Source organism: Heptranchias perlo, chromosome 8 (genome assembly GCF_035084215.1).
Source record: "Heptranchias perlo isolate sHepPer1 chromosome 8, sHepPer1.hap1, whole genome shotgun sequence".
In the NCBI taxonomy this organism is placed as follows: domain Eukaryota; kingdom Metazoa; phylum Chordata; class Chondrichthyes; order Hexanchiformes; family Hexanchidae; genus Heptranchias; species Heptranchias perlo.
This window is the reverse complement of record NC_090332.1, coordinates 57,231,514-57,375,692: the sequence shown is the minus strand read 5'-3', so window position 1 is coordinate 57,375,692 and position 144,179 is coordinate 57,231,514. Positions and strand designations below refer to the sequence as shown.

Here is a 144,179-nt window from a genome sequence, read left to right as displayed (position 1 = left end):
ACAATGTGCCTGTGATCAAGTCTGACACAGTGCCTGTGGTTGAGCCTGACACTGTGCCTTTGGTCGAGCCTGACACTGTGCCTGTGTTCGAGCCTGACACCATGCCGATGATCGAGCCTGACGTTATGACTGTGATCGAGCCTGACACCGTGCCAGTGATCGAGACTGACACCGTGCCTGTGATCGAGCCTGACACCATGCCTGTGATCGAGCCTGACACCGTGCCTGTGATCGAGCCTGACATTGTACCTGTGATCAAGCCTGACAGCGTATGTGTGATTAAGCCTGATACTGTGCCTGTGATCGAACCTGACATTGTGCCTGTGATCGAGTCTGACATTATGTCTGTGATCAAGCTTGACACCGTGCCTGTGATCGAGCCTAACATTCTACCTGTGATCAAGCCTGACACCGTGCCTGTGATCGAGCCTGACATTGTACCTGTGATCAAGCCTGACACCGTGCCTGTGATCCAGCATGACACCGTGCCTGTGATTGAGCCTGACAATGTGCCTGTGATCGAGCCTGACATTATGTCTGTGATCGAGCCTGACAGCGTGTGTGTGATTAAGCCTGATTTTGTGCCTGTGATCGAACCTGACATTGTGCATGTCATCGAGCCTGAAAATGTGCCTGAGACCGAGCCTGACACAATGCCTGTGATCGAGCCTGACACCGTGTCTGTGATCGAGCCTGACACTGTGTCTGTGATCGAGCCTGACACGGTGCCTGTGATCGAGCCTGACATTGTGCAGGTGATCGAGCCTGACACTGTGCCTGTGATCGAGCCAGACATTGTGCCTGTGATCAAGCCTGACACTGTGCCTGTGGTCGAGCCTGACATTGTGCCTGTGATCAAGTCTGACAGTGTGCCTGTGGTCGAGCCTGACACTGTGCCTGCGGTCGAGCCTGACACTGTGCCTGTGATCGAGCCTGACACTGTGCCTTTGATCGAGCCTCACACCGTGCCTGTGATCGAGCCTGACACCGTGCCTGTGATCGAGCCTGACAATGTGCCTGTGATCAAGTCTGACACAGTGCCTGTGGTTGAGCCTGACACTGTGCCTTTGGTCGAGCCTGACACTGTGCCTGTGATCGAGCCTGACACCATGCCGATGATCGAGCCTGACGTTATGCCTGTGATCGAGCCTGACACCGTGCCAGTGATCGAGACTGACACCGTGCCTGTGATCGAGCCTGACACCATGCCTGTGATCGAGCCTGACACCGTGCCTGTGATCGAGCCTGACACCGTGCCTGTGATCGAGCCTGACATTGTACCTGTGATCAAGCCTGACAGCGTGTGTGTGATTAAGCCTGATACTGTGCCTGTGATCGAACCTGACATTGTGCCTGTGATCGAGTCTGACATTATGTCTGTGATCAAGCTTGACACCGTGCCTGTGATCGAGCCTAACATTGTACCTGTGATCAAGCCTGACACCGTGCCTGTGATCGAGCCTGACATTGTACCTGTGATCAAGCCTGACACCGTGCCTGTGATCCAGCATGACACCCTGCCTGTGTTCGAGACTGACACTGTGCCTGTGTTCGTGCCTGATACTGTGCCTTTGATCGAGCGTGACACCATGCCTGTGATCGAGCCTGACACCGTGCCTGTGATCAAGCCTGACACCGTGCTTGTGATCGAGAATGACACCGTGCCTGTGATCGAGCCTGACACCGTGCTTGTATCAAGCCTGACTGGGTGCCTGTGATCAAGCCTGACACCATGCCTTTGATCGAGCCTGACATCGTTCCTGTGATCAAGCCTGACACCGTGCCTGTGATCCAGCATGACACTGTGCCTGTGTTTGAGCCTGACACTGTGCCTTTGATCTAGCATGACACCGTGCCTGTGATTGAGCCTGACAATGTGCCTGTGATCGAGCCTGACATTATGTCTGCGATCGAGCCTGACAGCGTGTGTGTGATTAAGCCTGATTTTGTGCCTGTGATCGAACCTGACATTGTGCATGTGATCGAGGCTGAAAATGTGCCTGAGACCGAGCCTGACACAGTGCCTGTGATCGAGCCTGACACCGTGTCTGTGATCGAGCCTGACACTGTGTCTGTGATCGAGCCTGACACGGTGCCTGTGATCGAGCCTGACACGGTGCCTGTGATCGAGCCTGTCATTATGCCTATGATCGATCCTGACACCGTGCCTGTGATCGATCCTGACACGGTGTCTGTGATCGAGCCTGACACGGTGCCTGTGATCGAGCCTGACAGCGTGTGCGTGATTAAGCCTGACACTGTGCCTGTGATCGAGTCTGACATTATGTCTGTGATCAAGCCCGATACTGTGCCTCTGATCGAGCCTGACACTGTGCCTGTGATCGAGCCTGACAGCGTGTGCGTGATCAAGCCTTACACTGTGCCTGTGATCGAGTCTGACATTGTGTCTGTGATCAAGCCCGATACTGTGCTTGTGTTCGAGCCTGACACTGTGCCTTTGATCGAGCCTGACATTATTTCTGTGATCAAGCCTGATACCGTGTGTGTGAGTAAGCCTGATACTGTGCCTGTGATCGAACCAGATATTGTGCCTGTGATCGAGCCTGACACTGTGCCTGTGAACGAGCCTGATGTTTTGCCTGTGATTGAGCCTAATACTGTGTCTGTGATCGAGCCTGACATTATGCCTGTGAACGAGCCTGACTTTATGCCTGTGATTGAGCCGAACACTGTGTCTGTGATCGAGCCTGATACCGTGGCTGTGATCGAGCATGACACTGTGCCTGTGTTCGAGCCTGACACTGTGCCTGTGATCGAGCCTGATACTGTGTCTGTGATCGAGCCTGACACTGTACCTATGATTGGGCCTGACATTATGTCTGTGATCATGCCGGACACCGTGCCTGTGATTGAGCCTGACACCGTGCCTGTGATCGAGCCTGACAACGTGCCTGTGATCGAGCCTGAAACCGTGCCTGTGATCGAGCCTGACAACGTGCCTGTGATCGAGCCTGCCTCCGTGCTTGTTTCAAGCCTGACATCGTGCCTGTGATCAAGCCTGACACCATGCCTTTGATCGAGCCTGACATCGTACCTGTGATCAAGCCTGACACCGTGCCTGTGTTCGAGCCAGACACCGTGCCTGTGATCCAGCATGACACCGTGCCTGTGATTGAGCCTGACACTGTGCCTGTGATCGAGCCTGACATTATGTCTGTGATCAAGTCTGACATTATGTCTGTGATCAAGCCTGACACCGTGTGTGTGATTAAGCCTGATACTGTGCCTGTGATCGAACCTGATATTGTGCCTGTGATCGAGCCTGACACCATGCCTTTGATCGAGCCTGACATCGTACCTGTGATCAAGCCTGACACCGTGCCTGTGTTCGAGCAAGACACCGTGCCTGTGATCCAGCATGACACCCTGCCTGTGTTCGAGACTGACACTGTGCCTGTGTTCGTGCCTGATACTATGCCTTTGACCGAGCCTGACACCATGCCTGTGATCGAGCCTGACATTATGTCTGTGATCAAGCCTGACACCGTGTGTGTGATTAATCCTGATACTGTGCCTGTGATCGGACCTGATATTGTGCCTGTGATCGAGCCTGATACCGTGCCTGTGAACGATCCTGACGTTATGCCTGTGATTGAGCCTAACACTGTGTCTGTGATCGAACCTGATATTGTGCCTGTGATCGAGATTGACACCATGCCTGTGATCGAGCCTGACACCGTGCCTGTGATCAAGCCTGACACCGTGCTTGTGATCGAGAATGACACCGTGCCTGTGATCGAGCCTGACACCGTGCCTGTGATCGAGCCTGACACCATGCCTTTGATCGAGCCTGACATCGTACCTGTGATGAAGCCTGACATTATGTCTGTGATCAAACCTGACAGCGTGTGTGTGATTAAGCCTGATACTGTGCCTGTGATCGAACCTGGCACTGTGCCTGTGATCGAGTCTGACATTATGTCTGTGATCAAGCTTGACACCGTGCCTGTGATCGAGCCTGACATTGTACCTGTGATCAAGCCTGACATCGTACCTGTGATCAAGCCTGACACCGTGCCTGTGATCGAGCCTGACATTGTACCTGTGATCAAGCCTGACACCGTGCCTGTGATCCAGCATGACACCCTGCCTGTGTTCGAGACTGACACTGTGCCTGTGTTCGTGCCTGATACTGTGCCTTTGATCGAGCCTGACACCATGCCTGTGATCGAGCCTGACATTATGTCTGTGATCAAGCCTGACACCGTGTGTGTGATCAAGCCTGATACTGTGCCTGTGATCGGACCTGATATTGTGCCTGTGATCGAGCCTGATACCGTGCCTGTGAACGATCCTGACGTTATGCCTGTGATTGAGCCTGACACTGTGCCTGTGATCGAGCCTGACATTATGTCTGTGATCAAGTCTGACATTATGTCTGTGATCAAGCCTGACACCGTGTGTGTGATTAAGCCTGATACTGTGCCTGTGATCGAACCTGATATTGTGACTGTGATCGAGCCTGACACCATGCCTTTGATCGAGCCTGACATCGTACCTGTGATCAAGCCTGACACCGTGCCTGTGTTCGAGCAAGACACCGTGCCTGTGATCCAGCATGACACCCTGCCTGTGTTCGAGACTGACACTGTGCCTGTGTTCGTGCCTGATGCTATGCCTTTGACCGAGCCTGACACCATGCCTGTGATCGAGCCTGACATTATGTCTGTGATCAAGCCTGACACCGTGTGTGTGATTAATCCTGATACTGTGCCTGTGATCGGACCTGATATTGTGCCTGTGATCGAGCCTGATACCGTGCCTGTGAACGATCCTGACGTTATGCCTGTGATTGAGCCTAACACTGTGTCTGTGATCGAACCTGATATTGTGCCTGTGATCGAGATTGACACCATGCCTGTGATCGAGCCTGACACCGTGCCTGTGATCAAGCCTGACACCGTGCTTGTGATCGAGAATGACACCGTGCCTGTGATCGAGCCTGACACCGTGCCTGTGATCGAGCCTGACACCATGCCTTTGATCGAGCCTGACATCGTACCTGTGATGAAGCCTGACATTATGTCTGTGATCAAACCTGACAGCGTGTGTGTGATTAAGCCTGATACTGTGCCTGTGATCGAACCTGGCACTGTGCCTGTGATCGAGTCTGACATTATGTCTGTGATCAAGCTTGACACCGTGCCTGTGATCGAGCCTGACATTGTACCTGTGATCAAGCCTGACATCGTACCTGTGATCAAGCCTGACACCGTGCCTGTGATCGAGCCTGACATTGTACCTGTGATCAAGCCTGACACCGTGCCTGTGATCCAGCATGACACCCTGCCTGTGTTCGAGACTGACACTGTGCCTGTGTTCGTGCCTGATACTGTGCCTTTGATCGAGCCTGACACCATGCCTGTGATCGAGCCTGACATTATGTCTGTGATCAAGCCTGACACCGTGTGTGTGATCAAGCCTGATACTGTGCCTGTGATCGGACCTGATATTGTGCCTGTGATCGAGCCTGATACCGTGCCTGTGAACGATCCTGACGTTATGCCTGTGATTGAGCCTGACACTGTGCCTGTGATCGAGCCTGACATTATGTCTGTGATCAAGTCTGACATTATGTCTGTGATCAAGCCTGACACCGTGTGTGTGATTAAGCCTGATACTGTGCCTGTGATCGAACCTGATATTGTGCCTGTGATCGAGCCTGACACCATGCCTTTGATCGAGCCTGACATCGTACCTGTGATCGAGCCTGACACCGTGCCCGTGATCGAGCCTGACATTGTGCCTGTGATCGAGATTGACACCATGCCTGTGATCGAGCCTGACACCGTGCCTGTGATCAAACCTGACACTGTGCTTGTGATCGAGAATGACACCGTGCCTGTGATCGAGCCTGACACCGTGCCTGTGATCGAGCCTGAGACCGTGCCTGTGATCGAGCCTGACTGGGTGCCTGTGATCAAGCCTGACACCGTGCCTGTGATCGAGCCTGACACCATGCCTTTGATCGAGCCTGACATCGTACCTGTGATCAAGCCTGACACCGTGCCTGTGATCCAGCATGACACTGTGCCTGTGTTTGAGCCTGACACTGTGCCTGTGATCCAGCATGACACCGTGCCTGTGATTGAGCCTGACAATGTGCCTGTATTCGAGCCTGACATTATGTCTGTGATCGAGCCTGACAGCGTGTGTGTGATTTAGCCTGATTTTGTGCCTGTGATCGAACCTGACATTGTGCATGTAATCGAGCCTGAAAATGTGCCTGAGACCGAGCCTGACACAATGCCTGTGATCGAGCCTGACACCGTGTCTGTGATCGAGCCTGACACTGTGTCTGTGATCGAGCCTGACACGGTGCCTGTGATCGAGCCTGACATTGTGCAGGTGATCGAGCCTGACACTGTGCCTGTGATCGAGCCAGACATTGTGCCTGTGATCAAGCCTGACACTGTGCCTGTGGTCGAGCCTGACATTGTGCCTGTGATCAAGTCTGACAGTGTGCCTGTGGTCGAGCCTGACACTGTGCCTGCGGTCGAGCCTGACACTGTGCCTGTGATCGAGCCTGACACTGTGCCTTTGATCGAGCCTCACACCGTGCCTGTGATCGAGCCTGACACCGTGCCTGTGATCGAGCCTGACAATGTGCCTGTGATCAAGTCTGACACAGTGCCTGTGGTTGAGCCTGACACTGTGCCTTTGGTCGAGCCTGACACTGTGCCTGTGATCGAGCCTGACACCATGCCGATGATCGAGCCTGACGTTATGCCTGTGATCGAGCCTGACACCGTGCCAGTGATCGAGACTGACACCGTGCCTGTGATCGAGCCTGACACCATGCCTGTGATCGAGCCTGACACCGTGCCTGTGATCGAGCCTGACATTGTACCTGTGATCAAGCCTGACAGCGTGTGTGTGATTAAGCCTGATACTGTGCCTGTGATCGAACCTGACATTGTGCCTGTGATCGAGTCTGACATTATGTCTGTGATCAAGCTTGACACCGTGCCTGTGATCGAGCCTAACATTGTACCTGTGATCAAGCCTGACACCGTGCCTGTGATCGAGCCTGACATTGTACCTGTGATCAAGCCTGACACCGTGCCTGTGATCCAGCATGACACCCTGCCTGTGTTCGAGACTGACACTGTGCCTGTGTTCGTGCCTGATACTGTGCCTTTGATCGAGCGTGACACCATGCCTGTGATCGAGCCTGACACCGTGCCTGTGATCAAGCCTGACACCGTGCTTGTGATCGAGAATGACACCGTGCCTGTGATCGAGCCTGACACCGTGCTTGTATCAAGCCTGACTGGGTGCCTGTGATCAAGCCTGACACCATGCCTTTGATCGAGCCTGACATCGTTCCTGTGATCAAGCCTGACACCGTGCCTGTGATCCAGCATGACACTGTGCCTGTGTTTGAGCCTGACACTGTGCCTGTGATCCAGCATGACACCGTGCCTGTGATTGAGCCTGACAATGTGCCTGTGATCCAGCCTGACATTATGTCTGCGATCGAGCCTGACAGCGTGTGTGTGATTAAGCCTGATTTTGTGCCTGTGATCGAACCTGACATTGTGCATGTGATCGAGGCTGAAAATGTGCCTGAGACCGAGCCTGACACAGTGCCTGTGATCGAGCCTGACACCGTGTCTGTGATCGAGCCTGACACTGTGTCTGTGATCGAGCCTGACACGGTGCCTGTGATCGAGCCTGACACGGTGCCTGTGATCGAGCCTGTCATTATGCCTATGATCGATCCTGACACCGTGCCTGTGATCGATCCTGACACGGTGTCTGTGATCGAGCCTGACACGGTGCCTGTGATCGAGCCTGACAGCGTGTGCGTGATTAAGCCTGACACTGTGCCTGTGATCGAGTCTGACATTATGTCTGTGATCAAGCCCGATACTGTGCCTGTGATCGAGCCTGACACTGTGCCTGTGATCGAGCCTGACAGCGTGTGCGTGATCAAGCCTTACACTGTGCCTGTGATCGAGTCTGACATTGTGTCTGTGATCAAGCCCGATACTGTGCTTGTGTTCGAGCCTGACACTGTGCCTTTGATCGAGCCTGACATTATTTCTGTGATCAAGCCTGATACCGTGTGTGTGAGTAAGCCTGATACTGTGCCTGTGATCGAACCAGATATTGTGCCTGTGATCGAGCCTGACACTGTGCCTGTGAACGAGCCTGATGTTTTGCCTGTGATTGAGCCTAATACTGTGTCTGTGATCGAGCCTGACATTATGCCTGTGAACGAGCCTGACTTTATGCCTGTGATTGAGCCAAACACTGTGTCTGTGATCGAGCCTGATACCGTGGCTGTGATCGAGCATGACACTGTGCCTGTGTTCGAGCCTGACACTGTGCCTGTGATCGAGCCTGATACTGTGTCTGTGATCGAGCCTGACACTGTACCTATGATTGGGCCTGACATTATGTCTGTGATCATGCCGGACACCGTGCCTGTGATTGAGCCTGACACCGTGCCTGTGATCGAGCCTGACAACGTGCCTGTGATCGAGCCTGAAACCGTGCCTGTGATCGAGCCTGACAACGTGCCTGTGATCGAGCCTGCCTCCGTACTTGTTTCAAGCCTGACATCGTGCCTGTGATCAAGCCTGACACCATGCCTTTGATCGAGCCTGACATCGTACCTGTGATCAAGCCTGACACCGTGCCTGTGTTCGAGCCAGACACCGTGCCTGTGATCCAGCATGACACCGTGCCTGTGATTGAGCCTGACACTGTGCCTGTGATCGAGCCTGACATTATGTCTGTGATCAAGTCTGACATTATGTCTGTGATCAAGCCTGACACCGTGTGTGTGATTAAGCCTGATACTGTGCCTGTGATCGAACCTGATATTGTGCCTGTGATCGAGCCTGACACCATGCCGTTGATCGAGCCTGACATCGTACCTGTGATCAAGCCTGACACCGTGCCTGTGATCCAGCATGACACCCTGCCTGTGTTCGAGACTGACACAGTGCCTGTGTTCGTGCCTGATACTGTGCCTTTGATCGAGCCTGACACCATGCCTGTGATCGAGCCTGACATTATGTCTGTGATCAAGCCTGACACCGTGTGTGTGATTAATCCTGATACTGTGCCTGTGATCGGACCTGATATTGTGCCTGTGATCGAGCCTGATACCGTGCCTGTGAACGATCCTGACGTTATGCCTGTGATTGAGCCTAACACTGTGTCTGTGATCGAACCTGATATTGTGCCTGTGATCGAGATTGACACCATGCCTGTGATCGAGCCTGACACCGTGCCTGTGATCAAGCCTGACACCGTGCTTGTGATCGAGAATGACACCGTGCCTGTGATCGAGCCTGACACCGTGCCTGTGATCGAGCCTGACACCATGCCTTTGATCGAGCCTGACATCGTACCTGTGATGAAGCCTGACATTATGTCTGTGATCAAACCTGACAGCGTGTGTGTGATTAAGCCTGATACTGTGCCTGTGATCGAACCTGGCACTGTGCCTGTGATCGAGTCTGACATTATGTCTGTGATCAAGCTTGACACCGTGCCTGTGATCGAGCCTGACATTGTACCTGTGATCAAGCCTGACATCGTACCTGTGATCAAGCCTGACACCGTGCCTGTGATCGAGCCTGACATTGTACCTGTGATCAAGCCTGACACCGTGCCTGTGATCCAGCATGACACCCTGCCTGTGTTCGAGACTGACACTGTGCCTGTGTTCGTGCCTGATACTGTGCCTTTGATCAAGCCTGACACCATGCCTGTGATCGAGCCTGACATTATGTCTGTGATCAAGCCTGACACCGTGTGTGTGATCAAGCCTGATACTGTGCCTGTGATCGGACCTGATATTGTGCCTGTGATCGAGCCTGATACCGTGCCTGTGAACGATCCTGACGTTATGCCTGTGATTGAGCCTGACACTGTGCCTGTGATCGAGCCTGACATTATGTCTGTGATCAAGTCTGACATTATGTCTGTGATCAAGCCTGACACCGTGTGTGTGATTAAGCCTGATACTGTGCCTGTGATCGAACCTGATATTGTGCCTGTGATCGAGCCTGACACCATGCCTTTGATCGAGCCTGACATCGTACCTGTGATCAAGCCTGACACCGTGCCTGTGTTCGAGCAAGACACCGTGCCTGTGATCCAGCATGACACCCTGCCTGTGTTCGAGACTGACACTGTGCCTGTGTTCGTGCCTGATGCTATGCCTTTGACCGAGCCTGACACCATGCCTGTGATCGAGCCTGACATTATGTCTGTGATCAAGCCTGACACCGTGTGTGTGATTAATCCTGATACTGTGCCTGTGATCGGACCTGATATTGTGCCTGTGATCGAGCCTGATACCGTGCCTGTGAACGATCCTGACGTTATGCCTGTGATTGAGCCTAACACTGTGTCTGTGATCGAACCTGATATTGTGCCTGTGATCGAGATTGACACCATGCCTGTGATCGAGCCTGACACCGTGCCTGTGATCAAGCCTGACACCGTGCTTGTGATCGAGAATGACACCGTGCCTGTGATCGAGCCTGACACCGTGCCTGTGATCGAGCCTGACACCATGCCTTTGATCGAGCCTGACATCGTACCTGTGATGAAGCCTGACATTATGTCTGTGATCAAACCTGACAGCGTGTGTGTGATTAAGCCTGATACTGTGCCTGTGATCGAACCTGGCACTGTGCCTGTGATCGAGTCTGACATTATGTCTGTGATCAAGCTTGACACCGTGCCTGTGATCGAGCCTGACATTGTACCTGTGATCAAGCCTGACATCGTACCTGTGATCAAGCCTGACACCGTGCCTGTGATCGAGCCTGACATTGCACTTGTGATCAAGCCTGACACCGTGCCTGTGATCCAGCATGACACCCTGCCTGTGTTCGAGACTGACACTGTGCCTGTGTTCGTGCCTGATACTGTGCCTTTGATCGAGCCTGACACCATGCCTGTGATCGAGCCTGACATTATGTCTGTGATCAAGCCTGACACCGTGTGTGTGATCAAGCCTGATACTGTGCCTGTGATCGGACCTGATATTGTGCCTGTGATCGAGCCTGATACCGTGCCTGTGAACGATCCTGACGTTATGCCTGTGATTGAGCCTAACACTGTGTCTGTGATCGAACCTGATATTATGTCTGTGATCAAGTCTGACATTATGTCTGTGATCAAGCCTGACACCGTGTGTGTGATTAAGCCTGATACTGTGCCTGTGATCGAACCTGATATTGTGCCTGTGATAGAGCCTGACACCATGCCTTTGATCGAGTCTGACATTGTACCTGTGATCAAGCCTGACATCGTACCTGTGATCAAGCCTGACACCGTGCCTGTGATCGAGCCTGACATTGTACCTGTGATCAAGCCTGACACCGTGCCTGTGATCCAGCATGACACCCTGCCTGTGTTCGAGACTGACACTGTGCCTGTGTTCGTGCCTGATACTGTGCCTTTGATCGAGCCTGACACCATGCCTGTGATCGAGCCTGACATTATGTCTGTGATCAAGCCTGACACCGTGTGTGTGATCAAGCCTGATACTGTGCCTGTGATCAAGCCTGATACCGTGCCTGTGAACGATCCTGACGTTATGCCTGTGATTGAGCCTAACACTGTGTCTGTGATCGAACCTGATATTGTGCCTGTGATTGAGATTGACACCGTGCCTGTGATCAAACCTGACACTGTGCTTGTGATCGAGAATGACACCGTGCCTGTGATCGAGCCTGACACCGTGCCTGTGATCGAGCCTGACACCGTGCCTGTGATCGAGCCTGACTGGGTGCCTGTGATCAAGCCTGACACCGTGCCTGTGATCGAGCCTGACACCATGCCTTTGATCGAGCCTGACATCGTACCTGTGATCAAGCCTGACGCCGTGCCTGTGATCCAGCATGACACCGTGCCTGTGATTGAGCCTGACAATGTGCCTGTGATCGAGCCTGACATTATGTCTGTGATCGAGCCTGACAGCGTGTGTGTGATTAAGCCTGATTTTGTGCCTGTGATCGAACCTGACATTGTGCATGTAATCGAGCCTGAAAATGTGCCTGAGACCGAGCCTGACACAATGCCTGTGATCGAGCCTGACACCGTGTCTGTGATCGAGCCTGACACTGTGTCTGTGATCGAGCCTGACACGGTGCCTGTGATCGAGCCTGACATTGTGCAGGTGATCGAGCCTGACATAGTGCCTGTGATCGAGCCAGACATTGTGCCTGTGATCAAGCCTGACACTGTGCCTGTGGTCGAGCCTGACATTGTGCCTGTGATCAAGTCTGACAGTGTGCCTGTGGTCGAGCCTGACACTGTGCCTGCGGTCGAGCCTGACACTGTGCCTGTGATCGAGCCTGACACTGTGCCTTTGATCGAGCCTCACACCGTGCCTGTGATCGAGCCTGAAACCGTGCCTGTGATCGAGCCTGACAATGTGCCTGTGATCGAGCCTGAAAACGTGCCTGTGATCGAGCCTGACAACGTGCCTGTGATCGAGCCTGCCTCCGTGCTTGTTTCAAGCCTGACATCGTGCCTGTGATCAAGCCTGACACCATGCCTTTGATCGAGCCTGACATCGTACCTGTGATCAAGCCTGACACCGTGCCTGTGTTCGAGCCAGACACCGTGCCTGTGATCCAGCATGACACCGTGCCTGTGATTGAGCCTGACACTGTGCCTGTGATCGAGCCTGACATTATGTCTGTGATCAAGTCTGACATTATGTCTGTGATCAAGCCTGACACCGTGTGTGTGATTAAGCCTGATACTGTGCCTGTGATCGAACCTGATATTGTGCCTGTGATCGAGCCTGACACCATGCCTTTGATCGAGCCTGACATCGTACCTGTGATCAAGCCTGACACCGTGCCTGTGATCCAGCATGACACCCTGCCTGTGTTCGAGACTGACACTGTGCCTGTGTTCGTGCCTGATACTGTGCCTTTGATCGAGCCTGACACCATGCCTGTGATCGAGCCTGACATTATGTCTGTGATCAAGCCTGACACCGTGTGTGTGATTAATCCTGATACTGTGCCTGTGATCGGACCTGATATTGTGCCTGTGATCGAGCCTGATACCGTGCCTGTGAACGATCCTGACGTTATGCCTATGATTGAGCCTAACACTGTGTCTGTGATCGAACCTGATATTGTGCCTGTGATCGAGATTGACACCATGCCTGTGATCGAGCCTGACACCGTGCCTATGATCAAGCCTGACACCGTGCTTGTGATCGAGAATGACACCGTGCCTGTGATCGAGCCTGACACCGTGCCTGTGATCGAGCCTGACACCATGCCTTTGATCGAGCCTGACATCGTACCTGTGATGAAGCCTGACATTATGTCTGTGATCAAACCTGACAGCGTGTGTGTGATTAAGCCTGATACTGTGCCTGTGATCGAACCTGGCACTGTGCCTGTGATCGAGTCTGACATTATGTCTGTGATCAAGCTTGACACCGTGCCTGTGATCGAGCCTGACATTGTACCTGTGATCAAGCCTGACATCGTACCTGTGATCAAGCCTGACACCGTGCCTGTGATCGAGCCTGACATTGTACCTGTGATCAAGCCTGACACCGTGCCTGTGATCCAGCATGACACCCTGCCTGTGTTCGAGACTGACACTGTGCCTGTGTTCGTGCCTGATACTGTGCCTTTGATCGAGCCTGACACCATGCCTGTGATCGAGCCTGACATTATGTCTGTGATCAAGCCTGACACCGTGTGTGTGATCAAGCCTGATACTGTGCCTGTGATCGGACCTGATATTGTGCCTGTGATCGAGCCTGATACCGTGCCTGTGAACGATCCTGACGTTATGCCTGTGATTGAGCCTGACACTGTGCCTGTGATCGAGCCTGACATTATGTCTGTGATCAAGTCTGACATTATGTCTGTGATCAAGCCTGACACCGTGTGTGTGATTAAGCCTGATACTGTGCCTGTGATCGAACCTGATATTGTGCCTGTGATCGAGCCTGACACCATGCCTTTGATCGAGCCTGACATCGTACCTGTGATCAAGCCTGACACCGTGCCTATGTTCGAGCAAGACACCGTGCCTGTGATCCAGCATGACACCCTGCCTGTGTTCGAGACTGACACTGTGCCTGTGTTCGTGCCTGATGCTATGCCTTTGACCGAGCCTGACACCATGCCTGTGATCGAGCCTGACATTATGTCTGTGATCAAGCCTGACACCGTGTGTGTGATTAATCCTGATACTGTGCCTGTGATCGGACCTGATATTGTGCCTGTGATCGAGCCTGATACCGTGCCTGTGAACGATCCTGACGTTATGCCTGTGATTGAGCCTAACACTGTATCTGTGATCGAACCTGATATTGTGCCTGTGATCGAGATTGACACCATGCCTGTGATCGAGCCTGACACCGTGCCTGTGATCAAGCCTGACACCGTGCTTGTGATCGAGAATGACACCGTGCCTGTGATCGAGCCTGACACCGTGCCTGTGATCGAGCCTGACACCATGCCTTTGATCGAGCCTGACATCGTACCTGTGATGAAGCCTGACATTATGTCTGTGATCAAACCTGACAGCGTGTGTGTGATTAAGCCTGATACTGTGCCTGTGATCGAACCTGGCACTGTGCCTGTGATCGAGTCTGACATTATGTCTGTGATCAAGCTTGACACCGTGCCTGTGATCGAGCCTGACATTGTACCTGTGATCAAGCCTGACATCGTACCTGTGATCAAGCCTGACACCGTGCCTGTGATCGAGCCTGACATTGTACCTGTGATCAAGCCTGACACCGTGCCTGTGATCCAGCATGACACCCTGCCTGTGTTCGAGACTGACACTGTGCCTGTGTTCGTGCCTGATACTGTGCCTTTGATCGAGCCTGACACCATGCCTGTGATCGAGCCTGACATTATGTCTGTGATCAAGCCCGACACCGTGTGTGTGATCAAGCCTGATACTGTGCCTGTGATCGGACCTGATATTGTGCCTGTGATCGAGCCTGATACCGTGCCTGTGAACGATCCTGACGTTATGCCTGTGATTGAGCCTAACACTGTGTCTGTGATCGAACCTCATATTATGTCTGTGATCAAGTCTGACATTATGTCTGTGATCAAGCCTGACACCGTGTGTGTGATTAAGCCTGATACTGTGCCTTTGATCGAGCCTGACACCATGCCTGTGATCGAGCCTGACATTATGTCTGTGATCAAGCCTGACACCGTGTGTGTGATCAAGCCTGATACTGTGCCTGTGATCGGACCTGATATTGTGCCTGTGATCGAGCCTGATACCGTGCCTGTGAACGATCCTGACGTTATGCCTGTGATTGAGCCTAACACTGTGTCTGTGATCGAACCTGATATTGTGCCTGTGATTGAGATTGACACCGTGCCTTTGATCAAACCTGACACTGTGCTTGTGATCGAGAATGACACCGTGCCTGTGATCGAGCCTGACACCGTGCCTGTGATCGAGCCTGACACCGTGCCTGTGATCGAGCCTGACTGGGTGCCTGTGATCAAGCCTGACACCGTGCCTGTGATCGAGCCTGACACCATGCCTTTGATCGAGCCTGACATCGTACCTGTGATCAAGCCTGACGCCGTGCCTGTGATCCACCATGACACTGTGCCTGTGTTTGAGCCTGACACTGTGCCTGTGATCCAGCATGACACCGTGCCTGTGATTGAGCCTGACAATGTGCCTGTGATCGAGCCTGACATAATGTCTGTGATCGAGCCTGACAGCGTGTGTGTGATTAAGCCTGATTTTGTGCCTGTGATCGAACCTGACATTGTGCATGTAATCGAGCCTGAAAATGTGCCTGAGACCGAGCCTGACACAATGCCTGTGATCGAGCCTGACACCGTGTCTGTGATCGAGCCTGACACTGTGTCTGTGATCGAGCCTGACACGGTGCCTGTGATCGAGCCTGACATTGTGCAGGTGATCGAGCCTGACACTGTGCCTGTGATCGAGCCAGACATTGTGCCTGTGATCAAGCCTGACACTGTGCCTGTGGTCGAGCCTGACATTGTGCCTGTGATCAAGTCTGACAGTGTGCCTGTGGTCGAGCCTGACACTGTGCCTGCGGTCGAGCCTGACACTGTGCCTGTGATCGAGCCTGACACTGTGCCTTTGATCGAGCCTCACACCGTGCCTGTGATCGAGCCTGACACCGTGCCTGTGATCGAGCCTGACAATGTGTCTGTGATCAAGTCTGACACAGTGCCTGTGGTTGAGCCTGACACTGTGCCTTTGGTCGAGCCTGACACTGTGCCTGTGATCGAGCCTGACACCATGCCGATGATCGAGCCTGACGTTATGCCTGTGATCGAGCCTGACACCGTGCCAGTGATCGAGACTGACACCGTGCCTGTGATCGAGCCTGACACCATGCCTGTGATCGAGCCTGACACCGTGCCTGTGATCGAGCCTGACACCGTGCCTGTGATCGAGCCTGACATTGTACCTGTGATCAAGCCTGACAGCGTGTGTGTGATTAAGCCTGATACTGTGCCTGTGATCGAACCTGACATTGTGCCTGTGATCGAGTCTGACATTATGTCTGTGATCAAGCTTGACACCGTGCCTGTGATCGAGCCTAACATTGTACCTGTGATCAAGCCTGACACCGTGCCTGTGATCGAGCCTGACATTGTACCTGTGATCAAGCCTGACACCGTGCCTGTGATCCAGCATGACACCCTGCCTGTGTTCGAGACTGACACTGTGCCTGTGTTCGTGCCTGATACTGTGCCTTTGATCGAGCGTGACACCATGCCTGTGATCGAACCTGATATTGTGCCTGTGATCGAGATTGACACCATGCCTGTGATCGAGCCTGACACCGTGCCTGTGATCAAGCCTGACACCGTGCTTGTGATCGAGAATGACACCGTGCCTGTGATCGAGCCTGACACCGTGCTTGTATCAAGCCTGACTGGGTGCTTGTGATCAAGCCTGACACCATGCCTTTGATCGAGCCTGACATCGTTCCTGTGATCAAGCCTGACACTGTGCCTGTGATCCAGCATGACACTGTGCCTGTGTTTGAGCCTGACACTGTGCCTGTGATCCAGCATGACACCGTGCCTGTGATTGAGCCTGACAATGTGCCTGTGATCCAGCCTGACATTATGTCTGCGATCGAGCCTGACAGCGTGTGTGTGATTAAGCCTGATTTTGTGCCTGTGATCGAACCTGACATTGTGCATGTGATCGAGGCTGAAAATGTGCCTGAGACCGAGCCTGACACAGTGCCTGTGATCGAGCCTGACACCGTGTCTGTGATCGAGCCTGACACTGTGTCTGTGATCGAGCCTGACACGGTGCCTGTGATCGAGCCTGACACGGTGCCTGTGATCGAGCCTGTCATTATGCCTATGATCGATCCTGACACCGTGCCTGTGATCGATCCTGACACGGTGTCTGTGATCGAGCCTGACACGGTGCCTGTGATCGAGCCTGACAGCGTGTGCGTGATTAAGCCTGACACTGTGCCTGTGATCGAGTCTGACATTATGTCTGTGATCAAGCCCGATACTGTGCCTGTGATCGAGCCTGACACTGTGCCTGTGATCGAGCCTGACAGCGTGTGCGTGATCAAGCCTTACACTGTGCCTGTGATCGAGTCTGACATTGTGTCTGTGATCAAGCCCGATACTGTGCTTGTGTTCGAGCCTGACACTGTGCCTTTGATCGAGCCTGACATTATTTCTGTGATCAAGCCTGATACCGTGTGTGTGAGTAAGCCTGATACTGTGCCTGTGATCGAACCAGATATTGTGCCTGTGATCGAGCCTGACACCGTGCCTGTGAACGAGCCTGATGTTTTGCCTGTGATTGAGCCTAATACTGTGTCTGTGATCGAGCCTGACATTATGCCTGTGAACGAGCCTGACTTTATGCCTGTGATTGAGCCGAACACTGTGTCTGTGATCGAGCCTGATACCGTGGCTGTGATCGAGCATGACACTGTGCCTGTGTTCCAGCCTGACACTGTGCCTGTGATCGAGCCTGATACTGTGTCTGTGATCGAGCCTGACACTGTACCTATGATTGGGCCTGACATTATGTCTGTGATCATGCCGGACACCGTGCCTGTGATTGAGCCTGACACCGTGCCTGTGATCGAGCCTGACAACGTGCCTGTGATCGAGCCTGAAACCGTGCCTGTGATCGAGCCTGACAACGTGCCTGTGATCGAGCCTGCCTCCGTGCTTGTTTCAAGCCTGACATCGTGCCTATGATCAAGCCTGACACCATGCCTTTGATCGAGCCTGACATCGTACCTGTGATCAAGCCTGACACCGTGCCTGTGTTCGAGCCAGACACCGTGCCTGTGATCCAGCATGACACCGTGCCTGTGATTGAGCCTGACACTGTGCCTGTGATCGAGCCTGACATTATGTCTGTGATCAAGTCTGACATTATGTCTGTGATCAAGCCTGACACCGTGTGTGTGATTAAGCCTGATACTGTGCCTGTGATCGAACCTGATATTGTGCCTGTGATCGAGCCTGACACCATGCCTTTGATCGAGCCTGACATCGTACCTGTGATCAAGCCTGACACCGTGCCTGTGATTGAGCCTGACACCGTGCCTGTGATCGAGCCTGACAACGTGCCTGTGATCGAGCCTGAAACCGTGCCTGTGATCGAGCCTGACAACGTGCCTGTGATCGAGCCTGCCTCCGTGCTTGTTTCAAGCCTGACATCGTGCCTGTGATCAAGCCTGACACCATGCCTTTGATCGAGCCTGACATCGTACCTGTGATCAAGCCTGACACCGTGCCTGTGTTCGAGCAAGACACCGTGCCTGTGATCCAGCATGACACCCTGCCTGTGTTCGAGACTGACACTGTGCCTGTGTTCGTGCCTGATACTATGCCTTTGACCGAGCCTGACACCATGCCTGTGATCGAGCCTGACATTATGTCTGTGATCAAGCCTGACACCGTGTGTGTGATTAATCCTGATACTGTGCCTGTGATCGGACCTGATATTGTGCCTGTGATCGAGCCTGATACCGTGCCTGTGAACGATCCTGACGTTATGCCTGTGATTGAGCCTAACACTGTGTCTGTGATCGAACCTGATATTGTGCCTGTGATCGAGATTGACACCATGCCTGTGATCGAGCCTGACACCGTGCCTGTGATCAAGCCTGACACCGTGCTTGTGATCGAGAATGACACCGTGCCTGTGATCGAGCCTGACACCGTGCCTGTGATCGAGCCTGACACCATGCCTTTGATCGAGCCTGACATCGTACCTGTGATGAAGCCTGACATTATGTCTGTGATCAAACCTGACAGCGTGTGTGTGATTAAGCCTGATACTGTGCCTGTGATCGAACCTGGCACTGTGCCTGTGATCGAGTCTGACATTATGTCTGTGATCAAGCTTGACACCGTGCCTGTGATCGAGCCTGACATTGTACCTGTGATCAAGCCTGACATCGTACCTGTGATCAAGCCTGACACCGTGCCTGTGATCGAGCCTGACATTGTACCTGTGATCAAGCCTGACACCGTGCCTGTGATCCAGCATGACACCCTGCCTGTGTTCGAGACTGACACTGTGCCTGTGTTCGTGCCTGATACTGTGCCTTTGATCGAGCCTGACACCATGCCTGTGATCGAGCCTGACATTATGTCTGTGATCAAGCCTGACACCGTGTGTGTGATCAAGCCTGATACTGTGCCTGTGATCGGACCTGATATTGTGCCTGTGATCGAGCCTGATACCGTGCCTGTGAACGATCCTGACGTTATGCCTGTGATTGAGCCTAACACTGTGTCTGTGATCGAACCTGATATTGTGCCTGTGATTGAGATTGACACCATGCCTGTGATCGAGCCTGACACTGTGCCTTTGATCGAGCCTGACACCGTGTCTGTGATCGAGCCTGACACCGTGCCCGTGATCGAGCCTGATATTGTGCCTGTGATCGAGATTGACACCATGCCTGTGATCGAGCCTGACACCGTGCCTGTGATCAAACCTGACACCGTGCCTGTGATCGAGCCTGACACCGTGCCTGTGATCGAGCCTGAGTGGGTGCCTGTGATCAAGCCTGACACCGTGCCTGTGATCGAGCCTGACACCATGCCTTTGATCAAGCCTGACATCGTACCTGTGATCAAGCCTGACACCGTGCCTGTGATCACAGACATAATGTGCTTGTGATCGAGAATGACACCGTGCCTGTGATCGAGCCTGACACCGTGCCTGTGATCGAGCCTGACACCGTGCCTGTGATCGAGCCTGACTGGGTGCCTGTGATCAAGCCTGACACCGTGCCTGTGATCGAGCCTGACACCATGCCTTTGATCGAGCCTGACATCGTACCTGTGATCAAGCCTGACACCGTGCCTGTGATCCAGCATGACACTGTGCCTGTGTTTGAGCCTGACACTGTGCCTATGATCCAGCATGACACCGTGCCTGTGATTGAGCCTGACAATGTGCCTGTGATCGAGCCTGACATTATGTCTGTGATCGAGCCTGACAGCGTGTGTGTGATTAAGCCTGATTTTGTGCCTGTGATCGAACCTGACATTGTGCATGTAATCGAGCCTGAAAATGTGCCTGAGACCGAGCCTGACACAATGCCTGTGATCGAGCCTGACACCGTGTCTGTGATCGAGCCTGACACTGTGTCTGTGATCGAGCCTGACACGGTGCCTGTGATCGAGCCTGACATTGTGCAGGTGATCGAGCCGGACACTGTGCCTGTGATCGAGCCAGACATTGTGCCTGTGATCAAGCCTGACACTGTGCCTGTGGTCGAGCCTGACATTGTGCCTGTGATCAAGTCTGACAGTGTGCCTGTGGTCGAGCCTGACACTGTGCCTGCGGTCGAGCCTGACACTGTGCCTGTGATCGAGCCTGACACTGTGCCTTTGATCGAGCCTCACACCGTGCCTGTGATCGAGCCTGACACCGTGCCTGTGATCGAGCCTGACAATGTGTCTGTGATCAAGTCTGACACAGTGCCTGTGGTTGAGCCTGACACTGTGCCTTTGGTCGAGCCTGACACTGTGCCTGTGATCGAGCCTGACACCTTGCCGATGATCGAGCCTGACGTTATGCCTGTGATCGAGCCTGACACCGTGCCAGTGATCGAGACTGACACCGTGCCTGTGATCGAGCCTGACACCATGCCTGTGATCGAGCCTGACACCGTGCCTGTGATCGAGCCTGACACCGTGCCTGTGATCGAGCCTGACATTGTACCTGTGATCAAGCCTGACAGCGTGTGTGTGATTAAGCCTGATACTGTGCCTGTGATCGAACCTGACATTGTGCCTGTGATCGAGTCTGACATTATGTCTGTGATCAAGCTTGACACCGTGCCTGTGATCGAGCCTAACATTGTACCTGTGATCAAGCCTGACACCGTGCCTGTGATCGAGCCTGACATTGTACCTGTGATCAAGCCTGACACCGTGCCTGTGATCCAGCATGACACCCTGCCTGTGTTCGAGACTGACACTGTGCCTGTGTTCGTGCCTGATACTGTGCCTTTGATCGAGCGTGACACCATGCCTGTGATCGAACCTGATATTGTGCCTGTGATCGAGATTGACACCATGCCTGTGATCGAGCCTGACACCGTGCCTGTGATCAAGCCTGACACCGTGCTTGTGATCGAGAATGACACCGTGCCTGTGATCGAGCCTGACACCGTGCTTGTATCAAGCCTGACTGGGTGCCTGTGATCAAGCCTGACACCATGCCTTTGATCGAGCCTGACATCGTTCCTGTGATCAAGCCTGACACCGTGCCTGTGATCCAGCATGACACTGTGCCTGTGTTTGAGCCTGACACTGTGCCTGTGATCCAGCATGACACCGTGCCTGTGATTGAGCCTGACAATGTGCCTGTGATCCAGCCTGACATTATGTCTGCGATCGAGCCTGACAGCGTGTGTGTGATTAAGCCTGATTTTGTGCCTGTGATCGAACCTGATATTGTGCCTGTGATCGAGCCTGACACCATGCCTTTGATCGAGCCTGACATCGTACCTGTGATCAAGCCTGACACCGTGCCTGTGTTCGAGCAAGACACCGTGCCTGTGATCCAGCATGACACCCTGCCTGTGTTCGAGACTGACACTGTGCCTGTGTTCGTGCCTGATACTATGCCTTTGACCGAGCCTGACACCATGCCTGTGATCGAGCCTGACATTATGTCTGTGATCAAGCCTGACACCGTGTGTGTGATTAATCCTGATACTGTGCCTGTGATCGGACCTGATATTGTGCCTGTGATCGAGCCTGATACCGTGCCTGTGAACGATCCTGACGTTATGCCTGTGATTGAGCCTAACACTGTGTCTGTGATCGAACCTGATATTGTGCCTGTGATCGAGATTGACACCATGCCTGTGATCGAGCCTGACACCGTGCCTGTGATCAAGCCTGACACCGTGCTTGTGATCGAGAATGACACCGTGCCTGTGATCGAGCCTGACACCGTGCCTGTGATCGAGCCTGACACCATGCCTTTGATCGAGCCTGACATCGTACCTGTGATGAAGCCTGACATTATGTCTGTGATCAAACCTGACAGCGTGTGTGTGATTAAGCCTGATACTGTGCCTGTGATCGAACCTGGCACTGTGCCTGTGATCGAGTCTGACATTATGTCTGTGATCAAGCTTGACACCGTGCCTGTGATCGAGCCTGACATTGTACCTGTGATCAAGCCTGACATCGTACCTGTGATCAAGCCTGACACCGTGCCTGTGATCGAGCCTGACATTGTACCTGTGATCAAGCCTGACACCGTGCCTGTGATCCAGCATGACACCCTGCCTGTGTTCGAGACTGACACTGTGCCTGTGTTCGTGCCTGATACTGTGCCTTTGATCGAGCCTGACACCATGCCTGTGATCGAGCCTGACATTATGTCTGTGATCAAGCCTGACACCGTGCGTGTGATCAAGCCTGATACTGTGCCTGTGATCGGACCTGATATTGTGCCTGTGATCGAGCCTGATACCGTGCCTGTGAACGATCCTGACGTTATGCCTGTGATTGAGCCTGACACTGTGCCTGTGATCGAGCCTGACATTATGTCTGTGATCAAGTCTGACATTATGTCTGTGATCAAGCCTGACACCGTGTGTGTGATTAAGCCTGATACTGTGCCTGTGATCGAACCTGATATTGTGCCTGTGATCGAGCCTGACACCATGCCTTTGATCGAGCCTGACATCGTACCTGTGATCAAGCCTGACACCGTGCCTGTGTTCGAGCAAGACACGGTGCCTGTGATCCAGCATGACACCCTGCCTGTGTTCGAGACTGACACTGTGCCTGTGTTCGTGCCTGATACTATGCCTTTGATCGAGCCTGATACCGTGCCTGTGAACGATCCTGACATTATGTCTGTGATCAAGCCTGACACCGTGTGTGTGATTAATCCTGATACTGTGCCTGTGATCGGACCTGATATTGTGCCTGTGATCGAGCCTGATACCTTGCCTGTGAACGATCCTGACGTTATGCCTGTGATTGAGCCTAACACTGTGTCTGTGATCGAACCTGATATTGTGCCTGTGATCGAGATTGACACCATGCCTGTGATCGAGCCTGACACCGTGCCTGTGATCAAGCCTGACACCGTGCTTGTGATCGAGAATGACACCGTGCCTGTGATCGAGCCTGACACCGTGCCTGTGATCGAGCCTGACACCATGCCTTTGATCGAGCCTGACATCGTACCTGTGATGAAGCCTGACATTATGTCTGTGATCAAACCTGACAGCGTGTGTGTGATTAAGCCTGATACTGTGCCTGTGATCGAACCTGGCACTGTGCCTGTGATCGAGTCTGACATTATGTCTGTGATCAAGCTTGACACCGTGCCTGTGATCGAGCCTGACATTGTACCTGTGATCAAGCCTGACATCGTACCTGTGATCAAGCCTGACACCGTGCCTGTGATCGAGCCTGACATTGTACCTGTGATCAAGCCTGACACCGTGCCTGTGATCCAGCATGACACCCTGCCTGTGTTCGAGACTGACACTGTGCCTGTGTTCGTGCCTGATACTGTGCCTTTGATCGAGCCTGACACCATGCCTGTGATCGAGCCTGACATTATGTCTGTGATCAAGCCTGACACCGTGCGTGTGATCAAGCCTGATACTGTGCCTGTGATCGGACCTGATATTGTGCCTGTGATCGAGCCTGATACCGTGCCTGTGAACGATCCTGACGTTATGCCTGTGATTGAGCCTGACACTGTGCCTGTGATCGAGCCTGACATTATGTCTGTGATCAAGTCTGACATTATGTCTGTGATCAAGCCTGACACCGTGTGTGTGATTAAGCCTGATACTGTGCCTGTGATCGAACCTGATATTGTGCCTGTGATCGAGCCTGACACCATGCCTTTGATCGAGCCTGACATCGTACCTGTGATCAAGCCTGACACCGTGCCTGTGTTCGAGCAAGACACCGTGCCTGTGATCCAGCATGACACCCTGCCTGTGTTCGAGACTGACACTGTGCCTGTGTTCGTGCCTGATACTATGCCTTTGACCGAGCCTGACACCATGCCTGTGATAGAGCCTGACATTATGTCTGTGATCAAGCCTGACACCGTGTGTGTGATTAATCCTGATACTGTGCCTGTGATCGGACCTGATATTGTGCCTGTGATCGAGCCTGATACCGTGCCTGTGAACGATCCTGACGTTATGCCTGTGATTGAGCCTAACACTGTGTCTGTGATCGAACCTGATATTGTGCCTGTGATCGAGATTGACACCATGCCTGTGATCGAGCCTGACACCGTGCCTGTGATCAAGCCTGACACCGTGCTTGTGATCGAGAATGACACCGTGCCTGTGATCGAGCCTGACACCGTGCCTGTGATCGAGCCTGACACCATGCCTTTGATCGAGCCTGACATCGTACCTGTGATGAAGCCTGACATTATGTCTGTGATCAAACCTGACAGCGTGTGTGTGATTAAGCCTGATACTGTGCCTGTGATCAAGTCTGACATTATGTCTGTGATCAAGCTTGACACCGTGCCTGTGATCGAGCCTGACATTGTACCTGTGATCAAGCCTGACATCGTACCTGTGATCAAGCCTGACACCGTGCCTGTGATCGAGCCTGACATTGTACCTGTGATCAAGCCTGACACCGTGCCTGTGATCCAGCATGACACCCTGCCTGTGTTCGAGACTGACACTGTGCCTGTGTTCGTGCCTGATACTGTGCCTTTGATCGAGCCTGACACCATGCCTGTGATCGAGCCTGACATTATGTCTGTGATCAAGCCTGACACCGTGTGTGTGATCAAGCCTGATACTGTGCCTGTGATCGGACCTGATATTGTGCCTGTGATCGAGCCTGATACCGTGCCTGTGAACGATCCTGACGTTATGCCTGTGATTGAGCCTAACACTGTGTCTGTGATCGAACCTGATATTGTGCCTGTGATTGAGATTGACACCATGCCTGTGATCGAGCCTGACACCGTGCCTGTGATCAAACCTGACACTGTGCTTGTGATCGAGAATGACACCGTGCCTGTGATCGAGCCTGACACCGTGCCTGTGATCGAGCCTGACACCATGCCTGTGATCGAGCCTGACTGGGTGCCTGTGATCAAGCCTGACACCGTGCCTGTGATCGAGCCTGACACCATGCCTGTGATCGAGCCTGACTGGGTGCCTTTGATCGAGCCTGACACCGTGTCTGTGATCGAGCCTGACACCGTGCCCGTGATCGAGCCTGACATTGTGCCTGTGATCGAGATTGACACCATGCCTGTGATCGAGCCTGACACCGTGCCTGTGATCAAACCTGACACTGTGCTTGTGATCGAGAATGACACCGTGCCTGTGATCGAGCCTGACACCGTGCCTGTGATCGAGCCTGACACCATGCCTGTGATCGAGAATGACACCGTGCCTGTGATCGAGCCTGACACCGTGCCTGTGATCGAGCCTGACACCATGCCTGTGATCGAGCCTGACTGGGTGCCTTTGATCGAGCCTGACACCGTGTCTGTGATCGAGCCTGACACCGTGCCCGTGATCGAGCCTGACATTGTGCCTGTGATCGAGATTGACACCATGCCTGTGATCGAGCCTGACACCGTGCCTGTGATCAAACCTGACACTGTGCTTGTGATCGAGAATGACACCGTGCCTGTGATCGAGCCTGACACCGTGCCTGTGATCGAGCCTGACACCATGCCTGTGATCGAGCCTGACTGGGTGCCTGTGATCAAGCCTGATACCGTGCCTGTGATCGAGCCTGACACCATGCCTTTGATCGAGCCTGACATCGTACCTGTGATCAAGCCTGACACCGTGCCTGTGATCCAGCATGACACTGTGCCTGTGTTTGAGCCTGACACTGTGCCTGTGATCCAGCATGACACCGTGCCTGTTATTGAGCCTGACAATGTGCCTGTGATCGAGCCTGACATTATGTCTGTGATCGAGCCTGACAGCGTGTGTGTGATTTAGCCTGATTTTGTGCCTGTGATCGAACCTGACATTGTGCATGTAATCAAGCCTGAAAATGTGCCTGAGACCGAGCCTGACACAATGCCTGTGATCGAGCCTGACACCGTGTCTGTGATCGAGCCTGACACTGTGTCTGTGATCGAGCCTGACACGGTGCCTGTGATCGAGCCTGACATTGTGCAGGTGATCGAGCCTGACACTGTGCCTGTGATCGAGCCAGACATTGTGCCTGTGATCAAGCCTGACACTGTGCCTGTGGTCGAGCCTGACATTGTGCCTGTGATCAAGTCTGACAGTGTGCCTGTGGTCGAGCCTGACACTGTGCCTGCGGTCGAGCCTGACACTGTGCCTGTGATCGAGCCTGACACTGTGCCTTTGATCGAGCCTCACACCGTGCCTGTGATCGAGCCTGACACCGTGCCTGTGATCGAGCCTGACAATGTGCCTGTGATCAAGTCTGACACAGTGCCTGTGGTTGAGCCTGACACTGTGCCTTTGGTCGAGCCTGACACTGTGCCTGTGATCGAGCCTGACACCATGCCGATGATCGAGCCTGACGTTATGCCTGTGATCGAGCCTGACACCATGCCTGTGATCGAGCCTGAAACCGTGCCTGTGATCGAGCCTGACAGCGTGTGCGTGATTAAGCCTGACACTGTGCCTGTGATCGAGTCTGACATTATGTCTGTGATCAAGCCCGATACTGTGCCTGTGATCGAGCCTGACACCGTGCCTGTGATCGAGCCTGACATCGTACCTGTGATCAAGCCTGACACCGTGCCTGTGATCGAGCCTGACATTGTACCGGTGATCAAGCCTGACAGCGTGTGTGTGATTAAGCCTGATACTGTGCCTGTGATCGAACCTGACGTTGTGCCTGTGATCGAGCCTGATACCGTGCCTGTGAACGATCCTGACGTTATGCCTGTGATTGAGCCTGACACTGTGCCTGTGATCGAGCCTGACATTATGTCTGTGATCAAGTCTGACATTATGTCTGTGATCAAGCCTGACACCGTGTGTGTGATTAAGCCTGATACTGTGCCTGTGATCGAACCTGATATTGTGCCTGTGATCGAGCCTGACACCATGCCTTTGATCGAGCCTGACATCGTACCTGTGATCAAGCCTGACACCGTGCCTGTGTTCGAGCAAGACACCGTGCCTGTGATCCAGCATGACACCCTGCCTGTGTTCGAGACTGACACTGTGCCTGTGTTCGTGCCTGATACTATGCCTTTGACCGAGCCTGACACCATGCCTGTGATCGAGCCTGACATTATGTCTGTGATCAAGCCTGACACCGTGTGTGTGATTAATCCTGATACTGTGCCTGTGATCGGACCTGATATTGTGCCTGTGATCGAGCCTGATACCGTGCCTGTGAACGATCCTGACGTTATGCCTGTGATTGAGCCTAACACTGTGTCTGTGATCGAACCTGATATTGTGCCTGTGATCGAGATTGACACCATGCCTGTGATCGAGCCTGACACCGTGCCTGTGATCAAGCCTGACACCGTGCTTGTGATCGAGAATGACACCGTGCCTGTGATCGAGCCTGACACCGTGCCTGTGATCGAGCCTGACACCATGCCTTTGATCGAGCCAGACATCGTACCTGTGATGAAGCCTGACATTATGTCTGTGATCAAACCTGACAGCGTGTGTGTGATTAAGCCTGATACTGTGCCTGTGATCGAACCTGGCACTGTGCCTGTGATCGAGTCTGACATTATGTCTGTGATCAAGCTTGACACCGTGCCTGTGATCGAGCCTGACATTGTACCTGTGATCAAGCCTGACATCGTACCTGTGATCAAGCCTGACACCGTGCCTGTGATCGAGCCTGACATTGTACCTGTGATCAAGCCTGACACCGTGCCTGTGATCCAGCATGACACCCTGCCTGTGTTCGAGACTGACACTGTGCCTGTGTTCGTGCCTGATACTGTGCCTTTGATCGAGCCTGACACCATGCCTGTGATCGAGCCTGACATTATGTCTGTGATCAAGCCTGACACCGTGTGTGTGATCAAGCCTGATACTGTGCCTGTGATCGGACCTGATATTGTGCCTGTGATCGAGCCTGATACCGTGCCTGTGATTGAGATTGACACCATGCCTGTGATCGAGCCTGACACTGTGCCTTTGATCGAGCCTGACACCGTGTCTGTGATCGAGCCTGACACCGTGCCCGTGATCGAGCCTGATATTGTGCCTGTGATCGAGATTGACACCATGCCTGTGATCGAGCCTGACACCGTGCCTGTGATCAAACCTGACACCGTGCCTGTGATCGAGCCTGACACCGTGCCTGTGATCGAGCCTGACTGGGTGCCTGTGATCAAGCCTGACACCGTGCCTGTGATCGAGCCTGACACCATGCCTTTGATCAAGCCTGACATCGTACCTGTGATCAAGCCTGACACCGTGCCTGTGATCACAGACATAATGTGCTTGTGATCGAGAATGACACCGTGCCTGTGATCGAGCCTGACACCGTGCCTGTGATCGAGCCTGACACCGTGCCTGTGATCGAGCCTGACTGGGTGCCTGTGATCAAGCCTGACACCGTGCCTGTGATCGAGCCTGACACCATGCCTTTGATCGAGCCTGACATCGTACCTGTGATCAAGCCTGACACCGTGCCTGTGATCCAGCATGACACTGTGCCTGTGTTTGAGCCTGACACTGTGCCTATGATCCAGCATGACACCGTGCCTGTGATTGAGCCTGACAATGTGCCTGTGATCGAGCCTGACATTATGTCTGTGATCGAGCCTGACAGCGTGTGTGTGATTAAGCCTGATTTTGTGCCTGTGATCGAACCTGACATTGTGCATGTAATCGAGCCTGAAAATGTGCCTGAGACCGAGCCTGACACAATGCCTGTGATCGAGCCTGACACCGTGTCTGTGATCGAGCCTGACACTGTGTCTGGGATCGAGCCTGACACGGTGCCTGTGATCGAGCCTGACATTGTGCAGGTGATCGAGCCTGACACTGTGCCTGTGATCCAGCCAGACATTGTGCCTGTGATCAAGCCTGACACTGTGCCTGTGGTCGAGCCTGACATTGTGCCTGTGATCAAGTCTGACAGTGTGCCTGTGGTCGAGCCTGACACCGTGTCTGTGATCGAGCCTGACACTGTGTCTGTGATCGAGCCTGACACGGTGCCTGTGATCGAGCCTGACATTGTGCAGGTGATCGAGCCGGACACTGTGCCTGTGATCGAGCCAGACATTGTGCCTGTGATCAAGCCTGACACTGTGCCTGTGGTCGAGCCTGACATTGTGCCTGTGATCAAGTCTGACAGTGTGCCTGTGGTCGAGCCTGACACTGTGCCTGCGGTCGAGCCTGACACTGTGCCTGTGATCGAGCCTGACACTGTGCCTTTGATCGAGCCTCACACCGTGCCTGTGATCGAGCCTGACACCGTGCCTGTGATCGAGCCTGACAATGTGTCTGTGATCAAGTCTGACACAGTGCCTGTGGTTGAGCCTGACACTGTGCCTTTGGTCGAGCCTGACACTGTGCCTGTGATCGAGCCTGACACCGTGCCAGTGATCGAGACTGACACCGTGCCTGTGATCGAGCCTGACACCATGCCTGTGATCGAGCCTGACACCGTGCCTGTGATCGAGCCTGACACCGTGCCTGTGATCGAGCCTGACATTGTACCTGTGATCAAGCCTGACAGCGTGTGTGTGATTAAGCCTGATACTGTGCCTGTGATCGAACCTGACATTGTGCCTGTGATCGAGTCTGACATTATGTCTGTGATCAAGCTTGACACCGTGCCTGTGATCGAGCCTAACATTGTACCTGTGATCAAGCCTGACACCGTGCCTGTGATCGAGCCTGACATTGTACCTGTGATCAAGCCTGACACCGTGCCTGTGATCCAGCATGACACCCTGCCTGTGTTCGAGACTGACACTGTGCCTGTGTTCGTGCCTGATACTGTGCCTTTGATCGAGCGTGACACCATGCCTGTGATCGAACCTGATATTGTGCCTGTGATCGAGATTGACACCATGCCTGTGATCGAGCCTGACACCGTGCCTGTGATCAAGCCTGACACCGTGCTTGTGATCGAGAATGACACCGTGCCTGTGATCGAGCCTGACACCGTGCCTGTGATCGAGCCTGACACCATGCCTTTGATCGAGCCTGACATCGTACCTGTGATGAAGCCTGACATTATGTCTGTGATCAAACCTGACAGCGTGTGTGTGATTAAGCCTGATACTGTGCCTGTGATCGAACCTGGCACTGTGCCTGTGATCGAGTCTGACATTATGTCTGTGATCAAGCTTGACACCGTGCCTGTGATCGAGCCTGACATTGTACCTGTGATCAAGCCTGACATCGTACCTGTGATCAAGCCTGACACCGTGCCTGTGATCGAGCCTGACATTGTACCTGTGATCAAGCCTGACACCGTGCCTGTGATCCAGCATGACACCCTGCCTGTGTTCGAGACTGACACTGTGCCTGTGTTCGTGCCTGATACTGTGCCTTTGATCGAGCCTGACACCATGCCTGTGATCGAGCCTGACATTATGTCTGTGATCAAGCCTAACACCGTGTGTGTGATCAAGCCTGATACTGTGCCTGTGATCGGACCTGATATTGTGCCTGTGATCGAGCCTGATACCGTGCCTGTGATCGATCCTGACGTTATGCCTGTGATTGAGCCTAACACTGTGTCTGTGATCGAACCTGATATTGTGCCTGTGATTGAGATTGACACCATGCCTGTGATCGAGCCTGACACTGTGCCTTTGATCGAGCCTGACACCGTGTCTGTGATCGAGCCTGACACCGTGCCCGTGATCGAGCCTGATATTGTGCCTGTGATCGAGATTGACACCATGCCTGTGATCGAGCCTGACACCGTGCCTGTGATCAAACCTGACACCGTGCCTGTGATCGAGCCTGACACCGTGCCTGTGATCGAGCCTGACTGGGTGCCTGTGATCAAGCCTGACACCGTGCCTGTGATCGAGCCTGACACCATGCCTTTGATCAAGCCTGACATCGTACCTGTGATCAAGCCTGACACCGTGCCTGTGATCACAGACATAATGTGCTTGTGATCGAGAATGACACCGTGCCTGTGATCGAGCCTGACACCGTGCCTGTGATCGAGCCTGACACCGTGCCTGTGATCGAGCCTGACTGGGTGCCTGTGATCAAGCCTGACACCGTGCCTGTGATCGAGCCTGACACCATGCCTTTGATCGAGCCTGACATCGTACCTGTGATCAAGCCTGACACCGTGCCTGTGATCCAGCATGACACTGTGCCTGTGTTTGAGCCTGACACTGTGCCTATGATCCAGCATGACACCGTGCCTGTGATTGAGCCTGACAATGTGCCTGTGATCGAGCCTGACATTATGTCTGTGATCGAGCCTGACAGCGTGTGTGTGATTAAGCCTGATTTTGTGCCTGTGATCGAACCTGACATTGTGCATGTAATCGAGCCTGAAAATGTGCCTGAGACCGAGCCTGACACAATGCCTGTGATCGAGCCTGACATTGTGCAGGTGATCGAGCCGGACACTGTGTCTGTGATCGAGCCTGACACTGTGTCTGTGATCGAGCCTGACACGGTGCCTGTGATCGAGCCTGACATTGTGCAGGTGATCGAGCCGGACACTGTGCCTGTGATCGAGCCAGACATTGTGCCTGTGATCAAGCCTGACACTGTGCCTGTGGTCGAGCCTGACATTGTGCCTGTGATCAAGTCTGACAGTGTGCCTGTGGTCGAGCCTGACACTGTGCCTGCGGTCGAGCCTGACACTGTGCCTGTGATCGAGCCTGACACTGTGCCTTTGATCGAGCCTCACACCGTGCCTGTGATCGAGCCTGACACCGTGCCTGTGATCGAGCCTGACAATGTGTCTGTGATCAAGTCTGACACAGTGCCTGTGGTTGAGCCTGACACTGTGCCTTTGGTCGAGCCTGACACTGTGCCTGTGATTGAGCCTGACACCATGCCGATGATCGAGCCTGACGTTATGCCTGTGATCGAGCCTGACACCGTGCCAGTGATCGAGACTGACACCGTGCCTGTGATCGAGCCTGACACCATGCCTGTGATCGAGCCTGACACCGTGCCTGTGATCGAGCCTGACACCGTGCCTGTGATCGAGCCTGACATTGTACCTGTGATCAAGCCTGACAGCGTGTGTGTGATTAAGCCTGATACTGTGCCTGTGATCGAACCTGACATTGTGCCTGTGATCGAGTCTGACATTATGTCTGTGATCAAGCTTGACACCGTGCCTGTGATCGAGCCTAACATTGTACCTGTGATCAAGCCTGACACCGTGCCTGTGATCGAGCCTGACATTGTACCTGTGATCAAGCCTGACACCGTGCCTGTGATCCAGCATGACACCCTGCCTGTGTTCGAGACTGACACTGTGCCTGTGTTCGTGCCTGATACTGTGCCTTTGATCGAGCGTGACACCATGCCTGTGATCGAACCTGATATTGTGCCTGTGATCGAGATTGACACCATGCCTGTGATCGAGCCTGACACCGTGCCTGTGATCAAGCCTGACACCGTGCTTGTGATCGAGAATGACACCGTGCCTGTGATCGAGCCTGACACCGTGCTTGTATCAAGCCTGACTGGGTGCCTGTGATCAAGCCTGACACCATGCCTTTGATCGAGCCTGACATCGTTCCTGTGATCAAGCCTGACACCGTGCCTGTGATCCAGCATGACACTGTGCCTGTGTTTGAGCCTGACACTGTGCCTGTGATCCAGCATGACACCGTGCCTGTGATTGAGCCTGACAATGTGCCTGTGATCCAGCCTGACATTATGTCTGCGATCGAGCCTGACAGCGTGTGTGTGATTAAGCCTGATTTTGTGCCTGTGATCGAACCTGACATTGTGCATGTGATCGAGGCTGAAAATGTGCCTGAGACCGAGCCTGACACAGTGCCTGTGATCGAGCCTGACACCGTGTCTGTGATCGAGCCTGACACTGTGTCTGTGATCGAGCCTGACACGGTGCCTGTGATCGAGCCTGACACGGTGCCTGTGATCGAGCCTGTCATTATGCCTATGATCGATCCTGACACCGTGCCTGTGATCGATCCTGACACGGTGTCTGTGATCGAGCCTGACACGGTGCCTGTGATCGAGCCTGACAGCGTGTGCGTGATTAAGCCTGACACTGTGCCTGTGATCGAGTCTGACATTATGTCTGTGATCAAGCCCGATACTGTGCCTCTGATCGAGCCTGACACTGTGCCTGTGATCGAGCCTGACAGCGTGTGCGTGATCAAGCCTTACACTGTGCCTGTGATCGAGTCTGACATTGTGTCTGTGATCAAGCCCGATACTGTGCTTGTGTTCGAGCCTGACACTGTGCCTTTGATCGAGCCTGACATTATTTCTGTGATCAAGCCTGATACCGTGTGTGTGAGTAAGCCTGATACTGTGCCTGTGATCGAACCAGATATTGTGCCTGTGATCGAGCCTGACACCGTGCCTGTGAACGAGCCTGATGTTTTGCCTGTGATTGAGCCTAATACTGTGTCTGTGATCGAGCCTGACATTATGCCTGTGAACGAGCCTGACTTTATGCCTGTGATTGAGCCGAACACTGTGTCTGTGATCGAGCCTGATACCGTGGCTGTGATCGAGCATGACACTGTGCCTGTGTTCCAGCCTGACACTGTGCCTGTGATCGAGCCTGATACTGTGTCTGTGATCGAGCCTGACACTGTACCTATGATTGGGCCTGACATTATGTCTGTGATCATGCCGGACACCGTGCCTGTGATTGAGCCTGACACCGTGCCTGTGATCGAGCCTGACAACGTGCCTGTGATCGAGCCTGAAACCGTGCCTGTGATCGAGCCTGACAACGTGCCTGTGATCGAGCCTGCCTCCGTGCTTGTTTCAAGCCTGACATCGTGCCTGTGATCAAGCCTGACACCATGCCTTTGATCGAGCCTGACATCGTACCTGTGATCAAGCCTGACACCGTGCCTGTGTTCGAGCCAGACACCGTGCCTGTGATCCAGCATGACACCGTGCCTGTGATTGAGCCTGACACTGTGCCTGTGATCGAGCCTGACATTATGTCTGTGATCAAGTCTGACATTATGTCTGTGATCAAGCCTGACACCGTGTGTGTGATTAAGCCTGATACTGTGCCTGTGATCGAACCTGATATTGTGCCTGTGATCGAGCCTGACACCATGCCTTTGATCGAGCCTGACATCGTACCTGTGATCAAGCCTGACACCGTGCCTGTGTTCGAGCAAGACACGGTGCCTGTGATCCAGCATGACACCCTGCCTGTGTTCGAGACTGACACTGTGCCTGTGTTCGTGCCTGATACTATGCCTTTGACCGAGCCTGACACCATGCCTGTGATCGAGCCTGACATTATGTCTGTGATCAAGCTTGACACCGTGCCTGTGATCGAGCCTAACATTGTACCTGTGATCAAGCCTGACACCGTGCCTGTGATCGAGCCTGACATTGTACCTGTGATCAAGCCTGACAGCGTGTGTGTGATTAAGCCTGATACTGTGCCTGTGATCGAACCTGACATTGTGCCTGTGATCGAGTCTGACATTATGTCTGTGATCAAGCTTGACACCGTGCCTGTGATCGAGCCTAACATTGTACCTGTGATCAAGCCTGACACCGTGCCTGTGATCGAGCCTGACATTGTACCTGTGATCAAGCCTGACACCGTGCCTGTGATCCAGCATGACACCCTGCCTGTGTTCGAGACTGACACTGTGCCTGTGTTCGTGCCTGATATTGTGCCTTTGATCGAGCGTGACACCATGCCTGTGATCGAACCTGATATTGTGCCTGTGATCGAGATTGACACCATGCCTGTGATCGAGCCTGACACCGTGCCTGTGATCAAGCCTGACACCGTGCTTGTGATCGAGAATGAAACCGTGCCTGTGATCGAGCCTGACACCGTGCCTGTGATCGAGCCTGACACCATGCCTTTGATCGAGACTGACATCGTACCTGTGATGAAGCCTGACATTATGTCTGTGATCAAACCTGACAGCGTGTGTGTGATTAAGCCTGATACTGTGCCTGTGATCGAACCTGGCACTGTGCCTGTGATCGAGTCTGACATTATGTCTGTGATCAAGCTTGACACCGTGCCTGTGATCGAGCCTGACATTGTACCTGTGATCAAGCCTGACATCGTACCTGTGATCAAGCCTGACACCGTGCCTGTGATCGAGCCTGACATTGTACCTGTGATCAAGCCTGACACCGTGCCTGTGATCCAGCATGACACCCTGCCTGTGTTCGAGACTGACACTGTGCCTGTGTTCGTGCCTGATACTGTGCCTTTGATCGAGCCTGACACCATGCCTGTGATCGAGCCTGACATTATGTCTGTGATCAAGCCTGACACCGTGTGTGTGATCAAGCCTGATACTGTGCCTGTGATCGGACCTGATATTGTGCCTGTGATCGAGCCTGATACCGTGCCTGTGAACGATCCTGACGTTATGCCTGTGATTGAGCCTAACACTGTGTCTGTGATCGAACCTGATATTGTGCCTGTGATTGAGATTGACACCATGCCTGTGATCGAGCCTGACACTGTGCCTTTGATCGAGCCTGACACCGTGTCTGTGATCGAGCCTGACACCGTGCCCGTGATCGAGACTGATATTGTGCCTGTGATCGAGATTGACACCATGCCTGTGATCGAGCCTGACACCGTGCCTGTGATCAAACCTGACACCGTGCCTGTGATCGAGCCTGACACCGTGCCTGTGATCGAGCCTGACTGGGTGCCTGTGATCAAGCCTGACACCGTGCCTGTGATCGAGCCTGACACCATGCCTTTGATCAAGCCTGACATCGTACCTGTGATCAAGCCTGACACCGTGCCTGTGATCACAGACATAATGTGCTTGTGATCGAGAATGACACCGTGCCTGTGATCGAGCCTGACACCGTGCCTGTGATCGAGCCTGACACCGTGCCTGTGATCGAGCCTGACTGGGTGCCTGTGATCAAGCCTGACACCGTGCCTGTGATCGAGCCTGACACCATGCCTTTGATCGAGCCTGACATCGTACCTGTGATCAAGCCTGACACCGTGCCTGTGATCCAGCATGACACTGTGCCTGTGTTTGAGCCTGACACTGTGCCTATGATCCAGCATGACACCGTGCCTGTGATTGAGCCTGACAATGTGCCTGTGATCGAGCCTGACATTATGTCTGTGATCGAGCCTGACAGCGTGTGTGTGATTAAGCCTGATTTTGTGCCTGTGATCGAACCTGACATTGTGCATGTAATCGAGCCTGAAAATGTGCCTGAGACCGAGCCTGACACAATGCCTGTGATCGAGCCTGACACCGTGTCTGTGATCGAGCCTGACACTGTGTCTGTGATCGAGCCTGACACGGTGCCTGTGATCGAGCCTGACATTGTGCAGGTGATCGAGCCGGACACTGTGCCTGTGATCGAGCCAGACATTGTGCCTGTGATCAAGCCTGACACTGTGCCTGTGGTCGAGCCTGACATTGTGCCTGTGATCAAGTCTGACAGTGTGCCTGTGGTCGAGCCTGACACTGTGCCTGCGGTCGAGCCTGACACTGTGCCTGTGATCGAGCCTGACACTGTGCCTTTGATCGAGCCTCACACCGTGCCTGTGATCGAGCCTGACACCGTGCCTGTGATCGAGCCTGACAATGTGTCTGTGATCAAGTCTGACACAGTGCCTGTGGTTGAGCCTGACACTGTGCCTTTGGTCGAGCCTGACACTGTGCCTGTGATCGAGCCTGACACCTTGCCGATGATCGAGCCTGACGTTATGCCTGTGATCGAGCCTGACACCGTGCCAGTGATCGAGACTGACACCGTGCCTGTGATCGAGCCTGACACCATGCCTGTGATCGAGCCTGACACCGTGCCTGTGATCGAGCCTGACACCGTGCCTGTGATCGAGCCTGACATTGTACCTGTGATCAAGCCTGACAGCGTGTGTGTGATTAAGCCTGATACTGTGCCTGTGATCGAACCTGACATTGTGCCTGTGATCGAGTCTGACATTATGTCTGTGATCAAGCTTGACACCGTGCCTGTGATCGAGCCTAACATTGTACCTGTGATCAAGCCTGACACCGTGCCTGTGATCGAGCCTGACATTGTACCTGTGATCAAGCCTGACACCGTGCCTGTGATCCAGCATGACACCCTGCCTGTGTTCGAGACTGACACTGTGCCTGTGTTCGTGCCTGATACTGTGCCTTTGATCGAGCGTGACACCATGCCTGTGATCGAACCTGATATTGTGCCTGTGATCGAGATTGACACCATGCCTGTGATCGAGCCTGACACCGTGCCTGTGATCAAGCCTGACACCGTGCTTGTGATCGAGAATGACACCGTGCCTGTGATCGAGCCTGACACCGTGCTTGTATCAAGCCTGACTGGGTGCCTGTGATCAAGCCTGACACCATGCCTTTGATCGAGCCTGACATCGTTCCTGTGATCAAGCCTGACACCGTGCCTGTGATCCAGCATGACACTGTGCCTGTGTTTGAGCCTGACACTGTGCCTGTGATCCAGCATGACACCGTGCCTGTGATTGAGCCTGACAATGTGCCTGTGATCCAGCCTGACATTATGTCTGCGATCGAGCCTGACAGCGTGTGTGTGATTAAGCCTGATTTTGTGCCTGTGATCGAACCTGACATTGTGCATGTGATCGAGGCTGAAAATGTGCCTGAGACCGAGCCTGACACAGTGCCTGTGATCGAGCCTGACACCGTGTCTGTGATCGAGCCTGACACTGTGTCTGTGATCGAGCCTGACACGGTGCCTGTGATCGAGCCTGACATTGTGCAGGTGATCGAGCCGGACACTGTGCCTGTGATCGAGCCAGACATTGTGCCTGTGATCAAGCCTGACACTGTGCCTGTGGTCGAGCCTGACATTGTGCCTGTGATCAAGTCTGACAGTGTGCCTGTGGTCGAGCCTGACACTGTGCCTGCGGTCGAGCCTGACACTGTGCCTGTGATCGAGCCTGACACTGTGCCTTTGATCGAGCCTCACACCGTGCCTGTGATCGAGCCTGACACCGTGCCTGTGATCGAGCCTGACAATGTGTCTGTGATCAAGTCTGACACAGTGCCTGTGGTTGAGCCTGACACTGTGCCTTTGGTCGAGCCTGACACTGTGCCTGTGATCGAGCCTGACACCTTGCCGATGATCGAGCCTGACGTTATGCCTGTGATCGAGCCTGACACCGTGCCAGTGATCGAGACTGACACCGTGCCTGTGATCGAGCCTGACACCATGCCTGTGATCGAGCCTGACACCGTGCCTGTGATCGAGCCTGACACCGTGCCTGTGATCGAGCCTGACATTGTACCTGTGATCAAGCCTGACAGCGTGTGTGTGATTAAGCCTGATACTGTGCCTGTGATCGAACCTGACATTGTGCCTGTGATCGAGTCTGACATTATGTCTGTGATCAAGCTTGACACCGTGCCTGTGATCGAGCCTAACATTGTACCTGTGATCAAGCCTGACACCGTGCCTGTGATCGAGCCTGACATTGTACCTGTGATCAAGCCTGACACCGTGCCTGTGATCCAGCATGACACCCTGCCTGTGTTCGAGACTGACACTGTGCCTGTGTTCGTGCCTGATACTGTGCCTTTGATCGAGCGTGACACCATGCCTGTGATCGAACCTGATATTGTGCCTGTGATCGAGATTGACACCATGCCTGTGATCGAGCCTGACACCGTGCCTGTGATCAAGCCTGACACCGTGCTTGTGATCGAGAATGACACCGTGCCTGTGATCGAGCCTGACACCGTGCTTGTATCAAGCCTGACTGGGTGCCTGTGATCAAGCCTGACACCATGCCTTTGATCGAGCCTGACATCGTTCCTGTGATCAAGCCTGACACCGTGCCTGTGATCCAGCATGACACTGTGCCTGTGTTTGAGCCTGACACTGTGCCTGTGATCCAGCATGACACCGTGCCTGTGATTGAGCCTGACAATGTGCCTGTGATCCAGCCTGACATTATGTCTGCGATCGAGCCTGACAGCGTGTGTGTGATTCAGCCTGATTTTGTGCCTGTGATCGAACCTGACATTGTGCATGTGATCGAGGCTGAAAATGTGCCTGAGACCGAGCCTGACACAGTGCCTGTGATCGAGCCTGACACCGTGTCTGTGATCGAGCCTGACACTGTGTCTGTGATCGAGCCTGACACGGTGCCTGTGATCGAGCCTGACACGGTGCCTGTGATCGAGCCTGTCATTATGCCTATGATCGATCCTGACACCGTGCCTGTGATCGATCCTGACACGGTGTCTGTGATCGAGCCTGACACGGTGCCTGTGATCGAGCCTGACAGCGTGTGCGTGATTAAGCCTGACACTGTGCCTGTGATCGAGTCTGACATTATGTCTGTGATCAAGCCCGATACTGTGCCTGTGATCGAGCCTGACACTGTGCCTGTGATCGAGCCTGACAGCGTGTGCGTGATCAAGCCTTACACTGTGCCTGTGATCGAGTCTGACATTGTGTCTGTGATCAAGCCCGATACTGTGCTTGTGTTCAAGCCTGACACTGTGCCTTTGATCGAGCCTGACATTATTTCTGTGATCAAGCCTGATACCGTGTGTGTGAGTAAGCCTGATACTGTGCCTGTGATCGAACCAGATATTGTGCCTGTGATCGAGCCTGACACCGTGCCTGTGAACGAGCCTGATGTTTTGCCTGTGATTGAGCCTAATACTGTGTCTGTGATCGAGCCTGACATTATGCCTGTGAACGAGCCTGACTTTATGCCTGTGATTGAGCCGAACACTGTGTCTGTGATCGAGCCTGATACCGTGGCTGTGATCGAGCATGACACTGTGCCTGTGTTCCAGCCTGACACTGTGCCTGTGATCGAGCCTGATACTGTGTCTGTGATCGAGCCTGACACTGTACCTATGATTGGGCCTGACATTATGTCTGTGATCATGCCGGACACCGTGCCTGTGATTGAGCCTGACACCGTGCCTGTGATCGAGCCTGACAACGTGCCTGTGATCGAGCCTGAAACCGTGCCTGTGATCGAGCCTGACAACGTGCCTGTGATCGAGCCTGCCTCCGTGCTTGTTTCAAGCCTGACATCGTGCCTGTGATCAAGCCTGACACCATGCCTTTGATCGAGCCTGACATCGTACCTGTGATCAAGCCTGACACCGTGCCTGTGTTCGAGCCAGACACCGTGCCTGTGATCCAGCATGACACCGTGCCTGTGATTGAGCCTGACACTGTGCCTGTGATCGAGCCTGACATTATGTCTGTGATCAAGTCTGACATTATGTCTGTGATCAAGCCTGACACCGTGTGTGTGATTAAGCCTGATACTGTGCCTGTGATCGAACCTGATATTGTGCCTGTGATCGAGCCTGACACCATGCCTTTGATCGAGCCTGACATCGTACCTGTGATCAAGCCTGACACCGTGCCTGTGTTCGAGCAAGACACCGTGCCTGTGATCCAGCATGACACCCTGCCTGTGTTCGAGACTGACACTGTGCCTGTGTTCGTGCCTGATACTATGCCTTTGACCGAGCCTGACACCATACCTGTGATCGAGCCTGACATTATGTCTGTGATCAAGCCTGACACCATGCCTGTGATTGAGCCTAACACTGTGTCTGTGATCGGACCTGATATTGTGCCTGTGATCGAGATTGACACCATGCCTGTGATCGAGCCTGACACCGTGCCTGTGATCAAGCCTGACACCGTGCTTGTGATCGAGAATGACACCGTGCCTGTGATCGAGCCTGACACCGTGCCTGTGATCGAGCCTGACACCATGCCTTTGATCGAGCCTGACATCGTACCTGTGATGAAGCCTGACATTATGTCTGTGATCAAACCTGACAGCGTGTGTGTGATTAAGCCTGATACTGTGCCTGTGATCGAACCTGGCACTGTGCCTGTGATCGAGTCTGACATTATGTCTGTGATCAAGCTTGACACCGTGCCTGTGATCGAGCCTGACATTGTACCTGTGATCAAGCCTGACATCGTACCTGTGATCAAGCCTGACACCGTGCCTGTGATCGAGCCTGACATTGTACCTGTGATCAAGCCTGACACCGTGCCTGTGATCCAGCATGACACCCTGCCTGTGTTCGAGACTGACACTGTGCCTGTGTTCGTGCCTGATACTGTGCCTTTGATCGAGCCTGACACCATGCCTGTGATCGAGCCTGACATTATGTCTGTGATCAAGCCTGACACCGTGCGTGTGATCAAGCCTGATACTGTGCCTGTGATCGGACCTGATATTGTGCCTGTGATCGAGCCTGATACCGTGCCTGTGAACGATCCTGACGTTATGCCTGTGATTGAGCCTGACACTGTGCCTGTGATCGAGCCTGACATTATGTCTGTGATCAAGTCTGACATTATGTCTGTGATCAAGCCTGACACCGTGTGTGTGATTAAGCCTGATACTGTGCCTGTGATCGAACCTGATATTGTGCCTGTGATCGAGCCTGACACCATGCCTTTGATCGAGCCTGACATCGTACCTGTGATCAAGCCTGACACCGTGCCTGTGTTCGAGCAAGACACCGTGCCTGTGATCCAGCATGACACCCTGCCTGTGTTCGAGACTGACACTGTGCCTGTGTTCGTGCCTGATACTATGCCTTTGACCGAGCCTGACACCATGCCTGTGATCGAGCCTGACATTATGTCTGTGATCAAGCCTGACACCGTGTGTGTGATTAATCCTGATACTGTGCCTGTGATCGGACCTGATATTGTGCCTGTGATCGAGCCTGATACCGTGCCTGTGAACGATCCTGACGTTATGCCTGTGATTGAGCCTAACACTGTGTCTGTGATCGAACCTGATATTGTGCCTGTGATCGAGATTGACACCATGCCTGTGATCGAGCCTGACACCGTGCCTGTGATCAAGCCTGACACCGTGCTTGTGATCGAGAATGACACCGTGCCTGTGATCGAGCCTGACACCGTGCCTGTGATCGAGCCTGACACCATGCCTTTGATCGAGCCTGACATCGTACCTGTGATGAAGCCTGACATTATGTCTGTGATCAAACCTGACAGCGTGTGTGTGATTAAGCCTGATACTGTGCCTGTGATCGAACCTAGCACTGTGCCTGTGATCGAGTCTGACATTATGTCTGTGATCAAGCTTGACACCGTGCCTGTGATCGAGCCTGACATTGTACCTGTGATCAAGCCTGACATCGTACCTGTGATCAAGCCTGACACCGTGCCTGTGATCGAGCCTGACATTGTACCTGTGATCAAGCCTGACACCGTGCCTGTGATCCAGCATGACACCCTGCCTGTGTTCGAGACTGACACTGTGCCTGTGTTCATGCCTGATACTGTGCCTTTGATCGAGCCTGACACCATGCCTGTGATCGAGCCTGACATTATGTCTGTGATCAAGCCTGACACCGTGTGTGTGATCAAGCCTGATACTGTGCCTGTGATCGGACCTGATATTGTGCCTGTGATCGAGCCTGATACCGTGCCTGTGAACGATCCTGACGTTATGCCTGTGATTGAGCCCAACACTGTGTCTGTGATCGAACCTGATATTGTGCCTGTGATTGAGATTGACACCATGCCTGTGATCGAGCCTGACACTGTGCCTTTGATCGAGCCTGACACCGTGTCTGTGATCGAGCCTGACACCGTGCCCGTGATCGAGCCTGACATTGTGCCTGTGATCGAGATTGACACCATGCCTGTGATCGAGCCTGACACCGTGCCTGTGATCAAACCTGACACTGTGCTTGTGATCGAGAATGACACCGTGCCTGTGATCGAGCCTGACACCGTGCCTGTGATCGAGCCTGACACCATGCCTGTGATCGAGCCTGACTGGGTGCCTGTGATCAAGCCTGACACCGTGCCTGTGATCGAGCCTGACACCATGCCTTTGATCGAGCCTGACATCGTACCTGTGATCAAGCCTGACACCGTGCCTGTGATCCAGCATGACACTGTGCCTGTGTTTGAGCCTGACACTGTGCCTGTGATCCAGCATGACACCGTGCCTGTTATTGAGCCTGACACCGTGCCTGTGATCGAGCCTGACATTATGTCTGTGATCGAGCCTGACAGCGTGTGTGTGATTTAGCCTGATTTTGTGCCTGTGATCGAACCTGACATTGTGCATGTAATCGAGCCTGAAAATGTGCCTGAGACCGAGCCTGACACAATGCCTGTGATCGAGCCTGACACCGTGTCTGTGATCGAGCCTGACACTGTGTCTGTGATCGAGCCTGACACGGTGCCTGTGATCGAGCCTGACATTGTGCAGGTGATCGAGCCTGACACTGTGCCTGTGATCGAGCCAGACATTGTGCCTGTGATCAAGCCTGACACTGTGCCTGTGGTCGAGCCTGACATTGTGCCTGTGATCAAGTCTGACAGTGTGCCTGTGGTCGAGCCTGACACTGTGCCTGCGGTCGAGCCTGACACTGTGCCTGTGATCGAGCCTGACACTGTGCCTTTGATCGAGCCTCACACCGTGCCTGTGATCGAGCCTGACACCGTGCCTGTGATCGAGCCTGACACCGTGCCTGTGATCAAGTCTGACACAGTGCCTGTGGTTGAGCCTGACACTGTGCCTTTGGTCGAGCCTGACACTGTGCCTGTGATCGAGCCTGACACCATGCCGATGATCGAGCCTGACGTTATGCCTGTGATCGAGCCTGACACCATGCCTGTGATCGAGCCTGAAACCGTGCCTGTGATCGAGCCTGACAGCGTGTGCGTGATTAAGCCTGACACTGTGCCTGTGATCGAGTCTGACATTATGTCTGTGATCAAGCCCGATACTGTGCCTGTGATCGAGCCTGACACCGTGCCTGTGATCGAGCCTGACACCGTGCCTGTGATCGAGCCTGACACCGTGCCTGTGATCGAGCCTGACATCGTACCTGTGATCAAGCCTGACACCGTGCCTGTGATCGAGCCTGACATTGTACCTGTGATCAAGCCTGACAGCATGTGTGTGATTAAGCCTGATACTGTGCCTGTGATCGAACCTGACGTAGTGCCTGTGATCGAGCCTGATACCGTGCCTGTGAACGATCCTGACGTTATGCCTGTGATTGAGCCTGACACTGTGCCTGTGATCGAGCCTGACATTATGTCTGTGATCAAGTCTGACATTATGTCTGTGATCAAGCCTGACACCGTGTGTGTGATTAAGCCTGATACTGTGCCTGTGATCGAACCTGATATTGTGCCTGTGATCGAGCCTGACACCATGCCTTTGATCGAGCCTGACATCGTACCTGTGATCAAGCCTGACACCGTGCCTGTGTTCGAGCAAGACACCGTGCCTGTGATCCAGCATGACACCCTGCCTGTGTTCGAGACTGACACTGTGCCTGTGTTCGTGCCTGATACTATGCCTTTGACCGAGCCTGACACCATGCCTGTGATCGAGCCTGACATTATGTCTGTGATCAAGCCTGACACCGTGTGTGTGATTAATCCTGATACTGTGCCTGTGATCGGACCTGATATTGTGCCTGTGATCGAGCCTGATACCGTGCCTGTGAACGATCCTGACGTTATGCCTGTGATTGAGCCTAACACTGTGTCTGTGATCGAACCTGATATTGTGCCTGTGATCGAGATTGACACCATGCCTGTGATCGAGCCTGACACCGTGCCTGTGATCAAGCCTGACACCGTGCTTGTGATCGAGAATGACACCGTGCCTGTGATCGAGCCTGACACCGTGCCTGTGATCGAGCCTGACACCATGCCTTTGATCGAGACTGACATCGTACCTGTGATGAAGCCTGACATTATGTCTGTGATCAAACCTGACAGCGTGTGTGTGATTAAGCCTGATACTGTGCCTGTGATCGAACCTGGCACTGTGCCTGTGATCGAGTCTGACATTATGTCTGTGATCAAGCTTGACACCGTGCCTGTGATCGAGCCTGACATTGTACCTGTGATCAAGCCTGACATCGTACCTGTGATCAAGCCTGACACCGTGCCTGTGATCGAGCCTGACATTGTACCTGTGATCAAGCCTGACACCGTGCCTGTGATCCAGCATGACACCCTGCCTGTGTTCGAGACTGACACTGTGCCTGTGTTCGTGCCTGATACTGTGCCTTTGATCGAGCCTGACACCATGCCTGTGATCGAGCCTGACATTATGTCTGTGATCAAGCCTGACACCGTGTGTGTGATCAAGCCTGATACTGTGCCTGTGATCGGACCTGATATTGTGCCTGTGATCGAGCCTGATACCGTGCCTGTGAACGATCCTGACGTTATGCCTGTGATTGAGCCTAACACTGTGTCTGTGATCGAACCTGATATTGTGCCTGTGATTGAGATTGACACCATGCCTGTGATCGAGCCTGACACTGTGCCTTTGATCGAGCCTGACACCGTGTCTGTGATCGAGCCTGACACCGTGCCCGTGATCGAGCCTGATATTGTGCCTGTGATCGAGATTGACACCATGCCTGTGATCGAGCCTGACACCGTGCCTGTGATCAAACCTGACACCGTGCCTGTGATCGAGCCTGACACCGTGCCTGTGATCGAGCCTGACTGGGTGCCTGTGATCAAGCCTGACACCGTGCCTGTGATCGAGCCTGACACCATGCCTTTGATCGAGCCTGACATCGTACCTGTGATCAAGCCTGACACCGTGCCTGTGATCACAGACATAATGTGCTTGTGATCGAGAATGACACCGTGCCTGTGATCGAGCCTGACACCGTGCCTGTGATCGAGCCTGACACCGTGCCTGTGATCGAGCCTGACTGGGTGCCTGTGATCAAGCCTGACACCGTGCCTGTGATCGAGCCTGACACCATGCCTTTGATCGAGCCTGACATCGTACCTGTGATCAAGCCTGACACCGTGCCTGTGATCCAGCATGACACTGTGCCTGTGTTTGAGCCTGACACTGTGCCTATGATCCAGCATGACACCGTGCCTGTGATTGAGCCTGACAATGTGCCTGTGATCGAGCCTGACATTATGTCTGTGATCGAGCCTGACAGCGTGTGTGTGATTAAGCCTGATTTTGTGCCTGTGATCGAACCTGACATTGTGCATGTAATCGAGCCTGAAAATGTGCCTGAGACCGAGCCTGACACAATGCCTGTGATCGAGCCTGACACCGTGTCTGTGATCGAGCCTGACACTGTGTCTGTGATCGAGCCTGACACGGTGCCTGTGATCGAGCCTGACATTGTGCAGGTGATCGAGCCTGACACTGTGCCTGTGATCGAGCCAGACATTGTGCCTGTGATCAAGCCTGACACTGTGCCTGTGGTCGAGCCTGACATTGTGCCTGTGATCAAGTCTGACAGTGTGCCTGTGGTCGAGCCTGACACTGTGCCTGCGGTCGAGCCTGACACTGTGCCTGTGATCGAGCCTGACACTGTGCCTTTGATCGAGCCTCACACCGTGCCTGTGATCGAGCCTGACACCGTGCCTGTGATCGAGCCTGACAATGTGCCTGTGATCAAGTCTGCCACAGTGCCTGTGGTTGAGCCTGACACTGTGCCTTTGGTCGAGCCTGACACTGTCCCTGTGATCGAGCCTGACACCATGCCGATGATCGAGCCTGACGTTATGCCTGTGATCGAGCCTGACACCGTGCCTGTGATCGAGCCTGAAACCGTGCCTGTGATCGAGCCTGACAGCGTGTGCGTGATTAAGCCTGACACTGTGCCTGTGATCGAGTCTGACATTATGTCTGTGATCAAGCCCGATACTGTGCCTGTGATCGAGCCTGACACCGTGCCTGTGATCGAGCCTGACACCGTGCCTGTGATCGAGCCTGACACCGTGCCTGTGATCGAGCCTGACATCGTACCTGTGATCAAGCCTGACACCGTGCCTGTGATCGAGCCTGACATTGTACCTGTGATCAAGCCTGACAGCGTGTGTGTGATTAAGCCTGATGCTGTGCCTGTGATCGAACCTGACGTTGTGCCTGTGATCGACTCTGACATGATGTCTGTGATCAAGATTGACACCATGCCTTTGATCGAGCCTGACATCGTACCTGTGATCAAGCCTGACACCGTGCCTGTGATCCAGCATGACACTGTGCCTGTGTTTGAGCCTGACACTGTGCCTGTGATCCAGCATGACACCGTGCCTGTGATTGAGCCTGACAATGTGCCTGTGATCGAGCCTGACATTGTGCCTATGATCGATCCTGACACCGTGCCTGTGATCGAGCCTGACACGGTGTCTGTGATCGAGCCTGACACGGTGCCTGTGATCGAGCCTGACACGGTGCCTGTGATCGAGCCTGACATTGTGCCTGTGATCGAGCCTGACACTGTGCCTGTGATCGAGCCAGACATTGTGCCTGTGATCAAGCCTGACACTGTGCCTGTGGTCGAGCCTGACATTGTGCCTGTGATCAAGTCTGAAACTGTGCCTGTGGTCGAGCCTGACACCATGCATGTGATCAAGACTGACACCGTGCCTGTGATCGAGCCTGACACCATGCATGTGATCAAGCCTGATACTCTGCCTGTGTTTGAGCCTGACACTGTGCCTGTGATCCAGCATGACACCGTGCCTGTTATTGAGCCTGACAATGTGCCTGTGATCGAGCCTGACATTATGTCTGTGATCGAGCCTGACAGCATGTGTGTGATTAAGCCTGATTTTGTGCCTGTGATCGAACCTGACATTGTGCATGTAATCGAGCCTGAAAATGTGCCTGAGACCGAGCCTGACACAATGCCTGTGATCGAGCCTGACACCGTGTCTGTGATCGAGCCTGACACTGTGTCTGTGATCGAGCCTGACACGGTGCCTGTGATCGAGCCTGACATTGTGCAGGTGATCGAGCCTGACACTGTGCCTGTGATCGAGCCAGACATTGTGCCTGTGATCAAGCCTGACACTGTGCCTGTGGTCGAGCCTGACATTGTGCCTGTGATCAAGTCTGACAGTGTGCCTGTGATCGAGCCTGACACTGTGCCTTTGATCGAGCCTCACACCGTGCCTGTGATCGAGCCTGACACCGTGCCTGTGATCGAGCCTGACAATGTGCCTGTGATCAAGTCTGACACAGTGCCTGTGGTTGAGCCTGACACTGTGCCTTTGGTCGAGCCTGACACCGTGTGTGTGATCGAGCCTGACACAGTGCCTGTGATCGAGCCTGACACCATGCCGATGATCGAGCCTGACGTTATGCCTGTGATCAAGCCCGATACTGTGCCTGTGATCGAGCCTGACACCGTGCCTGTGATCGAGCCTGACACCGTGCCTGTGATCGAGCCTGACACCGTGCCTGTGATCGAGCCTGACATCGTACCTGTGATCAAGCCTGACACCGTGCCTGTGATCGAGCCTGACATTGTACCTGTGATCAAGCCTGACAGCTTGTGTGTGATTAAGCCTGATACTGTGCCTGTGATCGAACCTGACGTTGTGCCTGTGATCGAGCCTGATACCGTGCCTGTGAACGATCCTGACGTTATGCCTGTGATTGAGCCTGACACTGTGCCTGTGATCGAACCTGACATTATGTCTGTGATCAAGTCTGACATTATGTCTGTGATCAAGCCTGACACCGTGCCTGTGATCGAGCCTGACATTGTACCTGTGATCAAGCCTGACAGCGTGTGTGTGATTAAGCCTGATACTGTGCCTGTGATCGAACCTGACGTTGTGCCTGTGATCGAGCCTGATACCATGCCTGTGAACGATCCTGACGTTATGCCTGTGATTGAGCCTGACACTGTGCCTGTGATCGAGCCTGACATTATGTCTGTGTTCAAGTCTGACATTATGTCTGTGATCAAGCCTGACACCGTGTGTGTGATTAAGCCTGATACTGTGCCTGTGATCGAACCTGATATTGTGCCTGTGATCGAGCCTGACACCATGCCTTTGATCGAGCCTGACATCGTACCTGTGATCAAGCCTGACACCGTGCCTGTGTTCGAGCAAGACACCGTGCCTGTGATCCAGCATGACACCCTGCCTGTGTTCGAGACTGACACTGTGCCTGTGTTCGTGCCTGATACTATGCCTTTGACCGAGCCTGACACCATGCCTGTGATCGAGCCTGACATTATGTCTGTGATCAAGCCTGACACCGTGTGTGTGATTAATCCTGATACTGTGCCTGTGATCGGACCTGATATTGTGCCTGTGATCGAGCCTGATACCGTGCCTGTGAACGATCCTGACGTTATGCCTGTGATTGAGCCTAACACTGTGTCTGTGATCGAACCTGATATTGTGCCTGTGATCGAGATTGACACCATGCCTGTGATCGAGCCTGACACCGTGCCTGTGATCAAGCCTGACACCGTGCTTGTGATCGAGAATGACACCGTGCCTGTGATCGAGCCTGACACCGTGCCTGTGATCGAGCCTGACACCATGCCTTTGATCGAGCCTGACATCGTACCTGTGATGAAGCCTGACATTATGTCTGTGATCAAACCTGACAGCGTGTGTGTGATTAAGCCTGATACTGTGCCTGTGATCGAACCTGGCACTGTGCCTGTGATCGAGTCTGACATTATGTCTGTGATCAAGCTTGACACCGTGCCTGTGATCGAGCCTGACATTGTACCTGTGATCAAGCCTGACATCGTACCTGTGATCAAGCCTGACACCATGCCTGTGATCGAGCCTGACATGGTACCTGTGATCAAGCCTGACACCGTGCCTGTGATCCAGCATGACACCCTGCCTGTGTTCGAGACTGACACTGTGCCTGTGTTCGTGCCTGATACTGTGCCTTTGATTGAGCCTGACACCATGCCTGTGATCGAGCCTGACATTATGTCTGTGATCAAGCCTGACACCGTGTGTGTGATCAAGCCTGATACTGTGCCTGTGATCGGACCTGATATTGTGCCTGTGATCGAGCCTGATACCGTGCCTGTGAACGATCCTGACGTTATGCCTGTGATTGAGCCTAACACTGTGTCTGTGATCGAACCTGATATTGTGCCTGTGATTGAGATTGACACCATGCCTGTGATCGAGCCTGACACTGTGCCTTTGATCGAGCCTGACACCGTGTCTGTGATCGAGCCTGACACCGTGCCCGTGATCGAGCCTGACATTGTGCCTGTGATCGAGATTGACACCATGCCTGTGATCGAGCCTGACACCGTGCCTGTGATCAAACCTGACACCGTGCCTGTGATCGAGCCTGACACCGTGCCTGTGATCGAGCCTGACTGGGTGCCTGTGATCAAGCCTGACACCGTGCCTGTGATCGAGCCTGACACCATGCCTTTGATCGAGCCTGACATCGTACCTGTGATCAAGCCTGACCACGTGCCTGTGATCACAGACATAATGTGCTTGTGATCGAGAATGACACCCTGCCTGTGATCGAGAATGACACCGTGCCTGTGATCGAGCCTGACACCGTGCCTGTGATCGAGCCTGACTGGGTGCCTGTGATCAAGCCTGACACCGTGCCTGTGATCGAGCCTGACACCATGCCTTTGATCGAGCCTGACATCGTACCTGTGATCAAGCCTGACACCGTGCCTGTGATCCAGCATGACACTGTGCCTGTGTTTGAGCCTGACACTGTGCCTATGATCCAGCATGACACCGTGCCTGTGATTGAGCCTGACAATGTGCCTGTGATCGAGCCTGACATTATGTCTGTGATCGAGCCTGACAGCGTGTGTGTGATTAAGCCTGATTTTGTGCCTGTGATCGAACCTGACATTGTGCATGTAATCGAGCCTGAAAATGTGCCTGAGACCGAGCCTGACACAATGCCTGTGATCGAGCCTGACACCGTGTCTTGATCGAGCCTGACACTGTGTCTGTGATCGAGCCTGAAACAGTGCCTGTGATCGAGCCTGACATTGTGCAGGTGATCGAGCCTGACACTGTGCCTGTGATCCAGCCTGACATTGTGCCTGTGATCAAGTCTGACAGTGTGCCTGTGGTCGAGCCTGACACCATGCCTGTGATCAAGCCTGACGCCATGTGTGTGATCAAGCCTGACACAGTGCCTGAGATCGAGCCTGACACCGTGTGTGTGATCAAGCCTGACAAGGTGCCTGTGATCGAGCCTGACACAGTGCCTGTGATCGAGCCTGACACTGTGCCTGTGATCGAGCCTGACACTGTGCCTGTGATCGAGCCTGACACAGTGCCTGTGATCGAGCCTGACACCGTGTGTGTGCTCGAGCCTGACACTGTGCCTGTGATCGAGCCTGACACCGTGTGTGTGAACGAGCCTGATGTTATGCCTGTGATTGAGCCTAAAACTGTATCTGTGATCGAGCCTGATACCGTGCCTGTGAACGAGCCTGATGTTATGCCTGTGATTGAACCGAACACTGTGTCTGTGATCGAGCCTGATACCGTGCCTGTGTTCGAGCCTGACACTGTGTCTGTGATCTAGAATGACACCGTGCCTGTGATCGAGCCTGATACTGTGTCTGTGATCGAGCCTCACATTCTGTCTGTGATCAAGCCTGATACTGTGCCTGTGTTCGAGCCTGAGACTGTGCCTGTGATCGAGCCTGAAATTCTGTCTGTGATCAAGCCTGACACCGTGTGTGTGATTAAGCCTGATACTGTGCCTGTGATCGAACCTGACATTGTGCCTCTGATCGAGCCTGACACTGTGTCTGTGATCGAGCCTGATACCGTACCTGTGTTTGAGCCTGACACTGTGCCTGTGATCAAGCCTGACATTATGTCTGTGATCAAGCCTGACACCGTGTGTGTGATTAAGCCTGATACTGTGCCTGTGATCGAACCTGACATTGTGCCTGTGATCGAGCCTGATACCGTGCCTGTGAACGAGCATGACACTGTGCCTGTGTTCAAGCCTGACACTGTGCCTGTGATCGACCCTAACACATTGCCTGTGATCGAGCCTGACACCGTGTGTCTGATCGAGCCTGACACCGTGCCTGTGAACGAGCATGACACTGTGCCTGTGATCGAGCCTGACACACTGCCTGAGATCGAGCCTGACACCGTGTGTGTGATCGAGCCTGACACCGTGTGTGTGATCGAGCCTGTCACCATGTGTGTGATCGAGCCTGACACAGTGCCTGTGATCGAACCTGACACCATGTGTGTGAACGAGCCTGTGATCGAGCCTGACACCGTGCCTGTGATCGAGCCTGACACCGTGCCTGTGATCGAGCCTGACACCATGCATGTGATCAAGCCTGACACCGTGCCTGTGATCGAGCCTGACAGCGTGCCTGTGATCGAGCCTGACACCGTGCGTGTGATCGAGCCTGACACTGTGCCTGTGATCGAGCCTGACACCGGGCCTGTGATCGAGCCTGACACCATGTGTGTGATCGAGCCTGACACCGTGCGTGTGATCGAGCCTGACACTGTGTGTGGTCGAGCCTGACACTGTGCCTGTGATCGAGCCTGACACCATGTGTGTGATCAAGCCTGACACGGTGTGTGTAATCGAGCCTGACACAGTGCCTGTGATCGAGCCTGACACAGTGCCTGTGATCGAGCCTGACACAGTGCCTGTGATCGAGCCTGACACAGTGCCTGTGATCGAGCATGATGTTATGCCTGTGATTGAGCCTAACACTGTGTCTGTGATCGAGCCTGACACTGTGCCTGTGTTCGAGCCTGGCACAGTGCCTGTGATCGAGCCTGACACAGTGCCTGTGATGGAGCCTGATGTTATGCCTGTGTTCGGGCCTCACACTGTGTCTGTGATCGAGCCTGATTCCTTGCCTGTGATCGAGCATGACACTGTGCCTGTGTTCGAGCCTGAGACTGTGCCTGTGATCGAGCCTGACATTATGTCTGTGAACGAGCCTGACGTTATGCCTGTGATCGAGCCTAACACTGTGTCTGTGATCGAGCCTGATACCGTGCCTGTGATTGAGCATGACACTGTGCCTGTGTTCGAGCCTGACACTGTGCCTGTGATCGAGCCTGACACTGTGTCTGTGATCGAGCCTGACATTATGTCTGTGATCAAGCCTGATACTGTGCCTGTGTTCGAGCCTGAGACTGTGCCTGTGATCGAGCCTGACATAGTGCCTGTGATCGAGCCTGACACTGTGCCTGTGATTGAGCCTGACACCATGTGTGCAATCGAGCCTGACACCGTGCCTGTGATCGAGCCTGACATTGTGTGTGTGATCGAGCCTGACACCGTGCGTTTGATCGAGCCTGACACCGTGCCTGTGATCGAGCCTGACATTGTGTGTGTGATCGAGCCTGACACCGTGCGTTTGATCGAGCCTGACACGGTGTGTGTGTGATCGAGCCTGACACAGTGCCTGTGATCGAGCCTGAAACCGTGCCTGTGAACGAGCCTGATGTTATGCCTGTGATTGAACCTAACACCGTGTGTGTGATCCAGCCTGACACAATGCCTGTGATCGAGCCTGACACCATGCCTGTGATCAAGCCTGACGCCATGTGTGTGATCAAGCCTGACACAGTGCCTGAGATCGAGCCTGACACCGTGTGTGTGATCAAGCCTGACAAGGTGCCTGTGATCGAGCCTGACACTGTGCCTGTGATCGAGCCTGACACAGTGCCTGTGATCGAGCCTGACACCGTGTGTGTGCTCGAGCCTGACACTGTGCCTGTGATCGAGCCTGACACCGTGTGTGTGAACGAGCCTGATGATATGCCTGTGATTGAGCCTAAAACTGTATCTGTGATCGAGCCTGATACCGTGCCTGTGAACGAGCCTGATGTTATGCCTGTGATTGAACCGAACACAGTGTCTGTGATCGAGCCTGATACCGTGCCTGTGTTCGAGCCTGACACTGTGTCTGTGATCTAGAATGACACCGTGCCTGTGATCGAGCCTGATACTGTGTCTGTGATCGAGCCTCACATTCTGTCTGTGATCAAGCCTGATACTGTGCCTGTGTTCGAGCCTGAGACTGTGCCTGTGATCGAGCCTGAAATTCTGTCTGTGATCAAGCCTGACACCGTGTGTGTGATTAAGCCTGATACTGTGCCTGTGATCGAACCTGACATTGTGCCTCTGATCGAGCCTGACACTGTGTCTGTGATCGAGCCTGATACCGTACCTGTGTTTGAGCCTGACACTGTGCCTGTGATCAAGCCTAACATTATGTCTGTGATCAAGCCTGACACCGTGTGTGTGATTAAGCCTGATACTGTGCCTGTGATCGAACCTGACATTGTGCCTGTGATCGAGCCTGACACCATGCCTGTGATCGAGCCTGACACCGTGCGTGTGATAGAGCCTGACACCGTGCCTGTGATCGAGCCTGACACCGTGCCTGTGATCGAGCCTGACACCATGCATGTGATCAAGCCTGACACCGTGCCTGTGATCGAGCCTGACAGCGTGCCTGTGATCGAGCCTGACACCGTGCGTGTGATCGAGCCTGACACTGTGCCTGTGATCGAGCCTGACACTGGGCCTGTGATCGAGCCTGACACCATGTGTGTGATCGAGCCTGACACCGTGCGTGTGATCGAGCCTGACACTGTGTGTGGTCGAGCCTGACACTGTGCCTGTGATCGAGCCTGACACCATGTGTGTGATCAAGCCTGACACGGTGTGTGTAATCGAGCCTGACACAGTGCCTGTGATCGAGCCTGACACAGTGCCTGTGATCGAGCCTGACACAGTGCCTGTGATCGAGCCTGACACAGTGCCTGTGATCGAGCATGATGTTATGCCTGTGATTGAGCCTAACACTGTGTCTGTGATCGAGCCTGACACTGTGCCTGTGTTCGAGCCTGGCACAGTGCCTGTGATCGAGCCTGACACAGTGCCTGTGATCGAGCCTGATGTTATGCCTGTGTTCGGGCATCACACTGTGTCTGTGATCGAGCCTGATTCCTTGCCTGTGATCGAGCCTGACACAGTGCCTGTGATGGAGCCTGACACAGTGCCTGTGATCGAGCCTGACACAGTGCCTGTGATCGAGCCTGATGTTATGCCTGTGTTCGGGCCTAACACTGTGTCTGTGATCGAGCCTGATTCGTTGCCTGTGATCGAGCATGACACTGTGCCTGTGTTCGAGCCTGAGACTGTGCCTGTGATCGAGCCTGACATTATGTCTGTGAACGAGCCTGACGTTATGCCTGTGATTGAGCCTAACACTGTGTCTGTGATCGAGCCTGATACCGTGCCTGTGATCGAGCCTGACATTATGTCTGTGATCAAACCTGATACCATGAGTGTGATTAAGCCTGATACTGTGCCTGTAATCGAGCCTGACACCGTGCCTGTGATTGAGTTGATACCGTGTGTGTGATCGAGCCTGACACTGTGCGTGTGATCGAGCCTGACACCATGCCTGTGATCGAGCCTGACACCGTGCCTGTGATCGAGCCTGAAACCATGCCTGTGATCAAGCCTGACACCGTGCGAGTGATCGAACCTGACACCGTGCCTGTGATCGAGCCCGACACAATGCCTGTGATCGAGCCTGACACCGTGCGTGTGATCGAGCCTGACACCGTGCCTGTGATCGAGCCTGACAATCTGTCTGTGATCAAACCTGACACCATGAGTGTGATTAAGCCTGATACTGTGCCTGTGATCGAGCCTGACACCGTGCCTGTGATCGAGCTGATACCGTGTGTGTGATCGAGCCTGACACTGTGCGTGTGATCGAGCCTGACACCATGCCTGTGATCGAGCCTGACACCGTGCCTGTGATCGAGCCTGAAACCATGCCTGTGATCAAGCCTGACACCGTGCGAGTGATCGAGCCTGACACCGTGCCTGTGATCGAGCCTGACACCGTGCGTGTGATCGAGCCTGACACTGTGTGTGTGTGATTGAGCCTGACACAGTGCCTGTGATCGAGCCTGAAACCGTGCCTGTGAACGAGCCTGATGTTATGCCTGTGATTGAACCTAACACCGTGTGTGTGATCCAGCCTGACACAATGCCTGTGATCGAGCCTGACACCATGCCTGTGATCAAGCCTGACGCCATGTGTGTGATCAAGCCTGACACAGTGCCTGATATCGAGCCTGACACCGTGTGTGTGATCGAGCCTGACAAGGTGCCTGTGATCGAGCCTGACACAGTGCCTGTGATCGAGCCTGACACTGTGCCTGTGATCGAGCCTGACACTGTGCCTGTGATCGAGCCTGACACAGTGCCTGTGATCGAGCCTGACACCGTGTGTGTGCTCGAGCCTGACACTGTGCCTGTGATCGAGCCTGACACCGTGTGTGTGAACGAGCCTGATGTTATGCCTGTGATTGAGCCTAAAACTGTATCTGTGATCGAGCCTGATACCGTGCCTGTGAACGAGCCTGATGTTATGCCTGTGATTGAACCGAACACTGTGTCTGTGATCGAGCCTGATACCATGCCTGTGTTCGAGCCTGACACTGTGTCTGTGATCTAGAATGACACCGTGCCTGTGATCGAGCCTGATACTGTGTCTGTGATCGAGCCTCACATTCTGTCTGTGATCAAGCCTGATACTGTGCCTGTGTTCGAGCCTGAGACTGTGCCTGTGATCGAGCCTGAAATTCTGTCTGTGATCAAGCCTGACACCGTGTGTGTGATTAAGCCTGATACTGTGCCTGTGATCGAACCTGACATTGTGCCTCTGATCGAGCCTGACACTGTGTCTGTGATCGAGCCTGATACCGTACCTGTGTTTGAGCCTGACACTGTGCCTGTGATCAAGCCTGACATTATGTCTGTGATCAAGCCTGACACCGTGTGTGTGATTAAGCCTGATACTGTGCCTGTGATCGAACCTGACATTGTGCCTGTGATCGAGCCTGATACCGTGCCTGTGAACGAGCATGACACTGTGCCTGTGTTCAAGCCTGACACTGTGCCTGTGATCGACCCTGACACATTGCCTGTGATCGAGCCTGACACCGTGTGTCTGATCGAGCCTGACACCGTGCCTGTGAACGAGCATGACACTGTGCCTGTGATCGAGCCTGACACACTGCCTGAGATCGAGCCTGACACCGTGTGTGTGATCGAGCCTGACACCGTGTGTGTGATCGAGCCTGACACCATGTGTGTGATCGAGCCTGACACAGTGCCTATGATCGAACCTGACACCATGTGTGTGAACGAGCCTGTGATCGAGCCTGACACCGTGCCTGTGATCGAGCCTGACACCGTGCCTGTGATCGAGCCTGACACCATGCATGTGATCAAGCCTGACACCGTGCCTGTGATCGAGCCTGACAGCGTGCCTGTGATCGAGCCTGACACCGTGCGTGTGATCGAGCCTGACACTGTGCCTGTGATCGGGCCTGTGATCGAGCCTGACACCATGTGTGTGATCGAGCCTGACACCGTGCGTGTGATCGAGCCTGACACTGTGTGTGGTCGAGCCTGACACTGTGCCTGTGATCGAGCCTGACACCATGTGTGTGATCAAGCCTGACACGGTGTGTGTAATCGAGCCTGACACAGTGCCTGTGATCGAGCCTGACACAGTGCCTGTGATCGAGCCTGACACAGTGCCTGTGATCGAGCCTGACACAGTGCCTGTGATCGAGCATGATGTTATGCCTGTGATTGAGCCTAACACTGTGTCTGTGATCGAGCCTGACACTGTGCCTGTGTTCGAGCCTGGCACAGTGCCTGTGATCGAGCCTGACACAGTGCCTGTGATGGAGCCTGATGTTATGCCTGTGTTCGGGCCTCACACTGTGTCTGTGATCGAGCCTGATTCCTTGCCTGTGATCGAGCATGACACTGTGCCTGTGTTCGAGCCTGAGACTGTGCCTGTGATCGAGCCTGACATTATGTCTGTGAACGAGCCTGACGTTATGCCTGTGATCGAGCCTAACACTGTGTCTGTGATCGAGCCTGATACCGTGCCTGTGATTGAGCATGACACTGTGCCTGTGTTCGAGCCTGACACTGTGCCTGTGATCGAGCCTGACACTGTGTCTGTGATCGAGCCTGACATTATGTCTGTGATCAAGCCTGATACTGTGCCTGTGTTCGAGCCTGAGACTGTGCCTGTGATCGAGCCTGACATAATGCCTGTGATCGAGCCTGACACTGTGCCTGTGATTGAGCCTGACACCATGTGTGCAATCGAGCCTGACACCGTGCCTGTGATCGAGCCTGACATTGTGTGTGTGATCGAGCCTGACACCGTGTGTGTGATCGAGCCTGACACCGTGCGTTTGATCGAGCCTGACACGGTGTGTGTGTGATCGAGCCTGACACAGTGCCTGTGATCGAGCCTGAAACCGTGCCTGTGAACAAGCCTGATGTTATGCCTGTGATTGAACCTAACACCGTGTGTGTGATCCAGCCTGACACAATGCCTGTGATCGAGCCTGACACCATGCCTGTGATCAAGCCTGACGCCATGTGTGTGATCAAGCCTGACACAGTGCCTGAGATCGAGCCTGACACCGTGTGTGTGATCAAGCCTGACAAGGTGCCTGTGATCGAGCCTGACACAGTGCCTGTGATCGAGCCTGACACTGTGCCTGTGATCGAGCCTGACACTGTGCCTGTGATCGAGCCTGACACCGTGTGTGTGCTCGAGCCTGACACTGTGCCTGTGATCGAGCCTGACACCGTGTGTGTGAACGAGCCTGATGATATGCCTGTGATTGAGCCGAAAACTGTATCTGTGATCGAGCCTGAAACCGTGCCTGTGAACGAGCCTGATGTTATGCCTGTGATTGAACCGAACACAGTGTCTGTGATCGAGCCTGATACCGTGCCTGTGTTCGAGCCTGACACTGTGTCTGTGATCTAGAATGACACCGTGCCTGTGATCGAGCCTGATACTGTGTCTGTGATCGAGCCTCACATTCTGTCTGTGATCAAGCCTGATACTGTGCCTGTGTTCGAGCCTGAGACTGTGCCTGTGATCGAGCCTGAAATTCTGTCTGTGATCAAGCCTGACACCGTGTGTGTGATTAAGCCTGATACTGTGCCTGTGATCGAACCTGACATTGTGCCTCTGATCGAGCCTGACACTGTGTCTGTGATCGAGCCTGATACCGTACCTGTGTTTGAGCCTGACACTGTGCCTGTGATCAAGCCTGACATTATGTCTGTGATCAAGCCTGACACCGTGTGTGTGATTAAGCCTGATACTGTGCCTGTGATCGAACCTGACATTGTGCCTGTGATCGAGCCTGACACCATGCCTGTGATCGAGCCTGACACCGTGCGTGTGATCGAGCCTGACACCGTGCCTTTGATCGAGCCTGACACCGTGCCTGTGATCGAGCCTGACACCATGCATGTGATCAAGCCTGACACCGTGCCTGTGATCGAGCCTGACAGCGTGCCTGTGATCGAGCCTGACACTGTGCCTGTGATCGAGCCTGACACCGGGCCTGTGATCGAGCCTGACACCACGTGTGTGATCGAGCCTGACACCGTGCGTGTGATCGAGCCTGACACTGTGTGTGGTCGAGCCTGACACTGTGCCTGTGATCGAGCCTGACACCATGTGTGTGATCAAGCCTGACACGGTGTGTGTAATCGAGCCTGACACAGTGCCTGTGATCGAGCCTGACACAGTGCCTGTGTTCGAGCCTGGCACAGTGCCTGTGATCGAGCCTGACACAGTGCCTGTGATCGAGCCTGATGTTATGCCTGTGTTCGGGCATCACACTGTGTCTGTGATCGAGCCTGATTCCTTGCCTGTGATCGAGCATGACACTGTGCCTGTGTTCGAGCCTGAGACTGTGCCTGTGATCGAGCCTGACATTATGTCTGTGAACGAGCCTGACGTTATGCCTGTGATCGAGCCTAACACTGTGTCTGTGATCGAGCCTGATACCGTGCCTGTGATTGAGCATGACACTGTGCCTGTGTTCGAGCCTGACACTGTGCCTGTGATCGAGCCTGACACTGTGTCTGTGATCGAGCCTGACATTATGTCTGTGATCAAGCCTGATACTGTGCCTGTGTTCGAGCCTGAGACTGTGCCTGTGATCGAGCCTGACATAGTGCCTGTGATCGAGCCTGACACTGTGCCTGTGATCGAGCCTGACATTGTGTGTGTGATCGAGCCTGACACCGTGCGTTTGATCGAGCCTGACACCGTGCCTGTGATCAAGCCTGACATTGTGTGTGTGATCGAGCCTGACACCGTGCGTTTGATTGAGCCTGACACGGTGTGTGTGTGATCGAGCCTGACACAGTGCCTGTGATCGAGCCTGAAACCGTGCCTGTGAACGAGCCTGATGTTATGCCTGTGATTGAACCTAACACCGTGTGTGTGATCCAGCCTGACACAATGCCTGTGATCGAGCCTGACACCATGCCTGTGATCAAGCCTGACGCCATGTGTGTGATCAAGCCTGACACAGTGCCTGAGATCGAGCCTGACACCGTGTGTGTGATCAAGCCTGACAAGGTGCCTGTGATCGAGCCTGACACAGTGCCTGTGATCGAGCCTGACACTGTGCCTGTGATCGAGCCTGACACTGTGCCTGTGATCGAGCCTGACACAGTGCCTGTGATCGAGCCTGACACCGTGTGTGTGCTCGAGCCTGACACTGTGCCTGTGATCGAGCCTGACACCGTGTGTGTGAACGAGCCTGATGTTATGCCTGTGATTGAGCCTAAAACTGTATCTGTGATCGAGCCTGATACCGTGCCTGTGAACGAGCCTGATGTTATGCCTGTGATTGAACCGAACACTGTGTCTGTGATCGAGCCTGATACCGTGCCTGTGTTCGAGCCTGACACTGTGACTGTGATCTAGAATGACACCGTGCCTGTGATCGAGCCTGATGCTGTGCCTGTGTTCGAGCCTGAGACTGTGCCTGTGATCGAGCCTGAAATTCTGTCTATGATCAAGCCTGACACCGTGTGTGTGATTAAGCCTGATACTGTGCCTGTGATCGAACCTGACATTGTGCCTCTGATCGAGCCTGACACTGTGTCTGTGATCGAGCCTGATACCGTACCTGTGTTTGAGCCTGACACTGTGCCTGTGATCAAGCCTGACATTATGTCTGTGATCAAGCCTGACACCGTGTGTGTGATTAAGCCTGATACTGTGCCTGTGATCGAACCTGACATTGTGCCTGTGATCGAGCCTGATACCGTGCCTGTGAACGAGCATGACACTGTGCCTGTGTTCAAGCCTGACACTGTGCCTGTGATCGACCCTGACACATTGCCTGTGATCGAGTCTGACACCGTGTGTCTGATCGAGCCTGACACCGTGCCTGTGAACGAGCATGACACTGTGCCTGTGATCGAGCCTGACACACTGCCTGAGATCGAGCCAGACACCATATGTGTGATCGAGCCTGACACCGTGTGTGTGATCGAGCCTGACACCATGTGTGTGATCGAGCCTGACACAGTGCCTGTGATCGAACCTGACACCATGCGTGTGAACGAGCCTGATGTTATGCCTGTGTTTGAGCCTAACACCGTGTCTGTGATCGAGCCTGACACTGTGCCTGTGTTCGAGACTGACATTATGTCTGTGATCATGCCTGATACCGTGCCTGTGTTCGAGCCTGACACTGTGCCTGTGATCGAGCCTGACATTATGTCTGTGATCAAGCCTGATACCATGCCTGTGATCGAGCCTGGCACCGTGCCTGTGAACGAGCCTGACGTTATGCCTGTGATCAAGCCTGATACTGTGCCTGTGTTCAAGCCTGAGACTGTGCTGTGATCGAGCCTGACATTATGTCTGTGATCAAGCGTGACACCATGTGTGTGATTAAGCCTGATACTGTGCTTGTGATCGAACCTGACATTGTGCCTCTGATCGAACCTGACACTGTGTCTGTGATCGAGCCTGATACAATACCTGTGTTCGAGCCTGATACTGTGCCTGTGATCGAACCTGACATTGTGCCTGTGATCGAGCCTGACACCGTGCCTGTGATCGAGCCTGACATTATTTCTGTGATCAAACCTGACACCATGAGTGTGATTAAGCCTGATACTGTGCCTGTGATCGAGCCTGACACCGTGCCTGTGATCGAGCCTGATGTTATGCCTGTGTTCGAGCCTAACACTGTGTCTGTGATCGAGCCTGATTCCTTGCCTGTGATCGAGCATGACACTGTGCCTGTGTTCGAGCCTGAGACTGTGCCTGTGATCGAGCCTGACATTATGTCTGTGATCAAGCCTGATGCTGTGCCTGTGTTCGAGCCTGAGACTGTGCCTGTGATCCAGCATGACACCGTGCCTGTGATCGAGCCTGACTCTGTGCCTGTGATCGAGCCTGACACCGTGCCTGTGATCGAACCTGACATTGTGCCTGTGATCGAGCCTGACACCGTGCCTGTGAACGAGCCTGACGTTATCCCTGTGATTGAGCCTAACGTTGTGTCTGTGATCGAGCCTGATACCGTGCCTGTGATCGAGCCTGACATTATGTCTGTGATCAAACCTGACACCATGAGTGTGATTAAGCCTGATACTGTGCCTGTGATCGAGCCTGACACCGTGCCTGTGATCGAGCTGATACCGTGTGTGTGATCGAGCCTGACACTGTGCGTGTGATCGAGCCTGACACCATGCCTGTGATCGAGCCTGAAACCGTGCATGCGATCGAGCCTGACACCGTGCGTGTGATCGAGCCTGACACCGTGCCTGTGATCGAGCCTGACACCGTGCCTGTGATCGAGCCTGACACCATGCCTGTGATCAAGCCTGACACCGTGCCTGTGATCGAGCCTGACACCATGCCTGTGATCGAGCCTGACACCGTGCGTGTGATCGAGCCTGACACCATGTGCCTGTGATCGAGCTTGACTCCATGTGTGTGATCAAGCCTGACACGGTGTGTGTAATCGAGCCTGACACAGTGCCTGTGATCGAGCCTGACACAGTGCCTGTTATCGAGCCTGACACAGTGCCTGTGATCGAGCATGATGTTATGCCTGTGATTGAGCCTAACACTGTGTCTGTGTTCGAGCCTGACACTGTGCCTGTGTTCGAGCCTGACACAGTGCCTGTGATCGAGCCTGACACAGTGCCTGTGATGGAGCCTGACACAGTGCCTGTGATCGAGCCTGACACAGTGCCTGTGATCGAGCCTGATGTTATGCCTGTGTTCGGGCCTAACACTGTGTCTGTGATCGAGCCTGATTCCTTGCCTGTGATCGAGCATGACACTGTGCCTGTGTTCGAGCCTGAGACTTTGCCTGTGATCGAGCCTGACATTATGTCTGTGAACGAGCCTGACGTTATGCCTGTGATTGAGCCTAACAATGTGTCTGTGATCGAGCCTGATACCGTGACTGATCGAGCCTGACATTATGTCTGTGATCAAACCTGACACCATGAGTGTGATTAAGCCTGATACTGTGCCTGTGATCGAGCCTGACACCGTGCCTGTGATCGAGCTGATACCGTGTGTGTGATCGAGCCTGACACTGTGCGTGTGATCGAGCCTGACAACATGCCTGTGATCGAGCCTGACACCGTGCCTGTGATCGAGCCTGAAACCATGCCTGTGATCAAGCCTGACACGGTGCAAGTGATCGAGCCTGACACCGTGCCTGTGATCGAGCCTGACACCGTGCCTGTGATCGAGCCTCACACCGTGCGTGTGATCGAGCCTGACACCGTGCCTGTGATCGAGCCTGACACCGTGCCTGTGATCGAGCCTGACACCATGCATGTGATCAAGCCTGACACCGTGCCTGTGATCGAGCCTAACAGCGTGTCTGTGATCGAGCCTGACACCGTGCGTGTGATCGAGCCTGACACTGTGCCTGTGATCGAGCCTGACACCGGGCCTGTGATCGAGCCTGACACCATGTGTGTGATCGAGCCTGACACCGTGCGTGTGATCGAGCCTGACACTGTGTGTGGTCGAGCCTGTCACTGTGCCTGCGATCGAGCCTGACACCATGTGTGTGATCAAGCCTGACACGGTATGTGTAATCGAGCCTGACACAGTGCCTGTGATCGAGCCTGACACAGTGCCTGTGATCGAGCCTGACACAGTGCCTGTGATGGAGCCTGACACAGTGACTGTGATCGAGCCTGACAAGGTGCCTGTGATTGAGCCTGACATTATGTCTGTGATCAAGCCTGACAGTGTGCCTGTGTTCGAGCCTGGCACATTGCCTGTGATGGAGCCTGACACAGTGCCTGTGATGGAGCCTGACACAGTGACTGTGATCGAGCCTGACAAGGTGCCTGTGATTGAGCCTGACATTATGTCTGTGATCAAGCCTGATACCATGCCTGTGATCGAGCCTGGCACCGTGCCTGTGAACGAGCCTGATGTTATGCCTGTGATCAAGCCTGACACAGTGCCTGTGATCGAGCCTGACACAATGCCTGTGATCGAGCCTGACACTGTGCCTGTGATCGAGCCTGACACTGTGCCTGTGATCGAGCCTGACACAGTGCCTGTGATCGAGCCTGACACCGTGTGTGTGCTCGAGCCTGACACCGTGTGTGTGATCGAGCCTGACACAGTGCCTGTGATTGAGCCTGACACCGTGTGTGTGAACGAGCCTGATCTTATGCCTGTGATTGAGCCTAACACCGTGTCTGTGATCGAGCCTGATACCGTGCCTGTGAACGAGCCTGATGTTATGCCTGTGATTGAAACTAACACTGTGTCTGTGATCGAGCCTGATACCGTGCCTGTGTTCGAGCCTGACACTGTGCCTGTGATCGAGCCTGACATTATTTCTGTGATCAAGCCTGATACCATGCCTGTGATCGAGCCTGACACCGTGCCTGTGAACGAGCCTGACGTTATGCCTGTGATCAAGCCTGATACTGTGCGTGTGTTCGAGCCTGAAACTGTGCTGTGATCGAGCCTGACATTATGTCTGTGATCAAGCCGGACATCGTGTGTGTGATCGAGCCTGACACCATGCGTGTGATCGAGCCTGACACCGTGTGTGTGTGATCGAGCCTGACACAGTGCCTGTGATCGAGCCTAACACCGTGCATGTGAACGAGCCTGATACCGTGCCTGTGATTGAACCTAACACTGTGTCTGTGATCGAGCCTGATACCGTGCCTGTGTTCGAGCCTGACACTGTGCCTGTGATCGAGCCTGACATTATGTCTGTGATCAAGCCTGATACCATGCCTGTGATCGAGCCTGGTACCGTGCCTGTGAACGAGCCTGATGTTATGCCTGTGATCAAGCCTGATACTGTGCTGTGTTCAAGCCTGAGACTGTGCCTGTGATCGAGCCTGACATTATGTCTGTGATCAAGCGTGACACCGTGTGTGTGATTAAGCCTGATACTGTGCTTGTGATCGAACCTGACATTGTGCCTCTGATCGAGCCTGACACTGTGTCTGTGATCGAGCCTGATACAGTACCTGTGTTCGAGCCTGATACTGTGCCTGTGATCGAACCTGACATTGTGCCTGTGATCGAGCCTGACACCTGCCTGTGAACGAGCCTGACGTTATCCCTGTGATTGAGCCTAACGTTGTGCCTGAGATCGAGCCTGACACCGTGCCTGTGATCGAGCCTGATGTTATGCCTGTGTTCGAGCCTAACACTGTGTCTGTGATCGAGCCTGATTCCTTGCCTGTGTTCGAGCCTGAGACTGTGCCTGTGATCGAGCCTGACATTATGTCTGTGATCAAGCCTGATGCTGTGCCTGTGATCGAGCCTGACACCATGTATGTGCTCGAGCCTGACACCGTGTGTGTGATCGAGCCTGACACAGTGCCTGTGATTGAGCCTGACACCGTGTGTGTGAACGAGCCTGATCTTATGCCTGTGATTGAGCCTAACACCGTGTCTGTGATCGAGACTGATACCGTGCCTGTGAACGAGCCTGATGCGATGCCTGTGATTGAACCTAACACTGTGTCTGTGATCGAGCCTGACATTATGTCTGTGATCAAGCCTGATACCATGCCTGTGATCGAGCCTGACACCGTGCCTGTGAACGAGCCTGACGTTATGCCTGTGATCAAGCCTGATACTGTGCCTGTGTTCGAGCCCGAAACTGTGCTGTGATCGAGCCTGACATTATGTCTGTGATCAAGCCTAACATCGTGTGTGTGATCGAGCCTGACACCGTGCCTGTGATCGAGCCTGACACCGTGTGTGTGTGATCGAGCCTGACACAGTGCCTGTGATCGAGCCTAACAACGTGCCTGTGATCGAGCCTGATACCGTGCCTGTGAACGAGCCTGATACCGTGCCTGTGATTGAACCTAACACTGTGTCTGTGATCGAGCCTGATACCGTGCTTGTGATCGAGCCTGACATTATGTCTGTGATCAAGCCTGATACCATGCCTGTGATCGAGCCTGGCACCGTGTCTGTGTTCAAGCCTGAGACTGTGCCTGTGATCGAGCCTGACATTATGTCTGTGATCAAGCGTGACACCGTGTGTGTGATTAAGCCTGATACTGTGCTCGTGATCGAACCTGACATTGTGCCTCTGATTGAGCCTGACACTGTGTCTGTGATCGAGCCTGATACAGTACCTGTGTTCGAGCGTGATACTGTGACTGTGATCGAACCTGACATTGTACCTGTGATCGAGCCTGACACCTGCCTGTGAACGAGCCTGACATTATGTCTGTGATCAAACCTGACACCATGAGTGTGATTTAGCCAGATACTGTGCCTGTGATCGAGCCTGACACCGTGCCTGTGATCGAGCCTGATGTTATGCCTGTGTTCGAGCCTAACATTGTGTCTGTGATCGAGCCTGATTCCTTGCCTGTGATCGAGCAGGAAAATGTGCCTGTGTTCGAGCCTGAGACTGTGCCTGTGATCGAGCCTGACATTATGTCTGTGATCAAGCCTGATGCTGTGCCAGTGTTCGAGCCTGAGACTGTGCCTGTGATCCAGCATGACACCGTGCCTGTGATCGAGCCTGACTCTGTGCCTGTGATCGAGCCTGACACCGTGCCTGTGAACGATCCTGACGTATTCCCTGTGATTGAGCAGAACGTTGTGTCTGTGATCGAGCCTGATACCGTGCCTGTGATCGAGCCTGACATTATGTCTGTGATCAAGCGTGACACCATTAGTGTGATTAAGCCTGATACTGTGCCTGTGATCGAGCCTGACACCGTGCCTGTGATCGAGCTGATACCGTGTGTGTGATCGAGCCTGACACTGTGCGTGTGATCGAGCCTGACACCATGCCTGTGATCGAGCCTGACACGGTGCCTGTGATCGAGCCTGACACCATGCCTGTGTTCGAGCCTGACACCGTGCGTGTGATCGAGCCTGACACCATGCGTGTGATCGAGCCTGACACCGTGCGTGTGATCGAGCCTGACACCGTGCCTGTGATCGAGCCTGACACCGTGCCCGTGATCGAGCCTGACATCGTGCCTGTGATCGAGCCTGACACCGTGCCTGTGATCGAGCCTGACACCGTGCCTGTGATCGAGCCTGACACCATGCCTGTGATCAAGCCTGACACCGTGCGTGTGATCGAGTCTGACATCGTGCCTGTGATCGAGCCTGACACCGTGTGTGTGATCGAGCCTGACACCGTGTGTGTGATCGAGCCTGACACCGTGAGTGTGATCGAGCCTGACACTGTGTGTGGTCGAGCCTGACACTGTGCCTGTGATCGAGCCTGACACCATGAGTGTGATCAAGCCTGACACGATGTGTGTAATCGAGCCTGACACAGTGCCTGTGATCGAGCCTGACACAGTGCCTGTGATCGAGCCTGACACAGTGCCTGTGATCGAGCCTGACACAGTGCCTGTGATCGAGCATGATGTTATGCCTGTGATTGAGCCTAACACTGTGTCTGTGATCGAACCTGACACTGTGCCTGTGGTCGAGCCTGACACAGTGCCTGTGATCGAGCCTGACACAGTGCCTGTGATGGAGCCTGACACAGTGCCTGTGATCGAGCCTGACACAGTGCCTGTGATCGAGCCTGATGTTATGCCTGTGTTCGAGCCTAACACTGTGTCTGTGATCGAGCCTGATTCGTTGCCTGTGATCGAGCATGACACTGTGCCTGTGTTCGAGCCTGAGACTGTGACTGTGATCGAGCCTGACATTATGTCTGTGAACGAGCCTGACGTTATGCCTGTGATTGAGCCTAACACTGTGTCTGTGATCGAGCCTGATACCGTGCCTGTGATCGAGAATGACACTGTGCCTGTGTTCGAGCCTGACACTGTGCCTGTGATCGAGCCTGACACTGTTTCTGTGATCGAGCCTGACATTATGTCTGTGATCAAGCCTGATACTGTGCCTGTGTTCGAGCCTGAGACTGTGCCTGTGATCGAGCCTGACATTATGTCTGTGATCAAGCCTGACACTGTTTCTGTGATCGAGCCTGACATTATGTCTGTGATCAAGCCTGACACAGTGCCTGTGTTCGAGCCTGACACTGTGTCTGTGATCGAGCCTGATACCGTACCTGTGTTCGAGCCTGACACTGTGCCTGTGATCAAGCCTGACATTATGTCTGTGATCAAGCCTGACACCGTGTGTGATTAAGCCTGATACTGTGCCTGTGATCGAACCTGACATTGTGCCTGTGATCGAGCCTGACACACTGCCTGTGATCAAGCCTGACACCGTGTGTGTGATCGAGCCTGACACCGTGTGTGTGATCGAGCCTGACACCATGTGTGTGATCGAGCCTGACACAGTGCCTGTGATCGAACCTGACACCATGTGTGTGAACGAGCCTGATGTTATGCCTGTGATTGAGCCTAACACCGTGTCTGTGATCGAGCCTGATACCGTGCCTGTGTTCGAGCCTGACACTGTGCCTGTGATCGAGCCTGACATTATGTCTGTGATCAAGCCTGATACCATGCCTGTGATCGAGCCTGACACCATGCCTGTGATAGAGCCTGAGACTGTGCCTGTGATCGAGCCTGACATTATGCCTGTGATCGAGCCTGATACCATGCCTGTGATCGATCCTGACACCGTGCCTGTGATCGAGCCTGACACTGTGCCTGTGATTGAGCCTGACACCGTGTGTGCAATAGAGACTGACACCGTGCCTGTGATCGAGCCTGACATCGTGTGTGCGATCGAGCCTGACACCGTGCCTGAGATCGAGCCTGACACCGTGTGTGTGATCAAGCCTGACACGGTGCCTGTGATCGAGCCTGAGACGTGTGTGTGATCGAGCCTGACACAGTGCCTGTGATCGAGCCTGACACAGTGCCTGTGATCGAGCCTGACACTGTGCCTGTGATCGAGCCTGACACAGTGCCTGTGGTCGAGCCTGACACCGTGTGTGTGCTCGAGCCTGACACCGTGTGTGTGATCGAGCCTGACACAGTGCCTGTGATTGAGCCTGACACCGTGTGTGTGATCGAGCCTGATAGCGTGCCTGTGTTCGAGCCTGAGACTGTGCCTGTGATCGCGCCTGACATTATGTCTGTGATCGAGCCTGACACCATGCCTGTGATCAAGCCTGGCACCGTGCCTGTGAACGAGCCTGACGTTATGCCTGTGATCAAGCATGATACTGTGCCTGTGTTCAAGCCTGAGACTGTGCCTGTGATCGAGCCTGACATTATGTCTGTGATCAAGCGTGACACCGTGTGTGTGATTAAGCCTGCTACTGTGCTTGTGATCGAACCTGACATTGTGCCTCTGATCGAGCCTGACACTGTGTCTGTGATCGAGCCTGATACAGTACCTGTGTTCGAGCCTGATACTGTGCCTGTGATCGAACCTGACATTGTGCCTGTGATCGAGCCTGACACCGTGCCTGTGAACGAGCCTGACGTTATCCCTGTGATTGAGCCTAACGTTGTGTCTGTGATCGAGCCTGATACCGTGCCTGTGATCGAGCCTGATACCGTGCCTGTGATCGAGCCTGATGTTATGCCTGTGTTCGAGCCTAACACTGTGTCTGTGATCGAGCCTGATTCCTTGCCTGTGATCGAGCATGACACTGTGCCTGTGTTCGAGCCTGAGACTGTGACTGTGATCGAGCCTGACATTATGTCTGTGATCAAGCCTGATGCTGTGCCTGTGTTCGAGCCTGAGACTGTGCCTGTGATCCAGCATGACACCGTGCCTGTGATCGAGCCTGACTCTGTGCCTGTGATCGAGCCTGACACCGTGCCTGTGATCGAACCGGACATTGTGCCTGTGATCGAGCCTGACACAGTGCCTGTGAACGAGCCTGACGTTATCCCTGTGATTGAGCCTAACGTTGTGTCTGTGATCGAGCCTGATACCGTGCCTGTGATCGAGCCTGACATTATTTCTGTGATCAAACCTGACACCATGAGTGTGATTAAGCCTGATACTGTGCCTGTGATCGAGCCTGACACTGTGCCCGTGATCGAGCTGATACCGTGTGTGTGATTGAGCCTGACACTGTGCGTGTGATCGAGCCTGTCACCATGCCTGTGATCGAGCTTGACACCGTGCCTGTGATCGAGCCTGACACCATGCCTGTGATCGAGCCTGACACCGTGCGTGTGATCGAGCCTGACACCGTGCGTGTGATCGAGCCTGACACCGTGCCTGTGATCGAGCCTGACACCGTGCCTGTGATCAAGCCTGACACCATGCCTTTGATCAAGCCTGACACCGTGCATGTGATCGAGCCTGACATCGTGCCTGTGAGTGAGCCTGACACCGTGCGTGTGATCGAGCCTGACACCGTGCCTGTGATCGAACCTGAAACTGTGCCTGTGATCGAGCCTGACACCGTGCGTGTGATCGAGCCTGACACCGTGTGTGTGATCGAGCCTGACACCGTGTGTGTGATCGAGCCTGACACCATGTGTGTGATCGAGCCTGACACTGTGCCTGTGATCAGGCCTGACACCGGGCCTGTTTTCGAGCCTGACACCATGTGTGTGGTCGAGCCTGACACTGTGCCTGTGATCGAGCCTGACACAATGTGTGTGATCAAGCCTGACACGGTGTATGTAATCGAGCCTGACACAGTGCCTGTGATCGAGCCTGACACAGTGCCTGTGATGGAGCCTGACACAGTGCCTGTGATCGAGCCTGACTCAGTGCCTGTGATCGAGCATGATGTTATGCCTGTGATTGAGCCTAACACTGTGTCTGTGATCGAGCCTGACACAGTGCCTGTGATCGAGCCTGAAACAGTGCCTGTGATGGAGCCTGACACAGTGCCTGTGATCGAGCCTGACACAGTGCCTGTGATCGAGCCTGATGTTATGCCTGTGTTCGAGCCTAACACTGTGTCTGTGATCGAGCCTGATTCGTTGCCTGTGATCGAGCCTGATACCATGCCTGTGATCGAGAATGACACTGTGCCTGTGATCGAGCCTGACACTGTGTCTGTGATTGAGCCTGACATTATGTCTGTGATCAAGCCTGATACTGTGCCTGTGTTCGAGCCTGAGACTGTGCCTGTGATCGAGCCTGACACCGTGTGTGTGATCGAGCCTGACACCGTGTGTGTGATCGAGCCTGACACCGTGTGTGTGATCGAGCCTGACACCAGGTGTGTGATCGAGCCTGACACTGTGCCTGTGATCAGGCCTGACACCGGGCCTGTGATCGAGCCTGACACCATGTGTGTGATCGAGCCTGACACCGTGCGTGTGATCGAGCCTGACACTTTGTGTGGTCGAGCCTGACACTGTGCCTGTGATCGAGCCTGACACAATGTGTGTGATCAAGCCTGACACGGTGTGTGTAATCGAGCCTGACACAGTGCCTGTGATCGAGCCTGACACAGTGCCTGTGATGGAGCCTGACACAGTGCCTGTGATGGAGCCTGATACCGTGCCTGTGATCGAGCCTGACATTATGTCTGTGATCAAGCGTGACACCATGAGTGTGATTAAGCCTGATACTGTGCCTGTGATCGAGCCTGACACCGTGCCTGTGATCGAGCTGATACCGTGTGTGTGATCGAGCCTGACACTGTGCGTGTGATCGAGCCTGACACTATGCCTGTGATCGAGCCTGACACGGTGCCTGTGATCGAGCCTGACACCATGCCTGTGTTCGAGCCTGACACCGTGCGTGTGATCGAGCCTGACACCATGCGTGTGATCGAGCCTGACACCGTGCGTGTGATCGAGCCTGACACCGTGCCTGTGATCGAGCCTGACACCGTGCCCGTGATCGAGCCTGACATCGTGCCTGTGATCGAGCCTGACACCGTGCCTGTGATCGAGCCTGACACCGTGCCTGTGATCGAGCCTGACACCATGCCTGTGATCAAGCCTGACACCGTGCGTGTGATCGAGCCTGACATCGTGCCTGTGATCGAGCCTGACACCGTGTGTGTGATCGAGCCTGACACCGTGTGTGTGATCGAGCCTGACACCGTGAGTGTGATCGAGCCTGACACTGTGTGTGGTCGAGCCTGACACTGTGCCTGTGATCGAGCCTGACACCATGAGTGTGATCAAGCCTGACACGATGTGTGTAATCGAGCCTGACACAGTGCCTGTGATCGAGCCTGACACAGTGCCTGTGATCGAGCCTGACACAGTGCCTGTGATCGAGCCTGATTCCTTGCCTGTGATCGAGCATGACACTGTGCCTGTGTTCGAGCCTGAGACTTTGCCTGTGATTGAGCCTGACATTATGTCTGTGAACGAGCCTGACGTTATGCCTGTGATTGAGCCTAACAATGTGTCTGTGATCGAGCCTGACACCGTGCCTGTGATCGAGCTGATACCGTGTGTGTGATCGAGCCTGACACTGTGCGTGTGATCGAGCCTGACACCATGCCTGTGATCGAGCCTGACACGGTGCCTGTGATCGAGCCTGACACCATGCCTGTGTTCGAGCCTGACACCGTGCGTGTGATCGAGCCTGACACCATGCGTGTGATCGAGCCTGACACCGTGCGTGTGATCGAGCCTGTCACCGTGCCTGTGATCGAGCCTGACACCGTGCCCGTGATCGAGCCTGACATCGTGCCTGTGATCGAGCCTGACACCGTGCCTGTGATCGAGCCTGACACCGTGCCTGTGATCGAGCCTGACACCATGCCAGTGATCAAGCCTGACACCGTGCGTGTGATCGAGCCTGACATCGTGCCTGTGATCGAGCCTGACACCGTGTGTGTGATCGAGCCTGACACCATGTGTGTGATCGAGCCTGACACCGTGAGTGTGATCGAGCCTGACACTGTGTGTGGTCGAGCCTGACACTGTGCCTGTGATCGAGCCTGACACCATGAGTGTGATCAAGCCTGACACGATGTGTGTAATCGAGCCTGACACAGTGCCTGTGATCGAGCCTGACACAGTGCCTGTGATCGAGCCTGACACAGTGCCTGTGATCGAGCCTGATTCCTTGCCTGTGATCGAGCATGACACTGTGCCTGTGTTCGAGCCTGAGACTTTGCCTGTGATCGAGCCTGACATTATGTCTGTGAACGAGCCTGACGTTATGCCTGTGATTGAGCCTAACAATGTGTCTGTGATCGAGCCTGATACCGTGACTGATCGAGCCTGACATTATGTCTGTGATCAAACCTGACACAATGAGTGTGATTAAGCCTGATACTGTGCCTGTGATCGAGCCTGACACCGTGCCTGTGATCGAGCTGATACCGTGTGTGTGATCGAGCCTGACACTGTGCGTGTGATCGAGCCTGACACCATGCCTGTGATCGAGCCTGAAACCGTGCCTGTGATCGAGCCTGACACAGTGCCTGTGATCGAGCCTGACACAGTGCCTGTGATCGAGCCTGATTCCTTGCCTGTGATCGAGCATGACATTATGTCTGTGAACGAGCCTGACGTTATGCCTGTGATTGAGCCTAACAATGTGTCTGTGATCGAGCCTGATACCGTGACTGATCGAGCCTGACATTATGTCTGTGATCAAACCTGACACCATGAGTGTGATTAAGCCTGATACTGTGCCTGTGATCGAGCCTGACACCGTGCCTGTGATCGAGCTGATACCGTGTGTGTGATCGAGCCTGACACTGTGCGTGTGATCGAGCCTGACACCATGCCTGTGATCGAGCCTGACACCGTGCCTGTGATCGAGCCTGAAACCATGCCTGTGATCAAGCCTGACACCGTGCGAGTGATCGAGCCTGACACCGTGCCTGTGATCGAGCCTGACACCGTGCGTGTGATCGAGCCTGACACCGTGCGTGTGATCGAGCCTGACACTGTGCATGTGATCGAGCCTGACACCGGGCCTGTGATCGAGCCTGACACCATGTGTGTGATCGAGCCTGACACCGTGCGTGTGATCGAGCCTGACACTGTGTGTGGTCGAGCCTGACACTGTGCCTGTGATCGAGCCTGACACCATGTGTGTGATCAAGCCTGACACGGTATGTGTAATCGAGCCTGACACAGTGCCTGTGATCGAGCCTGACACAGTGCCTGTGATCGAGCCTGACACAGTGCCTGTGATGGAGCCTGACACAGTGACTGTGATCGAGCCTGACATTATGTCTGTGATCAAGCCTGACAGTGTGCCTGTGTTCGAGCCTGGCACATTGCCTGTGATGGAGCCTGACACAGTGCCTGTGATGGAGCCTGACACAGTGACTGTGATCGAGCCTGACACGGTGCCTGTGATCGAGCCTGACATTATGTCTGTGATCAAGCCTGATACCATGCCTGTGATCGAGCCTGGCACCGTGCCTGTGAACGAGCCTGATGTTATGCCTGTGATCAAGCCTGACACAGTGCCTGTGATCGAGCCTGACACAATGCCTGTGATCGAGCCTGACACTGTGCCTGTGATCGAGCCTGACACTGTGCCTGTGATCGAGCCTGACACAGTGCCTGTGATCGAGCCTGACACCGTGTGTGTGCTCGAGCCTGACACCGTGTGTGTGATCGAGCCTGACACAGTGCCTGTGATTGAGCCTGACACCGTGTGTGTGAACGAGCCTGATCTTATGCCTGTGATTGAGCCTAACACCGTGTCTGTGATCGAGCCTGATACCGTGCCTGTGAACGAGCCTGATGTTATGCCTGTGATTGAAACTAACACTGTGTCTGTGATCGAGCCTGATACCGTGCCTGTGTTCGAGCCTGACACTGTGCCTGTGATCGAGCCTGACATTATGTCTGTGATCAAGCCTGATACCATGCCTGTGATCGAGCCTGACACCGTGCCTGTGAACGAGCCTGACGTTATGCCTGTGATCAAGCCTGATACTGTGCGTGTGTTCGAGCCTGAAACTGTGCTGTGATCAAGCCTGACATTATGTCTGTGATCAAGCCGGACATCGTGTGTGTGATCGAGCCTGACACCATGCGTGTGATCGAGCCTGACACCGTGTGTGTGTGATCGAGCCTGACACAGTGCCTGTGATCGAGCCTAACACCGTGCATGTGAACGAGCCTGATACCGTGCCTGTGATTGAACCTAACACTGTGTCTGTGATCGAGCCTGATACCGTGCCTGTGTTCGAGCCTGACACTGTGCCTGTGATCGAGCCTGACATTATGTCTGTGATCAAGCCTGATACCATGCCTGTGATCGAGCCTGGTACCGTGCCTGTGAACGAGCCTGATGTTATGCCTGTGATCAAGCCTGATACTGTGCCTGTGTTCAAGCCTGAGACTGTGCCTGTGATCGAGCCTGACACTGTGCCTGTGATCGAGCCTGACACTGTGCCTGTGATCGAGCCTGACACAGTGCCTGTGATCGAGCCTGACACCGTGTGTGTGCTCGAGCCTGACACCGTGTGTGTGATCGAGCCTGACACAGTGCCTGTGATTGAGCCTGACACCGTGTGTGTGAACGAGCCTGATCTTATGCCTGTGATTGAGCCTAACACCATGTCTGTGATCGAGCCTGATACCGTGCCTGTGAACGAGCCTGATGTTATGCCTGTGATTGAAACTAACACTGTGTCTGTGATCGAGCCTGATACCGTGCCTGTGTTCGAGCCTGACACTGTGCCTGTGATCGAGCCTGACATTATGTCTGTGATCAAGCCTGATACCATGCCTGTGATCGAGCCTGACACCGTGCCTGTGAACGAGCCTGACGTTATGCCTGTGATCAAGCCTGATACTGTGCGTGTGTTCGAGCCTGAAACTGTGCTGTGATCAAGCCTGACATTATGTCTGTGATCAAGCCGGACATCGTGTGTGTGATCGAGCCTGACACCATGCGTGTGATCGAGCCTGACACCGTGTGTGTGTGATCGAGCCTGACACAGTGCCTGTGATCGAGCCTAACACCGTGCATGTGAACGAGCCTGATACCGTGCCTGTGATTGAACCTAACACTGTGTCTGTGATCGAGCCTGATACCGTGCCTGTGTTCGAGCCTGACACTGTGCCTGTGATCGAGCCTGACATTATGTCTGTGATCAAGCCTGATACCATGCCTGTGATCGAGCCTGGTACCGTGCCTGTGAACGAGCCTGATGTTATGCCTGTGATCAAGCCTGATACTGTGCCTGTGTTCAAGCCTGAGACTGTGCCTGTGATCGAGCCTGACATTATGTCTGTGATCAAGCGTGACACCGTGTGTGTGATTAAGCCTGATACTGTGCTTGTGATCGAACCTGACATTGTGCCTCTGATCGAGCCTGACACTGTGTCTGTGATCGAGCCTGATACAGTACCTGTGTTCGAGCCTGATACTGTGCCTGTGATCGAACCTGACATTGTGCCTGTGATCGAGCCTGACACCTGCCTGTGAACGAGCCTGACGTTATCCCTGTGATTGAGCCTAACGTTGTGCCTGAGATCGAGCCTGACACCGTGCCTGTGATCGAGCCTGATGTTATGCCTGTGTTCGAGCCTAACACTGTGTCTGTGATCGAGCCTGATTCCTTGCCTGTGTTCGAGCCTGAGACTGTGCCTGTGATCGAGCCTGACATTATGTCTGTGATCAAGCCTGATGCTGTGCCTGTGATCGAGCCTGACACCATGTATGTGCTCGAGCCTGACACCGTGTGTGTGATCGAGCCTGACACAGTGCCTGTGATTGAGCCTGACACCGTGTGTGTGAACGAGCCTGATCTTATGCCTGTGATTGAGCCTAACACCGTGTCTGTGATCGAGCCTGATACCGTGCCTGTGAACGAGCCTGATGCGATGCCTGTGATTGAACCTAACACTGTGTCTGTGATCGAGCCTGACATTATGTCTGTGATCAAGCCTGATACCATGCCTGTGATCGAGCCTGACACCGTGCCTGTGAACGAGCCTGACGTTATGCCTGTGATCAAGCCTGATACTGTGCCTGTGTTCGAGCCTGAAACTGTGCTGTGATCGAGCCTGACATTATGTCTCTGATCAAGCCTAACATCGTGTGTGTGATCGAGCCTGACACCGTGCATGTGATCGAGCCTGACATCGTGCCTGTGAGTGAGCCTGACACCGTGCGTGTGATCGAGCCTGACACCGTGCCTGTGATCGAACCTGAAACTGTGCCTGTGATCGAGCCTGACACCGTGCGTGTGATCGAGCCTGACACCGTGTGTGTGATCGAGCCTGACACCGTGTGTGTGATCGAGCCTGACACGATGTGTGTAATCGAGCCTGACACTGTGCCTGTGATCAGGCCTGACACCGGGCCTGTTTTCGAGCCTGACACCATGTGTGTGGTCGAGCCTGACACTGTGCCTGTGATCGAGCCTGACACAATGTGTGTGATCAAGCTTGACACGGTGTATGTAATCGAGCCTGACACAGTGCCTGTGATCGAGCCTGACACAGTGCCTGTGATGGAGCCTGACACAGTGCCTGTGATCGAGCCTGACACAGTGCCTGTGATCGAGCATGATGTTATGCCTGTGATTGAGCCTAACACTGTGTCTGTGATCGAGCCTGACACAGTGCCTGTGATCGAGCCTGAAACAGTGCCTGTGATGGAGCCTGACAAAGTGCCTGTGATCGAGCCTGACACAGTGCCTGTGATCGAGCCTGATGTTATGCCTGTGTTCGAGCCTAACACTGTGTCTGTGATCGAGCCTGATTCGTTGCCTGTGATCGAGCCTGATACCGTGCCTGTGATCGAGAATGACACTGTGCCTGTGTTCGAGCCTGACACTGTGCCTGTGATCGAGCCTGACACTGTGTCTGTGATTGAGCCTGACATTATGTCTGTGATCAAGCCTGATACTGTGCCTGTGTTCGAGCCTGAGACTGTGCCTGTGATCGAGCCTGACACCGTGTGTGTGATCGAGCCTGACACCGTGTGTGTGATCGAGCCTGACACGGTGTGTGTGATCGAGCCTGACACCAGGTGTGTGATCGAGCCTGACACTGTGCCTGTGATCAGGCCTGACACCGGGCCTGTGATCGAGCCTGACACCATGTGTGTGATCGAGCCTGACACCGTGCCTGTGATCGAGCCTGACACAGTGCCTGTGATCGAGCCTGACACAGTGCCTGTGATCGAGCCTGATTCCTTGCCTGTGATCGAGCATGACACTGTGCCTGTGTTCGAGCCTGAGACTTTGCCTGTGATTGAGCCTGACATTATGTCTGTGAACGAGCCTGACGTTATGCCTGTGATTGAGCCTAACAATGTGTCTGTGATCGAGCCTGACACCGTGCCTGTGATCGAGCTGATACCGTGTGTGTGATCGAGCCTGACACTGTGCGTGTGATCGAGCCTGACACCATGCCTGTGATCGAGCCTGACACGGTGCCTGTGATCGAGCCTGACACCATGCCTGTGTTCGAGCCTGACACCGTGCGTGTGATCGAGCCTGACACCATGCGTGTGATCGAGCCTGACACCGTGCGTGTGATCGAGCCTGTCACCGTGCCTGTGATCGAGCCTGACACCGTGCCCGTGATCGAGCCTGACATCGTGCCTGTGATCGAGCCTGACACCGTGCCTGTGATCGAGCCTGACACCGTGCCTGTGATCGAGCCTGACACCATGCCTGTGATCAAGCCTGACACCGTGCGTGTGATCGAGCCTGACATCGTGCCTGTGATCGAGCCTGACACCGTGTGTGTGATCGAGCCTGACACCGTGTGTGTGATCGAGCCTGACACCGTGAGTGTGATCGAGCCTGACACTGTGTGTGGTCGAGCCTGACACTGTGCCTGTGATCGAGCCTGACACCATGAGTGTGATCAAGCCTGACACGATGTGTGGAATCGAGCCTGACACAGTGCCTGTGATCGAGCCTGACACAGTGCCTGTGATCGAGCCTGATTCCTTGCCTGTGATCGAGCATGACACTGTGCCTGTGTTCGAGCCTGAGACTTTGCCTGTGATCGAGCCTGACATTATGTCTGTGAACGAGCCTGACGTTATGCCTGTGATTGAGCCTAACAATGTGTCTGTGATCGAGCCTGATACCGTGACTGATCGAGCCTGACATTATGTCTGTGATCAAACCTGACACAATGAGTGTGATTAAGCCTGATACTGTGCCTGTGATCGAGCCTGACACCGTGCCTGTGATCGAGCTGATACCGTGTGTGTGATCGAGCCTGACACTGTGCGTGTGATCGAGCCTGACACCATGCCTGTGATCGAGCCTGAAACCGTGCCTGTGATCGAGCCTGACACAGTGCCTGTGATCGAGCCTGACACAGTGCCTGTGATCGAGCCTGATTCCTTGCCTGTGATCGAGCATGACATTATGTCTGTGAACGAGCCTGACGTTATGCCTGTGATTGAGCCTAACAATGTGTCTGTGATCGAGCCTGATACCGTGACTGATCGAGCCTGACATTATGTCTGTGATCAAACCTGACACCATGAGTGTGATTAAGCCTGATACTGTGCCTGTGATCGAGCCTGACACCGTGCCTGTGATCGAGCTGATACCGTGTGTGTGATCGAGCCTGACACTGTGCGTGTGATCGAGCCTGACACCATGCCTGTGATCGAGCCTGACACCGTGCCTGTGATCGAGCCTGAAACCATGCCTGTGATCAAGCCTGACACCGTGCGAGTGATCGAGCCTGACACCGTGCCTGTGATCGAGCCTGACACCGTGCGTGTGATCGAGCCTGACACCGTGCGTGTGATCGAGCCTGACACTGTGCATGTGATCGAGCCTGACACCGGGCCTGTGATCGAGCCTGACACCATGTGTGTGATCGAGCCTGACACCGTGCGTGTGATCGAGCCTGACACTGTGTGTGGTCGAGCCTGACACTGTGCCTGTGATCGAGCCTGACACCATGTGTGTGATCAAGCCTGACACGGTATGTGTAATCGAGCCTGACACAGTGCCTGTGATCGAGCCTGACACAGTGCCTGTGATCGAGCCTGACACAGTGCCTGTGATGGAGCCTGACACAGTGACTGTGATCGAGCCTGACATTATGTCTGTGATCAAGCCTGACAGTGTGCCTGTGTTCGAGCCTGGCACATTGCCTGTGATGGAGCCTGACACAGTGCCTGTGATGGAGCCTGACACAGTGACTGTGATCGAGCCTGACACGGTGCCTGTGATCGAGCCTGACATTATGTCTGTGATCAAGCCTGATACCATGCCTGTGATCGAGCCTGGCACCGTGCCTGTGAACGAGCCTGATGTTTTGCCTGTGATCAAGCCTGACACAGTGCCTGTGATCGAGCCTGACACAATGCCTGTGATCGAGCCTGACACTGTGCCTGTGATCGAGCCTGACACTGTGCCTGTGATCGAGCCTGACACAGTGCCTGTGATCGAGCCTGACACCGTGTGTGTGCTCGAGCCTGACACCGTGTGTGTGATCGAGCCTGACACAGTGCCTGTGATTGAGCCTGACACCGTGTGTGTGAACGAGCCTGATCTTATGCCTGTGATTGAGCCTAACACCGTGTCTGTGATCGAGCCTGATACCGTGCCTGTGAACGAGCCTGATGTTATGCCTGTGATTGAAACTAACACTGTGTCTGTGATCGAGCCTGATACCGTGCCTGTGTTCGAGCCTGACACTGTGCCTGTGATCGAGCCTGACATTATGTCTGTGATCAAGCCTGATACCATGCCTGTGATCGAGCCTGACACCGTGCCTGTGAACGAGCCTGACGTTATGCCTGTGATCAAGCCTGATACTGTGCGTGTGTTCGAGCCTGAAACTGTGCTGTGATCAAGCCTGACATTATGTCTGTGATCAAGCCGGACATCGTGTGTGTGATCGAGCCTGACACCATGCGTGTGATCGAGCCTGACACCGTGTGTGTGTGATCGAGCCTGACACAGTGCCTGTGATCGAGCCTAACACCGTGCATGTGAACGAGCCTGATACCGTGCCTGTGATTGAACCTAACACTGTGTCTGTGATCGAGCCTGATACCGTGCCTGTGTTCGAGCCTGACACTGTGCCTGTGATCGAGCCTGACATTATGTCTGTGATCAAGCCTGATACCATGCCTGTGATCGAGCCTGGTACCGTGCCTGTGAACGAGCCTGATGTTATGCCTGTGATCAAGCCTGATACTGTGCCTGTGTTCAAGCCTGAGACTGTGCCTGTGATCGAGCCTGACACTGTGCCTGTGATCGAGCCTGACACTGTGCCTGTGATCGAGCCTGACACAGTGCCTGTGATCGAGCCTGACACCGTGTGTGTGCTCGAGCCTGACACCGTGTGTGTGATCGAGCCTGACACAGTGCCTGTGATTGAGCCTGACACCGTGTGTGTGAACGAGCCTGATCTTATGCCTGTGATTGAGCCTAACACCGTGTCTGTGATCGAGCCTGATACCGTGCCTGTGAACGAGCCTGATGTTATGCCTGTGATTGAAACTAACACTGTGTCTGTGATCGAGCCTGATACCGTGCCTGTGTTCGAGCCTGACACTGTGCCTGTGATCGAGCCTGACATTATGTCTGTGATCAAGCCTGATACCATGCCTGTGATCGAGCCTGACACCGTGCCTGTGAACGAGCCTGACGTTATGCCTGTGATCAAGCCTGATACTGTGCGTGTGTTCGAGCCTGAAACTGTGCTGTGATCAAGCCTGACATTATGTCTGTGATCAAGCCGGACATCGTGTGTGTGATCGAGCCTGACACCATGCGTGTGATCGAGCCTGACACCGTGTGTGTGTGATCGAGCCTGACACAGTGCCTGTGATCGAGCCTAACACCGTGCATGTGAACGAGCCTGATACCGTGCCTGTGATTGAACCTAACACTGTGTCTGTGATCGAGCCTGATACCGTGCCTGTGTTCGAGCCTGACACTGTGCCTGTGATCGAGCCTGACATTATGTCTGTGATCAAGCCTGATACCATGCCTGTGATCGAGCCTGGTACCGTGCCTGTGAACGAGCCTGATGTTATGCCTGTGATCAAGCCTGATACTGTGCCTGTGTTCAAGCCTGAGACTGTGCCTGTGATCGAGCCTGACACTGTGCCTGTGATCGAGCCTGACACTGTGCCTGTGATCGAGCCTGACACAGTGCCTGTGATCGAGCCTGACACCGTGTGTGTGCTCGAGCCTGACACCGTGTGTGTGATCGAGCCTGACACAGTGCCTGTGATTGAGCCTGACACCGTGTGTGTGAACGAGCCTGATCTTATGCCTGTGATTGAGCCTAACACCGTGTCTGTGATCGAGCCTGATACCGTGCCTGTGAACGAGCCTGATGTTATGCCTGTGATTGAAACTAACACTGTGTCTGTGATCGAGCCTGATACCGTGCCTGTGTTCGAGCCTGACACTGTGCCTGTGATCGAGCCTGACATTATGTCTGTGATCAAGCCTGATACCATGCCTGTGATCGAGCCTGACACCGTGCCTGTGAACGAGCCTGACGTTATGCCTGTGATCAAGCCTGATACTGTGCGTGTGTTCGAGCCTGAAACTGTGCTGTGATCAAGCCTGACATTATGTCTGTGATCAAGCCGGACATCGTGTGTGTGATCGAGCCTGACACCATGCGTGTGATCGAGCCTGACACCGTGTGTGTGTGATCGAGCCTGACACAGTGCCTGTGATCGAGCCTAACACCGTGCATGTGAACGAGCCTGATACCGTGCCTGTGATTGAACCTAACACTGTGTCTGTGATCGAGCCTGATACCGTGCCTGTGTTCGAGCCTGACACTGTGCCTGTGATCGAGCCTGACATTATGTCTGTGATCAAGCCTGATACCATGCCTGTGATCGAGCCTGGTACCGTGCCTGTGAACGAGCCTGATGTTATGCCTGTGATCAAGCCTGATACTGTGCCTGTGTTCAAGCCTGAGACTGTGCCTGTGATCGAGCCTGACATTATGTCTGTGATCAAGCGTGACACCGTGTGTGTGATTAAGCCTGATACTGTGCTTGTGATCGAACCTGACATTGTGCCTCTGATCGAGCCTGACACTGTGTCTGTGATCGAGCCTGATACAGTACCTGTGTTCGAGCCTGATACTGTGCCTGTGATCGAACCTGACATTGTGCCTGTGATCGAGCCTGACACCTGCCTGTGAACGAGCCTGACGTTATCCCTGTGATTGAGCCTAACGTTGTGCCTGAGATCGAGCCTGACACCGTGCCTGTGATCGAGCCTGATGTTATGCCTGTGTTCGAGCCTAACACTGTGTCTGTGATCGAGCCTGATTCCTTGCCTGTGTTCGAGCCTGAGACTGTGCCTGTGATCGAGCCTGACATTATGTCTGTGATCAAGCCTGATGCTGTGCCTGTGATCGAGCCTGACACCATGTATGTGCTCGAGCCTGACACCGTGTGTGTGATCGAGCCTGACACAGTGCCTGTGATTGAGCCTGACACCGTGTGTGTGAACGAGCCTGATCTTATGCCTGTGATTGAGCCTAACACCGTGTCTGTGATCGAGCCTGATACCGTGCCTGTGAACGAGCCTGATGCGATGCCTGTGATTGAACCTAACACTGTGTCTGTGATCGAGCCTGACATTATGTCTGTGATCAAGCCTGATACCATGCCTGTGATCGAGCCTGACACCGTGCCTGTGAACGAGCCTGACGTTATGCCTGTGATCAAGCCTGATACTGTGCCTGTGTTCGAGCCTGAAACTGTGCTGTGATCGAGCCTGACATTATGTCTCTGATCAAGCCTAACATCGTGTGTGTGATCGAGCCTGACACCGTGCATGTGATCGAGCCTGACATCGTGCCTGTGAGTGAGCCTGACACCGTGCGTGTGATCGAGCCTGACACCGTGCCTGTGATCGAACCTGAAACTGTGCCTGTGATCGAGCCTGACACCGTGCGTGTGATCGAGCCTGACACCGTGTGTGTGATCGAGCCTGACACCGTGTGTGTGATCGAGCCTGACACGATGTGTGTAATCGAGCCTGACACTGTGCCTGTGATCAGGCCTGACACCGGGCCTGTTTTCGAGCCTGACACCATGTGTGTGGTCGAGCCTGACACTGTGCCTGTGATCGAGCCTGACACAATGTGTGTGATCAAGCCTGACACGGTGTATGTAATCGAGCCTGACACAGTGCCTGTGATCGAGCCTGACACAGTGCCTGTGATGGAGCCTGACACAGTGCCTGTGATCGAGCCTGACACAGTGCCTGTGATCGAGCATGATGTTATGCCTGTGATTGAGCCTAACACTGTGTCTGTGATCGAGCCTGACACAGTGCCTGTGATCGAGCCTGAAACAGTGCCTGTGATGGAGCCTGACAAAGTGCCTGTGATCGAGCCTGACACAGTGCCTGTGATCGAGCCTGATGTTATGCCTGTGTTCGAGCCTAACACTGTGTCTGTGATCGAGCCTGATTCGTTGCCTGTGATCGAGCCTGATACCGTGCCTGTGATCGAGAATGACACTGTGCCTGTGTTCGAGCCTGACACTGTGCCTGTGATCGAGCCTGACACTGTGTCTGTGATTGAGCCTGACATTATGTCTGTGATCAAGCCTGATACTGTGCCTGTGTTCGAGCCTGAGACTGTGCCTGTGATCGAGCCTGACACCGTGTGTGTGATCGAGCCTGACACCGTGTGTGTGATCGAGCCTGACACGGTGTGTGTGATCGAGCCTGACACCAGGTGTGTGATCGAGCCTGACACTGTGCCTGTGATCAGGCCTGACACCGGGCCTGTGATCGAGCCTGACACCATGTGTGTGATCGAGCCTGACACCGTGCGTGTGATCGAGCCTGACACTTTGTGTGGTCGAGCCTGACACTGTGCCTGTGATCGAGCCTGACACAATGTGTGTGATCAAGACTGACACGGTGTGTGTAATCGAGCCTGACACAGTGCCTGTGATCGAGCCTGACACAGTGCCTGTGATGGAGCCTGACACAGTGCCTGTGATGGAGCCTGATACCGTGCCTGTGATCGAGCCTGACATTATGTCTGTGATCAAACGTGACACCATGAGTGTGATTAAGCCTGATACTGTGCCTGTGATCGAGCCTGACACCGTGCCTGTGATCGAGCTGATACCGTGTGTGTGATCGAGCCTGACACTGTGCGTGTGATCGAGCCTGACACCATGCCTGTGATCGAGCCTGACACGGTGCCTGTGATCGAGCCTGACACCATGCCTGTGTTCGAGCCTGACACCGTGCGTGTGATCGAGCCTGACACCATGCGTGTGATCGAGCCTGACACCGTGCGTGTGATCGAGCCTGACACCGTGCCTGTGAGCGAGCCTGACACCGTGCCCGTGATCGAGCCTGACATCGTGCCTGTGATCGAGCCTGACACCGTGCCTGTGATCGAGCCTGACACCGTGCCTGTGATCGAGCCTGACACCATGCCTGAGTTCAAGCCTGACACCGTGCGTGTGATCGAGCCTGACATCGTGCCTGTGATCGAGCCTGACACCGTGTGTGTGATCGAGCCTGACACCGTGTGTGTGATCGAGCCTGACACCGTGAGTGTGATCGAGCCTGACACTGTGTGTGGTCGAGCCTGACACTGTGCCTGTGATCGAGCCTGACACCATGAGTGTGATCAAGCCTGACACGATGTGTGTAATCGAGCCTGACACAGTGCCTGTGATCGAGCCTGACACAGTGCCTGTGATCGAGCCTGACACAGTGCCTGTGATCGAGCCTGACACAGTGCCTGTGATCGAGCATGATGTTATGCCTGTGATTGAGCCTAACACTGTGTCTGTGATCGAACCTGACACTGTGCCTGTGGTCGAGCCTGACACAGTGCCTGTGATCGAGCCTGACACGGTGCCTGTGATGGAGCCTGACACAGTGCCTGTGATCGAGCCTGACACAGTGCCTGTGATCGAGCCTGATGTTATGCCTGTGTTCGAGCCTAACACTGTGTCTGTGATCGAGCCTGATTCGTTGCCTGTGATCGAGCATGACACTGTGCCTGTGTTCGAGCCTGAGACTGTGACTGTGATCGAGCCTGACATTATGTCTGTGAACGAGCCTGACGTTATGCCTGTGATTGAGCCTAACACTGTGTCTGTGATCGAGCCTGATACCGTGCCTGTGATCGAGAATGACACTGTGCCTGTGTTCGAGCCTGACACTGTGCCTGTGATCGAGCCTGACACTGTTTCTGTGATCGAGCCTGACATTATGTCTGTGATCAAGCCTGATACTGTGCCTGTGTTCGAGCCTGAGACTGTGCCTGTGATCGAGCCTGACATTATGTCTGTGATCAAGCCTGACACCGTGTGTGTGATTAAGCCTGATACTGTGCCTGTGATCGAACCTGAAACAGTGCCTGTGTTCGAGCCTGACACTGTGTCTGTGATCGAGCCTGATACCGTACCTGTGTTCGAGCCTGACACTGTGCCTGTGATCAAGCCTGACATTATGTCTGTGATCAAGCCTGACACCGTGTGTGATTAAGCCTGATACTGTGCCTGTGATCGAACCTGACATTGTGCCTGTGATCGAGCCTGACACACTGCCTGTGATCAAGCCTGACACCGTGTGTGTGATCGAGCCTGACACCGTGTGTGTGATCGAGCCTGACACCATGTGTGTGATCGAGCCTGACACAGTGCCTGTGATCGAACCTGACACCATGTGTGTGAACGAGCCTGATGTTATGCCTGTGATTGAGCCTAACACCGTGTCTGTGATCGAGCCTGATACCGTGCCTGTGTTCGAGCCTGACACTGTGCCTGTGATCGAGCCTGACATTATGTCTGTGATCAAGCCTGATACCATGCCTGTGATCGAGCCTGACACCATGCCTGTGATCGAGCCTGAGACTGTGCCTGTGATCGAGCCTGACATTATGCCTGTGATCGAGCCTGATACCATGCCTGTGATCGATCCTGACACCGTGCCTGTGATCGAGCCTGACACTGTGCCTGTGATTGAGCCTGACACCGTGTGTGCAATAGAGACTGACACCGTGCCTGTGATCGAGCCTGACATCGTGTGTGTGATCGAGCCTGACACCGTGCCTGAGATCGAGCCTGACACCGTGTGTGTGATCAAGCCTGACACGGTGCCTGTGATCGAGCCTGAGACGTGTGTGTGATCGAGCCTGACACAGTGCCTGTGGTCGAGCCTGACACCGTGTGTGTGCTCGAGCCTGACACCGTGTGTGTGATCGAGCCTGACACAGTGCCTGTGATTGAGCCTGACACCGTGTGTGTGATCGAGCCTGATAGTGTGCCTGTGTTCGAGCCTGAGACTGTGCCTGTGATCGCGCCTGACATTATGTCTGTGATCGAGCCTGACACCATGCCTGTGATCAAGCCTGGCACCGTGCCTGTGAACGAGCCTGACGTTATGCCTGTGATCAAGCATGATACTGTGCCTGTGTTCAAGCCTGAGACTGTGCCTGTGATCGAGCCTGACATTATGTCTGTGATCAAGCGTGACACCGTGTGTGTGATTAAGCCTGATACTGTGCTTGTGATCGAACCTGACATTGTGCCTCTGATCGAGCCTGACACTGTGTCTGTGATCGAGCCTGATACAGTACCTGTGTTCGAGCCTGATACTGTGCCTGTGATCGAACCTGACATTGTGCCTGTGATCGAGCCTGACACCGTGCCTGTGAACGAGCCTGACGTTATCCCTGTGATTGAGCCTAACGTTGTGTCTGTGATCGAGCCTGATACCGTGCCTGTGATCGAGCCTGATACCGTGCCTGTGATCGAGCCTGATGTTATGCCTGTGTTCGAGCCTAACACTGTGTCTGTGATCGAGCCTGATTCCTTGCCTGTGATCGAGCATGACTCTGTGCCTGTGTTCGAGTCTGAGACTGTGACTGTGATCGAGCCTGACATTATGTCTGTGATCAAGCCTGATGCTGTGCCTGTGTTCGAGCCTGAGACTGTGCCTGTGATCCAGCATGACACCGTGTCTGTGATCGAGCCTGACTCTGTGCCTGTGATCGAGCCTGACACCGTGCCTGTGATCGAGCCTGAGACTGTGCCTGTGATCGAGCCTGACATTATGCCTGTGATCGAGCCTGACATATTGCCTGTGATCGAGCCTGACACTGTGCCAGTGATTGAGCCTGACACCGTGTGTGCAATAGAGCCTGACACCGTGCCTGTGATCGAGCCTGACATCGTGTGTGTGATCGAGCCTGACACCATGTGTGTGATCGAGCCTGACACCGTGCGTGTGATCGAGCCTGACACTTTGTGTGGTCGAGCCTGACACTGTGCCTGTGATCGAGCCTGACACAATGTGTGTGATCAAGCCTGACACGGTGTGTGTAATCGAGCCTGACACAGTGCCTGTGATCGAGCCTGACACAGTGCCTGTGATCGAGCCTGACACAGTGCCTGTGATCGAGCATGATGTTATGCCTGTGATTGAGCCTAACACTGTGTCTGTGATCGAGCCTGACACAGTGCCTGTAATGGAGCCTGACACAGTGCCTGTGATCGAGCCTGACACAGTGCCTGTGATCGAGCCTGATGTTATGCCTGTGTTCGAGCCTAACACTGTGTCTGTGATCGAGCCTGATTTGTTACCTGTGATCGAGCATGACACTGTGCCTGTGTTCGAGCCTGAGACTGTGCCTGTGATCGAGCCTGACATTATGTCTGTGAACGAGCCTGACGTTATGCCTGTGATTGAGCCTAACACTGTGTCTGTGATCGAGCCTGATACCGTGCCTGTGATCGAGAATGACACTGTGCCTGTGTTCGAGCCTGACACTGTGCCTGTGATCGAGCCTGACACTGTGTCTGTGATTGAGCCTGACATTATGTCTGTGATCAAGCCTGATACTGTGCCTGTGTTCGAGCCTGAGACTGTGCCTGTGATCGAGCCTGACATTATGTCGTGATCAAGCCTGACACCGTGTGTGTGATTAAGCCTGATACTGTGCCTGTGATCGAACCTGACATTGTGCCTGTGATCGAGCCTGACTCCGTGCCTGTGAACGAGCATGACACTGTGCCTGTGATCGAGCCTGACACACTGCCTGTGATCAAGCCTGACACCGTGTGTGTGATCGAGCCTGACACCGTGTGTGTGATCGAGCCTGACACCATATGTGTGATCGAGCCTGACACAGTGCCTGTGATCGAACCTGACACCATGTGTGTGAACGAGCCTGAACGAGTCGGTGAGCGGCGGTAAAGAGCGAGACCAGAGCGGGGATAAAAACAGCGCGGAGAGAGCGAGAGTTCAGTCGGTGAGCGGCGGGAGAGAGCGAGACCAGAGCGGAGATATAAACAGCGCGGAGAGAGCGAGAGTCCAGTCGGTGAGCGGCGGGAGAGAGCGAGACCAGAGCGGGGATATAAACAGCGCGGAGAGAGCGAGACCAGAGCTTACTCTGAGAGCGAGACTCTGAGACCAGCGGCAGAGTTCAGGGTGACGTCACCAGTCAGAAAGTGACGCGGCACAGGGGAGGCAGCTGATTGGTGAGTAGGTTCAGGTGAGTATTTCTACCATTTTACTGTAAGTAAAGTAATAAGAAAGGGAAGATCTGCAGGTTTTATAGCAGATAGTGTTTTTTTTTAGTGAACCTAGGTCCCTAGTATAGTTAACATTTTCTAATTTCAACGTAATTTAAAAGGGGTAACTAAGCTAAGGCAAGTCATGGCAGCAGACCTCGCACCCGTGATATGCTCCTCCTGCAAGATGTGGGAAGTCATGGACACTACCAGTGTCCCTGCCGACCATGTGTGCGGGAAGTGTGTCCACCTGCAGCTACTGACCGATCGTATCTCGGAGCTGGAGCTGCGGGTGGACTCACTGTGGAGCATCCGCGATGCAGAGAAACTCGTGGATAGCACGTTTAGCGAGTTGGTCACACCGCAGGTAAAGGGTATACAGGCAGGAAGTGAATGGGTGACCACCAGGAAGAGTAAGAGATGCAGGCAGGTAGTGCAGGGGTCCCCTGTGGCCATCCCCCTCTCAAACAGATATGCCACTTTGGATGCTGTTGGGGGGGATGACTTATCAGGGGAAGGCAGCAGCAGCCAACTTCCTGGCACCACGGGTAGCTCTGCTGCACAGGCTGGGAGGAAAAAGAGTGGCAGAGCTATAGTGATAGGGGACTCAATTGTAAGGGGAATAGACAGGCGTTTCTGCGGCCGCAACCGAGACTCCAGGATGGTGTGTTGCCTCCCTGGTGCAAGGATCAAGGATGTCTCGGAGCGGCTACAGAACATTTTGGAGGGGGAGGGCGAACAGCCAGCTGTCGTGGTGCACATAGGCACCAACGATATAGGTAAAAAAGGGGATGAGGTCCTAAAAGCAGAATATAGGGAGTTAGGAGGTAAATTAAAAAATAGGACCTCAAAGGTAGTAATCTCAGGATTGCTGCCAGTGCCACGTGCTAGTCAGAGTAGAAATAGGAGGATATTTCAAATGAATACGTGGCTAGAGGAATGGTGCAAGGGGGAGGGATTCAAATTCCTGGGACACTGGAAACGGTTCTGGGGGAGGTGGGACCAGTACAAACCGGATGGTCTGCACCTGGGCAGGGCCGGGACCGCTGTCCTAGGAGGAGTGTTTGCTAGTGCTGTTGGGGAGGGTTTAAACTAAAGTGGCAGGGGGTTGGGAACCTGAGCAGGGAGAGAGAGGAAAGCGTAACAGGAAGGGACAGAAGGTATGGAGTAATAGGTAAAGTGTTAAAAAAGGAAAAAGCAGGAACTAAGCGTCACAAAACAGATTTGAAAGTTCTTTATCTGAATGCACGTAGCATTCGTAATAAAATGGACGAGTTAACGGCACAAATAACTACGTATGGGTATGGTCTTGTGGCCATTACAGAAACATGGCTGCAGGGTGACAACGACTGGGAATTAAATATGCCAGGGTATTTAACAATCAGGAAGGACAGGCAGGAAGGAAGGGGAGGTGGGGTGGCTATGTTAATAAAGGAAGGAATCACTGTAATACAGAGAAATGATATTGGGACAAAGCATCAAGATAATGAAACAGTTTGGGTGGAGATAAGGAATAATAAGGGAAAAAAAACATTAGTGGGCGTAGTATATAGGCCTCCTAATAGTTGCAACTCTGCTGGAAGAAGTATTAATCAGGAAATAGTCGGGGCATGTAATAAGGGAACAGCCATAATTATGGGGGATTTTAATTATCATATTAACTGGACAAATCAAATTGGGCAGAGCAGCCTTGAGGACGAGTTCATTGAGTGCATCAGGGATGGATTTCTTGAGCAGTATGTAACTGATCCTACAAGGGGGCAGGCAACCTTGGACCTGGTCCTGTGTAATGAGTCAGGATTAATTAATAATGTCCTAGTTAAGGATCCCCTTGGAACGAGCGACCACAACATGGTTGAATTCCATATCCAATTCGAGGGTGAGAAGGTTGATTCTCAAACAAGCGTACTGAGCTTGAATAAAGGAGACTATGATGGTATGAGAGCGGAATTGATTAAAGTGGACTGGGAAAATAGATTAAAGGGTAAGACGGTACATGAGCAGTGGTGTTCATTTAGGGAGTTATTTTACAACTTTCAAAATAAATATATTCCACTGAGGAAAAAAGGGTGTAAAAGAAATGACAGCCATCCGTGGCTAAGTAAAGAAATCGACTAAAAACAAGGACATATAAGGTAGCCAAACTTAGTGGGAGGATAGAAGATTGGGAATTCTTCAAAAGACAGCAAAAAGTAACTAAAGGATTGATTAAGAAAGGGAAGTTAGATTATGAAAAGAAATTAGCAAAAAATATAAAAACAGATAGCAAGAGTTTCTATAGTTATATAAAAAGAAAAAGGGTGGCTAAGGCAAACATAGGTCCCTTAGAGGATGAGACCGGGAAATTAATGGTGGGAAACATGGAGATGGCAAAAATGCTGAACAAATATTTTGTTTCAGTCTTTACAGTAGAGGACACTAAGAATATCCCAACACTGGACAAATAGGGGACTCTCGGCGGGGAGGAGCTAAATACGATTAAAATCACTCAGGAGATGCTACTCAGTAAAATAATGGGACTCAAGGCGGATAAATCCCCTGGACCTGATGGCTTCCATCCGAGGGTCTTGAGGGAAGTGGCAGTAGGGATTGTGGCTGCTTTGGTGATAGTTTTCCAAAATTCCCTGGACTCAGGAGAGGTCCCGGCAGATTGGAAAACTGCTAATGTAACACCGTTATTTAAAAAGGGTAGTAGGCAGAAGGCTGGAAATTATAGGCCAGTTAGCTTAACATCTGTGGTGGGTAAAATTTTGGAGTCTATTATTAAGGAGACAGTAACGGAACATTTAGATAAGCATAATTTAATAGGACAAAGTCAGCATGGCTTTATGAAGGGGAAGTCATGTCTGACAAATTTGCTTGAGTTCTTCGAGGATATAACGTATAGGGTGGATAAAGGGGAACCAGTGGACATAGTGTATTTAGACTTCCAGAAGGCATTCGACAAGGTGCCACATAAAAGATTATTACTTAAGATAAAAAATCACGGGATTGGGGGTAATATTCTGGCATGGGTGGAGGATTGGTTATCGAACAGGAAGCAGAGAGTTGGGATAAATGGTTCATTTTCGGACTGGCAACCAGTAACCAGTGGTGTTCCACAGGGGTCGGTGCTGGGTCCCCAACTCTTTACAATCTATATTAACGATTTGGAGGAGGGGACCGAGTGCAACATATCAAAATTTGCAGATGATACAAAGATGGGAGGGAAAGTAGAGAGTGAGGAGGACATAAAAAACCTGCAAGGGGATATAGACAGGCTGGGTGAGTGGGCGGAGATTTGGCAGATGCAATATAATATTGGAAAATGTGAGGTTATGCACTTTGGCAGGAAAAATCAGAGAGCAAGTTATTTTCTTAATGGCGAGAGACTGGAAAGTACTGCAGTACAAAGGGATCTGGGGGTCCTTGTGCAAGAAAATCAAAAAGTTGGTATGCAGGTGCAGCAGGTGATCAAGAAGGCCAACGGAATGTTGGCTTTTATTGCTAGGGGGATAGAATATAAAAACAAGGAGGTATTGCTGCAGTTATATAAGGTATTGGTGAGACCGCACCTGGAATACTGCATACAGTTTTGGTCTCCATACTTAAGAAAAGACATACTTGCTCTCGAGGCAGTACAAAGAAGGTTCACTCGGTTAATCCCGGGGATGAGGGGGCGGACATATGAGGAGAGGTTGAGTAGATTGGGACTCTACTCATTGGAGTTCAGAAGAATGAGAGGCGATCTTATTGAAACATATAAGATTGTGAAGGGTCTTGATCGGGTGGATGCAGTAAGGATGTTCCCAAAGATGGGTGAAACTAGAACTAGGGGGCATAATCTTAGAATAAGGGGCTGCTCTTTCAAAACTGAGATGAGGAGAAACTTCTTCACTCAGAGGGTGGTAGGTCTGTGGAATTTGCTGCCCCAGGAAGCTGTGGAAGCTACATCATTAGATAAATTTAAAACAGAAATAGACAGTTTCCTAGAAGTAAAGGGAATTAGGGGTTATGGGGAGCGGGCAGGAAATTGGACATGAAGCTGAGTTCGGATCGGTCAATGCCCTGTGGGTGGCGGAGAGGGCCCAGGGGCTATGTGGCCGGGTCCTGCTCCGACTTCTTGTGTTCTTTAGATTTGTGGTTGGGATCAGATCAGCCATGATCTTATTGAATGGCGGAGCAGGCTCGAGGGGCCGATTGGCCTACTCCTGCTCCAATTTCTTATGTTCTTATGTTCTTATGTTATGCCTGTGATTGAGCCTAACACTGTGTCTGTCATCGAGCCTGATACCGTGCCTGTGTTCGAGCCTGACACTGTGCCTGTGATCGAGCCTGACACTGTGTCTGTGATTGAGCCTGACATTATGTCTGTGATCAAGCCTGATACTGTGCCTGTGTTCGAGCCTGAGACTGTGCCTGTGATCGAGCCTGACACCGTGTGTGTGATCGAGCCTGACACCGTGTGTGTGATCGAGCCTGACACCGTGTGTGTGATCGAGCCTGACACCAGGTGTGTGATCGAGCCTGACACTGTGCCTGTGATCAGGCCTGACACCGGGCCTGTGATCGAGCCTGACACCATGTGTGTGATCGAGCCTGACACCGTGCGTGTGATCGAGCCTGACACTTTGTGTGGTCGAGCCTGACACTGTGCCTGTGATCGAGCCTGACACAATGTGTGTGATCAAGCCTGACACGGTGTGTGTAATCGAGCCTGACACAGTGCCTGTGATCGAGCCTGACACAGTGCCTGTGATCAAGCCTGACACAGTGCCTGTGATCGAGCATGATGTTATGCCTGTGATTGAGCCTAACACTGTGTCTGTGATCGAGCCTGACACAGTGCCTGTGATGGAGCCTGACACAGTGCCTGTGATCGAGCCTGACACAGTGCCTGTGATCGAGCCTGATGTTATGCCTGTGTTCGAGCCTAACACTGTGTCTGTGATCGAGCCTGATTTGTTACCTGTGATCGAGCATGACACTGTGCCTGTGTTCGAGCCTGAGACTGTGCCTGTGATCGAGCCTGACATTATGTCTGTGAACGAGCCTGACGTTATGCCTGTGATTGAGCCTAACACTGTGTCTGTGATCGAGCCTGATACCGTGCCTGTGATCGAGAATGACACTGTGCCTGTGTTCGAGCCTGACACTGTGCCTGTGATCGAGCCTGACACTGTGTCTGTGATTGAGCCTGACATTATGTCTGTGATCAAGCCTGATACTGTGCCTGTGTTCGAGCCTGAGACTGTGCCTGTGATCGAGCCTGACATTATGTCTGTGATCAAGCCTGACACCGTGTGTGTGATTAAGCCTGATACTGTGCCTGTGATCGAACCTGATATTGTGCCTGTGATCGAGCCTGACTCCGTGCCTGTGAACGAGCATGACACTGTGCCTGTGATCGAGCCTGACACACTGCCTGTGATCAAGCCTGACACCGTGTGTGTGATCGAGCCTGACACCGTGTGTGTGATCGAGCCTGACACCATATGTGTGATCGAGCCTGACACAGTGCCTGTGATCGAACCTGACACCATGTGTGTGAACGAGCCTGAACGAGTCGGTGAGCGGCGGTAAAGAGCGAGACCAGAGCGGGGATAAAAACAGCGCGGAGAGAGCGAGAGTTCAGTCGGTGAGCGGCGGGAGAGAGCGAGACCAGAGCGGAGATATAAACAGCGCGGAGAGAGCGAGAGTCCAGTCGGTGAGCGGCGGGAGAGAGCGAGACCAGAGCGGAGATATAAACAGCGCAGAGAGAGCGAGACCAGAGCTTACTCTGAGAGCGAGACTCTGAGACCAGCGGCAGAGTTCAGGGTGACGTCACCAGTCAGAAAGTGACGCGGCACAGGGGAGGCAGCTGATTGGTGAGTAGGTTCAGGTGAGTATTTCTACCATTTTACTGTAAGTAAAGTAATAAGAAAGGGAAGATCTGCAGGTTTTATAGCAGATAGTGTTTTTTTTTAGTGAACCTAGGTCCCTAGTATAGTTAACATTTTCTAATTTCAACGTAATTTAAAAGGGGTAACTAAGCTAAGGCAAGTCATGGCAGCAGACCTCGCACCCGTGATATGCTCCTCCTGCAAGATGTGGGAAGTCATGGACACTACCAGTGTCCCTGCCGACCATGTGTGCGGGAAGTGTGTCCACCTGCAGCTACTGACCGATCGTATCTCGGAGCTGGAGCTGCGGGTGGACTCACTGTGGAGCATCCGCGATGCAGAGAAACTCGTGGATAGCACGTTTAGCGAGTTGGTCACACCGCAGGTAAAGGGTATACAGGCAGGAAGTGAATGGGTGACCACCAGGAAGAGTAAGAGATGCAGGCAGGTAGAGCAGGGGTCCCCTGTGGCCATCCCCCTCTCAAACAGATATGCCACTTTGGATGCTGTTGGGGGGGATGACTTATCAGGGGAAGGCAGCAGCAGCCAACTTCCTGGCACCACGGGTAGCTCTGCTGCACAGGCTGGGAGGAAAAAGAGTGGCAGAGCTATCGTGATAGGGGACTCAATTGTAAGGGGAATAGACAGGCGTTTCTGCGGCCGCAACCGAGACTCCAGGATGGTGTGTTGCCTCCCTGGTGCAAGGATCAAGGATGTCTCGGAGCGGCTACAGAACATTTTGGAGGGGGAGGGCGAACAGCCAGCTGTCGTGGTGCACATAGGCACCAACGATATAGGTAAAAAAGGGGATGAGGTCCTAAAAGCAGAATATAGGGAGTTAGGAGGTAAATTAAAAAATAGGACCTCAAAGGTAGTAATCTCAGGATTGCTGCCAGTGCCACGTGCTAGTCAGAGTAGAAATAGGAGGATATTTCAAATGAATACGTGGCTAGAGGAATGGTGCAAGGGGGAGGGATTCAAATTCCTGGGACACTGGAAACGGTTCTGGGGGAGGTGGGACCAGTACAAACCGGATGGTCTGCACCTGGGCAGGGCCGGGACCGCTGTCCTAGGAGGAGTGTTTGCTAGTGCTGTTGGGGAGGGTTTAAACTAAAGTGGCAGGGTGTTGGGAACCTGAGCAGGGAGAGAGAGGAAAGCGTAACAGGAAGGGACAGAAGGTATGGAGTAATAGGTAAAGTGTTAAAAAAGGAAAAAGCAGGAACTAAGCGTCACAAAACAGATTTGAAAGTTCTTTATCTGAATGCACGTAGCATTCGTAATAAAATGGACGAGTTAACGGCACAAATAACTACGTATGGGTATGGTCTTGTGGCCATTACAGAAACATGGCTGCAGGGTGACAACGACTGGGAATTAAATATGCCAGGGTATTTAACAATCAGGAAGGACAGGCAGGAAGGAAGGGGAGGTGGGGTGGCTATGTTAATAAAGGAAGGAATCACTGTAATACAGAGAAATGATATTGGGACAAAGCATCAAGATAATGAAACAGTTTGGGTGGAGATAAGGAATAATAAGGGAAAAAAAACATTAGTGGGCGTAGTATATAGGCCTCCTAATAGTTGCAACTCTGCTGGAAGAAGTATTAATCAGGAAATAGTCGGGGCATGTAATAAGGGAACAGCCATAATTATGGGGGATTTTAATTATCATATTAACTGGACAAATCAAATTGGGCAGAGCAGCCTTGAGGACGAGTTCATTGAGTGCATCAGGGATGGATTTCTTGAGCAGTATGTAACTGATCCTACAAGGGGGCAGGCAACCTTGGACCTGGTCCTGTGTAATGAGTCAGGATTAATTAATAATGTCCTAGTTAAGGATCCCCTTGGAACGAGCGACCACAACATGGTTGAATTCCATATCCAATTCGAGGGTGAGAAGGTTGATTCTCAAACAAGCGTACTGAGCTTGAATAAAGGAGACTATGATGGTATGAGAGCGGAATTGATTGAAGTGGACTGGGAAAATAGATTAAAGGGTAAGACGGTACATGAGCAGTGGTGTTCATTTAGGGAGTTATTTTACAACTTTCAAAATAAATATATTCCACTGAGGAAAAAAGGGTGTAAAAGAAATGACAGCCATCCGTGGCTAAGTAAAGAAATCGACTAAAAACAAGGACATATAAGGTAGCCAAACTTAGTGGGAGGATAGAAGATTGGGAATTCTTCAAAAGACAGCAAAAAGTAACTAAAGGATTGATTAAGAAAGGGAAGTTAGATTATGAAAAGAAATTAGCAAAAAATATAAAAACAGATAGCAAGAGTTTCTATAGTTATATAAAAAGAAAAAGGGTGGCTAAGGCAAACATAGGTCCCTTAGAGGATGAGACCGGGAAATTAATGGTGGGAAACATGGAGATGGCAAAAATGCTGAACAAATATTTTGTTTCAGTCTTTACAGTAGAGGACACTAAGAATATCCCAACACTGGACAAACAGGGGACTCTCGGGGGGGAGGAGCTAAATACGATTAAAATCACTCAGGAGATGCTACTCAGTAAAATAATGGGACTCAAGGCGGATAAATCCCCTGGACCTGATGGCTTCCATCTGAGGGTCTTGAGGGAAGTGGCAGTAGGGATTGTGGCTGCTTTGGTGATAGTTTTCCAAAATTCCCTGGACTCAGGAGAGGTCCCGGCAGATTGGAAAACTGCTAATGTAACACCGTTATTTAAAAAGGGTAGTAGGCAGAAGGCTGGAAATTATAGGCCAGTTAGCTTAACATCTGTGGTGGGTAAAATTTTGGAGTCTATTATTAAGGAGACAGTAACGGAACATTTAGATAAGCATAATTTAATAGGACAAAGTCAGCATGGCTTTATGAAGGGGAAGTCATGTCTGACAAATTTGCTTGAGTTCTTCGAGGATATAACGTATAGGGTGGATAAAGGGGAACCAGTGGACATAGTGTATTTAGACTTCCAGAAGGCATTCGACAAGGTGCCACATAAAAGATTATTACTTAAGATAAAAAATCACGGGATTGGGGGTAATATTCTGGCATGGGTGGAGGATTGGTTATCGAACAGGAAGCAGAGAGTTGGGATAAATGGTTCATTTTCGGACTGGCAACCAGTAACCAGTGGTGTTCCACAGGGGTCGGTGCTGGGTCCCCAACTCTTTACAATCTATATTAACGATTTGGAGGAGGGGACCGAGTGCAACATATCAAAATTTGCAGATGATACAAAGATGGGAGGGAAAGTAGAGAGTGAGGAGGACATAAAAAACCTGCAAGGGGATATAGACAGGCTGGGTGAGTGGGCGGAGATTTGGCAGATGCAATATAATATTGGAAAATGTGAGGTTATGCACTTTGGCAGGAAAAATCAGAGAGCAAGTTATTTTCTTAATGGCGAGAGACTGGAAAGTACTGCAGTACAAAGGGATCTGGGGGTCCTAGTGCAAGAAAATCAAAAAGTTGGTATGCAGGTGCAGCAGGTGATCAAGAAGGCCAACGGAATGTTGGCTTTTATTGCTAGGGGGATAGAATATAAAAACAAGGAGGTATTGCTGCAGTTATATAAGGTATTGGTGAGACCGCACCTGGAATACTGCATACAGTTTTGGTCTCCATACTTAAGAAAAGACATACTTGCTCTCGAGGCAGTACAAAGAAGGTTCACTCGGTTAATCCCGGGGATGAGGGGGCGGACATATGAGGAGAGGTTGAGTAGATTGGGACTCTACTCATTGGAGTTCAGAAGAATGAGAGGCGATCTTATTGAAACATATAAGATTGTGAAGGGTCTTGATCGGGTGGATGCAGTAAGGATGTTCCCAAAGATGGGTGAAACTAGAACTAGGGGGCATAATCTTAGAATAAGGGGCTGCTCTTTCAAAACTGAGATGAGGAGAAACTTCTTCACTCAGAGGGTGGTAGGTCTGTGGAATTTGCTGCCCCAGGAAGCTGTGGAAGCTACATCATTAGATAAATTTAAAACAGAAATAGACAGTTTCCTAGAAGTAAAGGGAATTAGGGGTTATGGGGAGCGGGCAGGAAATTGGACATGAAGCTGAGTTCGGATCGGTCAATGCCCTGTGGGTGGCGGAGAGGGCCCAGGGGCTATGTGGCCGGGTCCTGCTCCGACTTCTTGTGTTCTTTAGATTTGTGGTTGGGATCAGATCAGCCATGATCTTATTGAATGGCGGAGCAGGCTCGAGGGGCCGATTGGCCTACTCCTGCTCCAATTTCTTATGTTCTTATGTTCTTATGTTATGCCTGTGTCTGTCATCGAGCCTGATACCGTGCCTGTGTTCGAGCCTGACACTGTGCCTGTGATCGAGCCTGACATTATGTCTGTGATCAAGCCTGATACCATGCCTGTGATCGAGCCTGACACCGTGCCTGTGATCGAGCCTGAGACTGAGCCTGTGATCGAGCCTGACATTATGCCTGTGATCGAGCCTGACATATTGCCTGTGATCGAGCCTGACACTGTGCCAGTGATTGAGCCTGACACCGTGTGTGCAATAGAGCCTGACACCGTGCCTGTGATCGAGCCTGACATCGTGTGTGTGATCGAGCCTGACACGGTGCCTGTGATCGAGCCTGAGACGTGTGTGTGATCGAGCCTGACACAGTGCCTGTGATCGAGCCTGACACTGTGCCTGTGATCGAGCCTGAGACGTGTGTGTGATCGAGCCTGACACAGTGCCTGTGATCGAGCCTGACACTGTGCCTGTGATCGAGCCTGACACAGTGCCTGTGATCGAGCCTGACACAGTGCCTGTGATCGAGCCTGACACTGTGCCTGTGATCGAGCCTGACACGGTGCCTGTGATCGAGCTTGACACCGTGTGTGTACTCGAGCCTGACACCGTGTGTGTGATCGAGCCTGACACAGTGCCTGTGATTGAGCCTGACACCGTGTGTGTGAACGAGCCTGATCTTATGCCTGTGATTGAGCCTAACACCGTGTCTGTGATCGAGCCTGATACCGTGCCTGTGAACGAGCCTGATGTTATGCCTGTGATTGAACCTCACACTGTGTCTGTGATCGAGCCTGATACCGTGCCTGTGATCGAGCCTGACACTGTGCCTGTGATCGAGCCTGAGACTGTGCCTGTGATCGAGCCTGAGACTGTGCCTGTGATCGAGCCTGACACTGTGCCTGTGATCGAGCCTGAGACTGTGCCTGTGATCGAGCCTGACATTATGTCTGTGATCAAGCCTGACATCATGTGTGTGATCGAGCCTGACACCGTGCGTGTGATCGAGCCTGACACCGTGTGTGTGTGATCGAGCCTGACACAGTGCCTGTGATCGAGCCTGACACCGTGCCTGTGATCGAGCCTCACACCGTGCCTGTGATCGAGCCTCACACAGTCCCTGTGATCGAGACTGACACAGTGCCTGTGATCGAGCCTGACACCGTGCCTGTGATCAAGCCTGACGCCATGTGTGTGATCAAGCCTGACACAGTGCCTGAGATTGAGCCTGACACTGTGTGTGTGATCAAGCCTGACACGGTGCCTGTGATCGAGCCTGAGACGTGTGTGTGATCGAGCCTGACACAGTGCCTGTGATCGAGCCTGACACCGTGTGTGTGATTAAGCCTGATACTGTGCCTGTGATCGAACCTGACATTGTGCCTCTGATCGAGCCTGACACTGTGTCTGTGATCGAGCCTGATACCGTACCTGTGTTCGAGCCTGACACTGTGCCTGTGATCAAGCCTGACATTATGTCTGTGATCAAGACTGACACCGTGTGTGTGATTAAGCCTGATACTGTGCCTGTGATCGAACCTGACATTGTGCCTGCGATCGAGCCTGACACACTGCCTGTGATCAAGCCTGACACCGTGTGTGTGATCGAGCCTGACACCGTGTGTGTGATCGAGCCTGACACCATATGTGTGATCGAGCCTGACACAGTGCCTGTGATCGAACCTGACACCATGTGTGTGAACGAGCCTGATATTATGCCTGTGATTGAGCCTAACACCGTGTCTGTGATCGAGCCTGATACCGTGCCTGTGAACGAGCCTGATACCGTGCCTGTGATTGAACCTAACACTGTGTCTGTGATCGAGCCTGATACCGTGCCTGTGTTCGAGCCTGACACTGTGCCTGTGATCGAGCCTGACATTATGTCGGTGATCAAGCATGATACCATGCCTGTGATCGAGCCTGACACCGTGCCTGTGATCGAGCCTGAGACTGTGCCTGTGATCGAGCCTGACATTATGCTTGTGATCGAGCCTGACATAGTGCCTGTGAACGAGCCTGACACTGTGCCTCTGATTGAGCCTGACACCGTGTGTGCAATAGAGCCTGACACCGTGCCTGTGATCGAGCCTGACACCGTGCCTGTGATCGAGCCTGAGACTGTGCCTGTGATCGAGCCTGACATTATGCCTGTGATCGAGCCTGACATAGTGCCTGTGAACGAGCCTGACACTGTGCCTGTGATTGAGCCTGACACCGTGTGTGCAATAGAGCCTGACACCGTGCCTGTGATCGAGCCTGACACCGTGCCTGAGATCGAGCCTGACACCGTGTGTGTGATCAAGCCTGACACGGTGCCTGTGATCGAGCTTGCGACGTGTGTGTGATCGAGCCTGACACAGTGCCTGTGATCGAGCCTGACACAGTGCCTGTGATCGAGCCTGACACAGTGCCTGTGATCGAGCCTGACATTGTGCCTGTGATCGAGCCTGACACAGTGCCTGTGATTGAGCTTGACACCGTGTGTGTGCTCGAGCCTGACACCGTGTGTGTGATCGAGCCTGACACAGTGCCTGTGATTGAGCCTGACACCGTGTGTGTGAACGAGCCTGATGTTATGCCTGTGATTGAACCTAACACTGTGTCTGTGATCGAGCCTGATACCGTGCCTGTGTTCGAGCCTGACACCGTGCCTGTGAACGAGCCTGACGTTATGCCTGTGATCAAGCCTGATACTGTGCCTGTGTTCGAGCCTGAGACTGTGCCTGTGATCGAGCCTGACATTATGTCTGTGATCAAGCCTGACATCATGTGTGTGATCGAGCCTGACACCGTGTGTGTGATCGAGCCTGACACCGTGTGTGTGTGATCGAGCCTGACACAGTGCCTGTGATCGAGCCTCACACCGTGTGTGTAATCGAGCCTGACACAGTGTGTGTGATCGAGCCTGACACTGTGCCTGTGATCGAGCCTGACACCGTGCCTGTGATCGAGCCTCACACAGTCCCTGTGATCGAGCCTGACACAGTGCCTGTGATCGAGCCTGACACTGTGCCTGTGATCGAGCCTGACACAGTGCTTTTGATCGAGCTTGACACCGTGTGTGTACTCGAGCCTGACACCGTGTGTGTGATCGAGCCTGACACAGTGCCTGTGATTGAGCCTGACACCGTGTGTGTGAACGAGCCTGATCTTATGCCTGTGATTGAGCCTAACACCGTGTCTGTGATCGAGCCTGATACCGTGCCTGTGAACGAGCCTGATGTTATGCCTGTGATTGAACCTAACACTGTGTCTGTGATCGAGCCTGATACCGTGCCTGTGATCGAGCCTGACACTGTGCCTGTGATCGAGCCTGAGACTGTGCCTGTGATCGAGCCGGACATTATGTCTGTGATCAAGCCTGACATCATGTGTGTGATCGAGCCTGACACCGTGCGTGTGATCGAGCCTGACACCGTGTGTGTGTGATCGAGCCTGACACAGTGCCTGTGCTCGAGCCTGACACCGTGCCTGTGATCGAGCCTCACACCGTGCCTGTGATCGAGCCTCACACAGTCCCTGTGATCGAGACTGACACAGTGCCTGTGATCGAGCCTGACACCGTGCCTGTGATCAAGCCTGACGCCATGTGTGTGATCAAGCCTGACACAGTGCCTGAGATTGAGCCTGACACAGTGTGTGTGATCAAGCCTGACACGGTGCCTGTGATCGAGCCTGAGACGTGTGTGTGATCGAGCCTGACACAGTGCCTGTGATCGAGCCTAACACAGTGCCTGTGATCGAGCCTGACACCGTGTGTGTGCTCGAGCCTTACACCGTGTGTGTGATCGAGCCTGACACCGTGTGTGTGAACGAGCCTGATGTTATGCCTGTGATTGAGCCGAACACTGTGTCTGTGATCGAGCCTGATTCCTTGCCTGTGTTCGAGCCTGAGACTGTGCCTGTGATCGAGCCTGACATTATGTCTGTGATCAAGCCTGACACCGTGTGTGTGATTAAGCCTGATACTGTGCCTGTGATCGAACCTGACATTGTGCCTCTGATCGAGCCTGACACTGTGTCTGTGATCGAGCCTGATACCGTACCTGTGTTCGAGCCTGACACTGTGCCTGTGATCAAGCCTGACATTATGTCTGTGATCAAGACTGACACCGTGTGTGTGATTAAGCCTGATACTGTGCCTGTGATCGAACCTGACATTGTGCCTGCGATCGAGCCTGACACACTGCCTGTGATCAAGCCTGACACCGTGTGTGTGATCGAGCCTGACACCGTGTGTGTGATCGAGCCTGACACCATATGTGTGATCGAGCCTGACACAGTGCCTGTGATCGAACCTGACACCATGTGTGTGAACGAGCCTGATATTATGCCTGTGATTGAGCCTAACACCGTGTCTGTGATCGAGCCTGATACCGTGCCTGTGAACGAGCCTGATACCGTGCCTGTGATTGAACCTAACACTGTGTCTGTGATCGAGCCTGATACCGTGCCTGTGTTCGAGCCTGACACTGTGCCTGTGATCGAGCCTGACATTATGTCGGTGATCAAGCATGATACCATGCCTGTGATCGAGCCTGACACCGTGCCTGTGATCGAGCCTGAGACTGTGCCTGTGATCGAGCCTGACACTGTGCCTGTGATCGAGCCTGACACAGTGCCTGTGATCGAGCTTGACACCGTGTGTGTACTCGAGCCTGACACCGTGTGTGTGATCGAGCCTGACACAGTGCCTGTGATTGAGCCTGACACCGTGTGTGTGAACGAGCCTGATCTTATGCCTGTGATTGAGCCTAACACCGTGTCTGTGATCGAGCCTGATACCGTGCCTGTGAACGAGCCTGATGTTATGCCTGTGATTGAACCTAACACTGTGTCTGTGATCGAGCCTGATACCGTGCCTGTGATCGAGCCTGACACTGTGCCTGTGATCGAGCCTGAGACTGTGCCTGTGATCGAGCCGGACATTATGTCTGTGATCAAGCCTGACATCATGTGTGTGATCGAGCCTGACACCGTGCGTGTGATCGAGCCTGACACCGTGTGTGTGTGATCGAGCCTGACACAGTGCCTGTGATCGAGCCTGACACCGTGCCTGTGATCGAGCCTCACACCGTGCCTGTGATCGAGCCTCACACAGTCCCTGTGATCGAGACTGACACAGTGCCTGTGATCGAGCCTGACACCGTGCCTGTGATCAAGCCTGACGCCATGTGTGTGATCAAGCCTGACACAGTGCCTGAGATTGAGCCTGACACAGTGTGTGTGATCAAGCCTGACACGGTGCCTGTGATCGAGCCTGAGACGTGTGTGTGATCGAGCCTGACACAGTGCCTGTGATCGAGCCTAACACAGTGCCTGTGATCGAGCCTGACACCGTGTGTGTGCTCGAGCCTTACACCGTGTGTGTGATCGAGCCTGACACCGTGTGTGTGAACGAGCCTGATGTTATGCCTGTGATTGAGCCGAACACTGTGTCTGTGATCGAGCCTGATTCCTTGCCTGTGTTCGAGCCTGAGACTGTGCCTGTGATCGAGCCTGACATTATGTCTGTGATCAAGCCTGACACCGTGTGTGTGATTAAGCCTGATACTGTGCCTGTGATCGAACCTGACATTGTGCCTCTGATCGAGCCTGACACTGTGTCTGTGATCGAGCCTGATACCGTACCTGTGTTCGAGCCTGACACTGTGCCTGTGATCAAGCCTGACATTATGTCTGTGATCAAGACTGACACCGTGTGTGTGATTAAGCCTGATACTGTGCCTGTGATCGAACCTGACATTGTGCCTGCGATCGAGCCTGACACACTGCCTGTGATCAAGCCTGACACCGTGTGTGTGATCGAGCCTGACACCGTGTGTGTGATCGAGCCTGACACCATATGTGTGATCGAGCCTGACACAGTGCCTGTGATCGAACCTGACACCATGTGTGTGAACGAGCCTGATATTATGCCTGTGATTGAGCCTAACACCGTGTCTGTGATCGAGCCTGATACCGTGCCTGTGAACGAGCCTGATACCGTGCCTGTGATTGAACCTAACACTGTGTCTGTGATCGAGCCTGATACCGTGCCTGTGTTCGAGCCTGACACTGTGCCTGTGATCGAGCCTGACATTATGTCGGTGATCAAGCATGATACCATGCCTGTGATCGAGCCTGACACCGTGCCTGTGATCGAGCCTGAGACTGTGCCTGTGATCGAGCCTGACATTATGCTTGTGATCGAGCCTGACATAGTGCCTGTGAACGAGCCTGACACTGTGCCTCTGATTGAGCCTGACACCGTGTGTGCAATAGAGCCTGACACCGTGCCTGTGATCGAGCCTGACACCGTGCCTGTGATCGAGCCTGAGACTGTGCCTGTGATCGAGCCTGACATTATGCCTGTGATCGAGCCTGACATAGTGCCTGTGAACGAGCCTGACACTGTGCCTGTGATTGAGCCTGACACCGTGTGTGCAATAGAGCCTGACACCGTGCCTGTGATCGAGCCTGACACCGTGCCTGAGATCGAGCCTGACACCGTGTGTGTGATCAAGCCTGACACGGTGCCTGTGATCGAGCTTGCGACGTGTGTGTGATCGAGCCTGACACAGTGCCTGTGATCGAGCCTGACACAGTGCCTGTGATCGAGCCTGACACAGTGCCTGTGATCGAGCCTGACATTGTGCCTGTGATCGAGCCTGACACAGTGCCTGTGATTGAGCTTGACACCGTGTGTGTGCTCGAGCCTGACACCGTGTGTGTGATCGAGCCTGACACAGTGCCTGTGATTGAGCCTGACACCGTGTGTGTGAACGAGCCTGATGTTATGCCTGTGATTGAACCTAACACTGTGTCTGTGATCGAGCCTGATACCGTGCCTGTGTTCGAGCCTGACACCGTGCCTGTGAACGAGCCTGACGTTATGCCTGTGATCAAGCCTGATACTGTGCCTGTGTTCGAGCCTGAGACTGTGCCTGTGATCGAGCCTGACATTATGTCTGTGATCAAGCCTGACATCATGTGTGTGATCGAGCCTGACACCGTGTGTGTGATCGAGCCTGACACCGTGTGTGTGTGATCGAGCCTGACACAGTGCCTGTGATCGAGCCTCACACCGTGTGTGTAATCGAGCCTGACACAGTGTGTGTGATCGAGCCTGACACTGTGCCTGTGATCGAGCCTGACACCGTGCCTGTGATCGAGCCTCACACAGTCCCTGTGATCGAGCCTGACACAGTGCCTGTGATCGAGCCTGACACTGTGCCTGTGATCGAGCCTGACACAGTGCCTGTGATCGAGCTTGACACCGTGTGTGTACTCGAGCCTGACACCGTGTGTGTGATCGAGCCTGACACAGTGCCTGTGATTGAGCCTGACACCGTGTGTGTGAACGAGCCTGATCTTATGCCTGTGATTGAGCCTAACACCGTGTCTGTGATCGAGCCTGATACCGTGCCTGTGAACGAGCCTGATGTTATGCCTGTGATTGAACCTAACACTGTGTCTGTGATCGAGCCTGATACCGTGCCTGTGATCGAGCCTGACACTGTGCCTGTGATCGAGCCTGAGACTGTGCCTGTGATCGAGCCGGACATTATGTCTGTGATCAAGCCTGACATCATGTGTGTGATCGAGCCTGACACCGTGCGTGTGATCGAGCCTGACACCGTGTGTGTGTGATCGAGCCTGACACAGTGCCTGTGATCGAGCCTGACACCGTGCCTGTGATCGAGCCTCACACCGTGCCTGTGATCGAGCCTCACACAGTCCCTGTGATCGAGACTGACACAGTGCCTGTGATCGAGCCTGACACCGTGCCTGTGATCAAGCCTGACGCCATGTGTGTGATCAAGCCTGACACAGTGCCTGAGATTGAGCCTGACACAGTGTGTGTGATCAAGCCTGACACGGTGCCTGTGATCGAGCCTGAGACGTGTGTGTGATCGAGCCTGACACAGTGCCTGTGATCGAGCCTAACACAGTGCCTGTGATCGAGCCTGACACCGTGTGTGTGCTCGAGCCTTACACCGTGTGTGTGATCGAGCCTGACACCGTGTGTGTGAACGAGCCTGATGTTATGCCTGTGATTGAGCCGAACACTGTGTCTGTGATCGAGCCTGATTCCTTGCCTGTGTTCGAGCCTGAGACTGTGCCTGTGATCGAGCCTGACATTATGTCTGTGATCAAGCCTGACACCGTGTGTGTGATTAAGCCTGATACTGTGCCTGTGATCGAACCTGACATTGTGCCTCTGATCGAGCCTGACACTGTGTCTGTGATCGAGCCTGATACCGTACCTGTGTTCGAGCCTGACACTGTGCCTGTGATCAAGCCTGACATTATGTCTGTGATCAAGACTGACACCGTGTGTGTGATTAAGCCTGATACTGTGCCTGTGATCGAACCTGACATTGTGCCTGCGATCGAGCCTGACACACTGCCTGTGATCAAGCCTGACACCGTGTGTGTAATCGAGCCTGACACCGTGTGTGTGATCGAGCCTGACACCATATGTGTGATCGAGCCTGACACAGTGCCTGTGATCGAACCTGACACCATGTGTGTGAACGAGCCTGATATTATGCCTGTGATTGAGCCTAACACCGTGTCTGTGATCGAGCCTGATACCGTGCCTGTGAACGAGCCTGATACCGTGCCTGTGATCGAGCCTGAGACTGTGCCTGTGATCGAGCCTGACATTATGCCTGTGATCGAGCCTGACATAGTGCCTGTGAACGAGCCTGACACTGTGCCTCTGATTGAGCCTGACACCGTGTGTGCAATAGAGCCTGACACCGTGCCTGTGATCGAGCCTGACACCGTGCCTGTGATCGAGCCTGAGACTGTGCCTGTGATCGAGCCTGACATTATGCCTGTGATCGAGCCTGACATAGTGCCTGTGAACGAGCCTGACACTGTGCCTGTGATTGAGCCTGACACCGTGTGTGCAATAGAGCCTGACACCGTGCCTGTGATCGAGCCTGACACCGTGCCTGAGATCGAGCCTGACACCGTGTGTGTGATCAAGCCTGACACGGTGCCTGTGATCGAGCTTGCGACGTGTGTGTGATCGAGCCTGACACAGTGCCTGTGATCGAGCCTGACACAGTGCCTGTGATCGAGCCTGACACAGTGCCTGTGATCGAGCCTGACACTGTGCCTTTGATCGAGCCTGACACAGTGCCTGTGATTGAGCTTGACACCGTGTGTGTGCTCGAGCCTGACACCGTGTGTGTGATCGAGCCTGACACAGTGCCTGTGATTGAGCCTGACACCGTGTGTGTGAACGAGCCTGATGTTATGCCTGTGATTGAACCTAACACTGTGTCTGTGATCGAGCCTGATACCGTGCCTGTGTTCGAGCCTGACACTGTGCCTGTGATCAAGCCTGACATTATGTCTGTGATCAAGCCTGATACCATGCCTGTGATCGAGCCTGACACCGTGCCTGTGAACGAGCCTGACGTTATGCCTGTGATCAAGCCTGATACTGTGCCTGTGTTCGAGCCTGAGACTGTGCCTGTGATCGAGCCTGACATTATGTCTGTGATCAAGCCTGACATCATGTGTGTGATCGAGCCTGACACCGTGTGTGTGATCGAGCCTGACACCGTGTGTGTGTGATCGAGCCTGACACAGTGCCTGTGATCGAGCCTGACACCGTGCCTGTGATCGAGCCTCACACCGTGTGTGTAATCGAGCCTGACACCGTGTGTGTGAACGAGCCTGATCTTATGCCTGTGATTGAGCCTAACACCGTGTCTGTGATCGAGCCTGATACCGTGCCTGTGAACGAGCCTGATGTTATGCCTGTGATTGAACCTAACACTGTGTCTGTGATCGAGCCTGATACCGTGCCTGTGATCGAGCCTGACACTGTGCCTGTGATCGAGCCTGAGACTGTGCCTGTGATCGAGCCGGACATTATGTCTGTGATCAAGCCTGACATCATGTGTGTGATCGAGCCTGACACCGTGCGTGTGATCGAGCCTGACACCGTGTGTGTGTGATCGAGCCTGACACAGTGCCTGTGATCGAGCCTGACACCGTGCCTGTGATCGAGCCTCACACCGTGCCTGTGATCGAGCCTCACACAGTCCCTGTGATCGAGACTGACACAGTGCCTGTGATCGAGCCTGACACCGTGCCTGTGATCAAGCCTGACGCCATGTGTGTGATCAAGCCTGACACAGTGCCTGAGATTGAGCCTGACACAGTGTGTGTGATCAAGCCTGACACGGTGCCTGTGATCGAGCCTGAGACGTGTGTGTGATCGAGCCTGACACAGTGCCTGTGATCGAGCCTAACACAGTGCCTGTGATCGAGCCTGACACCGTGTGTGTGCTCGAGCCTTACACCGTGTGTGTGATCGAGCCTGACACCGTGTGTGTGAACGAGCCTGATGTTATGCCTGTGATTGAGCCGAACACTGTGTCTGTGATCGAGCCTGATTCCTTGCCTGTGTTCGAGCCTGAGACTGTGCCTGTGATCGAGCCTGACATTATGTCTGTGATCAAGCCTGACACCGTGTGTGTGATTAAGCCTGATACTGTGCCTGTGATCGAACCTGACATTGTGCCTCTGATCGAGCCTGACACTGTGTCTGTGATCGAGCCTGATACCGTACCTGTGTTCGAGCCTGACACTGTGCCTGTGATCAAGCCTGACATTATGTCTGTGATCAAGACTGACACCGTGTGTGTGATTAAGCCTGATACTGTGCCTGTGATCGAACCTGACATTGTGCCTGCGATCGAGCCTGACACACTGCCTGTGATCAAGCCTGACACCGTGTGTGTGATCGAGCCTGACACCGTGTGTGTGATCGAGCCTGACACCATATGTGTGATCGAGCCTGACACAGTGCCTGTGATCGAACCTGACACCATGTGTGTGAACGAGCCTGATATTATGCCTGTGATTGAGCCTAACACCGTGTCTGTGATCGAGCCTGATACCGTGCCTGTGAACGAGCCTGATACCGTGCCTGTGATCGAGCCTGAGACTGTGCCTGTGATCGAGCCTGACATTATGCCTGTGATCGAGCCTGACATAGTGCCTGTGAACGAGCCTGACACTGTGCCTCTGATTGAGCCTGACACCGTGTGTGCAATAGAGCCTGACACCGTGCCTGTGATCGAGCCTGACACCGTGCCTGTGATCGAGCCTGAGACTGTGCCTGTGATCGAGCCTGACATTATGCCTGTGATCGAGCCTGACATAGTGCCTCTGAACGAGCCTGATACTGTGCCTGTGATTGAGCCTGACACCGTGTGTGCAATAGAGCCTGACACCGTGCCTGTGATCGAGCCTGACACCGTGCCTGAGATCGAGCCTGACACCGTGTGTGTGATCAAGCCTGACACGGTGCCTGTGATCGAGCTTGCGACGTGTGTGTGATCGAGCCTGACACAGTGCCTGTGATCGAGCCTGACACAGTGCCTGTGATCGAGCCTGACACAGTGCCTGTGATCGAGCCTGACACTGTGCCTTTGATCGAGCCTGACACAGTGCCTGTGATTGAGCTTGACACCGTGTGTGTGCTCGAGCCTGACACCGTGTGTGTGATCGAGCCTGACACAGTGCCTGTGATTGAGCCTGACACCGTGTGTGTGAACGAGCCTGATGTTATGCCTGTGATTGAACCTAACACTGTGTCTGTGATCGAGCCTGATACCGTGCCTGTGTTCGAGCCTGACACTGTGCCTGTGATCGAGCCTGACATTATGTCTGTGATCAAGCCTGATACCATGCCTGTGATCGAGCCTGACACCGTGCCTGTGAACGAGCCTGACGTTATGCCTGTGATCAAGCCTGATACTGTGCCTGTGTTCGAGCCTGAGACTGTGCCTGTGATCGAGCCTGACATTATGTCTGTGATCAAGCCTGACATCATGTGTGTGATCGAGCCTGACACCGTGTGTGTGATCGAGCCTGACACCGTGTGTGTGTGATCGAGCCTGACACAGTGCCTGTGATCGAGCCTGACACCGTGCCTGTGATCGAGCCTCACACCGTGTGTGTAATCGAGCCTGACACAGTGTGTGTGATCGAGCCTGACACTGTGCCTGTGATCGAGCCTGACACCGTGCCTGTGATCGAGCCTCACACAGTCCCTGTGATCGAGCCTGACACAGTGCCTGTGATCGAGCCTGACACCGTGTGTGTGATCGAGCCTGACACCGTGTGTGTGATCGAGCCTGACACAGTGCCTGTGATCGAGCCTGACACCGTGCCTGTGATCAAGACTGACGCCATGTGTGTGATCAAGCCTGACACAGTGCCTGAGATTGAGCCTGACACGGTGCCTGTGATCGAGCCTGAGACATGTGTGTGATCGAGCCTGACACAGTGCCTGTGATCGAGCCTGACACAGTGCCTGTGATCGAGCCTGACACTGTGCCTGTGATAGAGCCTGACACTGTGCCTGTGATCGAGCCTGACACTGTGCCTGTGAACACGCGTGACACAGTGCCTGTGATCAAGCCTGACACCGTGTGTGTGCTCGAGCCTGACACCGTGTGTGTGATCGAGCCTGACACCGTGTGTGTGAACGAGCCTGATGTTATGCCTGTGATTGAGCCGAACACAGTGCCTGAGATCGAGCCTGATACCGTGCCTGTGTTCGAGCCTGACACTGTGCCTGTGATCGAGCCTGACACCGTGCCTGTGAATGAGCCTTACGTTATGCCTGTGATTGAGCCTAACACTGTGTCTGTGATCGAGCCTGATACCGTGCCTGTGATCGAGCATGACACTGTGCCTGTGTTCGTGCCTGACACTGTGCCTGTGATCGAGCCTGACACAGTGTCTGTGATCGAGCCTGACATTATGTCTGAGATCAAGCCTGATACTGTGCCTGTGTTCGAGCCTGAGACTGTGCCTGTGATAGAGCCTGACATTCTGTCTGTGATCAAGCCTGACACCGTGTGTGTGATTAAGCCTGATACTGTGCCTGTGATTGAACCTGACATTGTGCCTCTGATCGAGCCTGACACTGTGTCTGTGATCGAGCCTGATACCGTACTTGTGTTCGAGCATGACACTGTGCCTGTGATCGAGCCTGACACACTGCCTGTGATTGAGCCTGACACCGTGTGTGTGATCGAGCCTGACACCGTGTGTGATCGAGCCTGATGTTATGCCTGTGATTGAGCCTAACACCGTGTCTGTGATCGAGCCTGATACCGTGCCTGTGTTCGAGCCTGACACTGTGCCTGTGATCGAGCCTAACATTATGTCTGTGATCAAGCCTGATACCATGCCTGTGATCGAGCCTGACACCGTGCCTGTGATCGAGCCTGACATTATGTCTGTGATCAAGCCTGATGCTGTGCCTGTGTTCGAGCCTGAGACTGTGCCTGTGATTGAGCCTGACATTATGCCTGTGATCGAGCCTGACATAGTGCCTGTGATCGAGCCTGACACCGTGCCTGTGATTGAGCCTGACACCGTGTGTGCAATCGAGCCTGACACCGTGCCTGTGATCGAGCCTGACATCGTGTGTGTGATCGAGCCTGACACCGTGCGTGTGTTCGACCCTGACACCGTGTGTGTGTGATCGAGCCTGACACAGTGCCTGTGATCGAGCCTGCACATTGCCTGTGATCGAGCCTCACACCGTGTGTGTAATCGAGCCTGACACAGTGCCTGTGATCAAGCCTGACATTATGTCTGTGATCAAGACTGACACCGTGTGTGTGATTAAGCCTGATACTGTGCCTGTGATCGAACCTGACATTGTGCCTGCGATCGAGCCTGACACACTGCCTGTGATCAAGCCTGACACCGTGTGTGTGATCGAGCCTGACACCGTGTGTGTGATCGAGCCTGACACCATATGTGTGATCGAGCCTGACACAGTGCCTGTGATCGAACCTGACACCATGTGTGTGAACGAGCCTGATATTATGCCTCTGATTGAGCCTAACACCGTGTCTGTGATCGAGCCTGATACCGTGCCTGTGAACGAGCCTGATACCGTGCCTGTGATCGAGCCTGAGACTGTGCCTGTGATCGAGCCTGACATTATGCCTGTGATCGAGCCTGACATAGTGCCTGTGAACGAGCCTGACACTGTGCCTCTGATTGAGCCTGACACCGTGTGTGCAATAGAGCCTGACACCGTGCCTGTGATCGAGCCTGACACCGTGCCTGTGATCGAGCCTGAGACTGTGCCTGTGATCGAGCCTGACATTATGCCTGTGATCGAGCCTGACATAGTGCCTGTGAACGAGCCTGACACTGTGCCTGTGATTGAGCCTGACACCGTGTGTGCAATAGAGCCTGACACCGTGCCTGTGATCGAGCCTGACACCGTGCCTGAGATCGAGCCTGACACCGTGTGTGTGATCAAGCCTGACACGGTGCCTGTGATCGAGCTTGCGACGTGTGTGTGATCGAGCCTGACACAGTGCCTGTGATCGAGCCTGACACAGTGCCTGTGATCGAGCCTGACACAGTGCCTGTGATCGAGCCTGACACTGTGCCTGTGATCGAGCCTGACACAGTGCCTGTGATTGAGCTTGACACCGTGTGTGTGCTCGAGCCTGACACCGTTTGTGTGATCGAGCCTGACACAGTGCCTGTGATTGAGCCTGACACCGTGTGTGTGAACGAGCCTGATGTTATGCCTGTGATTGAACCTAACACTGTGTCTGTGATCGAGCCTGATACCGTGCCTGTGTTCGAGCCTGACACTGTGCCTGTGATCGAGCCTGACATTATGTCTGTGATCAAGCCTGATACCATGCCTGTGATCGAGCCTGACACCGTGCCTGTGAACGAGCCTGACGTTATGCCTGTGATCAAGCCTGATACTGTGCCTGTGTTCGAGCCTGAGACTGTGCCTGTGATCGAGCCTGACATTATGTCTGTGATCAAGCCTGACATCATGTGTGTGATCGAGCCTGACACCGTGTGTGTGATCGAGCCTGACACCGTGTGTGTGTGATCGAGCCTGACACAGTGCCTGTGATCGAGCCTGACACCGTGCCTGTGATCGAGCCTCACACCGTGTGTGTAATCGAGCCTGACACAGTGTGTGTGATCGAGCCTGACACTGTGCCTGTGATCGAGCCTGACACCGTGCCTGTGATCGAGCCTCACACAGTCCCTGTGATCGAGCCTGACACAGTGCCTGTGATCGAGCCTGACACCGTGTGTGTGATCGAGCCTGACACCGTGTGTGTGATCGAGCCTGACACAGTGCCTGTGATCGAGCCTGACACCGTGCCTGTGATCAAGACTGACGCCATGTGTGTGATCAAGCCTGACACAGTGCCTGAGATTGAGCCTGACACGGTGCCTGTGATCGAGCCTGAGACGTGTGTGTGATCGAGCCTGACACAGTGCCTGTGATCGAGCCTGACACAGTGCCTGTGATCGAGCCTGACACTGTGCCTGTGATAGAGCCTGACACTGTGCCTGTGATCGAGCCTGACACTGTGCCTGTGAACACGCGTGACACAGTGCCTGTGATCAAGCCTGACACCGTGTGTGTGCTCGAGCCTGACACCGTGTGTGTGATCGAGCCTGACACCGTGTGTGTGAACGAGCCTGATGTTATGCCTGTGATTGAGCCGAACACAGTGCCTGAGATCGAGCCTGATACCGTGCCTGTGTTCGAGCCTGACACTGTGCCTGTGATCGAGCCTGACACCGTGCCTGTGAATGAGCCTTACGTTATGCCTGTGATTGAGCCTAACACTGTGTCTGTGATCGAGCCTGATACCGTGCCTGTGATCGAGCATGACACTGTGCCTGTGTTCGTGCCTGACACTGTGCCTGTGATCGAGCCTGACACAGTGTCTGTGATCGAGCCTGACATTATGTCTGAGATCAAGCCTGATACTGTGCCTGTGTTCGAGCCTGAGACTGTGCCTGTGATAGAGCCTGACATTCTGTCTGTGATCAAGCCTGACACCGTGTGTGTGATTAAGCCTGATACTGTGCCTGTGATTGAACCTGACATTGTGCCTCTGATCGAGCCTGACACTGTGTCTGTGATCGAGCCTGATACCGTACTTGTGTTCGAGCATGACACTGTGCCTGTGATCGAGCCTGACACACTGCCTGTGATTGAGCCTGACACCATGTGTGTGATCGAGCCTGACACCGTGTGTGATCGAGCCTGATGTTATGCCTGTGATTGAGCCTAACACCGTGTCTGTGATCGAGCCTGATACCGTGCCTGTGTTCGAGCCTGACACTGTGCCTGTGATCGAGCCTGACATTATGTCTGTGATCAAGCCTGATACCATGCCTGTGATCGAGCCTGACACCGTGCCTGTGATCGAGCCTGACATTATGTCTGTGATCAAGCCTGATGCTGTGCCTGTGTTCGAGCCTGAGACTGTGCCTGTGATTGAGCCTGACATTATGCCTGTGATCGAGCCTGACATAGTGCCTGTGATCGAGCCTGACACCGTGCCTGTGATTGAGCCTGACACCGTGTGTGCAATCGAGCCTGACACCGTGCCTGTGATCGAGCCTGACATCGTGTGTGTGATCGAGCCTGACACCGTGCGTGTGTTCGACCCTGACACCGTGTGTGTGTGATCGAGCCTGACACAGTGCCTGTGATCGAGCCTGCACAGTGCCTGTGATCGAGCCTCACACCGTGTGTGTAATCGAGCCTGACACAGTGCCTGAGATCGAGCCTGACACCGTGTGTGTGATCGAGCCTGACACAGTGCCTGTGCTCGAGCCTGACACAGTGCCTCTGATCGAGCCTGACACTGTGTCTGTGATCGAGCCTGACACTGTGCCTGTGATCGAGCCTGACACTGTGCCTGTGAACGAGCCTGACACAGTGCCTGTGATCGAGCCTGACAACGTGTGTGTGCTCGAGCCTGACACCGTGTGTGTGATCGAGCCTGACACAGTGCCTGTGATTGAGCCTGACACCGTGTGTGTGATCAAGCCTGACACGGTGCCTGTGATCGAGCCTGACACAGTGCCTGTGATCAAGCCTGACACTGTGCCTGTGAACGAGCCTGACACAGTGCCTGTGATCGAGCCTGACACCATGTGTGTGCTCGAGCCTGACACCGTGCCTGTGATCGAGCCTGACACCGTGTGTGTGAATGAGCCTGATGTTATGCCTGTGATTGAGCCTAACACTGTGTCTGTGATCGAGCCTGATACCGTGCCTGTGATCGAGCCTGGCATTATGTCTGTGATCAAGCCTGATACTGTGCCTGTGTTCGAGCCTGAGACTGTGCCTGTGATCGAGCCTGACATTGTGTGTGTGATCGAGCCTGACACCGTGCGTGTGTTCGACCCTGACACCGTGTGTGTGTGATCGAGCCTGACACAGTGCCTGTGATCGAGCCTGCACAGTGCCTGTGATCGAGCCTCACACCGTGTGTGTAATCGAGCCTGACACAGTGCCTGTGATCAAGCCTGACATTATGTCTGTGATCAAGACTGACACCGTGTGTGTGATTAAGCCTGATACTGTGCCTGTGATCGAACCTGACATTGTGCCTGCGATCGAGCCTGACACACTGCCTGTGATCAAGCCTGACACCGTGTGTGTGATCGAGCCTGACACCGTGTGTGTGATCGAGCCTGACACCATATGTGTGATCGAGCCTGACACAGTGCCTGTGATCGAACCTGACACCATGTGTGTGAACGAGCCTGATATTATGCATCTGATTGAGCCTAACACCGTGTCTGTGATCGAGCCTGATACCGTGCCTGTGAACGAGCCTGATACCGTGCCTGTGATCGAGCCTGAGACTGTGCCTGTGATCGAGCCTGACATTATGCCTGTGATCGAGCCTGACATAGTGCCTGTGAACGAGCCTGACACTGTGCCTCTGATTGAGCCTGACACCGTGTGTGCAATAGAGCCTGACACCGTGCCTGTGATCGAGCCTGACACCGTGCCTGTGATCGAGCCTGAGACTGTGCCTGTGATCGAGCCTGACATTATGCCTGTGATCGAGCCTGACATAGTGCCTGTGAACGAGCCTGACACTGTGCCTGTGATTGAGCCTGACACCGTGTGTGCAATAGAGCCTGACACCGTGCCTGTGATCGAGCCTGACACCGTGCCTGAGATCGAGCCTGACACCGTGTGTGTGATCAAGCCTGACACGGTGCCTGTGATCGAGCTTGCGACGTGTGTGTGATCGAGCCTGACACAGTGCCTGTGATCGAGCCTGACACAGTGCCTGTGATCGAGCCTGACACAGTGCCTGTGATCGAGCCTGACACTGTGCCTGTGATCGAGCCTGACACAGTGCCTGTGATTGAGCTTGACACCGTGTGTGTGCTCGAGCCTGACACCGTGTGTGTGATCGAGCCTGACACAGTGCCTGTGATTGAGCCTGACACCGTGTGTGTGAACGAGCCTGATGTTATGCCTGTGATTGAACCTAACACTGTGTCTGTGATCGAGCCTGATACCGTGCCTGTGTTCGAGCCTGACACCGTGCCTGTGAACGAGCCTGACGTTATGCCTGTGATCAAGCCTGATACTGTGCCTGTGTTCGAGCCTGAGACTGTGCCTGTGATCGAGCCTGACATTATGTCTGTGATCAAGCCTGACATCATGTGTGTGATCGAGCCTGACACCGTGTGTGTGATCGAGCCTGACACCGTGTGTGTGTGATCGAGCCTGACACAGTGCCTGTGATCGAGCCTGACACCGTGCCTGTGATCGAGCCTCACACCGTGTGTGTAATCGAGCCTGACACAGTGTGTGTGATCGAGCCTGACACTGTGCCTGTGATCGAGCCTGACACCGTGCCTGTGATCGAGCCTCACACAGTGCCTGTGATCGAGCCTGACACCGTGTGTGTGATCGAGCCTGACACCGTGTGTGTGATCGAGCCTGACACAGTGCCTGTGATCGAGCCTGACACCGTGCCTGTGATCAAGACTGACGCCATGTGTGTGATCAAGCCTGACACAGTGCCTGAGATTGAGCCTGACACGGTGCCTGTGATCGAGCCTGAGACGTGTGTGTGATCGAGCCTGACACAGTGCCTGTGATCGAGCCTGACACAGTGCCTGTGATCGAGCCTGACACTGTGCCTGTGATAGAGCCTGACACTGTGCCTGTGATCGAGCCTGACACTGTGCCTGTGAACACGCGTGACACAGTGCCTGTGATCAAGCCTGACACCGTGTGTGTGCTCGAGCCTGACACCGTGTGTGTGATCGAGCCTGACACCGTGTGTGTGAACGAGCCTGATGTTATGCCTGTGATTGAGCCGAACACAGTGCCTGAGATCGAGCCTGATACCGTGCCTGTGTTCGAGCCTGACACTGTGCCTGTGATCGAGCCTGACACCGTGCCTGTGAATGAGCCTTACGTTATGCCTGTGATTGAGCCTAACACTGTGTCTGTGATCGAGCCTGATACCGTGCCTGTGATCGAGCATGACACTGTGCCTGTGTTCGTGCCTGACACTGTGCCTGTGATCGAGCCTGACACAGTGTCTGTGATCGAGCCTGACATTATGTCTGAGATCAAGCCTGATACTGTGCCTGTGTTCGAGCCTGAGACTGTGCCTGTGATAGAGCCTGACATTCTGTCTGTGATCAAGCCTGACACCGTGTGTGTGATTAAGCCTGATACTGTGCCTGTGATTGAACCTGACATTGTGCCTCTGATCGAGCCTGACACTGTGTCTGTGATCGAGCCTGATACCGTACTTGTGTTCGAGCATGACACTGTGCCTGTGATCGAGCCTGACACACTGCCTGTGATTGAGCCTGACACCGTGTGTGTGATCGAGCCTGACACCGTGTGTGATCGAGCCTGATGTTATGCCTGTGATTGAGCCTAACACCGTGTCTGTGATCGAGCCTGATACCGTGCCTGTGTTCGAGCCTGACACTGTGCCTGTGATCGAGCCTGACATTATGTCTGTGATCAAGCCTGATACCATGCCTGTGATCGAGCCTGACACCGTGCCTGTGATCGAGCCTGACATTATGTCTGTGATCAAGCCTGATGCTGTGCCTGTGTTCGAGCCTGAGACTGTGCCTGTGATTGAGCCTGACATTATGCCTGTGATCGAGCCTGACATAGTGCCTGTGATCGAGCCTGACACCGTGCCTGTGATTGAGCCTGACACCGTGTGTGCAATCGAGCCTGACACCGTGCCTGTGATCGAGCCTGACATTGTGTGTGTGATCGAGCCTGACACCGTGCGTGTGTTCGACCCTGACACCGTGTGTGTGTGATCGAGCCTGACACAGTGCCTGTGATCGAGCCTGCACAGTGCCTGTGATCGAGCCTCACACCGTGTGTGTAATCGAGCCTGACACAGTGCCTGAGATCGAGCCTGACACCGTGTGTGTGATCGAGCCTGACACAGTGCCTGTGCTCGAGCCTGACACAGTGCCTCTGATCGAGCCTGACACTGTGTCTGTGATCGAGCCTGACACTGTGCCTGTGATCGAGCCTGACACTGTGCCTGTGAACGAGCCTGACACAGTGCCTGTGATCGAGCCTGACAACGTGTGTGTGCTCGAGCCTGACACCGTGTGTGTGATCGAGCCTGACACAGTGCCTGTGATTGAGCCTGACACCGTGTGTGTGATCAAGCCTGACACGGTGCCTGTGATCGAGCCTGACACAGTGCCTGTGATCAAGCCTGACACTGTGCCTGTGAACGAGCCTGACACAGTGCCTGTGATCGAGCCTGACACCATGTGTGTGCTCGAGCCTGACACCGTGCCTGTGATCGAGCCTGACACCGTGTGTGTGAATGAGCCTGATGTTATGCCTGTGATTGAGCCTAACACTGTGTCTGTGATCGAGCCTGATACCGTGCCTGTGATCGAGCCTGGCATTATGTCTGTGATCAAGCCTGATACTGTGCCTGTGTTCGAGCCTGAGACTGTGCCTGTGATCGAGCCTGACATTATGTCTGTGATCAAGCCTGACACCGTGTGTGTGATTAAGCCTGATACTGTGCCTGTGATCGAACCTGTCATTGTGCCTCTGATCGAGCCTGACACTGTGTCTGTGATCGAGCCTGATACCGTACCTGTGTTCGAGCCTGACACTGTGCCTGTGATCAAGCCTGACATTATGTCTGTGATCAAGCCTGACACCGTGTGCGTGATTAAGCCTGATACTGTGCCTGTGATCGAACCTGACATTGTGCCTCTGATCGAGCCTGACACCGTGCCTGTGAACGAGCCTGATACAGTACCTGTGATCGAGCCTGACACCGTGCCTGTGATCGAGCCAGACACCGTGCATGTGATCGAGCCAGACACTGTGCCTTTGATCGAGCCTGACACTGTGCCTTTGTTCGAGCCTGACACTGTGCCTATGATCGACCCTGATGCTGTGCTTGTGATCGAGCCTGACATAGTACCTGTGATCGAGCCTGACATTGTGCCTGTGATCAAGCCTGACATTGTGCCTGTGATCCAGCATGACACCGTGCCTGTGATCGAGCCTGAAATTATGCCTGTGATTGAGCCTAACACTGTGTCTGTGATTGAGCCTGACACCATGCCTGTGATCGAGCCTGACATTATGTCTGTGATCCAGCCTGATACTGTGCCTGTGTTCGAGCCTGAGACTGTGCCTGTGATCTAGCCTGACACTGTGCCTGTGATCGAGCCTGACACCGTGCCTGTGATCGAGCTTGACACTGTGCCTTTGATCGAACCTGACACTGTGCCTGTGATCGAGCCTGACACTGTGCCTATGATCGACCCTGACACTGTGCCTGTGATCGAGCCTGACACTGTGCCTGTGATCGAGTCGGACACAGTACCTGTGATCGAGCCGGACACAGTACCTGTGATCAAGCCTGACATTGTGCCTGTGATCGAGCCTGACACAGTACCTGTGATCGAGCCGGACACAGTACCTGTGATCGAGCCTGACATTGTGCCTGTGATCGAGCCTGACACAGTACCTGTGATCGAGCCTGACACCGTGCCTGTGATCGACCCTGACACTGTGCCTGTGATCGAGCCTGACACCGTGCCTGTGATCGAGCCGGACACAGTACCTGTGAACGAGCCGGACACAGTACCTGTGATGTGATGCTACAGTGTATCTAATTGTCTGTGGTATTTGATGGCACAGAGCATCACACTGTCTGGGATTGGATGGTACAGAGTATCACACTTTCTGGGATTGGATGGTACAGAGCATCACACTGTCTGGGATTGGATGGTACAGAGTATCACACTTTCTGGGATTGGATGGTACAGAGCATCACACTGTCTGGGATTGGATGGTACAGAGTATCACACTTTCTGGGTTTGGATGCAAATAATATCACAATGTCTGGGATTGGATGGTACAGAGCAACACACTGTCTGGGATTGGATGGTACAGATTATCATACTTTCTGGGATTTAATGGTACATAGTATGCTTGGGATGTGATGGTACAGAATATCACACAGTCTGAGATTTGAAGGTGCAGAGTAAAACATTGTCTTGGATGTGATGGTACAGATAAAACATTGTCTGGGATTTGATGGTACAGAGCATCACATTGTCTGGGATTTGAAGGTACAGAGTATCACATTGTCTGGGATTTGATGGGACAGCGTATCACACGGTCTGGGACTTAATGGTACAGAGTATCACATTGTCTTGGATGTGATGGTACAGAGTATCACATTGTCTGGGATTTGATGGGACAGCGTATCACACGGTCTGGGACTTAATGGTACAGAGTATCACATTGTCTGGGATTTGATGGTACAGCGTATCACACGGTCTGGGACTTAATGGTACAGAGTATCACATTGTCTGGGATTTGATGGGACAGCGTATCACACGGTCTGGGACTTAATGGTACAGAGTATCACATTGTCTGGGATTTGATGGTACAGCGTATCACACGGTCTGGGACTTAATGGTACAGAGTAAAACATTGTCTGGGATTTGATAGTACAGAGTATCACTCTGATTAGGATTGGATGGTATACAATATCACACTGTCTGGTATTTGATGGTACAGAGTAGCTCACTCACTTGAATTGGATGGTATGGAGTATCACACTGTCTGGGATTGGATGCTACATAGTATCACACTGTCTGGGATTGGATGCTACATAGTATCACACGGTCTGGGGTTGGATGGTACAGAGTATCACACGGTCTGGGGTTGGATGGTACAGAGTATCACACGGTCTGGGATTGGATGGTACAGAGTATCACACGGTCTGGGATTGGATGGTACAGAGTATCACACGGTCTGGGATTGGATGGTACAGAGTATCACACGGTCTGGGATTGGATGGTACAGAGTATCACACGGTCTGGGATTGGATGGTACAGAGTATCACACGGTCTGGGATTGGATGGTGCAGAGTAGCTCACTCACTTGAATTGGATGGTATGGAGTATCACACTGTCTGGGATTGGATGGTACAGAGTATCACACGGTCTGGGGTTGGATGGTACAGATTATCACACGGTCTGGGGTTGGATGGTACAGATTATCACACGGTCTGGGGTTGGATGGTACAGAGTATCACACGGTCTGGGATTGGATGGTACAGAGTATCACACGGTCTGGGATTGGATGGTACAGAGTATCACACGGTCTGGGATTGGATGGTACAGAGTATCACACGGTCTGGGGTTGGATGGTACAGAGTATCACACGGTCTGGGATTGGATGGTACAGAGTATCACACGGTCTGGGATTGGATGGTACAGAGTATCACACGGTCTGGGATTGGATGGTACAGAGTATCACACTGTCTGGGGTTGGATGGTACAGAGTATCACACTGTCTGGGATTGGATGGTACAGAGTATCACACGGTCTGGGATTGGATGGTACAGAGTATCACACGGTCTGGGATTGGATGGTGCAGAGTATCACACTGTCTGGGATTGAATTCCACAGGTTCACCACCCTCTGAGTGAAGAAATTTCTCCTCATCTCGGTTCTAAATGGCATACCCCGTATCCTGAGACTGTGACCCCTGGTTCTGAACTCCCCATCCATTGGGAACATCCTCCCTGCATCTAGTCTGTCTAGTCCTGTTAGAATTTTATATGTTTTGATGAGAGCGCCTCTCATTCTTCTCAACTCTAGTGAATATAGGCCTAGTCGACCAAATCTCTCCTCATACGTCAGTCCTGCCATCCCAGGAATCAGTCTGGTAAACCTTCGTTGCACGGCAAGCACATCCTTCCTCAGATAAGGAGACCAAAACTGCACACAATACTCCAGATGTGGTCTCACCAAGGCCCTGCATAACTGCAGTAAGACATCCCTGCTCCTGTACTCAAAGCATCTTACAATGAAGGCTAACATACCATCTGTCTTCCTAACTGGTGCTGCACCTGAATGCTCGCTTTCAGCGACTGGTGTACAAGGACACCCAGGTCTTGTTGCACCTCCCCTTTTCCCAATCTATCACCATTCAGATAATAATCTGCCTTTCTGTTTTTAAAACCAAAGTGGATAACCTCACATTTATCCACGTTATACTGCATCTGACATGTTCTTGCCCACTAACCCAACTTGTCTAAATCACATTGGAGCCTCTTTGTATCCTCCTCACAGCTCACATTCCACCCCAGCTTTGTGTCGTCTGCAAACTTGGAAATGTTACAATTAGTTCCCTCATCCAAATCATTGATGTATATTGTGAACAGCTGGGACCCGAGCACTGATCCCTGCAGTACCCCACTAGTCACTGCCTGCCACCCGGAAAAGGACCCTGTCTGTCAACCAATTCTCAATCCATGCCAGTATATTCCCCCCAATCCCATGTGCTTTAATTTTGCACACTGACCTCTTGTGTGGGACCTTATCAAAAGCCTTCTGAAGATCCAAATACACCACATCCACTGGTTCTCTTCTGTCTATTCTACTAGTTACCTCCTCAAAAAACTCCAGTAGATTTGTTAAGCATGATTTCTCTTTCATAAACCCACGCTGACTTTGTCCAATCCCGTTAATGCCCTCCAAGTGTTTTGTTATCACATCCTTTATAATAGACTCTAGCATTTTCCCCACTACTGATGTTAGGCTAACTGGTCTGTAATTCCCTGTTTTTTCTCTCCCTCCTTTTTTAAATAGTGGGGTTACATTTGCCACCCTCCAATCTGTAGAAACTGTTCCAGAGTCTGTAGAATTTTGGAAGATGATCACCAATGCATCCACTATTTCCAGGGCCACTTCCTTTCGTACTCTGGGATGTCGATTATCAGGCCCTGGGGATTTGTCAGCCTTTAGCCCCATTAATTTCCCTAGCACTATTTTTTTACTGATACTGGTTTCCTTCAGTTCCTCCCTCTCACTAGACCTTTGGTTCCCTAACATTTCTGGGAGGTTATTTGTGTCCTCCTTTGTGAAGACAGAACCAAAGTATGTGTTTAATTGTTCTGCCATTTCTTTGTAATTATAATTTCCCCCATTTCTGACTGTAAGGGACCTACATTTGTCTTCACTAATCTTTTTCTCTTGACATATTTATAGAAGCTTTTACAGTCAGTTTTTATGTTCCCTGCTAGTTTACTCTGATGGTACAGGGTATCACACTGTTTGGGATTTAATGGTACAAATTATCAAAATGTCTAGGATTTGATGGTACAGAGTTGCACACTGTCTGGGGATTGGATGATACAGAATATCACAATGTCTGGGATTGGATAGTACAGAGCATCATACTTTCTGGGATTTGATTGTACATAGTATCACAATGTTTGTGATGTGATGATACAAGGTATCACACTGTCTGGGATGTGATGGTACACAATATCACACTGTCTGGGATGTGATGGTACACAATATCACACTGTCTGATATTTGATGGTACAGAGTAGCACACTCTCTTGGATTGTATGGTAAGGAGTTTCACACTGTCTGGGTTTGGATGGTACAGAGTATCGTACTGTCTGGCATTTGGTTGTATAGCGTATCGCACTCTCTAGGGTTTGATGGTACAGCGTATCACTCTGCCTGGGATTTGATAGTACAGATTATCACTCTGATTAGCATTGGATGGTACAGGGCATTACATTGTTTGGGATTTGATGGTACAGAGTACCACACTGTCAGGGATTGGATGGGGATATCCAGGCCTGGCGATTTATCTACTTTCAAGGATGCTAATCCACTTAATATTTCCTCTCTCACTATGTTTATCCCATCCAATGTTTTGCACTCAACCTCCTTAACTACAATGTCTGCATCGTCCCCCTCTTTTGTGAAGATAGAATCATAGAAGAATCATAGAAGTTTACAACATGGAAACAGGCCCTTCGGCCCAACATGTCCATGTCGCCCAGTTTATACCACTAAGCTAGTCCCAATTGCCTGCACTTGGCCCATATCCCTCTATACCCATCTTACCCATGTAACTGTCCAAATGCTTTTTAAAAGACAAAATTGTACCCGCCTCTACTACTGCCTCTGGCAGCTCGTTCCAGACACTCACCATCCTTTGAGTGAAAAAATTGCCCCTCTGGACCCTTTTGTATCTCTCCCCTCTCACCTTAAATCTATGCCCCCTCGTTATAGACTCCCCTACCTTTGGGAAAAGATTTTGACTATCTACCTTATCTATGCCCCTCATTATTTTATAGACTTCTATAAGATCACCCCTTAACCTCCTACTCTCCAGGGAAAAAAGTCTCAGTCTATCCAACCTCTCCCTATAAGTCAAACCATCAAGTCCCGGTAGCATCCTAGTAAATCTTTTCTGCACTCTTTCTAGTTTAATAATATCCTTTCTATAATAGGGTGACCAGAACTGTACACAGTATTCCAAGTGTGGCCTTACTAATGTCTTGTACAACTTCAACAAGACATCCCAACTCCTGTATTCAATGTTCTGACCAATGAAACCAAGCATGCTGAATGCCTTCTTCACCACCCTATCCACCTGTGACTCCACTTTCAAGGAGCTATGAACCTGTACTCCTAGATCTCTTTGTTCTATAACTCTCCCCAACGCCCTACCATTAACGGAGTAGGTCCTGGCCCGATTCAATCTACCAAAATGCATCACCTCACATTTATCTAAATTAAACTCCATCTGCCATTCATCGGCCCACTGGCCCAATTTATCAAGATCCCGTTGCAATCCTAGATAACCTTCTTCACTGTCCACAATGCCACCAATCTTGGTGTCATCTGCAAACTTACTAACCATGCCTCCTAAATTCTCATCCAAATCATTAATATAAATAACAAATAACAGCGGACCCAGCACCGATCCCTGAGGCACACCGCTGGTCACAGGCCTCCAGTTTGAAAAACAACCCTCTACAACCACCCTCTGTCTTCTGTCGTCAATCCAATTTTGTATCCAATTGGCTACCTCACCTTGGATCCCGTGAGATTTAACTTATGTAACAACCTACCATGCGGTACCTTGTCAAAGGCTTTGCTGAAGTCCATGTAGACCACGTCTACTGCACAGCCCTCATCTATCTTCTTGGTTACCCCTTCAAAAAACTCAATCAAATTCGTGAGACATGATTTTCCTCTCACAAAACCATGCTGACTGTTCCTAATCAGCCCCTGCCTCTCCAAATGCCTGTAGATCCTGTCTCTCAGAATACCCTCTAACAACCTACCCACTACAGATGTCAGGCTCACCGGTCTGTAGTTCCCAGGCTTTTCCCTGCCGCCCTTCTTAAACAAAGGCACAACATTTGCTACCCTCCAATCTTCAGGCACCTCACCTGTAGCTGTCGATGATTGAAATATCTCTGCGAGGGGACCCGCAATTTCCTCCCTAACCTCCCATAACGTCCTGGGATACATTTCATCAGGTCCCGGAGATTTATCTACCTTGATGCGCGTTAAGACTTCCAGCACCTCCCTCTCTGTAATATAGACTGAACGTATTCATTAAGAACCATACCCACATCTTCCACTTCCACACATAGGTTACCTTTTTGGCCTTCAATAGGCCGTACTCTTTCCTTAGTTATCCTCTTCCTCTTTATGTATTTATAAAATAACTTTGGGTTTTCCTTGATTTTACTTGCCAATATTTTTTCATGCCCTCTCTTTGCTTTCCTAATTTCCTTTTTAATTTCACCCCTGTACTTTCTATACTCCTCTAGGCTTTCTGCAGTATTGAGCTCCGGGTATCTGAAAAGCCTTTTTTGGCCTTATCTTACCCTGTGTACTCCTTGACATCCAGGGGGCTCTAGATTTGGGAGTCCCACCCTTTTTCTTTGTGGGAACATATCTGAATGCCTTGAATGTGTCGGCCCTGTTGAGGTGCAACCCATCTGGCTTGTACAGGTCCCACCTCCCCCAGAACGAGTCCCAGTGCCCCAGGAATCTAAAGCCCTCCCTCCTGCACTATCTCTCCAGCCACGCATTCATCTGCTTTATCCTCCTATTTCTGTACTCACTAGCGCATGGCACTAGGTCCTGCATTGAGGTCCTGCTTATTAATCTCTTTCCTAGCTCCCTAAAATCTGTCTGCAGGACCTCATCCCTCTTTCTACCTATGTCATTGGTACCGATATGGACCATGACCTCTGGCTGTTTACCCTCCCCCTCAGAATGTTCTGCAGCCACTCAGTGACATCCTTGGCCCTGGCACCAGGGAGGCAACATACCATCCTGGAATCATGTTTGCAGCCGCAGAAACGCCTGTCTGTTCCTCTAACTATAGAATCCCCCATCACTATTGCTCTCCTGACCTTCCTCCTCCCCCCCGTATAGCTGGGCCACCCATGATGCTGTGGACTTGGCTCTGGCTGTACTCCCCAGAGGAACCCCCTCCCTCACTAGTATTCAGAATTGAAGAGTGTGAGATGCACTCAGGGGACTCCTGCACTACCTGCCTGGTCCTCCTTGTCTGTCTGGCGGTCACCCAGTCACTCTCTGCCTGCACTCTCTTAAGCTGCGGGGTGACCACCTCATGAAACATGCTATCCACATAGCTCTCAGTCTCGTGGATGCACTGCAGTGATGCCAGCTGTTGCTCAAGCTCTGAAACCCAGAGTTCGAGCTCCTCCAGCTGACGACAGTTTCTGCACCTTGGTTGACCAGGATATGAGAAGCGTCCTGGAGTTCCCACTTGGCACAACATGTGTGTTCCACGGGACTGAGGCCCCCTGCCATGCCTTTATTTATTAGCTACTAATTAAATTTACCAAAAATAAACTCAAGACTTGTCCCTGATCCAGACAAAAAAAATGCACCAGCTACATACCAATCAGCTCCTTCCCTTGTGCCGACATCACTTTAGGTGTTTTTTTACCTGTCTCCCTGACGCTCTGTGCTCCCTCTCGGGCCTCCGCTCCTTTTCTGCTCTGCTCCCAGGCCTCTCATCGTGCTCTCGGGCCTCCGCTCCTTTTCTGCTCTGCTCCCAGGCCTCTCATCGTGCTCTCGGGCCTCCGCTCCTTTTCTGCTCTGCTCCCAGGCCTCTCATCTCGCTCTCGGGCCTCCGCTCCTTTTCTGCTCTGCTCCCAGGCCTCTCATCTTGCTCTCGGGCCTTCGCTCCTTTTCTGCTCTGCTCCCAGGCCTCTCATCTCGCTCTCGGGCCTTCGCTCCTTTTCTGCTCTGCTCCCAGGCCTCTCATCGTGCTCTCGGGCCTCCGCTCCTTTTCTGCTCTGCTCCCAGGCCTCTCATCTCGCTCTCGGGCCTTCGCTCCTTTTCTGCTCTGCTCCCAGGCCTCTCATCGTGCTCTCGGGCCTTCGCTCCTTTTCTGCTCTGCTCCCAGGCCTCTCATCGTGCTCTCGGGCCTTCGCTCCTTTTCTGCTCTGCTCCCAGGCCTCTCATCTCACTCTCGGGCCTCCGCTCCTTTTCTGCTCTGCTCCCAGGCCTCTCATCTCACTCTCAGGCCTTCGCTCCTTTTCTGCTCTGCTCCCAGGCCTCTCATCGTGCTCTCGGGCCTCCGCTCCTTTTCTGCTCTGCTCCCAGGCCTCTCATCGTGCTCTCGGGCCTCCGCTCCTTTTCTGCTCTGCTCCCAGGCCTCTCATCGTGCTCTCGGGCCTCCGCTCCTTTTCTGCTCTGCTCCCAGGCCTCTCATTTCGCTCTCGGGCCTCCGCTCCTTTTATTTTCTGCTCCCAGGCCTCTCATCGTGCTCTCGGGCCTCCGCTCCTTTTATGCTCCGCTCCCAGGCCTCTCATTTCGCTCTCGGGCCTCCGCTCCTTTTATTTTCTGCTCCCAGGCCTCTCATCGTGCTCTCGGGCCTCCGCTGCTTTTATGCTCCATTCCCAGGACTCTCCTCTCGCTCTCGGGCCTCCGCTGCTTTTATGCTCCATTCCCAGGACTCTCCTCTCGCTCTCGAGCCTCTGCTGCTTTTATGCTCCATTCCCAGGTCTCTCCTCTTGCTGTCGAGCCTCTGCTGCTTTTATGCTCTGCTCCCAGGCCTCTCTTCTCATTCTCGGGCCTCCGCTCCTTTTATTTTCTGCTCCCAGGCCTTTCCTCTCATTCTTGGGCCTCCGCTATTTTTACCTCTCACTCACCCCCAACCTACCCGTAACTCGATGGAATCCTATGTGGCAATTTGTGCCGCAGCTCACCAAAGTCTTTTACCACATCCCGTGCATTTACTCGCATGCACTCCAAACCCATCCTAATCTGCCTCACATTTCCCCCCTGTCTGATTCCTCCTATTTCTGAACTACTCTTTATTCTAATGCTGTTTGTCTCTCCCAGTCCTCTGTGCACATTGTCTCTCCTCTCTAATGATTCAACCTGCTGCCTGTCCTCCTCCCCCACAGCATTAGCTAACCTCCCTGCAAGGACATTGGTCCCAGCCCTGTTGAAATACAACCCATCTACCTTGTACAGGTCCCTCCGGCCCCAGAACTGGTCCCAATGCCCCAGGAATCTGAAGCCCTCCCTCCTGCACCATTTCTTGAGCCACGCATTAACTTGCCTTATCTTACTTTTCCTATACTCACTAGCACATGGCACTGGGATTAATCCAGAGATTACCACCTTTGAGGTCCCACTTCTGACTGCAGACCTCAACCCTTTGCCTTCCTATGTCATTGGTTCCAACATGGACCATGACTTCTGGCTGTTCCCCTACCCCCTGTAGAATGTTCTGCACCCTCTCCATGATGTTCTTTAACCTGGCACCCAGGAAGCAACACACCATGCAGGAATCATGTCAGCGGCTGCAGAAATACCTGTCTATCCCCTGACTATCGAATCCCCTATGACCACTGCATTTTTACCATTTGCTGTACCCCACTGTGCAGTCCTTTGCCCCATGCTGTGGGATTTACTCTGGCACGCAGTCCTTCGAGGTGTTGTCACCCTCACCGATAATCAGCACTGAAAACCGATTTGTGAGCTCCACGCTCCTGGAGCGAGTGCCTTGATATTAGAAGGCAGACATGCCTGAAAAATCATTTTTAAATTAATGTTCTGCTAGTTTTGTCTGAAGACTGTATTTGAGCTCCTTGCTGTCCATCTTGTCTGCACTTCAGCCTATGTTGTCCTTTATATAACAACACTTTCTGCCTGTAGTTATGTTGTCATTTGGATGAAAATTCTTTGATATCTGGAAAACACTCAGCAAGTCAGGCAGCATCTGTGGAGAGAGAAACAGTTAACGTTTCAGGTTGATGACCTTTCATCAGAAGTGGAAAAAGTTAGAGATTTAACAGTTCTTAAGCAAGTACAGAGCCAGGGAAAAGGTTGGGAGGGAGGTGGAAAGAACAAAGGGTGGAGGGCAGGAGTGATTAAATGACAAAAGGGATGATGGTGCAAGGCAAAAGTGGGTGGTAATGGGACAAGTAAAGAAACAAAAGATGGGTCCAGAGGAGGTGTAAATGGTTACAGCAGAATAGTAGAGGGCGTCCCAAGGCACCTCACAGCAGCGATTATCAAATAAAATTTGTTACCAAGCCACATATGGAGATATTAGGACAGGTGACCAAGAGCTTGGTCAAAGAGGTAGGTTTTAAAGAGCATCTTAAAAGAGGAGAGAGAGGCGGAGAGGTTTAAGTAAAATGATGGTTCATTTCAATACAATTTATGTCATTAAGCTACAAGTTTGTAAATAAATTAAAATAGGTTTGCCAAACACATTTTTATGAATATAATTCCCTTTTTAAGCTTGACTGTAGAAAGGAACGCCTTTATTTTTAAACTAAAGCTTTAAGAAATTGTTGTTTTGCAATTAAGTCCGAGAACTCCTCTAACTTTGCTCTTTCCAATGCTTACATATTTACAAATATACCCAGGGGATGCTAGAAGATGAAGCATTTGCTACATTTACTTGTGCTTGTACATGTACATCTGCACAATGGATGCAGAAGTTCAACTGTATGTGGCACCAGAGGTTGTACACCAATAGTTGGAAAATTTCTTGGGTGAAATATGGATGCATTTTTCATAGGCTTCAGCTGGAGTTTTGTGTTCAATTCTGGACACCATACTTTAGGAAGGATGTCAAGACATTAGAGAGGGTGCAGAAGAGATTTACTAGAATGGTGCCAGGGATGAGGGACTTCCGTTATGCGGAGAGATTGGAGAAGCTGGGGTTGTTCTCCTTAGAGCAGAGAAGGTTACGGGGAGATTTGATAGAGGTGTTCAAAATCATGAATGGTTTTGACAGAGTAAATAAGGAGAAACTGTTTCCAGTGGCAGAAGGGTCGGTGACCAGAGGACACAGATTTAAGGTGATTGGCAAAAGAACCAGAGGCGACATGAGGAAACATTTTTTACGCAGGGAGTTGTAATGATCTGGAATTCACTGCCTGAAAGGGTGGTGGAAGCAGATTCAATAGTAACTTTCAAAAGGGAATTGGATAAATACTTGATGGTAAAAAATTTACAGGGCTACGGGGAAAGAGCAGGGGAATTAGACTAATTGGATAGCTCTGTCAAAGAGCCGGCACAGGCACAATGGGATGAATGGCCTCCTATGCTGTACCTACTATGATACCTACTATGAGGGAAGCATGAAAAATCTAGCAGAGTGGAGAAGATACCCATGACCCGGGAATGTGGCCGAGAAAGGTAGGTGACCCCAAGGGTGCGGACCACTCCGCCGCTCATGTACCGATAAGGGATCCCCACCCCAAGCACCAGCCCACACCTCCTCCTCTATTACCAGTGGCTCTGGTACAGCTATCCTCCATTACCAGCACCTGTTGTCTGAGAAATGTGAGCAGTGGTTAAGATTTAAAGTTGTTAAACTCGATGCTATAAAGTGCCTAATAGAAAGATGAGGTGCTGTTCCTTGAATTTGCATTGAGCTTCAGTGGAACAGTGTAGGAGATCAAGGACAGGGAGGTCAGAGTGGGAGTGGGATGGAGAATTAAAGTGGCAAGCAAGTGGCAGCTCAGGGTCACGCTTGCAGACTGAACAGTGGTGTTCAGTCCATTCAGTCCATAACTCTCCTTCTTTGCTTCTCACATTACTGTAAGTTTTGCTTCTCACATTACTATAAATAACAGTATAAAATCAAAGTATTATTATAAAAAATAAGGACACAATGTATGACTTTAAAATGGGCAGGTCCCTCCCCTGTGACCTCGACCACCAAGAAGAACAACAGCACATGTTGTGGGAACACCATGCCCTCCAAGATCCCCTTCAAATCACACACCATCCGACTTGGAAACATTGGCTTCGATATTTACGGGGAGGCGGGAGCGCGTGTCAGGGGCTGGGAAACACGGAAATACTGGGAAGGCGGAGGTCCTGATGGAGTTAAATGTGGGACCTCATTAGAAATTTTTTACTCCAATTCCTGCTTGGCAGCTGGTTTGAGGGGCTGATTGCTGCCTGGTGGGACATCGTGCTGTAGAAGGCCGCAGCCGGGGTCCGTTAGAGATCGCGGTGGGGGGAGAGACTGAGATCGTGGGGGGGGAGAGACAGTGATCACGGGGGGGCAGAGATAAGATCGCGGGGGGGAGAGACTGAGATCGCGGGGGGGGGAGAGACAGTGATCGGGGGGGGAGAGACAGTGATCGCGGGAGTGGGGGGAGAGACTGAGATCGCTGGGGGGGGAGAGACAATGATCGGGGGGGAGAGACAGTGATCGCGGGAGTGGGGGGAGAGACTGAGATCGCTGGGGGGGGAGAGACAGTGATCACGGGAGTGGGGGGAGAGACTGAGATCGCTGGGGGGGGAGAGACAGTGATCGCGGGAGTGGGGGGAGAGACTGAGATCGCTGGGGGGGGAGAGACAATGATCGGGGGGGAGAGACAGTGATCGCGGGGGTGGAGAGACAGTGATCGGGGGTGGAGGGGAGAGCGAGATCGCGGGCGCGGAGAGACCGTGATCGCGGGGTGGAGAGACAGTGATCGCGGGGGGGGAGACAGTGATCGCGGGGGGGGTCGAGACAGTGATCGCGGGGGGGGTCGAGACAGTGATCACGGTGGGGGGGAGAGACTGAGATCGCGGGGGGGGAGATAGAGATCGCGGGGGGGGAGAGCCAGTGATCGGGGGGAGAGACAGTGATCACAGGGATGGAGAGAGAGTGATCGCGGTGGGGGGAGAGACAGTGATCGCGGGGGGGAGAGACAGTGATCGGGGGGAGAGACAGTAATCGGGGGGGGGAGAGACAGTAATCGGGGGGGGGAGAGACAGTAATCGGGGGGGGCGAGACAGTGATCGGGGTGGGGGGGAGAGACTGTGATTGTGGGGGGGGGGTTGAGACAGTGATTGGGGGGGGAGAGACGGTGATCGCAGGGGGGAGAGACGGTGATCGTGGGGGGGGAGAGACAGTGATCGCGGTGGTGGGGGGGAGAGACCGAGATCGCGGGGGGGGAGAGACAGTGATCGCGGTGGTGGGGGGGAGAGACCGAGATCGCGGGGGGGAAGAGACAGTGATCGCGGGGGGGGACAGACAGTGATCGGGGGGGGGTGCGAGACAGTGATCGCGGAGGGGGGGGGAGAGACTGAGATCGCGGAGGTGGGGGGGAGAGACAGTGATCGGGGGGTAGAGACAGTGATCGGGGGGGTGAGAGACAGTGATCGGGGCGGGGGAGAGAGACAGTGATCGGGGGGGGGAGAGACAGTGATCGCGGGGGGGAGAGACAGTGATCGGGGAAGAGACAGCGATCGCGGTGGGGGGAGAGACAGTGATCGCGGGGGGGAGAGACAGTGATCGTTGGGGGGAGAGACAGTGATCGCAGGGGGGAGAGACGGTGATCGCAGGGGGGAGAGACAGTGATCGTTGGGGGGAGAGACAGTGATCGTTGGGGGGAGAGACGGTGATCGCAGGGGGGAGAGACAGTGATCGTTGGGGGGAGAGACGGTGATCGCAGGGGGGAGAGACGGTGATCGCAGGGGGGAGAGACGGTGATCGCAGGGGGGAGAGACGGTGATCGCAGGGGGGAGAAACGGTGATCGCGGGGGGGAGAGACAGTGATCGCGGGGGGGAGAGAGAGTGATCGCGGTGGGGGGAGAGACAGTGATCGCAAGGGAGAGAGACAGTGATCGTTGGGGGGAGAGACGGTGATCGCAGGGGGGAGAGACAGTGATCGTTGGGGGGAGAGACGGTGATCGCAGGGGGGAGAGACGGTGATCGCAGGGGGGAGAGACGGTGATCGCAGGGGGGAGAGACGGTGATCGCAGGGGGGAGAAACGGTGATCGCGGGGGGGAGAGACAGTGATCGCGGGGGGGAGAGAGAGTGATCGCGGTGGGGGGAGAGACAGTGATCGCAAGGGAGAGAGACAGTGATCGTTGGGGGGAGAGACGGTGATCGCAGGGGGGAGAAACGGTGATCGCGGGGGGGAGAGACAGTGATCGCGGGGGGGAGAGACAGTGATCACGGCGGGGAGAGACAGTGATCGTTGGGGGGAGAGACAGTGATCGCAGGGGGGAGAGACAGTGATCGTCGGGGGGGAGAGACAGTGATCGTGGTGGTGGGGGGAGAGACAGTGATCGCGGGGGGGGAGACAGTGATCGCGGAGGGGAGAGACAGTGATCGCGGAGGGGAGAGACAGTGATCGCGGTGGGGGAGAGACAGTGATCGTGGGGGGGGAGAGACAGTGATCCCGGGGGGAGAGACAGTGGTCGGGGGGGGAGAGACACTGATCGCCGGGGGCGGGGAGAGACAGTGATCGGCAGGGGGGAGACAGTGATTGCGGGGGGGAGAGACAGTGGTCGGCAGGGGGGAGACAGTGATCGGCGGGGGGGGAGACAGTGATCGCAGGGGGGAGAGACAGTGATTGCGGGGGGGGGAGACAGTGATCGGCAGGGGGGGAGACAGTGATCGCAGGGGGGAGAGACAGTGATTGCGGGGGGGGGGAGACAGTGATCGGCAGGGGGGCGACAGTGATTGCGGGGGGGAGAGACAGTGATCGGCGGGGGGGGAGACAGTGATCGGCAGGGGGGCGACAGTGATCGCGGGGGGGAGAGACAGTGATTGCGGGGGGGAGAGACAGTGATCGCGGGGGGGAGAGACAGTGATCGCAGGGGGGAGAGACAGTGATAGCGGGGGGGAGAGACAGTGATAGCAGGGGGGAGAGACAGTGATAGCGGGGGGGAGAGACAGTGATCGCGGGGGGGAGAGACAGTGATCGCGGGGGGGAGAGACAGTGATCGTGGGTTTGAGAGACAGTGATCGCGGGGGGCAGAGAGACAGTGATTGCGGCGGGGAGAGACAGTGATCGGGGGGGGAGAGACAGTGATCCCGGGGGGAGAGACAGTGATCGCGGGGGGGAGAATCAGTGATCGGGGAAGAGACAGCGATTGCGGTGGGGGGAGAGACAGTGATCGCGGGGGTTGGGAGAGACAGTGATCGCCGGGGGGAGAGACAGTGATCATTGGGGGGAGAGACAGTGATCGTGGTGGTGGGGGGAGAGACAGTGATCGCGGGGGGGGAGACAGTGATCGTGGTGGTGGGGGGAGAGACAGTGATCGCGGGGGGGGAGAGACAGTGATCGCCGGTGGGGGGAGAGACAGTGATCGTGGGGGGGGAGAGACAGTGATCGTGGGGGGGGAGAGAAAGTGATCGTTGGGGGGGGAGACAGTGATTGCCGGGGGTGAGGAGGGACAGTGATCGTGGCGGGGGGAGACAGTGATCGCGGAGGGGAGAGACAGTGATCGCGTGGGGGGGAGAGACAGTGATCCCGGGGGGAGAGACAGTGGTCGGGGGGGGAGAGACAGTGATCGCCGGGGGGGGGGGGGAGAGACAGTGATCGCGGGGGGGGAGTGACAGTGATCGTGGGTTTGAGAGACAGTGATCGCAGGGGGGAGAGACAGTGATCGGTGGGGGGAGAGACAGTGATCGCAGGGGGGAGAGACAGTGATCGCAGGGGGGAGAGACAGTGATCGCAGGGGGGAGAGACAGTGATCGCAGGGGGGAGAGACAGTGATCGCAGGGGGGAGACAGTGATTGCGGGGGGCAGAGAGACAGTGATCCCGGGGGGAGAGACAGTGATCGGTGGGGGGAGAGACAGTGATCGCGGGGGGGGGGGGGAGAGACAGTGATCGCGGGGGGGGAGTGACAGTGATCGTGGGTTTGAGAGACAGTGATCGCAGGGGGGAGAGACAGTGATCGGTGGGGGGAGAGACAGTGATCGCAGGGGGGAGAGACAGTGATCGCAGGGGGGAGAGACAGTGATCGCAGGGGGGAGAGACAGTGATCGCAGGGGGGAGAGACAGTGATCGCAGGGGGGAGAGACAGTGATCGGTGGGGGGAGAGACAGTGATCGCGGGGGGCAGAGACAGTGATCGCAGGGGGGAGAGACAGTGATCGCGGGGGGCAGAGACAGTGATCGCAGGGGGGAGAGACAGTGATCGCAGGGGGGAGAGACAGTGATCGCGGGGGGCAGAGACAGTGATCCCGGGGGGAGAGACAGTGATCGGTGGGGGGAGAGACAGTGATCGCGGGGGCCAGAGACAGTGATCCCGGGGGGAGAGACAGTGATCGCGGGGGGCAGAGACAGTGATCCCGGGGGGAGAGACAGTGATCGTGGTGGGGAGAGACAGTGATCGTGGGTTTGAGAGACAGTGATCGCAGGGGGGAGAGACAGTGATCGGTGGGGGGAGAGACAGTGATCGCAGGGGGGAGAGACAGTGATCGGTGGGGGGAGAGACAGTGATCGCAGGGGGGAGAGACAGTGATCGCAGGGGGGAGAGACAGTGATCGCAGGGGGGAGAGACAGTGATCGGTGGGGGGAGAGACAGTGATCGCGGGGGGCAGAGACAGTGATCCCGGGGGGAGAGACAGTGATCGGTGGGGGGAGAGACAGTGATCGCGGGGGCCAGAGACAGTGATCCCGGGGGGAGAGACAGTGATCGCGGGGGGCAGAGACAGTGATCCCGGGGGGAGAGACAGTGATCGCGGGGGGCAGAGACAGTGATCCCGGGGGGAGAGACAGTGATCGCGGGGGGCAGAGACAGTGATTCCGGGAGGAGAGACAGTGATCGCGGGGGGGAGAAGCAGTGATCGCGGGGCGGAGAGACAGTGATCGCGGGGGAGGAGACATTGATCGCGGTGGGGAGACAGTGATCGCGCGGGGGAGAGACAGTGATCGGGGGTGTGGGGAGAGACAGTGATCGCGGTGGGGGAGAGACAGTGATCGGGGGTGTGGGGAGAGACAGTGATCGCCGGGGGGAGAGACAGTGATCGCCGGGGGGAAGAGATAGAGATCGTGCGGGGCAGAGACAGTGATCGCGGGGGGGAGAGACAGTGATCGCGTGGGGGAGAGACAGTGATCGCCAGGAGGGGGGGAGAGACAGTGATCGTGAGGGGGGGAGACAGTGATCGCGGGGGGGAGAGACAGTGGTCGCGGAGGGGAGAGACAGTGATCGCGGGGGGGAGAGATAGAGATCGTGCGGGGCAGAGACAGTGATCGTGGGGGGGAGAGACACTGATCGCCGGGGGCGGGGAGAGACAGTGATCGGCAGGGGGGAGACGGTGATTGCGGGGGGGAGAGACAGTGATCGCGGGGCGGAGAGACAGTGGTCGCGGAGGGGAGAGACAGTGATCACGGGGGGGAGAGATAGAGATCGTGCGGGGCAGAGACAGTGATCGTGGGGGGGAGAGACACTGATCGCCGGGGGCGGGGAGAGACAGTGATTGGCGGGGGGGGAGACAGTGATCGCGGTGGGGAGAGACAGTGATCGGTGGGGGGAGAGACAGTGATCCCGGGGGGAGAGACAGTGATTGTGGGTTTGAGAGACAGTGATCGTGAGGGGGACAAGCAGTGATCGCCGGGGGGGGTGGAGAGACAGTGATCGTGAGGGGGGGAGACAGTGATCGCGGGGGGCAGAGAGACAGTGATCACGGCGGGGAGAGACAGTGATCGCCGGGGGGAGAGACAGTGATCGCCGGGGGTGAGATAGAGATCGTGGTGGGGAGAGACAGTGATCCCGGGAGGAGAGACAGTGATCGCGAGGGGGAGAAGCAGTGATCGCGGCGGGGAGAGACAGTGATCCCGGGAGGAGAGACAGTGATCGCGAGGGGGAGAAGCAGTGATCGTGGGGGGCAGAGACAGTGATCCCGGGAGGAGAGACAGTGATCGCGAGGGGGAGAAGCAGTGATCGCGGCGGGGAGAGACAGTGATCGCGGGGGAGGAGACATTGATCGCGGTGGGGAGACAGTGATCGCGCGGGGGTGAGACAGTGATCGGGGGGGTGGGGAGAGACAGTGATCGCCGGGGGAGAGACAGTGATCGGTGGGGGGAGAGACAGTGATCGTGGGGGGGACAAGCAGTGATCGCCGGGGGGGGTGGAGAGACAGTGATCGTGAGGGGGGGAGACAGTGATCGCGGGGGGCAGAGAGACAGTGATCGGGGGGGGGAGACAGTGATCGTGAGTTGAGAGACAGTGATCGTGGGGGGCAGAGAGACAGTGATCGGCGGGGGGGAGAGACAGTGGTCGCCGGGGGGATAGACAGTGATCGCTGGGGGGAGAGACAGTGATCGCCGGGGGGAGAGACAGTGATCCCGGGGGGAGAGTCAGTGATCGCGGGGGGGAGAAGCAGTGATCGCGGGGGAGGAGACGTTGATCGCGCGGGGGAGAGACAGTGATCGCGGGGGGGAGAGACAGTGATCGCGGGGGGAGAGACAGTGATCGCGGGGGGGACAGACAGTGATCGCCGGGGGGGTGGTAGAGACAGTGATCGTGGGGGGGGAGACAGTGATCGCGGTGGGGAGAGACAGTGATCGCGGGGGGGAGAGACAGTGATCGCGGGGGGGAGAGACAGTGATCGTGGGGGGGGAGACAGTGATCAGGTGGGGGACAGACAGTGATCGCCGGGGGGGGTGGTAGAGACAGTGATTGTGGGGGCGGAGACAGTGATCGCGGTGGGGAGAGACAGTGATCGCGGAGGGGAGAGACAGTGATCGCGGGGGGGAGAGACAGTGATCAGGTGGGGGACAGACAGTGATCAGGTGGGGGACAGACAGTGATCGCGGGGGGAGAGACAGTGATCGCGGGGGGGAGAGACAGTGATCGCGGGGGGAGAGACAGTGATCGCGGGGGGAGAGACAGTGATCGCGGGGGGGAGAGACAGTGATCAGGTGGGGGACAGACAGTGATCGCCGGGGGGGTGGTAGAGACAGTGATTGTGGGGGCGGAGACAGTGATCGCGGTGGGGAGAGACAGTGATCGCGGAGGGGAGAGACAGTGATCGCGGGGGGGAGAGACAGTGATCGCCGGGGGGGAGAGATAGAGATTGTGCGGGGCAGAGACAGTGATCGTGGGGGGGAGAGACAGGGATCGCGGGGGGGAGAGACAGTGGTCGCGGGGGGGAGTGACAGTGATAGCGGAGGGAGAGCCAGTGATGTGGGGGAGAGACAGTGATCGACGGTGGGGGGAGAGACAGTGATCGACGGTGGGGGGAGAGACAGTGATCGCGGTGGGGAGAGACAGTGATCGCGGGGGGGAGAGACAGTGATCGCCGGCGGGGGGAGAGACAGTGATCGCGGTGGGGAGAGACAGTGATCGGCGGGGGGGAGACAGTGATTACGGGGGGGGAGAGACAGTGATCGCGGTGGGGAGAGACAGTGATTGCGGGGGGGAGAGATAGTGATCCCGGGGGGAGAGACAGTGATCGGCGGGGGGAGAGACAGTGATCGGCGGGGGGAGAGACAGTGATCGCCGGGGGTGAGATAGAGATCGTGGGGGGGGAGAGATAGAGATCGTGCGGGGCAGAGACAGTGATCCTGGGGGGAGAGACAGTGATCGCGGTGGGGAGAGACAGTGATCGCGGGGGGGAGAGACAGTGATCGCGGGGGGGAGAGACAGTGATCACGGGGGGGAGGAGAGACAGTGATCGCGGGGGGGAGGAGAGACAGTGATCGCGGGGGGGAGAGACAGTGATCGTGGCGGGGAGAGACAGTGATCGTGGCGGGGAGAGACAGTGATCCCGGGGGGAGAGTCAGTGGTCGGGGGGGGAGAGACACTGATCGCCGGGGTGGTGGAGAGGCAGTGATCGGTGTGGGGGGGAGACAGAGATCGTGGGGGGGAGAGACAGGGATCGCGGGGGAGGAGACATTGATCGCGGAGGGGAGAGACAGTGATCGCGGGGGGGAGAGACAGTGATCACGGGGGGGAGGAGAGACAGTGATCACGGGGGGGAGAGACAGTGATCGCGGTGGGGAGAGAGACAGTGATCGCGGGGGGGAGAGACAGTGATCGCGGGGGGGAGAGACAGTGATCACGGGGGGGAGGAGAGACAGTGATCGCGGAGGGGAGAGACAGTGATCGCGGTGGGGAGAGACAGTGATCGCGGGGGGGAGGAGAGACAGTGATCGCGGGGGGGGGAGACAGTGATCGCGGTGGGGAGAGACAGTGATCGCGGGGGGGAGAGACAGTGATCGCGGGGGGGAGAGACAGTGATCACGGGGGGGAGGAGAGACAGTGATCGCGGAGGGGAGAGACAGTGATCGCGGTGGGGAGAGACAGTGATCGCGGGGGAGGAGACATTGATCGCGGAGGGGAGAGACAGTGATCGCGGGGGGGAGAGACAGTGATCGCGGTGGGGAGAGACAGTGATCGCGGGGGAGGAGACATTGATCGCGGAGGGGAGAGACAGTGATCGTGGGGGGGAGAGACAGTGATCCCGGGGGGGGAGAGACAGTGATCGCGGGGGGGAGAGACAGTGATCGTGGGGGGGAGAGACAGTGATCGCCAGGGGGAGAAACAGTGATCGTGGGGGGGAGAATTAGAGATCGTGCGGGGTAGAGACAGTGATCGTGGGGGGGAGAGACGGTGATCGCCGGGGGGGAGTGATAGAGATCGTGCGGGACAGAGACAGTGATCGTGGGGGGGAGAGACAGTGATCCCGGGGGGGGAGACAGTGGTCGGGGGGGGAGAGACACTGATCGCCGGCGGGGGGCAGAGACAGTGATCGGGGCGGGGGGAGACAGTGATCGTGGGGGGGAGAGACAGGGATCGCGGGGGGGGAGACAGTGATAGCGGGGGGAGAGACAGTGATGGAGGGGAGAGACAGTGATCGACGGTGGGGAGAGACAGTGATCGCAGGGGGGGGGGACAGTGATCGGGGGGGGGAGACAGTGATCGTGGGTTGAGAGACAGTGATCGTGGGTTGAGAGACAGTGATCGTGGGGGGCAGAGAGACAGTGATCGCGGGGGGAGAGACAGTGATCGGGGGGGGAGACAGTGATCGGCGGGGGGGTGAGACAGTGATCGGCGGGGGGGAGAGACAGTGATCGGCGGGGGGAGAGACAGTGATCGGGGGGGGAGAGACAGTGATCGGGGGGGGAGAGACAGTGATCGGGGGGGGAGAGACAGTGATCGGCGGGGGGGAGACAGTGATCGGCGGGGGGGGGAGACAGTGATCGGCGGGGGGGAGACAGTGATCGGCGGGGGGGAGAGACAGTGATCGGCGGGGGGAGAGACAGTGATCGGGGGGGGAGAGACAGTGATCGGGGGGGGAGAGACAGTGATCGCGGGGGGAGAGACAGTGATCGGGGGGGGAGAGACAGTGATCGGGGGGGGAGAGACAGTGATCGCCGGGGGGAGAGACAGTGATCGGGGGGGGAGAGACAGTGATCCCGGGGGGAGAGACAGTGATCGGGGGGTGAGAGACAGTGATCGGGGGGGGAGAGACAGTGATCGGGGGGGGAGAGACAGTGATCGCCGGGGGGAGAGACAGTGATCCCGGGGGGAGAGACAGTGATCGGCGGGGGGGAGAGACAGTGATCCCGGGGGGAGAGACAGTGATCGCCGGGGGGAGAGACAGTGATCGTGGGGTGGAGACAGTGATCGCGGGGGGGAGAGACAGTGATTGCGGCGGGGAGAGACAGTGATCGTGGGGTGGAGACAGTGATCGCGGGAGGGGAGAGACAGTGATCCCGGGGGTGGAGACAGTGATCGCCGGGGGGAGAGACAGTGATCGGGGGGGGAGAGACAGTGATCCCGGGGGGAGAGACAGTGATCGCCGGGGGGAGAGACAGTGATCGCGGCGGGGAGAGACAGTGATCGTGGGGTGGAGACAGTGATCGCGGGGGGGAGAGACAGTGATCGTGGGGTGGAGACAGTGATCGCGGGGGGGAGAGACAGTGATTGCAGCGGGGAGACACAGTGATCGTGGGGGGGAGACAGTGATCGCGGGGGGGTGAGACAGTGATCGGGGTGGGGGAGAGACTGTGATCGGGGGGGGAGAGACAGTGATTGCCGGGGGGAGAGACAGTGATCCCGGGGGGAGAGACAGTGATCGGCGGGGGGGAGAGACAGTGATCCCGGGGGGAGAGACAGTGATCGCCGGGGGGAGAGACAGTGATCGTGGGGTGGAGACAGTGATCGCGGGGGGGAGAGACAGTGATTGCGGCGGGGAGAGACAGTGATCGTGGGGTGGAGACAGTGATCGCGGGAGGGGAGAGACAGTGATCGGGGGGGGAGAGACAGTGATCGTGGGGTGGAGACAGTGATCGCGGGGGGGAGAGACAGTGATCCCGGGGGGAGAGACAGTGATCGCGGCGGGGAGAGACAGTGATCGTGGGGTGGAGACAGTGATCGCGGGGGGGAGAGACAGTGATTGCGGCGGGGAGAGACAGTGATCGTGGGGTGGAGACAGTGATCGGCGGGGGGAGAGACAGTGATCGCCGGGGGGAGAGACAGTGATCGGGGGGGGAGAGACAGTGATCGGGGGGGGAGAGACAGTGATCGCGGGGGGGAGAG

The 144,179-nt window shown here is 53.9% G+C and overlaps 1 protein-coding gene across 1 annotated transcript; it reads left to right on the top strand.

Annotated features, from left to right (window-relative positions):
• Window positions 1-36,878: 36,878 nt before the first annotated feature.
• LOC137324830 (calphotin-like) lies at window positions 36,879-122,201 on the top strand. The gene is made up of 10 exons (XM_067989557.1): window positions 36,879-37,055; window positions 38,189-38,470; window positions 39,628-40,266; window positions 47,522-47,626; window positions 47,714-47,842; window positions 61,258-61,530; window positions 61,642-61,992; window positions 62,241-62,510; window positions 67,084-67,554; window positions 121,842-122,201. Exons 1-10 carry the CDS (start codon window positions 36,879-36,881, stop codon window positions 122,199-122,201), a joined length of 3,057 nt encoding a protein of 1,018 aa, XP_067845658.1.
• Window positions 122,202-144,179: the final 21,978 nt, after the last annotated feature.

What these genes read in the sequence shown, in the direction of transcription:
- LOC137324830 (XM_067989557.1), top strand. Translation starts at nt 36,879, where the DNA reads ATGCCTGTGATCGAGCCTGACACCGTGTCTGTGATCGAGCCTGACACT. An exon ending in AGCCTGACACTGTGCCTGTG is followed by an intron (nt 38,471 to 39,627) that starts GTCGAGCCTGAC and finishes TGTGTGATTCAG; the next exon opens with CCTGATTTTGTGCCTGTGAT. An exon ending in CTGTGATCAAGCCTGACACC is followed by an intron (nt 61,531 to 61,641) that starts GTGTGTGTGATT and finishes CCTGTGTTCAAG; the next exon opens with CCTGACACTGTGCCTGTGAT.